The 144,179-nt window shown below is 37.5% G+C and overlaps 7 protein-coding genes across 16 annotated transcripts; 4 read left to right on the forward strand and 3 right to left on the reverse strand.

Annotated features, from left to right (window-relative positions):
* Positions 1-3,223: 3,223 nt before the first annotated feature.
* On the reverse strand, positions 3,224-33,708 carry LOC117328839 (translation initiation factor eIF-2B subunit epsilon-like). The gene is made up of 16 exons (XM_033886412.1): positions 33,589-33,708; positions 31,653-31,777; positions 29,962-30,147; positions 28,451-28,625; positions 26,688-26,843; positions 25,347-25,432; positions 23,420-23,539; positions 20,649-20,749; positions 17,646-17,791; positions 17,320-17,440; positions 12,494-12,700; positions 12,294-12,384; positions 10,924-11,044; positions 10,354-10,434; positions 9,998-10,150; positions 3,224-4,630 (listed from the first exon to the last, which is right to left on the reverse strand). The coding sequence occupies exons 1-16, from the start codon at positions 33,706-33,708 to the stop codon at positions 4,565-4,567; spliced, it is 2,055 nt and encodes a 684-aa protein (XP_033742303.1). The 3' UTR covers positions 3,224-4,564.
* Positions 33,709-33,756: 48 nt separating this feature from the next.
* LOC117328840 (UDP-glucose 6-dehydrogenase-like) lies at positions 33,757-63,196 on the forward strand. Of its 4 annotated transcripts, none has more exons than XR_004533063.1 (13): positions 33,757-33,976; positions 39,850-40,018; positions 47,698-47,835; positions 48,356-48,520; positions 48,770-48,967; positions 49,247-49,394; positions 50,673-50,785; positions 51,033-51,163; positions 51,305-51,400; positions 52,493-52,533; positions 55,392-55,483; positions 57,754-58,521; positions 58,562-63,196. XR_004533063.1 is itself a non-coding variant. In XM_033886413.1 (12 exons), the coding sequence occupies exons 2-12, from the start codon at positions 39,860-39,862 to the stop codon at positions 57,925-57,927; spliced, it is 1,455 nt and encodes a 484-aa protein (XP_033742304.1). In that variant the 5' UTR covers positions 33,757-33,976; positions 39,850-39,859; the 3' UTR covers positions 57,928-63,196. The 4 variants fall into 4 exon arrangements, 2 of the variants coding, with proteins under 2 accessions (XP_033742304.1, XP_033742305.1); XR_004533064.1 differs by having other exon boundaries at positions 57,754-58,441; positions 58,522-63,196; XM_033886413.1 differs by having other exon boundaries at positions 57,754-63,196.
* A 1,142-nt stretch (positions 63,197-64,338) lies between these two features.
* LOC117328842 (protein THEM6-like) lies at positions 64,339-68,419 on the forward strand. Its single transcript, XM_033886415.1, has 3 exons — positions 64,339-64,568; positions 65,660-65,874; positions 66,235-68,419. The coding sequence occupies exons 1-3, from the start codon at positions 64,427-64,429 to the stop codon at positions 66,469-66,471; spliced, it is 594 nt and encodes a 197-aa protein (XP_033742306.1). The 5' UTR covers positions 64,339-64,426; the 3' UTR covers positions 66,472-68,419.
* An 888-nt stretch (positions 68,420-69,307) lies between these two features.
* LOC117328844 (glucosamine-6-phosphate isomerase 2-like) lies at positions 69,308-78,543 on the reverse strand. The gene is made up of 6 exons (XM_033886419.1): positions 78,486-78,543; positions 75,697-75,820; positions 74,726-74,827; positions 73,823-74,005; positions 71,953-72,137; positions 69,308-71,619 (listed from the first exon to the last, which is right to left on the reverse strand). Exons 2-6 carry the CDS (start codon positions 75,818-75,820, stop codon positions 71,380-71,382), a joined length of 834 nt encoding a protein of 277 aa, XP_033742310.1. The 5' UTR covers positions 78,486-78,543; the 3' UTR covers positions 69,308-71,379.
* A 175-nt stretch (positions 78,544-78,718) lies between these two features.
* LOC117328843 (caseinolytic peptidase B protein homolog) lies at positions 78,719-99,157 on the forward strand. Of its 2 annotated transcripts, XM_033886416.1 has the most exons (15): positions 78,719-79,011; positions 82,246-82,294; positions 82,597-82,683; positions 86,131-86,234; positions 87,147-87,275; positions 89,107-89,204; positions 89,341-89,455; positions 93,293-93,370; positions 94,078-94,133; positions 94,500-94,544; positions 94,929-95,090; positions 95,428-95,584; positions 95,854-95,927; positions 96,444-96,668; positions 97,721-99,157. In XM_033886416.1, the coding sequence occupies exons 1-15, from the start codon at positions 78,729-78,731 to the stop codon at positions 97,976-97,978; spliced, it is 1,920 nt and encodes a 639-aa protein (XP_033742307.1). In that variant the 5' UTR covers positions 78,719-78,728; the 3' UTR covers positions 97,979-99,157. The 2 variants fall into 2 exon arrangements, with proteins under 2 accessions (XP_033742307.1, XP_033742309.1); XM_033886418.1 differs by lacking the exons at positions 78,719-79,011; positions 82,246-82,294 and having other exon boundaries at positions 86,153-86,234.
* An 879-nt stretch (positions 99,158-100,036) lies between these two features.
* Positions 100,037-111,483, reverse strand: LOC117328845 (ubiquitin carboxyl-terminal hydrolase 38-like). The gene is given in 9 exon segments (XM_033886420.1): positions 100,037-103,255; positions 103,698-104,939; positions 105,189-105,282; positions 106,087-106,280; positions 106,766-106,856; positions 106,858-106,925; positions 108,263-108,364; positions 108,852-109,807; positions 111,230-111,483. Coding segments are annotated over 8 exon segments (2,910 nt in total). The 5' UTR covers positions 109,791-109,807; positions 111,230-111,483; the 3' UTR covers positions 100,037-103,075.
* A 10,943-nt stretch (positions 111,484-122,426) lies between these two features.
* Positions 122,427-141,787, forward strand: LOC117328846 (formin-like protein 7). 6 transcript variants are annotated; one of them, XM_033886421.1, is made up of 10 exons: positions 122,427-122,536; positions 124,565-124,663; positions 124,817-124,884; positions 126,667-126,863; positions 128,119-128,346; positions 130,447-130,665; positions 135,687-135,713; positions 135,971-136,081; positions 139,493-140,095; positions 140,463-141,787. In XM_033886421.1, the coding sequence occupies exons 2-10, from the start codon at positions 124,613-124,615 to the stop codon at positions 140,636-140,638; spliced, it is 1,680 nt and encodes a 559-aa protein (XP_033742312.1). In that variant the 5' UTR covers positions 122,427-122,536; positions 124,565-124,612; the 3' UTR covers positions 140,639-141,787. The 6 variants fall into 6 exon arrangements, with proteins under 6 accessions (XP_033742312.1, XP_033742314.1, XP_033742315.1 ...); XM_033886423.1 differs by lacking the exon at positions 135,971-136,081; XM_033886424.1 differs by lacking the exon at positions 130,447-130,665.
* Positions 141,788-144,179: the final 2,392 nt, after the last annotated feature.

Genomic DNA, 144,179 nt, shown 5'->3' on the forward strand with positions numbered 1-144,179 from the left:
GTTTATACCCAGATCTCAAGCTGATGTCTCCGTGTTCTCGTCAGCTAATGGACTCGCGTCAATAATTCAACGTTTAATGATAAAAGACAATTGTATATTGTGGTGTTATCTGTATCCGACGAATTATGTACAGTGTTGCTTTAGGTTTTCAGTTCTGAAACTCAAATGTCAAGGTCATTGTTACTATTAATAAAATCATTTTGCGTTCCATAAACAGAGTTCTCTTTAGCCAGACAAATTCAAACTAACACAGAGCTTCCTTATTGAAAGTGTTTTGGATTGCTTTTTGGGTTTGAACGTCAAAGGTAAAAGTCACTGTTACTATAAATATATAATGTATCAATTGAATAATTAGAATCCCATCATGCCCATAAAACTTAACAGCGTTTCCTTAATAAGGACTGAAATTCAAAGATCAGGGCCATTGTTACCGTAAACATTGATCTTCGTGGGATCACTTGTGATTATTTTTCTAATGGCGCTATCCCTAAAAGTATTGCTTTGATTTTGATGAAATTCGTTCAGTATCACCAAAGGTTTCCTAAACTAAACAGTGTTTGTCTCGTTATGATCTGGCTGGCTATTGGCCACACATTCATGGAGAGCTATGCAGTTTTATGCAATTTTCGTTCTGTTGTGAATAATGCACAATTCTTTTACGCGTTTAACCGTGTGTAAGGTGAAAGTTTGTCATCACAATAGCTGACCGAGTTTATACTATATGACCAATCATCGCGTTCGGTTTGTACAGAGCCGAGACGTTTCCAACATGTACATTGGTTAACCGTCTACCGAAGCCCTTAGTACTCGGTCAACTAATCAGTTCTCACCAATGTCCTACTTTTGGAAGGTTACCCTTGAACGGTATCACCAGCAGTGTCATTCTGACCAAAGTTGGCTGATTTGCAGAATAACTTCCAACTAAAATCGTATAAAAAGAGAAACTCTTTAAATTATAACGTAGTCTAATTTTACAGAGTTGATTGATTTATAGATGGAATGACTAAATGTTTCATGATTTTGTTAAAGGTTACCAAGTTGCATGATGCTATACAAGCAATATTTAATTGTCCAACCATTCATCAAAGCACAATTCAGCCTGTAAAACCGAACAGTTATAAAACGCTGCTTTGGAATAGGCAAGGGTTCAATGTAAAACTAGCTGAAGTTAAACACAGACTTACATAGGTCCATGGGTAAGCTAGTGACTAGTATATTTGACATTCATTATACCAGTGATTTCCCGATACAGCACAAGAATAGTGTACATTTCATAACCACATAACCCGTAAATTAGTTAAAGGCGTTAGCGTGACTGATGTGGGTTTTGCTGGTTACCACGGTGATTTGTCTAGTAACAGACGGTGGCGCGACTGTTGTTGGTGTATCTGGTTACCTTGGTGATGTGTCTAGTAACAGACGGTGGCGCGACTGTTTTTGGTGTTTCTAGTTACTACGGCGATTTGTCTAGTAACAGACGGTGGCGCGATTGTTGTTGGTGTTGCTGGTTACCACGGTGATTTGTCTAGTAACAGACGGTGGCGCGACTATTGTTGGTATTTCTGATTACCATGGTGATTTGTCTAGTAACAGACGGTGGCGTGACTGTTTTTGGTGTTTCTAGTTACTACGGTGATTTGTCCAGTAACAGACGGTTACGTGACTGTTGTTGGTGTTTCTGGTTACCATGGTGATTTGTCTAGTAACGGACGGTGGCGTGACTTTTTGGTGTTTCTGGTTACCAAGGTGATTTGTCCAGTAACAGACGGTGGCGCAACTGTTGTTGGTGTTTCTAGTTACCATGGTGATTTGTCCAGTAACAGATGGTGGCGCGACTGTTGTTGGTATGTCTAGTTACCACGGTGATTTGTCCAGTAACAGATGGTGGCGCGACTGTTGTTGGTATTTCTAGTTACCACGGTGATTTGTCCAGTAACAGATGGTGGCGTGACTGTTGTTGGTATTTCTAGTTACCATGGTGATTTGTCCAGTAACAGATGGTGGCGTGACTGTTTTTGGTGTTTCTGGTTACCACGGTGATTTGTCTAGTAACAGACGGTGGCGTGACTGTTGTTGGTGTTTCTAGTTACCACGGTGATTTGTCTAGTAACAGACGGTGGCGTGACTGTTTTTGGTGTTTCTGGTTACCACGGTGATTTGTCTAGTAACAGACGGTGGCGTGACTGTTTTTTGTGTTTATGGTTACCATGGTGATTTGTCTAGCAACAGACGGTGGCGCGACTGTTTTTTGTGTTTATGGTTACCATGGTGATTTGTTGAGTAACAGAAAGTGGCATGACTGTTGTTTGTGTTTCTTGTAACCATGGTAATTTGTCTAGTAACAGACGGTGGCGTGACTGTTTCTGGTGTTTCTGGTTACCAAGGTGATTTGTCCAGTAACAGACGGTGGCGCAACTGTTGTTGGTGTTTCTAGTTACCATGGTGATTTGTCCAGTAACAGATGGTGGCGCGACTGTTGTTGGTATGTCTAGTTACCACGGTGATTTGTCCAGTAACAGATGGTGGCGCGACTGTTGTTGGTATTTCTAGTTACCACGGTGATTTGTCCAGTAACAGATGGTGGCGCAACTGTTGTTGGTGTTTCTAGTTATCATGGTGATTTGTCCAGTAACAGATGGTGGCGTGACTGTTTTTGGTGTTTCTGGTTACCGCGGTGATTTGTCTAGTAACAGACGGTGGCGTGACTGTTGTTGGTGTTTCTAGTTACCACGGTGATTTGTCTAGTAACAGACGGTAGCGTGACTGTTTTTGGTGTTTCTGGTTACCACGGTGATTTGCCTAGTAACAGACGGTGGCGTGACTGTTTCTGGTGTTTCTGGTTACCATGGTGATTTGTCTAGCAACAGACGGTGGCGAGACTGTTTTTTTGTGTTTATGGTTACCATGGTGATTTGTTGAGTAACAGAAAGTGGCATGACTGTTGTTTGTGTTTCTTGTAACCATGGTGATTTGTCTAGTAACAGAAAGTGGCATGACTGTTGCTGGTGTTTCTTGTTACCAAGGTGATTTGTCTAGTAACAGAAAGTGGCATGACTGTTGTTGGTGTTTCTTGTTACCATGGTGATTTGTCCAGTAACAGAAAGTGGCATGACTGCTGCTGGTGTTTCTGATTACCAGAAATATAGACAATAAGAAAAATTCGTTAGATATACAATATGTATGTCTAATAAATTCAGAAGAATGAAAATATAAAACAATAAACATGAGTTTGGTTTTCCTTTTATTTCTATTGCAATATCTGATCAGGTAACCAGGTCGGCGTTTATCATCAGGTCAAGACATCAAAACCTCCATCTAAAACTGTATACATCACTGAGGAACTTTTATTACAACATATATTTTTGTATTACTATGTCAATTCTATAGCACTTTAACCCAAGGCCTTTTGGCTTATTTGTACAAACTAGTTCCTCTATTTTAGAATGTTTATTTTCAAGCATATATCTGAAAGGATCTTAAGGAATCGTGGCCAAAAAAGTAAAATAAGATCACTTAATCTGTCTCTATTTCATAGACAATCAATTCAGCCCAACCATTTAGCCTGTGCTAAATGACAATGACCTTTAACTCCATAAATACAATTACCCAGTCAAACAACAAAGTAAATACTGGCGACATTAGTAATTGTACAGTGTATTATAGGTAACTTATGGACTTCCTGAACGTGGAGTCAAACTATTTTATAGTTGTACAATTAGTATGTTTGCTGGCCATGAGCTTACAACCCTGTGAACTTCCAGGGTCATTTGGAGGCCTGACTGTAGTAGCTGGTGGCTACCTCAGTGAACATCATACAGGAAGTCTATTATATGTTATCTAGAGCAAATGGCATGGGATAAAATAGTTTGTCTGCTAGCACAGGAATATCAGTAATCTCAGCATCCGGAGAAAAGCAAACACCTCAAGAAGAACTCACCTCGAATATTAATCTGAGATTATCCAACAATCATTTGACGATTATACTTCTCCACCTGAGCCTTTACAGCTTCATATCAACAATACAAGCAATCATCATTAATTTTTATCATAGAACCTTGATCACATGTCCACTCAATATGAAATGTTTGGAACGATTATCAGAGTCAGTAAAAAGTATATAAAATATACAAGACATAGACCCTACTGTTACTGTTGACTTCATTAACAGCAATGTTTGTTTAAAACTGACGAGTTATTACAAATTGTTTTGTTTCAGATAAGATTGAGTGTTGTGAATACCATAGTAGGTATAAATATTACGAATCAATTCCCAGACTCTCCTCAACCTCATCAGGTAATGTGTTTTAGGATTTAACATGACACCTAGTACATAACAATCAACGATTGTTTTATATGAGGACATGTAATACAGGCTTGATTTAACCAATTGTTGTTTATTCAGAAGATAATTCTTCTATCAATATGTCATAAGGCCGTTTAAATAGCCAAGGTCAACTATATTTACTAGATATCATATCGTTAACTATTTTAGTGTACGCCTTAGACATTTAATGTCATGTTAATAATATATGATGTCCATTATTTTCCCCATGTCATGGTGATATCAGTCACTATCCTCCTCAGACGATTCTTCCTCAGCTTCTTGAAGCCACTTTATAAACGGTTGCATCTGTAACACAAAAACCAGACACATTCTGAGTAATTTGGAAGAGATCAGTTTTAAGGCATAGTAATCCACCAGTAACACTCACAAACATTTGGGAACATGAAAGAGTGAAATTATGAAGACGGGACATACTAAGGTAGTATACCTCTACACTACATACTAGGGTAGTATACCTCTACACCACATACTAGGGTAGTATAACTCTACACCACATACTAGGGTAGTATCCTAAGGTTGTGAAGTATACCTCTACACTACATACTAGGGTAGTATACCTCTACACCACATACTAGGGTAGTATCCTTAGGTTGTGAAGTATACCTCTACACCACATACTAGGGTAGTATCTGTAGGTTGTGAAGTATACCTCTACACCACATACTAGGGTAGTATCCTTAGGTTGTGAAGTATACCTCTACACTACATACTAGGGTAGTATACCTCTACACCACATACTAGGGTAGTATCCTTAGGTTGTGAAGTATACCTCTACACCACATACTAGGGTAGTATACCTCTACAACACATACTAGGGTAGTATCCTTAGGTTGTGAAGTATACCTCTACACCACATACTAGGGTAGTATACCTCTACACCACATACTAGGGTAGTATCCTTAGGTTGTGAAGTATACCTCTACACTACATACTAGGGTAGTATACCTCTACACCCCATACTAGGGTAGTATACCTCTACACTACATACTAGGGTAGTACACCTCTACACCACATACTAGGGTAGTATACCTCTACACCACATACTAGGGTAGTATACCTCTACACTACATACTAGGGTAGTACACCTCTACACCACATACTAGGGTAGTATACCTCTACACCACATACTAGGGTAGTACACCTCTACACCCCATACTAGGGTAGTATACCTCTACACTACATACTAGGGTAGTATACCTCTACACCCCATACTAGGGTAGTATACCTCTACACTACATACTAGGGTAGTACACCTCTACACTACATACTAGGGTAGTATACCTCTACACCACATACTAGGGTAGTATACCTCTACACCACATACTAGGGTAGTATACCTCTACACCACATACTAGGGTAGTATACCTCTACACTATATACTAGGGTAGTATCCTTAGGTTGTGAAGTATACCTCTACACCACATACTAGGGTAGTATACCTCTACACCACATACTAGGGTAGTATACCTCTACACCACATACTAGGGTAGTATACCTCTACACTACATACTAGGGTAGTATACCTCTACACTACATACTAAGGTAGTATACCTCTACACCACATACTAAGGTAGTATACATCTACACCACATACTAGGGTAGTATACCTCTACACTACATACTAGGGTAGTATCCTTAGGTTGTGAAGTATACATCTACACCACATACTAGGGTAGTATACCTCTACACTACATACTAGGGTAGTATACCTCTACACTACATACTAGGGTAGTATCCTTAGGTTGTGAAGTATACCTCTACACTACATACTAGGGTAGTATACCTCTACACCACATACTAGGGTAGTATACCTCTACACTACATACTAGGGTAGTATACCTCTACACCACATACTAGGTAGTATCCTTAGGTTGTGAAGTATACCTCTACACACCACATACTAGGGTAGTATACCTCTACACTGACATACTAGGGTAGTAGCCTTAGGTTGTGAAGTATACCTCTACACCACATCCTAGGGTAGTATACCTCTACACCACATACTAGGGTAGTATACCTCTACAACAACATACTAGGGTAGTAGTAACCTCTACACCCACATGACTAGGGTAGTATACCTCTACACCACATACTAGGGTAGTATACCTCTACCCCACATACTATGGTAGTATACATCTACACCACACCACATACTAGGGTAGTATTACCTCTACACTACATACTAGGGTAGTATACCCTCTACACTAACATCTAGGGTAGTTATACCTCCTACACCACATACTAGGGTAGTATACCTCTACACCACATACTAGGGTAGTATACCTCTACACTACATACTAGGGTAGTATACCTCTACACTACATACTAGGGTAGTATACCTCTACACCACATACTAGGGTAGTATACCTCTACACTACATACTAGGGTAGTATCCTTAGGTTGTGAAGTATACCTCTACACTACATACTAGGGTAGTATACCTCTACACTACATACTAGGGTAGTATACCTCTACACCACATACTAGGGTAGTATACCTCTACACTACATACTAGGGTAGTATCCTTAGGTTGTGAAGTATACCTCTACACCACATACTAGGGTAGTATACCTCTACACCACATACTAGGGTAGTATACCTCTACACTACATACTAGGGTAGTATACCTCTACACCCCATACTAGGGTAGTATACCTCTACACCACATACTAGGGTAGTATACCTCTACACTATATACTAGGGTAGTATCCTTAGGTTGTGAAGTATACCTCTACACCACATACTAGGGTAGTATACCTCTACACCACATACTAGGGTAGTATACCTCTACACCACATACTAGGGTAGTATACCTCTACACCACATACTAGGGTAGTATACCTCTACACTACATACTAGGGTAGTATCCTTAGGTTGTGAAGTATACCTCTACACTACATACTAGGGTAGTATCCTTAGGTTGTGAAGTATACCTCTACACCACATACTAGGGTAGTATCCTTAGGCTGTGAAGTATACCTCTACACCACATACTAGGGTAGTATACCTCTACACTACATACTAGGGTAGTATACCTCTACACCACATACTAGGGTAGTATACCTCTACACCACATACTAGGGTAGTATACCTCTACACCACATACTAGGGTAGTATCCTTAGGTTGTGAAGTATACCTCTACACCACATACTAGGGTAGTATACCTCTACACTACATACTAGGGTAGTATACCTCTACACCACATACTAGGGTAGTATACCTCTACACCACATACTAGGGTAGTATACCTCTACACTACATACTAGGGTAGTATACCTCTACACTACATACTAGGGTAGTATACCTCTACACCACATACTAGGTTAGTATACCTCTACACCACATACTAGGGTAGTATAACTCTACACCACATACTAGGGTAGTATCCTAAGGTTGTGAAGTATACCTCTACACTACATACTAGGGTAGTATACCTCTACACCACATACTAGGGTAGTATCCTTAGGTTGTGAAGTATACCTCTACACCACATACTAGGGTAGTATCTGTAGGTTGTGAAGTATACCTCTACACCACATACTAGGGTAGTATCTGTAGGTTGTGAAGTATACCTCTACACCACATACTAGGGTAGTATCCTTAGGTTGTGAAGTATACCTCTACACTACATACTAGGGTAGTATACCTCTACACCACATACTAGGGTAGTATCCTTAGGTTGTGAAGTATACCTCTACACCACATACTAGGGTAGTATACCTCTACAACACATACTAGGGTAGTATCCTTAGGTTGTGAAGTATACCTCTACACCACATACTGGGGTAGTATACCTCTACACCACATACTAGGGTAGTATCCTTAGGTTGTGAAGTATACCTCTACACTACATACTAGGGTAGTATACCTCTACACCCCATACTACGGTAGTATACCTCTACACCACATACTAGGGTAGTATACCTCTACACTATATACTAGGGTAGTATCCTTAGGTTGTGAAGTATACCTCTACACCACATACTAGGGTAGTATACCTCTACACCACATACTAGGGTAGTATACCTCTACACCACATACTAGGGTAGTATACCTCTACACTACATACTAGGGTAGTATACCTCTACACTACATACTAAGGTAGTATACCTCTACACCACATACTAAGGTAGTATACATCTACACCACATACTAGGGTAGTATAACTCTACACCACATACTGGGGTAGTATACCTCTACACTACATACTAGGGTAGTATCCTTAGGTTGTGAAGTATACATCTACACCACATACTAGGGTAGTATACCTCTACACTACATACTAGGGTAGTATCCTTAGGTTGTGAAGTATACCTCTACACTACATACTAGGGTAGTATACCTCTACACCACATACTAGGGTAGTATACCTCTACACTACATACTAGGGTAGTATACCTCTACACCACATACTAGGGTAGTATACCTCTACACTACATACTAGGGTAGTATACCTCTACACCACATACTAGGGTAGTATCCTTAGGTTGTGAAGTATACCTCTACACCACATACTAGGGTAGTATACCTCTACACTACATACTAGGGAAGTATCCTTAGGTTGTGAAGTATACCTCTACACTACATACTAGGGTAGTATACCTCTACACCACATACTAGGGTAGTATACCTCTACACCACATACTAGGGTAGTATACCTCTACACCACATACTAGGGTAGTATACCTCTACACCACATACTAGGGTAGTATACCTCTACACCACATACTAGGGTAGTATACCTCTACACTACATACTAGGGTAGTATACCTCTACACTACATACTAGGGTAGTATACCTCTACACCACATACTAGGGTAGTATACCTCTACACTACATACTAGGGTAGTATCCTTAGGTTGTGAAGTATACCTCTACACCACATACTAGGGTAGTATACCTCTACACCACATACTAGGGTAGAATACCTCTACACCACATACTAGGGTAGTATACCTCTACACCCCATACTAGGGTAGTATACCTCTACACTATATACTAGGGTAGTATCCTTAGGTTGTGAAGTATACCTCTACACCACATACTAGGGTAGTATACCTCTACACCACATACTAGGGTAGTATACCTCTACACCACATACTAGGGTAGTATACCTCTACACTACATACTAGGGTAGTATACCTCTACACCACATACTAGGGTAGTATACCTCTACACCACATACTAGGGTAGTATCCTTAGGTTGTGAAGTATACCTCTACACTACATACTAGGGTAGTATACCTCTACACCACATACTAGGGTAGTATACCTCTACACCACATACTAGGGTAGTATCCTTAGGTTGTGAAGTATACCTCTACACCACATACTAGGGTAGTATCCTTAGGTTGTGAAGTATACCTCTACACTACATACTGGGGTAGTATCCTTAGGTTGTAAAGTATACCTCTACACTACATACTAGGGTAGTATACCTCTACACTACATACTAGGGTAGTATACCTCTACACCACATACTAGGGTAGTATACCTCTACACCACATACTAGGGTAGTATCCTTAGGTTGTGAAGTATACCTCTACACTACATACTGGGGTAGTATCCTTAGGTTGTGAAGTATACCTCTACACTACATACTGGAGTAGTATCCTTAGGTTGTGAAGTATGACTTTACACTACATTACTACCTGTTGTTTGACCTCCACATGACCTTCCTCGTCCGGTATGGACTGGTGCCAACGGATGATCACCTGCTCTGACAGTAAGTCCACATCCTCATACATGTAGTGTATTAGCTTCATCAGAACTGCACTCATCCTCTCCTCCATTATACTGAACTCCTGTCAAATGGTACAACACAATTGTTAGGTGTTGGGTGAAAAAATGTACTTTGAAAGGGAAGTAACTGTTATTTGACATGTTGACAGACTATATATCAATCCCTAGTCTTTCTGTATACAAAGCGTGATTTAGTTGATTTTTATCTTTTCCTTAATATATCCACTTTGGAGGAGAGAACATTTTGCCTATGTATGTACTTTACCTCCAGCATGTGTAGACAATCCAGCTGTGATTCTGACCCCTTTATGTAGTTCTTTATTAACGGCATATGCTTCTTCATATGCTGAAAATAAAATATCATAGTTTTAATTGAACTTTCATATTAGTGCTAAACAGTTATTAAAAATGCTAACTGGATAACTGACTTGGACTAACTGTGAACCGGATATCTGGTTACATATTCTGGCACTAGTTCATAGTAATAACAAGGCATCACGGACAATTGTTTCCCTGTAGAGTGAAGTAATTATTAAATATTGTTTCCCTGTATAGTGAAGTAATTATTAAATAAGTTCCAGGGGAGACAATCCAAAAGACCAAAGTGGGACAATCTGGTGGGATGTTTGGCGATAATCACTTACAAAATGAGATACATGTGTAGTTTAGTGTCAGTCAAATAAAAAATAAACCTACATGCACCATATGTCTGTATGATGATTAGTGGCCTAGGTTTAGTTTGTAAGCTTGAAGTTGAATGATGGACACAGGATGAAGAACTGATGACAATACAACCAGAATAACAATGAATTGAGTGTTAGTATTATAATCTTACTGTCTTTATACTGGTGAGGAGTTGGTGGCCACTTTGATCAGGATTGTCTTTCATAGCCAGGTCAACCACTGACTTCACAACCATACCATGTAGATCATGTATGTCTATGTTATATGCATGTCTGTAAAAAGTTTAGGTAAAAATAAGTGATAATTATTTATTAATAGATAAAATATCTTTGGTAACAACATTTACATAATCTATAGAACAAAAATACAAAAATTCTGTCAAAATGAAATACAAGATGCCCCATGATTCTTAACAGTCACCTGAGTTTTGAACAAGTTCAGTTAATTTGACCAATATTGGTCCCTGTCCATAAGCTCCTGAGGGTCAGTTAGGGCCAGCATGTGCATACCATCAAGCTGTCATCCAATACTAACCAAGTAAGAATGAATTCCAATAGAAATTAAACAAATTATTGTCAAAAATGTGATTTCCCTATATAAACTATAATAAAGTTTACCCCCTTCCCAGGGACAAACGTGAGACCCAAGGGTCATGATATTCACAATTTTGGTAAAGCACCGACCCTTCCATCCATGAAGATTATTTGATTCTAATTGATTTGGGCCTGGAAAAGAAGTTTTTTGAAATTTCAGTTAATTCTACTGATTTTGACCCTGCCTCTCAAGTCCCTGGAGGTCAATCAGTGCCAATATGAAACAGTATCATTTCAACAAAAATCCCATACTGATAATTCTGACCAATTTTATATCATTTTCAATGGCAATTGGAACAAATAATGGTCAAAAATGTGTTTTCCCTATATAAACTAAAATATAAGTATAATTTAGCCCCTCCCCAGGGAGAAACGTGCGACCCCAGGGTCATGAAATTCACAATTTTGGTAAAGGACCTTAAGACCTTTCTATCTATGAAGAGTATTTGATTTTACCATATCTGGGAGTTAAGAAGGAGATTTTTGAAATCTTAGTCAATTTGACCTTTTTTTTGCCCAACCCCTCAGGCCCCTAAAGGGGTTGGGGACCATATGATTCACAATTTTTGTTGATCTTTGGCCATTGAATCTTCCTGCCAAATTTCATTGAATTTGGTTCAGCAGGTTTGGAGAAGAAGCAGAAAATGTAAATTGTTTACAGACGGACGACGCACAGCAGATGACATGTTTATGTATATTCTCCAATCTCATTTAAACCAGAATCTTATAATTTCACTCTGATGACTAGAATGTAGAATATCGGAGCCAAATTAAAAAGCTGGATTTAATCTGGATTGTATATTCCCCTAAGTATCCTCATCACAACAAAGAAATCTCAACTAATCTTTAGAATAAAGGTAAAGTTTACTCAATAACTGATATGCTTCTTCTCTATCAAGTCCAGACATCATCAAAAACATGTACTTACTTTAATGAATTAATCTCTAAAATCAAGTTTTCTGTCCTTATGTTTTCTTCTCTAGCTCTGACTAACGTGTCCAGTACTTCTCGGTAAAACACTGCAAGAAAGTTATAAAGAGTATAAAACACATCCAATACACCTAATGTATTATAATAATAATACTGTATTAGACAAAATTGAAAACTCTAATTAAAAGTAAAACTGACTTTTTTCATCGTCTGGGAGTGATCCTTCAGATGACAGGTCCGACTGGTCGTCAGTGGCAACACTGCTGAGTTCATCTTCATCATCTGTTTTGTTGTCCAGGCCCCATACGTCCTGAACCTGGGCCTCATCTTCCTCATCATCACTCTCTGTTGGGGGGTTGTACACGTATGCTTGACCACGAGAGCCAAAGTCTGGACAGCTCTCCACTAAAATATAAACAATGCACTTTTACATGATCTTTACACCCCATACATGATATCACATTGTAGTCTGTAGTCTTACTATGGGGTCTACAACCTAACACCCCATACACGATATCACACTGTATTCTGTAGTCTTACTATGGGGTCTACAACCTAACACCCCATACACGATATCACTGTAGTCTGTAGTGTTACTATGGGGTCTACAACCTAACACCCCATACATGATATCACACTGTATTCTGTAGTCTTACTATGGGGTCTACAACCTAACACCCCATACACGATATCACTGTAGTCTGTAGTGTTACTATGGGGTCTACAACCTAACACCCCATACATGATATCACACTGTAGTCTTACTATGGGGTCTACAACCTAACACCCCATACATGATATCACACTGTAGTCTGTAGTGTTACTATGGGGTCTACAACCTAACACCCCATACATGATATCACACTGTAGTCTGTAGTGTTACTATGGGGTCTACAACCTAACACCCCATACATGATATCACACTGTAGTCTGTAGTCTTACTATGGGGTCTACAACCTAACACCCCATACATGATATCACTGTAGTCTGTACTCTTACTATGGGGTCTACAACCTAACACCCCATACATGATATCACACTGTAGTCTGTAGTGTTACTATGGGGCGTACATTCTAACACCCCATACATGATATCACTGTAGTCTGTAGTCTTACTATGGGGCCTACAACCTAACACCCCATACATGATATCACACTGTAGTCTTACTATGGGGTCTACAACCTAACACCCCATACATGATATCACACTGTAGTCTGTAGTCTTACTATGGGGTCTACAACCTAACACCCCATACATGATATCACTGTAGTCTGTAGTCTTACTATGGGGTCTACAACCTAACACCCCATACATGGTATCACACTGTAGTCTGTAGTCTTACTATGGGGCCTACAACCTAACACCCCATACATGATATCACTGTAGTCTGTAGTCTTACTATGGGGTCTACAACCTAACACCCCATACATGATATCACTGTAGTCTGTAGTCTTACTATGGGGTCTACAACCTAACACCCCATACATGATATCACACTGTAGTCTGTAGTGTTACTATGGGGTCTACAACCTAACACCCCATACATGATATCACACTGTAGTCTGTAGTGTTACTATGGGGTCTACAACCTAACACCCCATACATGATATCACTGTAGTCTGTAATGTTACTATGGGGTCTACAACCTAACACCCCATACATGATATCACACTGTAGTCTGTAGTCTTACTATGGGGTCTACAACCTAACACCCCATACATGATATCACTGTAGTCTGTAGTGTTACTATGGGGTCTACAACCTAACACCCCATACATGATATCACACTGTAGTCTGTAGTCTTACTATGGGGTCTACAACCTAACACCCCATACATGATATCACACTGTAGTCTGTAGTGTTACTATGGGGTCTACAACCTAACACCCCATACATGATATCACACTGTAGTCTGTAGTCTTACTATGGGGTCTACAACCTAACACCCCATACATGATATCACTGTAGTCTGTAGTCTTACTATGGGGTCTACAACCTAACACCCCATACATGATATCACACTGTAGTCTGTAGTCTTACTATGGGGTCTACAACCTAACACCACCCCATACATGATATCACTGTAGTCTGTAGTGTTACTATGGGGTCTACAACCTAACACCCCATACATGATATCACTGTAGTCTGTAGTGTTACTATGGGGCCTACAACCTAACACCCCATACATGATATCACACTGTAGTCTGTAGTCTTACTATGGGGTCTACAACCTAACACCCCATACATGATATCACACTGTAGTCTGTAGTGTTACTATGGGGTCTACAACCTAACACCCCATACATGATATCACTGTAGTCTGTAGTGTTACTATGGGGTCTACAACCTAACACCCCATACATGATATCACACTGTAGTCTGTAGTCTTACTATGGGGCCTACAACCTAACACCCCATACATGATATCACACTGTAGTCTGTAGTCTTACTATGGGGTCTACAACCTAACACCCCATACATGATATCGCACAGTAGTCTGTAGTCTTACTATGGGGTCTACAACCTAACACCCCATACATGATATCACACTGTAGTCTGTAGTCTTACTATGGGGTCTACAACCTAACACCCCATACATGATATCACACTGTAGTCTGTAGTCTTACTATGGGGTCTACAACCTAACACCCCATACATGATATCACTGTAGTCTGTAGTGTTACTATGGGGCCTACAACCTAACACCCCATACATGATATCACACTGTAGTCTGTAGTTTTACTATGGAGTCTACAACCTAACACCCCATACATGATATCACTGTAGTCTTACTATGGGGTCTACAACCTAACACCCGATACATGATATCACACTGTAGTCTGTAGTGTTACTAGGGGGTCTACAACCTAACACCCCATACATGATATCACACTGTAGTCTGTAGTCTTACTATGGGGTCTACAACCTAACACCCCATACATGATATCACACTGTAGTCTGTAGTCTTACTATGGGGTCTACAACCTAACACCCCATACATGATATCACACTGTAGTCTGTAGTCTTACTATGGGGCCTACGTACAACCTAACATCCCATACATGATATCACTGTAGTCTGTAGTCTTACTATGGGGTCTACAACCTAACACCCCATACATGATATCACACTGTAGTCTGTAGTCTTACTATGGGGTCTACAACCTAACACCCCATACATGATATCGCACAGTAGTCTGTAGTCTTACTATGGGGTCTAAAACCTAACACCCCATACATGATATGACACTGTAGTCTGTAGTGTTACTATGGGGTCTACAACCTAACACCCCATACATGATATCACACTGTAGTCTGTAGTCTTACTATGGGGTCTACAACCCAACACGCCATACATGATATCACACTGTAGTCTGTAGTCTTACTATGTGGTCTACAACCTAACACCCCATACATGATATCACACTGTAGTCTGTAGTCTTACAATGGGGCCTACAACCTAACACCCCATACATGATATCACACTGTAGTCTGTAGTGTTACTATGGGGTCTACAACCCAACACGCCATACATGATATCACACTGTAGTCTGTAGTGTTACTATGGGGTCTACAACCTAACACCCCATACATGATATCACACTGTAGTCTGCAGTCTTACTATGGGGTCTACAACCTAACACCCCATACATGATATCACACTGTAGTCTGTAGTCTTACAATGGGGCCTACAACCTAACACCCCATACATGATATCACACTGTAGTCTGTAGTGTTACTATGGGGTCTACAACCCAACACGCCATACATGATATCACACTGTAGTCTGTAGTGTTACTATGGGGTCTACAACCTAACACCCCATACATGATATCACACTGTAGTCTGCAGTCTTACTATGGGGTCTACAACCTAACACCCCATACATGATATCACACTGTAGTCTGTAGTCTTACAATGGGGCCTACAACCTAACACCCCATACATGATATCACACTGTAGTCTGTAGTGTTACTATGGGGTCTACAACCTAACACCCCATACATGATATCACACTGTAGTCTGTAGTGTTACTATGGGGTCTACAACCTAACACCCCATACATGATATCACACTGTAGTCTGTAGTGTTACTATGGGGTCTACAACCTAACACCCCATACATGATATCACACTGTAGTCTGTAGTATAACTATGGGGTCTACAACCTAACACCCCATACATGATATCACACTGTAGTCTGTAGTGTTACTATGGGGTCTACAACCTAACACCCCATACATGATATCACACTGTAGTCTGTAGTCTTACTATGGGGTCTACAACCTAACACCCCATACATGATATCACACTGTAGTCTGTAGTCTTACTATGGGGTCTACAACCTAACACCCCATACATGATATCACACTGTAGTCTGTAGTCTTACTATGGGGCCTAAAACCTAACACCCCATACATGATATCACACTGTAGTCTGTAGTCTTACTATGGGGCCTAAAACCTAACACCCCATACATGATATCACACTGTAGTCTTACTATGGGGTCTACAACCTAACACCCCATACATGATATCACACTGTAGTCTGTAGTCTTACTATGGGGTCTACAACCTAACACCCCATACATGATATCACACTGTAGTCTGTAGTCTTACTATGGGGTCTACAACCTAACACCCCATACATGATATCACACTGTAGTCTGTAGTCTTACTATGGGGCCTAAAACCTAACACCCCATACATGATATCACTGTATTCCGTTGTTTTACTATGGGGCCTAAAACCTAACCACCAATACAAGATATCGTAAGTTAATGTATAAGGAGGATGCACAATCATGAAAAATTAATTAAGTCAAGAGTAAAAACTCTTTTAAAAGTGGTTAAAACAATATGGTTATGATGAATTTGTGCAAATGTAACTATCAGCAAATATTAATACCCCTTAGTGTTGATGAGATTTAACACTAAATACATTGATATTATTCATAGTTATAGAATTATTCCTGGTATGGTTTTTCTGCTGATTTATAACGATAAATATCAACAGAGGTTACCTACCCACAGTATCTGTTTTATCACATGTTGGATCTAAATCATCACCAAAATCGTCGACATCCTCGGCAGGTGAGGATTGAAGCACTGTTGCCCTGGGGATGGTCACACCAGGTCCTACTCGGACCTAAATACATAATGGCAAAACATTACTTACTTGTACTTGTGTAGACAATGTTCAACAAATACATAATTTGTGTTCACAATATTCACATTGATAAATATTCATGTATGCATATTTGTAGGCTCACAATATTCCAAAGATAAACATATGCATAATTTTTGAGTTCCCAATGTTCTCATACATGTATTTATTTTGATGACATGCCTACCCCCCATGACAGGACGTTTCCTGCCTGAAGTTTGACATCATTGTATACCAGCACATCGTCACACAGTAAAGAACTCTCTATATCACAGCCATCCTCTATCACAACATTGTCCCACAGGTAAGCTCCTCGTATCGTCACATTCTCACCTGTAATCAGACACAAAATCAGTCAAACAGATACTCAGTCAAACAGATACTCAATCAAATAGATACTCAGTCAAACAGATACTCAGTCAAATAGATATTCAGTCAAACAGATACATGTACTCAGTCTAACAGATACTCTGCGAGACAGATACTCAGTGAGACAGATACTCAGACAAACAGATACTCAGTCAAACAGATACTCAGACAAACAGATACTCAGACAAACAGATACTCAGTCAGATACTCAGTCTAACAGATACTTAGTCAAACCGATACTCAGTCAAACTGATACTCAGTCAAACATACACTCAGACAAACAGATACTCAGTCAAACAGATACTCAGACAAACAGATACTCAGTCTAACAGATACTCAGTCAGATACTCAGTCAAACAGATACTCAGTCAAACAGATACTCAGACAAACAGATACTCAGTCAAACAGATACTCAGTCTAACAGATACTCAGACAAACAGATACTCAGTCTAACAGATACTCAGTCAAACAGATACTCAGTCACACAGATACTCAGTCAAACAGATACTCAGTCTAACAGATACCCAGACAAACAGATACTCAGTCAAACAGATACTCAGTCTAACAGATACTCAGACAAACAGATACTCAGTCACACAGATACTCAGTCTAACAGATACTCAGTCAAACAGATACTCAGACAAACAGATACTCAGTCTAACAGATACTCAGTCTAACAGATACTCAGTCAAACAGATACTCAGTCAAACAGATACTCAGTCAAACTGATACTCAGTCAAACATACACTTAGTCAAACAGATACTCAGTCAAACAGATACTCAGACAAACAGATACTCAGACAAACATATACACAGTCACACATATACACAGTCGAATAGATACTCAGTCAAACAGATACTCAGTTACTCAGTCAAACAGATACTCAGTCAAACAGATACTCTGTCAAAGAAATACAGATACTCAGACATACAGATACTCAGTCACACAGATACTCAGTCACACAGATACTCAGTAAAACAGATACTCAGACAAACAGATACTCAGTCAAACAGATACTCAGACAAACATATACTCAGTCTAACAGATACTCAGTCACACAGATACTCAGTCTAACAGATACTCAATCAAACAGATACTCAGTCAAACAGATACTCAGTCACACAGATACGCAATCAAACAGATACTCACTCTAACAGATACTCAGACAAACAGATACTCAGTCAAACAGATACTCAGTCACACAGATACTCAGACAAGCAGATACTCAGTCTAACAGATACTCAGTCAAACAGATACTCAGTCAAACAGATACTCAGACAAACAGACACTCAGTCTAACAGATACTCAGCCACACAGATACTCAGTCTAACAGATACTCAGTCAAACAGATACTCAGTCAAACAGATACTCAGTCAAACAGATATTCTGACAAACAGATACTCAATCTAACAGATACTCCGTCAAACAGATACTTAGCCAAACAGATACTCAGTCACACAGATACTCAGTTAAAGAAATACAGATACTCAGACATACAGTCAAACAGATACTCAGTCAAACAGATACTCAGTCAAACAGATACTCAGTCGAACAGATACTCAGACAAACATATACTCAGTCAAACAGATACTCAGTCAAACAGATACTCAGTCAAACAGATACTCAGACAAACAGATACTCAGTCAAAGAAATACAGATACGCAGTCAAACATACTCAGTCTAACAGATACTCAGTCTAACAGATACTCAGACACATATATGCTCAGTCGAATAGATACTCAGTCAAACAGATACTCAGTCAAAGAAATACAGATACTCAGTCTAACAGATACTCAGTCAAACAGATACTCAGACAAACAGATACTCAGTCAAAGAAATACAGATACGCAGTCAAACATACTCAGTCTAACAGATACTCAGTCTAACAGATACTCAGACACATATATGCTCAGTCGAATAGATACTCAGTCAAACAGATACTCAGTCAAAGAAATACAGATACTCAGTCTAACAGATACTCAGTCAAACAGATACTCAGTCAAACATATACTCAGTCACATATATGCTCAGTCGAATAGATACTCAGTCTAACAGATACTCAGACACATATATGCTCAGTCGAATAGATACTCAGTCTAACAGATACTCAGTCAAAGAAATACAGATACTCAGTCTAACAGATACTCAGTCAAACAGATACTCAGTCAAACAGATACTCAGTCACATATATGCTCAGTCGAATAGATACTCAGTCTAACAGATACTCAGTCAAACAGATACTAAGTCAAACCGATACCATAGTTTCCTGTGTATTGCCTGTAGGCTACACTTTACAATTTAAAACATTAAAAGATACCTCCCCAAGCTATCTGTTGAAGCAGGGTATTTGTTGAAGCAGGGTATTTGCCTATCTGACAAAATGTTTAAAAAAAATATAAAAACTTCGGGCTGTGATACTTGTCAAATCCAAATTAAGTTTTTGTGTTTCTCTGGTGTACAACCAGGTGCTGACTTTAAACATGAATTGTACATTTACCTGTGTGATGACTTATCAAGTAAAAATATCTCACAAGTATAATTAGAAAAATGTTTATAATCACTGTTCACATGTCAAAGCAGTACAGATCAACTGCGAACGCAATACAAATACAGCGCAGGATTGCCCCAATTGTGAGAACTTATTCTCTATTAAGTAGCAGAAAAATAGCAGGCAATGTACCGGAGCAGGCTATCTGTAGACTATTACAAAAACATTACTTCGGCTTGTACAGGCAATACCCAGGAAATTAGGTAGTTAGTCAAACATATACTCAGTCAAACAGAGTATAAAATCACCTGAGAACAAACTTGAGGACTTACCTATCTTACAGTTCTTGCCTATGATAGAGTGTGATATGACTGTGTTACTTCCTACAGACGTCCCCCGACCGACCATTACATTCTCCTCCAACTTACAGCCCCTACAATGGAAAAAACATCAAACTCAACACAAAAACAGGAACGCTGTCCTTATAACAAAATACACAAACAGGTACTCAACACTGTCTACACAAACAGGTACTCAACGCTGTCCTTATAACCAAATACACAAACAGGTACTCAACACTGTCTACACAAACAGGTACTCAACACTGTCCTTATAACCAAATACACAAACAGGTACTCAACGCTGTCCTTATAACAAATACACAAACAGGTACTCAAAACTGTCTACACAAACAGGTACTCAACACTGTCCTTATAACCAAATACACAAAAAGGTACTCAACACTGTCCTTATAACCAAATACACAAACAGGTATTCAACACTGTCCTTATAACCAAACACACAAACAGGTATTCAACACTGTCCTTATAACCAAACACACAAACAGGTATTCAACACTGTCCTTATAACCAAATACACAAACAGGTATTCAACACTGTCTTTATAACCAAATACACAAACAGGTACTCAACACTGTCCTTACAACCAAACACACAAACAGGTACTCAACACTGTCCTTATAACCAAACACACAAACAGGTACTCAACACTGTCCTTACAACCAAACACACAAACAGGTATTCAACACTGTCCTTATAACCAAATACACAAACAAGTACTCAACACTGTCCTTATAACCAAATACACAAACAGGTACTCAACACTGTCCTTATAACCAAACACACAAACAGGTACTCAACACTGTCTACACAAACAGGTACTCAACACTGTCCTTATAACCAAATACACAAAAAGGTACTCAACACTGTCCTTATAACCAAATACACAAACAGGTACTCAACACTGTCCTTATAACCAAATACACAAACAGGTATTCAACACTGTCTTTATAACCAAATACACAAACAGGTACTCAACACTGTCCTTACAACCAAACACACAAACAGGTACTCAACACTGTCCTTATAACCAAATACACAAACAAGTACTCAACACTGTCCTTATAACCAAATACACAAACAGGTACTCAACACTGTCCTTATAACCAAACACACAAACAGGTACTCAACACTGTCTACACAAACAGGTACTCAACACTGTCCTTATAACCAAATACACAAACAAGTACTCAACACTGTCCTTTTAACCAAATACATAAACAGGTACTCAACACTGTCTACACAAACAGGTACTCAACACTGTCCTTATAACCAAATACACAAACAGGTACTCAACACTGTCCTTATAACCAAATACACAAACAGGTACTCAACACTGTCCTTATAACCAAATACACAAACAGGTACTCAACACTGTCCTTATAACCAAATACACAAACAGGTACTCAACACTGTCCTTATAACAAATACACAAACAGGTACTCAACACTGTCCTTATAACCAAATACACAAACAGATACTCAACACTGTCCTTATAACCAAATACACAAACAAGTACTCAACACTGTCCTTATAACCAAATACACAAACAGGTACTCAACACTGTCTACACAAACAGGTACTCAACACTGTCTTTATAACCAAATACACAAACAGGTACTCAACACTGTCTACACAAACAGGTACTCAACACTGTCTACACAAACAGGTACTAAACACTGTCCTTATAACCAAATACACAAACAGGTACTCAACACTGTCCTTATAACCAAATACACAAACAGGTACTCAACACTGTCCTTATAACCAAATACACAAACAGGTACTCAACACTGTCCTTATAACCAAATACACAAACAGGTACTCAACACTGTCCTTATAACCAAATACACAAACAGGTACTCAACACTGTCTACACAAACAGGTACTCAACACTGTCCTTATAACCAAATACACAAACAGGTACTCAACACTGTCCTTATAACCAAATACACAAACAGGTACTCAACACTGTCCTTATAACCAAATACACAAACAGATACTCAACACTGTCCTTATAACCAAATACACAAACAGGTACTCAACACTGTCCTTATAACCAAATACACAAACAGGTACTCAACACTGTCCTTATAACCAAATACACAAACAGATACTCAACACTGTCCTTATAACCAAATACACAAACAAGTACTCAACACTGTCCTTATAACAAATACACAAACAGGTACTCAACACTGTCCTTATAACCAAATACACAAACAGGTACTCAACACTGTCCTTATAACCAAACACACAAACAGGTACTCAACACTGTCTACACAAACAGGTACTCAACACTGTCCTTATAACCAAATACACAAACAGGTACTCAACACTGTCCTTATAACCAAATACACAAACAGATACTCAACACTGTCCTTATAACCAAATACACAAACAGATACTCAACACTGTCCTTATTATCACACCCAATATATACATCAGAAATCAACATTATCCTAAATTCAAATCAATGTTTTTTTTTCGAATATTGCAGTATTTTTTAATATTCAATTTCAGATATTAACGTACAAAACACCTGTTTTGAGATATAAAAGTACAGAATATCCATTTTGAGAAAACATCCATGGAAAAGGTTGAAAATGGCTTCTTCAAATAAATATACAATGTGGTTGATACATATCGTTTTGTTTACCATTATACAGCGCCTATATTCTCACAGGATCAAATGTAAGTTTTATTATCAACAATCAAAAGTGATATTGTGTCCCGAGACTAACCTTGCCAGAGTGATGTCTTTACTAAGGTAGATGTTATGTCGGCCGTACGACACGGTGGACTCAGTACTGTTACCATTATCAGGGACTAGTGGATACGTCCATCTACTCATGATGTCCTGACTGGAAAACAGAATAATGATATGTCATACCAGGGTGAATGTACTGTATACAAACTGGAAAACAGAATAATGATATGTCATACCAGGGTGAATGTACTGTATACACACTGGAAAACAGAATAATGATATGTCATACCAGGATGAATGTACTGTATACACACTGGAAAACAGAATAATGATATGTCATTATACCAGGATGAATGTACTGTATACACACCGGAAAACAGAAAAATGATATGTCATACCAGGATGAATGTACTGTATACACACTGGAAAACAGAAAAATGATATGTCATACCAGGATGAATGTACTGTATACACACTGGAAAACAGAAAAATGATATGTCATACCAGGGTGAATGTACTGTATATACACTGGAAAATAGAATAATGATATGTCATACCAGGGTGAATGTACTGTATACACACTGGAAAACAGAATAATGATCATACCAGGGTGAATGTACTGTATATACACTGGAAAACAGAATAATGATATGTCATACCAGGGTGAATGTACTGTATACACACTGGAAAACAGAATAATGATATGTCATACCAGGGTGAATGTACTGTATACACACTGGAAAACAGAATAATGATATGTCATACCAGGGTGAATGTACTGTAAACACACTGGAAAACAGAATAATGGTATGTCATACCAGGGTGAATGTACTGTATACACTGGAAAACAGAATAATGATATGTCATACCAGGGTGAATGTACTGTATATACACTGGAAAACAGAATAATGATATGTCATACCAGGGTGAATGTACTGTATACACACTGGAAAACAGAATAATGATATGTCATACCAGGGTGAATGTACTGTACACACTGGAAAACAGAATAATGATATGTCATACCAGGGTGAATGTACTGTATACACACTGGAAAACAGAATAATGATATGTCATACCAGGGTGAATGTACTGTATATACACTGGAAAACAGAATAATGATATGTCATACCAGGGTGAATGTACTGTATATACACTGGAAAACAGAATAATGATATGTCATACCAGGGTGAATGTACTGTATACACACTGGAAAACAGAATAATGATATGTCATACCAGGGTGAATGTACTGTATACACACTGGAAAACAGAATAATGATATGTCATACCAGGGTAAATATACTGTATATACACTGGAAAACAGAATAATGATATGTCATACCAGGGTGAATGTACTGTATACACACTGGAAAACAGAATAATGATATGTCATACCAGGGTGAATATACTGTATATACACTGGAAAACATAATAATGATATGTCATACCAGGGTGAATGTACTGTATACACACACTGGAAAACAGAATAATGATATGTCATACCAGGGTGAATATACTGTATACACTGGAAAACAGAAAATGATATGTCATACCAGGGTGAATGTACTGTATACACAGTGGAAAACAGAATAATGATATGTCATACCAGGGTGAATGTCCTGCATATGCAAATGTATATATATAAAGGAAAAATACAAAAACAATACATGTATCCCTTCCTCTGCATGTACATAACTTACAAATAGTATGATCTCTTAAAAATTCTTTTTGTTATAAAGATTTTAATTTGCTGTCACATTATCATAAAGTTTCCTATCATAGATGTTTTTCTTGGGATTTACATGCTCACTTTGGTGGAATTTTGTTACCAAGAAGACAAATGTACCATGGTACACATTTCAAATGATCAATTTCAATATGGAGTAAAATCGAACAAAATTAAAATTTGAATGTACAAGGATATGCTAACAGAAGTTATGAGATCCCAGAATACCATACCTGACCGCGTCGTACATGATAAGATTGGAGATCCTTGCTGCATACTCTTCACAAATTACATTCACATAAATACTATTTCCCATGATCTGTGACAGAATGAAACATTTCAATGATGAGATCAAAACTACAACTGTGAGCTCAAGAGATAAACAGACTGGATTAGTTTTATTTCAATAATCTGTGATATTATCAGTTTCAAATGAGAATTTCTCAATAATTTATATTTATATACAGAAAGTGCCAAGCTATATAGATACAGAAGACAATTTATTTGTGATATAAACTTCTAATTTATTGATTTATTGATCTGTAATGTATTAACTCAATCTCTCCTTCGATACAAAATACATATGTACATGTATGGGAATATAATACAAGAGGCCCAGGGGCCTTAACGGTCATCTGACTCTAAATTAAAAACCTTATATAATTGTAGTATGTATTCTCTGTAGCAAGTATATAGTGGCGCCGTTTGCCATGGTGGCCATCTTGGATTTCTGACCGACCCAATAAATAACAACACTTGGTAAGGACCATCTCAGGATCATTTCTGGTTACAGTTACAGCTGAATTCCATTGGGGGAATTTGAGAAGAAGTTTAAAATGTGTTTTTCAAGATGGCGGCTATGGTGGCCATCTTGGATTTCGGACCGACCCGAAAAATAACAACACTTGGTCGGGATCATATCAGGATCATTTCAGGCAAGTTTCAGCTCAATAGCACTGGTGGAACTTGAGAAGAAGTTTAAAATGTGTTTTTCAAGATGGCGGCTATGGCGGCCATCTTGGATTTTGGACCGACCCGAAAAATAACAACTCTTGGTCAGGACCATCTCAGGATCATTTCAGGCAAGTTTCAGCTCAATAGCACTGGTGGAACATGAGAAGAAGTTTAAAATGTGTTTTCAAAATGGCGGCTATGGCGGCCATCTTGGATTTCGGACCGACCCGAAAAATAAAAACACTTGGTCAGGGCCATCTCAGTATCATTTCAGGCAAGTTTCAGTTTAATAGCACTGGTGGAACTGGAGAAGAAGTTAAAAATGTGTTTTTCAAGATGGCGGCCACGGCGGCCATCTTGGATTTCGGACCTACCCGAAAAATAACAACACTTGGTCAGGACCATCTCAGGACGGCGCACGACGACGGACGAAGCATGATGACTATAGGTCATCCTGACCCTTCGGGTTAGATGACCTAATAACTAAAATGGTATTGTTGAAAGTTAATAAATGTAGAAACAAATTTGGAATATTTATTTAATAGTGATAAATCTGTGCAATTTTTTTCAGGTTATCATGGTCAGTCATGTGATATTATTTTGATATAGAATACATGTACCTCCTCGTTAATGAGGATACCCTTGACAAAGTCGTCGCGTGTCTGGTAGTCAAAGTTATCCGTGAAGAGCTGGGGCACCTGTGGGGAGCAGATACTGATGTGGCAGTCCAGGAGGTCGTAACGTAGACTGACATCACTGTGTTCTGTGATCACCTCCTGTAAGGGGAGACAACTCTTACATTCTCGTCTCTCAACTGCAGTTTATTGCTTGGAGTAACATTTCACAAAGACACTTACTCTAGTGATATCTTTAATTTAATTACACTGAATATGGTAAGTGTAAGTTTTTGTGTATTTGATGTCATCCATTTTGATGTTACATTTACAAGAAGACATCACAAACTCTTAATGAAGTCAGATGTTACATATACAGAACAAGAAGACAGCATCACAAACTTTTAGTGAAGTTGGATGTTACATTTACAGAACAAGACAACATCACAAACTTTTAGTGAAGTCGGATGTTAAATTTAAAAACAAGAAGACAACATCACCAGTGATCACAAATTCTTAGTGAAGTCCGATGTTACTTAAACTTTCCAGTCCAGTTATTGACAATATGACTGTTTAACATACAACAAAATAACCTCAACGTTTCTCAGTGTATCAATGGTATATCAACGTTTATCTGATCTCAGTACTTGTGGTATATCAACGATTGTCTGATCTCAGTACTTGTGGTATATCAACGTTTATCTGATCTCAGTACTTGTGGTATATCAACAATTGTCTGATCTCAGTACTTGTGGTATATCAACGATTGTCTGATCTCAGTACTTGTGGTATATCAACGTTTATCTGATCTCAGTACTTGTGGTATATCAACGTTTATCTGATCTCAGTACTTGTGGTATATCAACAATTGTCTGATCTCAGTACTTGTGGTATATCAACTTTTATCTGATCTCAGTACTTGTGGTATATCAACGTTTATCTGATCTCAGTACTTGTGGTATATCAACGATTGTCTGATCTCAGTACTTGTGGTATATCAACGTTTATCTGATCTCAGTACTTGTGGTATATCAACAATTGTCTGATCTCAGTACTTGTGGTATATCAACTTTTATCTGATCTCAGTACTTGTGGTATATCAACGTTTATCTGATCTCAGTACTTGTGGTATATCAACGATTGTCTGATCTCAGTACTTGTGGTATATCAACGATTGTCTGATCTCAGTACTTGTGGTATATCAACGTTTATCTGATCTCAGTACTTGTGGTATATCAACGATTGTCTGATCTCAGTACTTGTGGTATATCAACGTTTATCTGATCTCAGTACTTGTGGTATATCAACGATTGTCTGATCTCAGTACTTGTGGTATATCAACGATTGTCTGATCTCAGTACTTGTGGTATATCAACGATTGTCTGATCTCAGTACTTGTGGTATATCAACGATTGTCTGATCTCAGTACTTGTGGTATATCAACGTTTATCTGACCTCAGTACTTGTGGTGTATCAACTGAAGTCAGTTTTTCTACTTAACTCTTACCACTGGTATGTCTACTTTTGTTTGATTGGTCAGTTCTCTATAAGTACTTACCACTGGTATGTCTACTTTTGTTTGATTGGTCAGTTCTCTATAACTACTTACCACTGGTATGTCTACTTTTGTTTGATTGGTCAGTTCTCTATAAGTACTTACCACTGGTATGTCTACTTTTGTTTGATTGGTCAGTTCTCTATAACTACTTACCACTGGTATGTCTACTTTTGTTTGATTGGTCAGTTCTCTATTAGCTACGTATACTTACCACTGGTATGTCAACTTTCGTCTGATAGGCCAGTTTCTGGTAATGAAGGACACGACTGGATGGCTGTTCAATAGCGAGGACAAGGTCATCTTCATGACATCGTGTACAGTGAGTGGGTGGTGTCTTCTTCATCACCATCGTCATTACAGTATTTTTGTCTTTTTCTCTCCTCTTCCTATTTGACAGTCATATTAACATATTATATAACAGTACAGTATTTTATGTAAAGCTTCCTCTTCCGTAATTACTGTATAACATATCCATTAATTGTATCTGATAAAGCATATAATCAGTGTAGTTTTAATTGTTCCTGTATCTCAATCAGATGTAACTACAGCACTAAGATTAAAAATCCTGAGAGAAATGGGGCTTAACTAGCTATAGAGAGATTGTAACGTGTGTGCAGTTTAAACTACCTATCAGATAAAGTTCACCTGTACTCTGTATTATGTGTGTCGACAGAAAGTGCATTCAAGTCTGAGGCGGTACAGAACTCGATCGCCATTGTAAACTCAGTGAATGTATTCACACGCCGGCAACAAAGTGATTCGTCTCTCAGAACAGAAGCACGCGACCCAAAATCTTCAACAGGAAATGAAGTGAAATGAGTTTACTATGTTCATTGAGGCGGAGCGAAGTGAAAATGTAAATATAGCGCATTGAAAGTCAAGGTCAGCTAGACCACATGCTGTCATAGTTGAGAAAAAAATGACTGACGCTTTTCTGCAGTTATTGTTTTATCCAAGTTGGATTCTTGAATGGTTAAATAAAGAAAAATGTTTGTAATAGTTTCTGTCCATTTTACAACTTCAATGAATGAAATCTACAAGAAATCAATTACCGGTAACAAAACCCAGTGTTCATTCAGTTTTGACTTCAATATCCTTACTATATAAAAGAGGTCTAGAGGGCCTGTATCGCTCACCAGGTTTCATGAGATATGAATCAAGAATGATGCTTAAGTATATTTGTCGCAGGTCTTGCTATGTCACTATCATAAGCATTTTATATGGGTACATGTTTTATTGTAATTCTAAAAATGTGGGGCTTTTATGCCAAAAAGTGCATTAATCCATAAAAAAAAATTGACTTTTGGCCCAACCTCATAGGGATGCTACTACACAAATATGAGCGATATCTATTGCTTGGTTTCAGAGAAGAAGTTGTTTATATCAATTTAGCCAATTAAAATTGACCCCTTTTGGCCCCACCCCTCAGTCCCCCGGAAGCTTGATACAGTCAGGTTCTGCATGAGTTGTTATTATGCTAAAAATAGCTCTCCTGCAGTCGTTGTGGCTACACACACTTTCAACACATGTACACAGACAGCACAGGTGAATCGGAGCTGATAGGTAGTGAAAGTAAACAGTGTGTACACGTTTTCAATTCTTTCCCTGTAACAGTAACAGAAGCACAAAATGTTGTGAAAAGTGAATGGTACCTTCCAAGCATAGATCTATAAATCTACAAAGTTAATCACATTAATTTCAAAAGCAAACACAGGATCTCACTTGTGCTGTTCAACGATGTCCTGTAGTTTGACATTAGCAACCACATCCCCAAACATGAGAATAAAGTCACTGCGGATAATCGACTTGGCATCAATCTCTCGGAGGGCCTCTCCCATGGACAAACAACCCTCAGAAAGTACTGTGGACACGGAACAAGGAGAGCTGCTATCACTCCACTTAGAGTTCCTGGAAATAATACAAACAATTTCTCATCTCTTACACATAGATAATAAAATAAAAGATGACATTACCAATTGTGGTACTTTCTGCTATTTGTAATTATTGCTATATTTAGTTCAGGTTTTCCTAATAGGCCATTTAGTTGACATTGACGTCGTGTTGTTCAAGCATGTACAATTATCAACTACAAATTCTTTTGTAAACTAAGCTGTCTCTTTAAAGCTATTGTTAAGAAACATCTTATGCAGTACATATTTGGGACTGTGGAAGAGAAAATGAATATATAATATACAAGAGGCCCAATGGGCCTGTATCGCTCACCTGGCTCTACAGCAACTTTGAAGTTGATTGAGGTCATTTCTAAACATACTATGTTGATTACCTCTTTATTCAAATATCATTGTAAGCTAGTTTTATTCATATTAAAAATTTTCTAGTCCTTCATTCCAGCATTCTATTGGCCTAATATCAGGTCTTGCAGGCTCTTGACTATCGCAAAATTATTGCTTACAGATTTAAGCCGATTTCACCCATGTGACCTTGAATGAAGGTCAAGGTCATTTATTTGAACAAACTTTGTAGCTCTTCACCCCAGCATGCTACAGGCCCAATATCAAGTCCCTGGGACTCTTGTTTATTGAGAAGAAGTCGTTTGAAGATTATAGCCTATTTGACCCATGTGACCTTGAATGAAGGCCAAGGTCATTTATTTGAACAAACTTTGTAGCCCTTCACCCCAGCATGCTACAGGCCCAAAATCAAGTCACTGGGCCTCTTGGTTATTGAGAAGAAGTCGTTTGAAGATTATAGCCTATTTGACCCATGTGACCTTGAATGAAGGTCAAGGTCATTTATTTGAACAAACTTTGTAGCCCTTCACCCCAGCATGCTACAGGCCCAATATCAAGTCCCTGGGACTCTTGGTTATTGAGAAGAAGTCATTTGAAGATTATAGCCTATTTGACCCATCTGACCTTGAATGAAGATCAAGGTCATTTATTTGAACAAACTTTGTAGCCCTTCACCCCAGCATACTATAGGCCCAATATCAAGTCCCTGGGCCTCTTGGTTATTGAGAAGAAGTCGTTTGAAGATTATAGCCTATTTGACCCATGTGACCTTGAATGAAGGCCAAGGTCATTTATTTGAACAAACTTTGTAGTCCTTCACCCCAGTATGCTACATCCCCAATATCAAGTCCCTGGGCCTCTTGGTTATTGAGAAGTCGTTTGAAGATTATAACCTATTTGACCCATGTGACCTTGAATGAAGGTCAAGGTCATTTATTTGAACAAACTTTGTAGCCCTTAACAAGTCCCTGGGCCTTTTGGGTATTGAGAAGAAGTTGTTTGAATGAAAAATTTGACGCCGGACGGCCGGACGGACGGACGGACGACGCACCACGGCATAAGCTCACTTGCCCTTCGGGCAGGTGAGCTAATAATATATACTATTGTATACAGGTATTGTTTACATAAAATGGAACAAAACACAATGGGCGAGATAATTACCGAATATGAGACCGGATCTGTTCACCAAGATGACAGCAGAATATGAATATATCTTGTACTCCAGCAGCACTCAGGAACTCCAGTGTATACTCCAGCATGGGGACATTGGCTACAGGCAGCAGTGTCTACAATATATGTATGCTAGATATGGGAACTATTCATGCTAAGCTATTGACAATGTTTGTGTTTTCTTGTTTTCTTGTTTTTTGTTTTTTTTTGTGTTTGTTTTGCTAAAGGAATAATGGAATCACTAACAGTACAACAATGCCCTGTAGCTGAAATATAAACAAATTCTACCATGTGCAAACATCAATGCCTTAATTTTAATTTTCAAAATGACATAAATGATTTGCTTTTATTTTTTGAGAAAATGTGTCAATGTTATAATTTACTGGGTCGTGATAACTTCTTTTATGCATCTGTTGTGCTATATAGCATCCAAGTGTGACTGACACAATTGCTACAATGAGTGTCCTTGAAATTCTATGAGGATATGACTTGAATAATGATCGATGTACGACACATTAATAGTACTAATTACAACATAATTGTTTTAGCCTTCCAAACAGCATGGAGTAGGTGTATTCTACAGTAACACATGCACGAACCAACATCTTAGATAATTATGTAATATCTGTTGTTTTCCAAGGCAATGTTTCATACATGCTTCACAAATATAAACAACACCAAAATATAGATGAAAATTGAAAAATACCAACAAATAATTTTGACAGGTAATTGTGTAATATAATATGACATCTCATAAATTATACTAAATAAAACCTGTTACAGTATGTTCTTTCTGTGTATTAACATTTGGCGTCACAGTCTGCCATATCACTTTATATATATATCCTGATGTTAATCTGGGCCGTATCTATATACAGTCAATGTATAGATGCAGTCTAGATCACACGACATGATTGTTACGTCGTTTTGATTAGTGGCACGGAAATGCTTTGCAATGTCGTACCGATGACGATAAACACAGTGAGGATTCTGATTGACTATGACGTCCTTGTGGCATTATGTTGATCATCGTCACTACTGTACATGTGTGTCAGATTGGTTTTGAATCAATCACAGAAATGATTTTGATATAAAGACCATTATTCTTTCATATGAACATACAGGGAAATGAGTGAAAATAATGTATGTTTTCATTTGAGAAAGATGGGTCTATATATGTCCCTGGTTATGCATAAATAAATGTACATATAACAATTAAAAGATTGCTAAGTAAAAATGTAAATTTTATTTATTTTACAACAATTGTAAAACAAGTTATATATCGAGTTATCGACTTATATTAATCACTCTTGTTGACCTGGATGCACAAAGTCTTACTTTGGTAGGAAACCGGAATACCCATGGTAGAGAAATTTTTTGAAATGAAACTTTATCAGAAAGTGTAAAATGGATATAGATCTACCAATGCAAAAAAAACCAAGTTATTTTGTGTGTATATCGGTTACATTTTGCTATGGTGTGCGAAAACTCCTATGGTGTATATTTCCCTATGGCGTATTTTAGTGTGGTCGAAACCTACCTGGTCAGGCAAGTGAAGCGTAAGGATGTATGGCTACTGTTACCACCCACCACTGTACCCAGAGACATAGTCATAGGTCTCCGCTGTACCCGACTATTTTTTGGTTATCTGCATTATTTTCAGATTCCAAAACGAGAGTCTTTATGCATGAATTTTTCTTTATATATGAAAGAGAAGTAGAATACTCAATAGTTGCAAATATGTTCCCTTTCAAGGCATGACTAGATATATTTACAAACCATATCATATTTTTTCTCTGTATATCATCTCCTACACAATAAACATAGTAAATGGGAGATAACTCCTCCCACATGTGTCGGCGAAACAGCTTGAAGTTGCGTCAGCCGAAAGCATAACTCGTTTGAAAATAATATTCACGTCAATTACCCTTGGTTTCTTCTTTGATATTGGTGAAAATCTCAAATCGAAGCTATCTGCAATTACAACCGCTTGTAAGACATCTTCTTGCTTCAGGTCCTCACGCTGTCCCTTCGACTTCGGTGCCATTTTTACAATTTAGTAAACTTCCGGATAACAATTTCCGGTAAAATCCACTTGGGATTACCAAAATTGTAGGGAAATTATTCATTTTTTTGCTTTCGTTCTAATCTAACTTTTCCCCCATTTTAACCCACAGCCAAGTCAAGGTTCGTTTGTTTTCTAAAGGGCAGAAAATAAATCTAGTTCACATCGACTTGGAATCTTCCTCAAGGGGGACACAGAACTGTCAGAAGGAAGTGAGTGGTCCAGAGAGAAAAAAGATCAAATGTTAATTGTGAGTACGTTCATTGTTATTTAGAGTCCATGTGTTTCTTTCGTATATGGCAATATCACTGTAAAATCACACGTAGTTGTAGCAACGTTTATTTGATTAACTGATGATTTTCCTTTGTGTAATTGAGACTCCGGTGTCACCAGTTTTGACGGATACAGTAACGCTAGCATGTTTCAGAGAGTCTCAAACACGATAAATTGTTCTAATAAAAGAGACTTTGGACATATCCCGAATCACCAATCTATGAAGAATAGTATTACGCGTTAGAGTTTGTATTCCGACTCCCCAATATGTAATCAGATTAGCTAAAAAAAAAATGGGTCCGATGTAGAGGAACATGATTGTTCCTGTACAGTACCATATACTGTACTGACAGTTTTCAGTTCAAAAGTCTTTCCGCACAACATAATTTACCCCAAGTTTCCTCAGCACCAGATATGGAAAGGAAACTCGGGCTTAACGTAATTCTGCTACAATTTCTTTGTATTTTCAACTTTTTTCCATCACTTGCCCTGCCTTCATTCATCAGGTTGGGGAAAACCACCAACTTGCGTATAATATGTGAGAATCAAGATGTGGTCCAGCTATCAAGAAACATGACGGACATTTCAAACACCAAGATTGATCCATCTAAGAATTTAACTTAATCATAATATGCCAGTTCAAGTGAGCTTTAAAAAAGTAATTCTGCATCTTTCAGCAGAACGTAAACACAGCCTTTTTTAAAGTAAAAAAAAAATCTTTAAAATGACATAGGCTCGATCATCATCAGTAAAATGTCCAGGAATGCATAATTATATATATATTTACATTAGTGACTGTAAAAGTCTTTTCTCCTTTATTTCGATCCCTCATGTACAGCACCTATATGAATGGCCTTGGTACTTTGATTTGTTTAAATCCACACTGTGATGTAAGATAAAAAGGATATATAGAATATTTGTTTGCTCAGGTATATGGCTGTATGAACTGTACAAGTAACATTCCACTATGATCAGGCCTACCCTTTTAGCCAATTAACACATGTACATTCACAGTAATGGAAGTTATTTCGACACGTTTGAAGATTAATTTCTCACACCTGAGAATGTGATAGACATGCCTGTGTGTATTACCTGATCAGGCTGTACAGTCCAGGTAATAAACGGGGTACAATATGTACACCTGGAGATTTCCAAATTCCCAAAGACCTCCTGTTTCTACCTGGAACTGTACAATACATAAAATTTAATTATAAAAAGTGACTCAATCAAATTACTGTACATAGTTTACACCATTTTCAATCTAGTGCTAATAATAACATGTACTTTTTTTAGGTCACCTGAGTAAAGCTCAGTGACCTTTTCAGATCCATCTTCCTCCAATGTCGTTGGTTGTTGTGCATCCTTAGTTAATATTTCACATTTTTTACTTCTCAAAAACTCCAGAACTATTTTTGATGAAATTTCCTTGGCTAAAGGTCTACCAAAATTGTAAATTATATGGTGGTCCCTATGGTGCCAGCAGGTGGTATATCTGTAATAGGAGTGGAAAAATGTACGGCCAGACCGGGGTTCGAACCCGGGACCTCCGAACACTAGCCGGATGCTCTACCGATTGAGCTACCTGTTCGCCGATGATCGACCCGGTCCAGTTCCGCTACATATCTTCATGGATGGAAGGTTCTAAATTTAAAGGTGGTTTAACAAAATTGTAAACTTCATGGCCCCTTGCTAGGTGTCACATTCCCCCTGGGGAGGGGGTTAAATTCTACTGTAGTTTATATAGGAAACTCACATATTTTAGCATAATTTGTTTCATTTTCATTAGAAATTGGTTAGCATTTGATCATGCAGGGCTAAATTTTTCTCAGTGATATATGATCAGAAAATGCCAAGGTCAAGCAAGGCCTTGTAATAGCCTAAATAGGGTCAAAAGTAGGTCAAAAATAAAAATCTCAAATTGAGTATATTTTTTTCATCTCATATGAAAGAACATGATCCACTGAAACAGAATGTGTAAGTTTTATAACTATCAGATGAAAAGTGACAGATATGGCACTTTGAAACATTAAAAAATCATCCAAAATTGCAGATAAAAGTTGCTCTTTTATCTATACACATGAAGGCCTGATGTTTGTCACATCATGCGCATGACTGGCTAAAAAATGTTATGCTTATCTTTGATCTTGACCTCCATTCAAGGTCACAGGGGGTCAAATGATGGAAGAACCGAGAATTCAAAATTCTTTCAAAATGATTTATTATTTGTGTCACATTTTAGGAACCTGCTCTTATGAAGGTTTGTGCAATGTTTCATGGTCAAATCATCAAAAGTGACACAGATACGGCACTTTGAAAAAAAAATCCAGTTGAAATTCAAAAATCATCAAAAACTGCACATAAAAGGTTTCTGCTCTTTTATCTATACACATGAAGGCTGAATGTTTGATACACAGATAGCATGTGTGACTGGCTACAAATGTTATGCTTATCTTTGACCTTGACCTTCATTCAAGGTCACGGGTCAAATGATTAAAAAAAAAATTAATTCCAAATTCTTTCAAAATGATTTGTTTAATTTGGGTCACATTTTAAAGAACATGCTCTTTTGAAGGTGTGTGCAACATTTCTAGGTCAAATAATAAAAAATGCGGCAGATATTGCTCTTTGAAGAATGTTTTCCAGCCAAAATTATTCATAAATTGCAATTCAAATGGGTTTTTTTTATTACTGTGAAACACTACAGCATGATTTGCTGGCTGCAATAGTTATGCAAATAGTTGACCATGACCAACAAGATCACAGTAATCAAATGACCAGTTAAAGAACAGAAGTGAAGAGAAAACAAAGAGAAAATATTGGTATAGCATATGAATGTGACTGTTAGATCTATAACATATCTTATTTCATTGGTTTAAATCCCATGTTTTGGGTCAAATACTCTTCATGGATGGAAAGGTCTGAAGGTGATTTATCAAAATTGTAAATTTAATGGCCCATAGGTTTCATGTTTCTCCCTCAAGAGGTGCTAAACTTTAGTATAGATTATGCAGGGAAATCACATTTTAATGGAAATGATTCAAAATTATGAGGGCAAAACTATACTACTATTTGTTTGGGAACTGTTTAGATTCATTGTAAATACATAGAAGATAGTTACCAAGGTATATGTTTAAGTCTCAGGTGACTGTTAAGGCCCATGGGCCTCTTGTTTGTCATAATACAAACAGCCTTATGATCAATATGAATTAAATAATATATAAATCAAACATACAAAATTCAAAAATGAATTTCAGTTCGAGTTTAACCCCATGTCAATATTCCATATTTTGCTGGAGTTATGAACATTTGCACATTGGAAATTCCTGTAATTACAGGGTGGTTTTTTTTGGCTATGCTTGCTACGTACATCTATTTTTTACTTGGCATATATATGTGGCTTTATTATGTTAGCTTACAGATTGAGTTTGAACTCCTTGTCAGAATTCCATTTTTTTTTTTGAGTTAATAGATTTCGTCCTTTTTCTCTGCTACTGCATCTGCTTGCCACATCAAATTGAATCCTTGTGTCTATATATAGTCTGTCTAGTGGAAAAGTGAAGACCTCGACTACCAATATCTAGGCTGTCTAATGGAGAAATGAAGACCTCGACTCTATCAATATCTAGTCTCTCTAATGGAGAAATGAAGACCTCGACTACCAATATCTAGCTATATATAGTCTCTCTAAGAAAGAAATGAAGACCTTAACTCTATCAATCTAGTCTATATCTATTAATGAGAACATTTTTTGATCCCAACAAATAAGTTATTATACTTTATGAATCCCCCTCCTGACAACAATACTTCATAACAACAGATGATGTAGTTTAGGCTCTCAGTTGCGTAAAAGTATGAAAGTTTTAAAGAAACACATATTCAAAAAAGGGTTTTTGAAGTCAACATCATAATTGAAACATGTTAAAAAGTTCCGCAGGATCTGATAAAAGTTTGCACTTGTTTGAAAAAAAAGCCAGATTTTCATTTCAAACAGTAATAGTATTAACATTATATGCACATTTTAATGATTTCGATGATCACAAAGTACAGTATGGGAATTTGTATAAGATTCACATTTAAAGAAGAAGTGATAGGCATAATGGCTACCACACTTTATATAAGTTGGAGTCTTGGGCCAAGTTTGCTTGGTATATATAGATCATGTTTAAAACCGTGTGCCATCCATAAGAGAAATTTTGGTTCTGATGATCATGATTAGTCCCACAAGAAAACCATATCTTTGTCCCAAATTATTGATTTAAGCTTGTCTAAGATGCCTTAAAAACTTATAGCTGTTTTAAGTGTCATGAAATAGCACAGGATTGGTATGGAAACCGGGAATAAACAATTTATTTTAAGGTCTAATTTGATATCCTTTACTAATGTCTAATGCACACGTGTGACATATTATATCACCTTTACTAATGTCTAATGCACACGTGTGACATATTATATCACCTTTACTAATGTCTAATGCACACGTGTGACATATTATATCACCTTTACTAATGTCTAATGCACACGTGTGACATATTATATCACCTTTACTAATGTCTAATGCACACGTGTGACATATTATATCACCTTTACTAATGTCTAATGCACACGTGTGACATATTATATCACATTCGTGTTTTGAACCATGAGCTGCCGATAGACTGCTGTCAGTGGGAGAAACAGCTACTGCCAGAATGTATTGGACAATGGCAAAATAGAGCTATTTCAGGGTTTTTTTATTTTCATTTTTGAGAAATGGGCTAAGGGGAGGTGTTTTCAACTGTAATACAATGCAGACAAAAATATATGTATATAAAGATCCATGGTATATATGTACAGGGAAAAAAACCGAATATATTTACTACATAATGTTTATATTACTTTTTCACAAATTTAATCAAGTGCATTCTTATGAAAACCACATGTTTAAGATTGTAATGCTGTAGGGGTGAATGTTGATTAGAGTTGTGTGATATAGAATCACCACAGAAAACAGCACGAAATAGCTCTGATGTATTGCTATAGTTGTACTCTGGTGTGATGTTTTAGGCCCAGGGCTGGATTTTGTTAATGTTGATGTAGCTGGCCATGGTTATTCAGGCTAAATATATATAAAACTTACATTTGAATTCATTTTAGTGTATTCATTTTAGAGCTGTAGAGTATATGCTTACAGAAATTTATATTTTAAATTTAAAACTAAATTGTAAATTCATTTGTTATAATATAACTTACAGCTGTAGATTGTGTTTAAATCTACACGTTTAATTTATTTAGTATCTGGAAAAATTAAATGTTTGGAAACTGTGTGAGGGACCATTTTATATAAACATGCATTCAAGGAAGATTGCTAATTATTTGTGCCATATAGAGTTGTAATTACTGGACATGTTAGACCCGAGCTGTAGTGGGTGAATGCTGATGCAGCTTGTTCTCGTGTGAGTTAGTTGTGACCTCGTGACATGAGTATGACATACACTGATATTTCACTGCTCCCAGGCTCTGTATAGCCACGTATAAACTAAAAAGGGACTATAAACACTTGGCTTTGTTGTTACTGGACACCTGGTTTAAAATTCAAAGTTAATGTGACAAAGTTGATAGCTCCAAGTATCATAGGTAGAAATTGCTGTGATTATAAATGTACATTGCTAGTGGCTACAAGTCTGCTACCTACCATCTACAGACTTCAGGAACATCATTTAAGCAGTTACATTAGTGTTAAATAATTCTAGTGATATTCTGTACCTCATCAGTGATTCAGTTTCATACTATAAAGAAAAGGCTGGATACTTAACATCAGGATTTATACATTAACTATAGACATATAAGCACTATGGATACTTTCCATTACAGACTGTTTAATATGACGCTGAAAAAGGTCTGCTGTGTGGGTGCGGGGTATGTAGGAGGGCCAACTTGTACAGTCATTGCCAGTAAATGCCCGCAACTGACCGTTACTGTGGTGGACTTAAGTGAGACACGGATAGCCCAGTGGAATTCAGACAACCTGCCAATATTTGAGGTGTGTATATTTTAATGTATTTATAATATGAGTATTTTTTTTTTTTTAAATAAACAGTGGGATTAAATGATAATACATGTACAATGCATCTTTTTCAGGAACCTAGTTTGAATTGAGAAATTCTGTGATTGAAGGTGAAACCAAAAAAAAAAAAAAAAAATGTTTTTTATTTTAAAATATTTTTAATACACATATGCCATATAAATTAAATGTCCCCAAGTTTCTAAGATAAAATTGTCTTCTTTCATGTTAAAATAAAGTTAAAATGAACAAACTGTACATTTATGATCACATTGATACATACCATATACAAATGTATATAACAACTTTAAGACGTAATACAATCAATAACACAAGGGGAGATAATAATGTTATCAAAAATTATGGTGTAACGACACAAATTATTTACCATTTAGTGCGGTTTTTATAGTTTCATAACATGTCATCTTTGCAAAGTCTTTTTGTAGTACTCATATCTGCCATCTTAGGGAAGGGGGAAAATAGCCTTTTGCCATATTTATCCAGATGTGCACTGATCATGAGTGGTCGACTTTTCACTTTACTTCACAGGTGTTCATATTTCTTGCCTGTGAACAAATGTATAAATATACAGTACTGCAAGAAAATGTCATAGTGTGAGAAATACGTGATAGTATGAGAAGTATGTCATGTTGTGAGAAATATGTCATGGTGTGAGAAGTATGTCGTGGTGTGAGAAGTATGTCACGGTGTAAGAAGTATGTCATGGTGTGAGAAATATGTCGTGGTGTGAGAAGTATGTCATGGTATGAGAAGCATGTCATGGTGTGAGAAGTATGTCATGGTGTGAGAAGTATGTCATGTTGTGAGAAGTATGTCATTGTGTGAGAAGTATGTCATGGCGTGTGAAGTATGTCATTGTGTGAGAAGTATGTCATAGTGTGAGAAGTATGTCATGGTGTGAGAAGTATGTCATGGTGTGAGAAGTATGTCATGGTGTGAGAAGTATGTCATGGCGTGTGAAGTATGTCATTGTGTGAGAAGTATGTCATTGTGTGAGAAGTATGTCATGGTGTGAGAAGTATGTCATAGTGTGAGAAGTATGTCATGTTGTAAGAAAGATTGTCATGGTGTGAGAAGTATGTCATGGTGTGAGAAGTATGTCATGGTGTGAGAAGTATGTCATGGTGTGAGAAGTATGTCATGGTGTGAGAAGTATGTCATGGTGTGAGAAGTATGTCATGGTGTGAGAAATATGTCATTGTGTGAGAAGTATGTCATGGTGTGTGTGAGAAATATGTCACGGTGTAAGAAGTATGTCATGGCGTGTGAAGTATGTCATGGTGTGAGAAGTATGTCATGGTGTGAGAAGTATGTCATGGTGTGAGAAGTATGTCATTGTGTGAGAAGTATGTCATGGTGTGAGAAGTATGTCATGGTGTGAGAAGTATGTCATGGTGTGAGAAGTATGTCATGTTGTAAGAAAGATTGTCATGGTGTGAGAAGTATGTCATGGTGTGAGAAGTATGTCATGGTGTGAGAAGTATGTCATGGTGTGAGAAGTATGTCATGGTGTGAGAAGTATGTCATGTTGTAAGAAATATGTCATTGTGTGAGAAGTATGTCATGGTGTGTGTGAGAAATATGTCACGGTGTAAGAAGTATGTCATGGCGTGTGAAGTATGTCATGGTGTGAGAAGTATGTCATGTTGTGAGAAGTATGTCATGGTGTGAGAAGTATGTCATGGTGTGAGAAGTATGTCATGGTGTCAGAAGTATGTCATGTTGTGAGAAGTATGTCATGGTGTCAGAAGTATGTCATGGTGTCAGAAGTATGTCATGGTGTGAGAAGTACGTCATGGTGTCAGAAGTATGTCATTGTGTGAGAAGTACATTATGGTGTGAGAAGTATGTCATAGTGTAAGAAGTATGTCATGGTGTGAGAAGTACATCATGGTGTGAGAAGTACATCTTGGCATGATAAGTATGTCATGGTGTGAGAAGTACGTCATGGTGTGAGAAGTACGTCATGGTGTGATAAGTACGTCATGGTGTGAGAAGTATGTCATGGTGTGAGAAGTACATCATGGTGTGAGAAGTATGTCATGGTTTCAGAAGTACATCATGGCGTGAGAAGTATGTCATGGTGTGAGAAGTACGTCATGGTTTGAGAAGTATGTCATTGTGTGAGAAGTATGTCATGGTGTGAGAAGTATGTCATGGTTTGAGAAGTACGTCATTGTGTGAGAAGTATGTCATGGTGTAAGAAGTATGTCATGGTGTGAGAAGTATGTCATGGTTTGAGAAGTACGTCATGGCGTGTGAAGTATGTCATGGCGTGAGAAATATGTCGTGTGAGAAGTATGTCATTGTGTGAGAAGTACGTCATGGTGTGAGAAGTAAGTCATTGTGTGAGAAGTACATCATGGTTTGAGAAGTATGTCATTGTGTGAGAAGTATGTCATTGTGTGAGAAGTATATCATGGTGTGAGAAGTATGTCATGGTGTTTAAAGTATGTCATGGTGTTAGAAGTATGTCATGGTGTGAGAAGTATGTCATGGTTTGAGAAGTACGTCATGGCGTGTGAAGTATGTCATGGCGTGAGAAATATGTCATGTGTAAGAAGTATGTCATTGTGTGAGAAGTACATTATGGTGTGAGAAGTATGTCATTGTGTGAGAAGTACGTCATGGTGTGAGAAGTATGTCATTGTGTGAGAAGTACATCATGGTTTGAGAAGTATGTCATTGTGTGAGAAGTATGTCATTGTGTGAGAAGTATATCATGGCGTGAGAAGTATGTCATGGTGTGAGAAGTACGTCATGGTTTGAGAAGTATGTCATGGTGTAAGAAGTATGTCATGGTGTGAGAAGTATGTCATGGTGTAAGAAGTACGTCATTGTGTGAGAAGTATGTCATGGTGTAAGAAGTATGTCATGGTGTGAGAAGTATGTCATGGTTTGAGAAGTACGTCATGGCGTGTGAAGTATGTCATGGCGTGAGAAATATGTCATGTGTGAGAAGTATGTCATGGTGTGAGAAGTACGTCATGGTGTGAGAAGTATGTCATTGTGTGAGAAGTACATCATGGTTTGAGAAGTATGTCATTGTGTGAGAAGTATGTCATTGTGTGAGAAGTATATCATGGTGTGAGAAGTATGTCATGGTGTTAAAAGTATGTCATGGTGTGAGAAGTACATTATGGTGTGAGAAGTATGTCATAGTGTGAGAAGTATGTCATGGTGTGAGAAGTACATCATGGTTTGAGAAGTATGTCATTGTGTGAGAAGTATGTCATGGTGTGAGAAGTATGTCATGGTGTTAAAAGTATGTCATGGTGTGAGAAGTACATTATGGTGTGAGAAATATGTCATAGTGTGAGAAGTCATCATGGTGTGAGAAGTACGTCATGGTGTGAGAAGTACGTCATGGTGTTATTTCTAGCAGTCTATTTTACACAGGCACTGTTATTAAGAGTGAACATTGTACAAATTGTACTTATGCTATTGGCTCTCATGGTACTTTCATGAGATGGTGGGCTTTTCAAGTCTCCCTTTATTGTCCTTAGTAAATTTACTGTTCAGCAATTGTTGTTAGCACCGTTTCTCAGAGAGTGATACAGGAATCTTTTTCAGCTTTACAATAAAATGAATGTATAAGAGTTGAGGATTAATCAGAAACCAAGATGGCTGACAGACAGCCATCTTTAATCTAGATAATTATAAATTCAAGTTTCTTATCATTAGCACTTGAAGGAACCTGTCTCAAGTTCCATACTTGGACCCTAGCTATGCTTTTAGATTCTGTGACTGATTTGAAACCAAGATGGACATTAGGAAGCCATCTTTTTTTGTGATTTACCACATGTAGAATCTCCATGTCTCATGTTAAATCATGGAACTAGTGGTCAAAAATATAACTCAGTAGATATTAAATTGATACAATTTCATGTGTAGGTTTTCCTTAATGGATCGTAGTTTAGGCATTACCTGATATGTATTAGTCAATATGTCAAATAACATCCTCATAGGAACAATTTACACAGGTTGGTAACATGAATTTTAGTATGATTCATTTAATATTGACATGACTGTCATAACCAAAGATGATTGAGAGGAAAGGACATAAAAGCAGAAAAAGACCAAGCTGATATAACCAGTCGTGGCCGTCATGGTCTCGGTTCTCTTGTTTTTGTTGTCCTTTATTTGCATTTATTGCAACAAAGCTAGATCGTTTTGGGTGCTTTATGTATTTGAATTCCTGTAAATTTATATGTTCCTACTTATTAGTAAATTATATCAAGAATAATAGAATTTCAGCAAACATCGTGTTGAATAGCCAACTCTTACACTCGAGTTGAGATTATGTCTGTCCATGGGAACAGACCCTTTGTACGATTCTATTATGATTCGTTTGAAACCAAACTTGTCTAAAGTCAAAGAAAATAAAACATTTGAACATTTAAATGAGTATGTCTACCACAGATATATGATGTACACCCAACCTTTACCTCAGAAAGTATATACATCTTATATGACAATAGTAAACTTGTCTATATACCAGCAAAAGTATACTGTACCAGAACGTTCTCCTTTATCATGTCACTAGAGTTATATCTATAATTAGTTATATCTATGTTGTTTATATACTAAATGTTTATATCACTAGTTACAATCATGTATACACCACTGCATACTCTTGTGTGATATTTAAACATTTCTAATGCAAAGTGTTACTGTGGTGTTTGACTATAAATTGTTTACATGTATTTTCATGAGAATTGATGCTGAAGGCCAGTATAGGTCATGGCTAAACCTCCAAATAGAGATATAATTTATCAACATTCAAACAAAATTCTAAAAGCAAATATTACCCTAGCTGCCAAAAATGAGGTGTGACCCTGCCATGGATGTTATGAGGTTGATATGATTCTATCACAGCAGCTGTGGAATGATTCATGTTTTACCAGGTACATATTGTATTTATAAAACTGATCAGGAGCATGGTCTGAGAAATGTACTGTACTTAGGAAAGGCAGTGTGTCATTCCACCAAAAAACACCAGGTCCTTTAGCTGGCAAAGGTAGTGCCATTCCATCAATTAACCAGGCCCTTTAGCTGGAGAAAACAGTGTCTGCCATGCATTCCACCAATAAACCAGCCCCTTTAGCTGGAGAAAACAGTGTCTGCCATTCCACCAATAAACCAGGCCCTTTAGCTGGAGAAAGCAGTGTCTGCCATTCCACCAATTAACCAGGCCCTTTAGCTGGAGAAAACAGTGTCTGCCATGCATTCCACCAATTAACCAGCCCCTTTAGCTGGAGAAAGCAGTGTCTGCCATTCCACCAATTAACCAGCCCCTTTAGCTGGCAAAGGTAGTGTCTGCCATTCCACCAATAAACCAGCCCCTTTTGCTGGAGAAAGCAGTGTCTGCCATTCCACCAATAAACCAGGCCCTTTAGCTGGAGAAAACAGTGTCTGCCATTCCACCAATTAACCAGCCCCTTTAGCTGGAGAAAACAGTGTCTGCCATTCCACCAATAAACCAGCCCCTTTAGCTGGAGAAAACAGTGTCTGCCATGCATTCCACCAATTAACCAGCCCCTTTAGCTGGAGAAAACAGTATCCTCCATTCCACCAATTAACCAGCCCCTTTAGCTGGCAAAGGCAGTGTCTGCCATTCCACCAATTAACCAGCCCCTTTAGCTGGAGAAAGCAGTGTCTGCCATTCCACCAATTAACCAGCCCCTTTAGCTGGCAAAGGCAGTGTCTGCCATTCCACCAATTAACCAGCCCCTTTAGCTGGCAAAGGTAGTGTCTGCCATTCCACCAATAAACCAGCCCCTTTAGCTGGAGAAAGCAGTGTCTGCCATTCCACCAATTAACCAGCCCCTTTAGCTGGAGAAAGCAGTGTCTGCCATTCCACCAATTAACCAGCCCCTTTAGCTGGCAAAGGTAGTGTCTGCCATTCCACCAATAAACCAGCCCCTTTAGCTGGAGAAAGCAGTGTCTGCCATTCCACCAATTAACCAGGCCCTTTAGCTGGAGAAAACAGTGTCTGCTATTCCACCAATAAACCAGACCCTTTAGCTTGTCAATGAAGCAGAAGACACTTATTCTCTTTGAGCACCTGGTTTTATTTTCCTTGTGTTTTTTTCAGGAGTTTCCATACAAATCTATTTTTAGCTCACCGGTTACGAGTAACCGAGAGCTAATGCTGTCACCCCGGCGTCGGCGTCGGCGTCCCACCCCAAAACTTTAAAGTTTTTGGAGTAAGTTTTTGGAAAGCTTGTAAGTCCAAAAGTATACACCTCAGGCCCTTCTAAGTTGGTTTATGCATTCATTAGAGGTCTAGGAGTGATGTTATGGCAATATCATGCAGGAAAAAAATTGTGATTTTTTCGCATTTCACCATTATGTGGACTTAACTTTTTTTGCACCAAAACTCACTTTAAAGTGCACCAAAACTCACTTTAAAGTTTTGGGGGTAAGTCAAAAAGTATACACCTATCACCCTTCTAATTGGTTTATACATTCATTAAAGATCCAGGAGTGATGCTGTGGCAAATCATACAGAAAAAAATTGGCATTTTGGCATTTTACTATTTAGTGGATTTACTTTTTTTGACATAAAAACTCACTTTAAAGATTTTATGGTTTAGTTTTGAAAAGCTTGGAAGTCCACACCCTTCTTATTTGGTTTATACATCCATTAGAGGTCTAGGAGCGATATTATGTGACATACATTTTCAAAATGACATGCTTATACATACATAAAAAATGAATGCATATTGTGATTGCTGCCACCGGTGAGCTTTCGCAATCATTGATTGCACTTGTTGTTTATATTTTACCTTCATTTAAACGATTTTGAGTTTCTATTATGGTTTTGTTATTATTGTCAGTATTCTTTGTAGTTTTTTAAGCCTAATCTATGATTTGAGAATGTTTCTTTATTTGCTAAGAAATATCTTAACCTGAGGCCAAATGATGATATATATGTAAAATATCAGTCTTATCTATAGTAGTAGTGGTAAGAAGGTATGAATATATTACCAGGACAGCTATACCCAGGGGCGTTGTGTTGTTAATATATCCCTTTGTGGGATAGTATTAGGTCAAAACCTTTAACAATTATGTTAATATGTGTATCAATTTCCATAACTTATTGAAGATGGCAGGTTACTGACCTATAGTCTATGACATACACCTACATCAAAAAGATCCTGTTAAAGACATTGTGGAGTACCAACATTTCTAAATTCAGATTAGGCTAACTAAATAATTTCTGTAATTATGGCTGATAAGAAATAATTTAATATGTTGCACTATCAGAGCAAGTAAGCTATATTGTCAGTGTTGCTCGAGTAAGCACCTCTATCGAGAATCAACCTCTATTAAAAGACTACATCTAAAAAGAAACCAGGGTACTTTGGTTTCCTCCCACATTAAGACCCTTCACATGCTCGTTTCTGGGCCAAGAAAAGTGATTAATTGTTGTAGTACATGTAAAAGACTACATTTAACTTCACAATGTTTTGGTGAAGTCATAAAAGAGAAATGTTGGACAAATAATGAACTCTGTCTAAAACAACCTTTGTGATATATTTACAGCTTTGTTACCTTCCACCATAATACACTCAGGCATGTAGATTATTTCTTCAATAACTTAAAACATTTGGCATCATCTTTATTTACAGCCTGGCCTATATGATCTAGTAAAGGAATGCCGTGGCCGTAACCTGTTTTTCTCTACCAATGTAAAGGAGGCTATCGTAGAAGCTGACCTTATCTTCATCTGTGTCAACACCCCAACAAAACACTTCGGAAAGGGCAAGGTAGGATATCTCTTCCCACCGTGACTGAAATCAAGGATAATTTCACATTTATAAGTACTAGACTAGTATAAATCACTTTGATTTTGTAACTCATTTTGCAAACTTACACCTCTTTAGACATATTCCGGAATACTATGTACATCATTTTGTGAATGCTGATCTAGAAATGACTTTGAATTTTTGAGAATGATGAGCTATCAGAGTCATGAACACTGCTAGACTCCAATATTGGTAACTGATAGCTTGACCGCCATCTAAAGGGGTTATTTTTGTACAAATAATTGGGAGGGATTTGAATTCTCAATTGACTCTCCTCATTTATTAGGAAGAAAATAAATCCAAAGTATAAGTAACTTACAGTACTGAATTTGGTTCTGACATGATGATTTATGCGGTATTACTTAGATTCAGATTCCTCTCCGTCAAATAACGCACTGCATTGTAAGGCTCTGGAAAATGATTTTTTTTATAGAAATTATGTAAAGTTAAAGATAAGTCAATTGTGTACATGTTGTAACAGGGTCGAGCGGCAGACTTGAAGTATATAGAGTCAGCAGCACGAATGATTGCAGAAGTATCACAGAATTCCAAAATTGTGGTGGAGAAGAGCACCGTCCCCGTGAAGGCAGCTGAAAGTATCACAAACATTATGAAGGCAAACATCAAACCTGGAGTACAATATCAGGTGGGAGAGTTGTGTAACATATTAGCAGGACTAGAACCACTATATATATTCTTATCTTTTATGAATTTAACATCAGGCTGCAAACCTACCACATATTATACTGAAATCAAAACTAAATATAGTTGTTTTTTCTCTCAGTATCAGTAGTTTAAACCTGATGGATCACGTAACAACATACCTATTATTTCAAGATATGGGGCGAATTTTCCAGACATTTTATGCTAATGTCTTTTACAAAATGCTTTTCAGGTTTTGTCCAATCCAGAGTTCTTGGCAGAGGGGACAGCTGTCAATGATTTAGTGTTTCCTGACCGAGTTCTGATTGGTGGAGACCCGTCCCCATTAGGACAAGAAGCTATTCAATCCCTTCGCTGGATCTATGAACACTGGGTCCCAAAGGACAAGATCATCACCATGAACACCTGGTCCTCGGAACTCTCCAAACTTGTAAGTGTTCTTATCAGTGTCCTCAGTGCCTAAGGATTTGTGTGTTCGACTCTCTGGAATTGTACAGTTGTGTAGGTTTGAATTTGTCTTTTAAATTTTTAAAGAATAGACCAACCAATGTCTTAATCTGAAGAGTTGTAAAACCAATGAACACACTTTTACAAACATATGTATTTAGCCTACTAGGGAAAAAGAAAAGAAATTAAAGGTAACAAAATGTTCCTTAAAGATCCCAGATATAATTTATACTACTTACAATCCATGTTGACTTTGATTTAGGCGGCCAATGCATTCCTCGCTCAAAGAATCTCAAGTATCAATGCCATGTCAGCCATCTGTGAAATGACAGGAGCCGATGTGTCGGAGGTGGCGAACGCTGTAGGGAGGGACACAAGGATAGGCAACAAATTCCTCAAAGCCAGTGTTGGTCAGTATTGGTGATTGTTTATAACCATCATCTCACTCATATCAACACATGTCTACATTGTATATACAGTTCTAAAAATGTCATATTATTGTCGTATGACCTAGTATATATAGTTCTAAAAATGATTGTCGTATGACCTAGTATATATAGTTCTAAAAATGTCATATTATTGTCGTATGACCTAGTATGTATAGTTCTAAAAATGTCATATCATCATATGACTTAGTATATATAGTTCTAAAAATGTCATATTATTGTCATATGACCTAGTATTTATAGTGCTAAAATGTCATATTATTGTCATATGACCTAGTACATTGTATAATATATGGTTTTAAAAATGTCATATTATTGTCATTTGACCTCGTATATAATAGTTTTTAAAATGTCATATTATTGTCATATGACCTAGTATATATAGTTCTAAAAATGTCATATCATGATATGACTTAGTATATATAGTTCTAAAAATGTCATATTATTGTCATATGACCTAGTATTTATAGTGCTAAAATGTCATATTATTGTCATATGACCTAGTACATTGTATAATATATAGTTTTTTAAAATGTCATATTATTGTCATATGACCTAGTATGTATAGTTCTACACTACTGTGAATGACATCCATGTCAACAAGATTCTATTGGGGGAATGCAACATAAAAATAATATTTCTCATTTCAAAACATTTTATTTTTAACACAACAAAGATAATATTACAAGAGATATAACAATACACATACTCACAATTATTAGAGGACAGGCTTAGCTTATATAAGTCTAGAAAAATATAATATATTGGAATGAATCTGTGATTAGGTTAAAATAAAAAAGGAATTTTATTTATTTTCTAAAACATTGAAATTTTGATTAGGTGGTACATGTAGTATTTATTAGTTCACCTGGTCTGAAAGATCGGTGAGTTTATGCCATAGCACAGCATCTCTCCCTCGTCCATCCATCAACATTTAATTCCTTTAAATTGCTACCTGTCCTTAACAACTAAATGGATTTTTATCAAGTTTGGTCTGAAGCATTCTTGGGTGATGGAGATCCAGTATTGTATGATATGAGGATGTGACTCCAGTGGGGCTTGAGGGGCAGGTCCTAATATGAGAAATAGAGGAAATTCTTTCATTTCACTACTACAAATTAGTCTTGAACTAATATACAGTGTGTAGTAATAGCTGACCACTATTATAATTGTGTTTTAAACTGTATCTAATTAGGCATGTAATCCAGCACGACATGAATGTTTGGTGCTGGTGTTTTTCAGGCTTTGGTGGTTTTTCAGGCTTTGGTGGTAGCTGTTTCCAAAAGGATGTCCTCAATCTAGTCTACCTGTGTGAATGTCTCAACCTACCCGAGGTCGCCGAGTACTGGCAACAGGTACATACACTCTGATTACAAAGCATGAGTAATGCTGTTGTTTCTGATTATCTTTTACAGGTTAGATTAATTAAAATCTTTAGGCTGTATCCAATGTGGTACAGTACATCAAGTGATATACACGTACAATACGATATGGAGGGTAATTTATAAATAGAATGGATGTCTCACTTCAAGGAAGATCACTACATGTGTAGGAACCTTTGCTATTTCCTAACTTTTCCTTGACTTATGTATTTCTTCACAGGTGATTAACATCAATGACTACCAGCGAAGACGATTTGCCAATAAGATAATTGAGAGCTTATTTAACACTGTCACCAACAAGAAGATTGCAATCTTTGGTTTCGCCTTCAAGAAGGACACAGGCGATACAAGGTTTGTTGTTGTTTGATGTTGTAACTCATCAATTTTTTTTTCAAAGATAAATGTGATTGTATGGAAGCTTGGTTCATAATTGTGATCTTGCTGTAAGAGATCCAGATCACCTTTAAAGAGGTCTGTTTATATTGTCCACAGAGAATCTGCAGCCATATACATCAGTAAGTACTTGATGGAGGAGGGGGCGTGTCTCAGGATCTACGACCCCAAGGTAGAGGAAGCACAGTTAATGAGGTGTGTATAATACGATCCACAAAATATATCTGATCTTTCTTGTTACACATAATTATATATATCATGAATATTGTATATGTGATACCTTTAGCAGCAGATGTACGTAAGTTTGTCATTGAGGTTACACATTAGGGAAAAATTCAATATGAACTCAAATTTGATAACTAATCCACATGTACATTGTATTATCAAATAGGACCAGCTACCATTTATAATTATAAAAACCAGAAAATTAAGGACCACATTTTTAACCCACCATCATCAGATGGTGGGCTATTCAAATCGACCTGCGTCCGTGGTCCGTCCGTCCGTCCGTCCGTCCGTAAACAATTCTTGTTATCGCTATTTCTCAGAAAGTACTGAAGTGATCTTTCTCAAATTTCATATATAGGTTCCCCTTGGTGCCTAGTTATGCATATTGCATTTTGAGACCAATCGGAAAACAACATGGCCGACAGGCAGCCATCTTGGATTTTGACAATTGAAGTTTGTTATCACTATTTATCAGAAATTGCTGAAAGGATCTTTCTGAAATTTCATTTGTAGGTTGCCCTCTGTGCCAAGTTATGCATATTGGATTTTGAGACCAGTCAGAAAACAACCTGGCCGACAGGCAGCCATTTTGTATTTTGACAATTGAAGTTTGTTATCGCTATTTTACAGAAGGTACTGAAGGGATCTTTCTCAAATTTCATATGTAGGTTCCCCTTGGTCCCTGGTATTGCATTTTGGGACCAATCCGAAAACAACATGGCCGACAGACAGCCATTATCGCTAAATCTTATATTTTATATATAGGTTCCCCTTGTTTGAAAAGTACTAGAGGGCTGTTTCTGAATTTACACAGATTAGTAAGACTTAGAGGAAGGGAAAAGTAGAGAAAAGATCAATCTGACATGGAACCTATAAAGATCATTCAATGGTGGGCGCCAAGATCCCTCTTGGATCTCTTGTTTAATTCTGTCTCGGCATACATGGTACATGTATGTAAATAGTTATCTTGTGTCAGTGTTGACACAATGAGTCAACGAACCCCGAAATCCCAGGTACCAGGACTGTCTGTGTACTGAGAGGTATATTTGTCTGTTGTAGCGAGTTGACTCAGCCTGCCATTATGGATGAACCAGAGAATGGTAAGTAGTTAACTACTAATGTATAAAACTCTCTAATTATAACTATGTACACTTTTGGTTTAGTAAATATCATATTTATGCCCCAGACATTGAATGGCTAAGGGTATATATATAGTCTTTACCTTGTCTCAACCTATTGTATCCATCTCAACATCCTCCCTAAATAGTACTGCTGTAGTCTGTCTATCTAACTAAATCTTTACCTTGTCTCAACATGTCCATCCTAACATCCTCCCTAAACAGTACTGCTATAGTCTGTCTATCTAACTAAATCTTTACCTTGTCTCAATGTGTCCATCCTAACATCCTCCCTAAACAGTACTGCTGTAGTCTGTCTATCTAACTAAATCTTTACCCTGTCTCGTCTCAACATGTCCATTCTAACATCCTCCCTAAACAGTACTGCTGTAGTCTGTCTATCTAACTAAATCTTTACCCTGTCTCGTCTCAACATGTCCATCCTAACATCCTCCCTAAACAGTACTGCTGTAGTCTGTCTATCTAACTAAATCTTTACCTTGTCTCAACATGTCCATCCTAACATCCTCCCTAAACAGTACTGCTGTAGTCTGTCTATCTAACTAAATCTTTACCTTGTCTCAACGTGTCCATCCTAACATCCTCCCTAAACAGTACTGCGGTAGTCTGTCTATCTAACTAAATCTTTACCCTGTCTCAACATGTCCATCCTAACATCCTCCCTAAACAGTACTGCTGTAGTCTGTCTATCTAACTAAATCTTTACCTTGTCTCAACATGTCCATCCTAACATCCTCCCTAAACAGTACTGCTGTAGTCTGTCTATCTAACTAAATCTTTACCTTGTCTCAACATGTCCATCCTAACATCCTCCCTTAACAGTACTACTGTAGTCTGTCTATCTAATTCAAATCTTTACCTTGTCTCAATGTGTCCATCCTAACATCCTCCCTAAACAGTACTACTGTAGTCTGTCTATCTAACTAAATCTTTACCCTGTCTCAATGTGTCCATCCTAACATCCTCCCTAAACAGTACTGCTGTAGTCTGTCTATCTAACTAAATCTTTACCCTTGTCTCAATGTGTCCATCCTAACATCCTCCCTAAACAGTACTGCTGTAGTCTGTCTATCTAACTAAATCTTTACCTTGTCTCAACATGTCCATCCTAACATCCTCCCTAAACAGTACTGCTGTAGTCTGTCTATCTAACTAAATCTTTACCCTGTCTCAACATGTCCATCCTAACATCCTCCCTAAACAGTACTGCTGTAGTCTGTCTATCTCACTAAATCTTTACCTTGTCTCAATGTGTCCATCCTAACATCCTCCCTAAACAGTACTGCTGTAGTCTGTCTATCTAACTAAATCTTTACCTTGTCTCAACATGTCCATCCTAACATCCTCCCTAAACAGTACTGCTGTAGTCTGTCTATCTAACTAAATCTTTACCCTGTCTCAATGTGTCCATCCTAACATCCTCCCTAAACAGTACTGCTGTAGTCTGTCTATCTAACTAAATCTTTACCTTGTCTCAATGTCTCCATCCTAACATCCTCCCTAAACAGTACTGCTGTAGTCTGTCTATCTAATTAAATCTTTACCCTGTCTCAACATGTCCATCCTAACATCCTCCCTAAACAGTACTGCTGTAGTCTGGCTATCTAACTAAATCTTTACCCTGTCTCAACATGTCCATCCTAACATCCTCCCTAAACAGTACTGCTGTAGTCTGTCTATCTAATTCAAATCTTTACCTTGTCTCAATGTGTCCATCCTAACATCCTCCCTAAACAGTACTGCTGTAGTCTGTCTATCTAATTCAAATCTTTACCTTGTCTCAATGTGTCCATCCTAACATCCTCCCTAAACAGTACTGCTGTAGTCTGTCTATCTAATTCAAATCTTTACCTTGTCTCAATGTGTCCATCCTAACATCCTCCCTAAACAGTACTGCTGTAGTCTGTCTATCTAACTAAATCTTTACCTTGTCTCAACATGTCCATCCTAACATCCTCCCTAAACAGTACTGCTGTAGTCTGTATCTAACTAAATCTTTACCTTGTCTCAATGTGTCCATCCTAACATCCTCCCTAAACAGTACTGCTGTAGTCTGTCTATCTAACTAAATCTTTACCCTGTCTCAATGTGTCCATCCTAACATCCTCCCTAAACAGTACTGCTGTAGTCTGTCTATCTAATTCAAATCTTTACCTTGTCTCAATGTGTCCATCCTAACATCCTCCCTAAACAGTACTGCTGTAGTCTGTCTATCTAATTCAAATCTTTACCTTGTCTCAATGTGTCCATCCTAACATCCTCCCTAAACAGTACTGCTGTAGTCTGTCTATCTAATTCAAATCTTTACCTTGTCTCAATGTGTCCATCCTAACATCCTCCCTAAACAGTACTGCTGTAGTCTGTCTATCTAACTAAATCTTTACCTTGTCTCAACATGTCCATCCTAACGTCCTCCCTAAACAGTTCTGCTGTAGTCTGTCTATCTAACTAAATCTTTACCTTGTCTCAATGTCTCCATCCTAACATCCTCCCAAACAGTACTGCTGTAGTCTTTATCTGGTCTATCCTGAATGAAATGTCAGATTTAGATGCCCTGACTGATCCTAGTTGGTCCGTCAGAAGATATAGAACCACATTCATTAAGGTTGGCAGTACTACCCTTTTGTTGTAGAAGTTATTCACGATTCAAATTCATTTGCAGATGAAACTTCAAAATGTATGAGATGAGTGGAATAGCTGGAACTCTGGTTTATATTTTGGATTATATCCTTCTAATAGTATGTCATAGTTTTTATATTAACAGGTAAATTTTGAACTGTTATGATTTGCTAACATCTTGTTATACGTTCTGATTATAGTGAAGGAACTGGTGACTATCTGTAAGGACCCTTACCAGGCTGCACAGAATGCTCACGCTGTCGTTATCTGTACGGAGTGGGATGAGTTTATTGTAAGTACTACTCCGATTTATACCTGAGCTTTAGACTCCAATACCTCCACGTATAGGTTGTTATGAATAGATTTAGAATGAGTTATATTCTTAACTCCAGATAATCCTTTGATGATACATGGAAACAGATTTCGTGTATTGTGTCCTGAGGAGTTTATTTCCAAAACAAACTCTTGATTATCTTCATTGGTTAAATCATTGTTCTAGTTTTATTATGTTATGAGGTTTAGTACTTATGTGGTGATGTCAGAAATTCACTGTCATCAAGAAAAAACTAAATTTCAACTCTGCTACATAACTCTGACCAGTAAAAATCTACACAACAACTCTGACCAGTAAAAATCTACACAACAACTCTGACCAGTAAAAATCTACACAACAACTCTGACCAGTAAAAATCTACACAACAACTCGGACCAGTAAAAATCTACACAACAACTCTGACCAGTAAAAATCTACACAACAACTCTGACCAGTAAAAATCTACACAACAACTCTGACCAGTAAAAATCTACACAACAACTCTGACCAGTAAAAATCTACACAACAACTCTGACCAGTAAAAATCTACACAACAACTCTGACCAGTAAAAATCTACACAACAACTCTGACCAGTAAAAATCTACACAACAACTCTGACCAGTAAAAATCTACACAACAACTCTGACCAGTACAAATCTACACAACAACTCTGACCAGTACAAATCTACACAACAACTCTGACCAGTAAAAATCTACACAACAACTCTGACCAGTAAAAATCTACACAACAACTCTGACCAGTACAAATCTACACAACAACTCTGACCAGTAAAAATCTACACAACAACTCTGACCAGTAAAAATCTACACAACAACTCTGACCAGTAAAAATCTACACAACAACTCTGACCAGTAAAAATCTACACAACAACTCTGACCAGTACAAATCTACACAACAACTCTGACCAGTAAAAATCTACACAACAACTCTGACCAGTAAAAATCTACACAACAACTCTGACCAGTAAAAATCTACACAACAACTCTGACCAGTAAAAATCTACACAACAACTCTGACCAGTAAAAATCTACACAACAACTCTGACCAGTAAAAATCTACACAACAACTCTGACCAGTAAAAATCTACACAACAACTCTGACCAGTAAAAATCTACACAACAACTCTGACCAGTAAAAATCTACACAACAACTCTGACCAGTAAAAATCTACACAACAACTCTGACCAGTAAAAATCTACACAACAACTCTGACCAGTAAAAATCTACACAACAACTCTGACCAGTAAAAATCTACACAACAACTCTGACCAGTAAAAATCTACACAACAACTCTGACCAGTAAAAATCTACACAACAACTCTGACCAGTAAAAATCTACACAACAACTCTGACCAGTAAAAATCTACACAACAACTCTGACCAGTAAAAATCTACACAACAACTCTGACCAGTAAAAATCTACACAACAACTCTGACCAGTAAAAATCTACACAACAACTCTGACCAGTAAAAATCTACACAACAGCTCTGACCAGTAAAAATCTACACAACAACTCTGACCAGTAAAAATCTACACAACAGCTCTGACCAGTAAAAATCTACACAACAACTCTGACCAGTAAAAATCTACACAACAACTCTGACCAGTAAAAATCTACACAACAACTCTGACCAGTAAAAATCTACACAACAACTCTGACCAGTAAAAATCTACACAACAGCTCTGACCAGTAAAAATCTACACAACAACTCTGACCAGTAAAAATCTACACAACAACTCTGACCAATAAAAATCTACACAACAACTCTGACCAGTAAAAATCTACACAACAACTCTGACCAATAAAAATCTACACAACAACTCTGACCAGTAAAAATCTACACAACAACTCTGACCAGTAAAAATCTACACAACTACTCTGACCAGTAAAAATCTACACAACAACTCTGACCAGTAAAAATCTACACAACAACTCTGACCAGTAAAAATCTACACAACTCTGACCATCTACACAACAACTCTGACCAGTAAAAATCTACACAACAACTCTGACCAGTAAAAATCTACACAACAACTCTGACCAGTAAAAATAACTGACCAATAGAAAACTACCGGTACATAACTTGTGACAAATAAAACCCCCATGACATTTCGACATATGGTTGTTTCTACATGTACGTGGTAAAATCTTCTTGTGATAAGATCTGAATTGGTAAATAGATTAGGTTTATAAATCTTGTATTGTCATTAACTTATCATTTCAGGAATTAGATTACAAGAGGATATACCAGAGTATGCTGAAGCCGGCTTTCCTGTTTGATGGCCGTCTGATCCTGAAGCACCAGGAACTCCTAGATATTGGATTTCATGTTGTTACTATAGGCAAGAAACTTCAGCGGTCAAATGTACACAGACCTATAGCTGCCAGCTTACAGTAGCATGGAGATGCCATCATACACTACAAGAAGGGACCGACAAACGCTGATTAAGGATCGTATTCTCGTCACACAGTAGCGGGATCAAAAGTCAACTTCCCCAACAAATACTAATATTATGTTTTAGTGTAAAGATTCCGTAAATTAAGATTTTAAAGTTACATTTTAACATAGTTTTAATGCTTTTACTGTCAATTGTGTTCTTGGTTAATAGTTTTAATGCTTTTACTGTCAATTGTGTTCTTGGTTAATAATCATCAGCTTTTACGTAGTTGTTGCAAAGGTAACTTCTTATCTTCTTAGCTTTGTTTTTTGAAGCATTTTATATTTATACTCGGTGCTTAGATCAGAGATTTTGTTCGCATAATAATATATTTGTTGTATCTTCCTTCTGGATAATGTGATTGTGAAATCATTCTTTTTTAAAGATGTTCCAGTATTATCTAGAAATAATTTTGAAACCAAATAAATCTTGAATGTCCATTTAGTTGGATCTAGATGGTTGACTTGAGCCCAGGTTGTTAAGTTAGAACTGTAGATGGTTGACTTCAGCCCAGGTTGTTTAGTTAGAACTGTAGATAATTAACTTACACCCAGGTTGTTTAGTTAGAACTGTAGATAATTAACTTACACCCAGGTTGTTAGAACACCAGTGATGATAATTTTATCAAATTTTATTATGTAACATGTCCGGCACTTCAAAACAGACTATTGAGTGAAAACTTATTAACATTGATTCATATCGTCAGGAATACCGGTCCCTAATTACTTTTACATTGTTCCATTGAAACATATTACCTGGAAGGGCTCTAAGTTGGCCCTTGGCATTCAGTAGTCGAATCTAAAAGGTGGAACATCAATTTTTAATTCAATAATCTGAAGTTGTTTGGCATTGACACTATACTGTGATGTACATACTTGTTTAGCAATCAAGATTGTTTTTTTTTTATATGTCCTGCTTTTGTATTAATGTTTTAATATTGTGAACATGTTATTGTACAAACGGTCATATATACTATTTTTATCAGCATATTTGTCATCATGTTTATTTACTTTTAACAATATTGTATTTAGTTGATACATCACTAATTGGATGTGGCCCATTAATAACTTTGAGGATTAGATCATTCTGGTCCGTCATTCACTGTTCTACAGATTCTAACTGACTTTACTGCTTTGCTTCATGCTGATTAGAACTGCCTTGTCAACCAAGCTCCTTGTGAAGTACGTTTGTGTATTTAAGGATGATTTTTCTCTTTATGATCCCTCTGCATTATACTTGTATGTTGTTTTCCTCTTATTGCATCTTTGATCTAACTTGTACAATTTCTTTGCTATCACAAAGAATAAGGAGGTTTTCCAACAACGAAGTCACCCTAAATATGGAAAAATTAATTCTAGAAATTCATTTGTCTATTCATTTTTCTAGGAAAAGATTATATACATAGGTAATAGATATTACGATGGATCTGTTTTATATGTAATAGAAAAACATCTAATATTTTGTTTTTCCATTTTTCCATTTTTTTTTTCTATTTCTGTTATGTAGTCTTTTGATATGAAATTACTATAAATATTCAGGTACATTTTTTCTGTCATGTCTTTCTGTAGATCACAAGTTAATTACATCTTTAATTCTTCCAATATGTGTTGTTTCTTTTTTGGAGTTCCATAAACTTTGGGAATTACAAAATTGAAAAAGAAATAAAGAAAATATGAATGTCTATTCCTGATATTTCAGTAAGAAAATTAATCTAGATGAAGCGACGCTATGTTTTCTTTGTGTGTACTCTATAATCATTTGTCTGTCATAACTTTAGCTGTGCATAATTATCATAAAATCTGGAGTCAGTAAATAACTGCTGTGGATTGAACTGGTAAAAATCTTTCTTTAATCATCATTAATTTTTTTTTTTTTTTTATATTTATTATACCTTAGCTTTCTGTTGATATATAACATATATCACACACCTGTAGTTGGAATGTGCTTCACACAATTGTTTGTTATCTATATGTGTTATTGTGATCTGCTTATTTTACTTGTTACCGATATATAACATATAGCACTTCTAATTGACAAGGGTCAATTTTCACTACACACATATTCTGAACATAGAAGATGAACTCTAAATTATAGATTGTGTATAGCGATGGGTTGTAACTGCCTGTGTATATCTTGTTTAATGCCTAATTATAACACTATACAAATTATCTAGTCAACTGCTTCCAAATATCTTTTTAGTGTGTACATTGCTTATATCAAATGTATTTTATTTTATTGTTGTTGATATCCTTAACTGTTTTGCCAGTAGAACTAAACTGCAATATCCTGTTGCCTCCACAACAGCATTATTTAGCACTCTAATGACTCCCTTCTTTCCACTCACATCTTTATGTAAATAATTTATAAGATGTATCAGTTTTGTTTTATATACGCTATAAATAGCTACGCAACTCTTGCACTCATGTTGTTATGTCATGCCGGGCTACAAATCAAACTAGTTTCTGTATCACTTATAAAGTCACCATGTTTTATATGTAAAAATATTACATTGCCTCTGTATGAAATGATGGGTTGCTTTTATTAGTTTGAAACCAATAGTCAAGAGTTGGTATGAAAATAAAGGGGTTAGTTGGTATGAAAATAAAGGGGTTAGTTGGTATGAAAATAAAGGGGTTAGTTGGTATGAAAATAAAGGGGGTAGTTGGTATGAAAATAAAAGGGTTAGTTGGTATGAAAATAAAGGGGGTAGTTGGTATGAAAATAAAGGGGTTAGTTGGTATGAAAATAAAGGGGGTAGTTAGTATGAAAACAATAGTTAGTTGGTATGAAAACAAAAGGGTTAGTTGGTATGTAAACAAAAGGGTTAGTTGGTATGAAAACAATAGTTAGTTGGTATGTAAACTAAAAGGGTTAGTTGGTATGAAAACAAAAGGGTTAGTTGGTATGAAAACAATAGAGTAAGCTGATATATTATCTTATTTTGATAAACACAATGTGGTACATTATATGTGCAAGAAGAGTGGTAAAATGCACGGCCAGATAGGGGTTCGAACCCGTGACCATCAGAACACTAGGCGGATGCTCTACCAATTGAGCTACCTGGTTGCTGATGATTGACCTGGTCCAGTTTCGCTACATATGTATATACTGTGCCAGTTATAACACATACGTTTTAACCTCTACAAATTGATGTGTTCAAACATTTCACTTCATAATTTTATAAGTCGATTAATTCTTTGTTCATGAACAAATAAATTTGACACAGACTAGGGGGATGAAATCCCTTCTAACTGTGATATATTAAACTGTATTATGAAAGAGCAGCTATACTTTGGAACTTATCTGACGTAACTTTTTTCCCTGGTTCCCGAGATTGTAAATGAAAGTCCACCTTTGTATTGCAGCACACTTGCCAAGTCACAGGACAATGCCAGTTAAAATCACATTTAAAAAAATAGTTTTATCAGTGTCTACTAAAACTACCACAAAAGGTTTACAATAGTAATATACAATGTACAATGTAAATGATTTTTGAACAAGTTTTCAAAACTTTTTTACAGAGGCAGTCTTCAAAGTACAGTAGTCAAATTCTTGTTTACTCAATCACCTGGTCTGAAAACAAAAAAACAGTACATAAATATGGACCCCATACCTCAGAACATCCATACAACAACGTAAAGACGGACCCGTAGCACTACATTACAACAAAGTAAAGACGGCCTAGTAGAACTGCATTACAACAAAGTACAGACGGCCCAGTAGTACTGCATTACAACAACATAAAGACGGCCTAGTAGTACTGCATTACAACAACATAAAGACGGCCCACTAGTATTGCATTACAACAACATAAAGACAGACCAGTAGTACTGCATTACAACAACGTAAAGATGGCCCTGTAGTACTGCATTACAACAACATAAAGATGGCCCAGTAGTACTGCATTACAACAACGCAAAGACGGCCCAGTAGTACTGCATTACAACAACGCAAAGACGGCCCAGTAGTACTGCATTACAACAACATAAAGACGGCCCAGTAGTACTGCATTACAACAACATAATGACCGCCCAGTAGCACTGCATTACAACAACGTAAAGACGGCCCAGTAGCACTACATTACAACAACGTAAAGACGGCCCAGTAGCACTACATTACAACAACATAAAGACGGCCCAGTAGCACTACATTACAACAACCAAGTTCATGGAAACTTTACATACAAGTCTTTCCTCCATTGAGTTCACCACAAAGGACTAGAATACTAAGGTATGACTACCCCTGGTAGATACACCTGCTGAATTTATAAAATTGACACCACTAGGTAGCTTTGTTCAGAGATAAATGTATCCTCTGTCATTCCCTATAGTTTTCATTTTCTCAGTAGTCATACAAAGGGAAATATTTTTAAAAGTCTCGAATTTTTTCAATATAACCAGGCAATGAAATGTAAATGAGATGAGAAATGTGAAAATTAGTAATAGATATTTTACTTACTGATTGTGAATTGAGTACCATGGGCCAGTAAGTGGTATAAGCAGAACTTCAGTCTTCCAGTAACTATATTTTTAAAGTATCTTGAATTATGCCCCAAACCAATAATGTAGACCAATTTAGACAAAGTCGTGGTTTAATATCCATCTGATGTAGAAAGGTTTTTCGTTTTTTTTTTCTCTTTATTGCCAGAAACACGTTTTAATGAAGCTTTATTGATGTGAATGTCAGATAGACACGTCCTGTTACACAAATTATTAACCCATGGGGCATGGCATATTTGTTACTCACAAATTTGTAAGTTGTAAATTTGTTCAATTGATGTGTGGGAACAAATTAGTGTATTACCTTATGAATACATGTACATACGGTTGTTTTTCATGGAGTCCTGTTTTATTAGGTGTCACAAATGTTATTCTGTTAATAAATGACCAATGTTTGTGATTGTGGAAATTATGATGCAACATTTTGCCAGGTGGTATAGCTAGCCTACATTGTTAAAGATATGTAGATGTTTGGGTACTAGAGGATTTGTACCAGGAAACTAAATGTTCCCTAAATCGGTCCAATATTGAGTGCAATCAAAACAGACTTTTTATCAAATATACTGGTTTTGACTAAAATATACATTCTGGTATGTACATTATTTTCTGTGCCAGTGTTTAATTTGTACACAATGGTATAACTTTCCTGGTTTGTAATAGGAAACTAATAAAATGTTCACATGGGAACAACACTAGAAGTCTAATCAGAAATAAAATCAATTCAACATATTTTATCTGCTTTGGACTGTTATTGCTGAAATTTCAAGAATGAAATTTTAGTGCAAGTTTTGAAATTAAAAAACTTATACTTGTATCGTAGGCGGTAATGGAATACAGTATTCAGAAAACCATCAGTCTAGGAGAAAGCTCACTATCTTGCCATGGCTGCAAATGAGTTTGAACCATAAAGAAAGAGACAACACCAGCATGACACAAAACAAACTGCTTACCGGTACATTGTAAAGCAGAAAGTAAACAAATCAGCACCAATAAATATGGTAGATGTACATATTTTAGATAGATGTATTAATAACCTGGAGACTTCTACTTATAATAAGGGGACGTGGAATGGTAAGAACAAACTACCGGGTATGGGCTTGTTCGTTTATGCGGATGAACGGTTTGTCAGTTTTTAAATGTAATATCTCAGTCATAAATCTTGACGGACAGATAATATTCCCTTTGTAATACCATAGGGTGTCATTAAAAAAAAAAAAAAAAAATTTACAACAATTTGGAAACAAATTATAACAACTTAAAATATCACTGTTTTGATTGGATTTGCTGTTTAGAATTGACCCTTAATCAAACACATGAATGGAGAGTAAAGCAGAGTATCTGAGGTAAACTCATCATCAGTCATGTGATCAGGAAAGTTACCCCCATACCTTTTCAAATCCGATTGGGAATCAAAGCCCTATGCCACCCAGTACCACCAATTAAATGGAAGATACACAGGGGCACTTCAGGTAGACAAGATTCGTCGGCATCTTAATACAATCAACAACTTCTGAGGTAAAATCCTCAAGGACAAATTCACTACCATGCCACCAACATGATTAAATTCCCTCAGCAACAACATATCCATCTCTTCTGTTTAGTGTTTACATGGTGGTTCATTTCTTCAGAACTTTAATTGTTCTAACTACAATATTCATCACAGGACTAATTAGCCATTATATATATTTGATGCTGATGTATGTAAAAAGATCAATATGGAGTCCAAATATTTTAAATATTAAATTTGAGAAGATCAGTGCCAATAAAATAATTATAGCAAATTTCAACTGTTAAGATCCAAGTTCCACCAATAAAAAGATTCCTGCTACATGGAATAATTGTAAGGGTATATTTTACCCCGTACACCCGTTTACTATAACAGTGCTTTTATTTCCGGTTACACCGTCTAAATGTGATGTGCAACTTGACAGGCATAAAAAGCAGTGTATAAGCTTTCAAAATGATACTAATTGTGTGCTTTCTCTTGCTGTTTGTATTCTTTGACATCAGCTACTACATACGTCAAATCTTTCTCGTCGTTACGTCCCTTATTAGGCGGAGATCCTCGACAAGGCACCTGCTGGAAAGCAGCGAGATCGAAGGTAACGTTACAATGTAACAAGCCTAAGCTTAGTAAATTTGTTGGCTTTTGTATTAGCCTAACTATAAAAAATATTGTTAGTGTTTTTGTTTGAACGGCGTCACTTGTCATAAGAAAAGAAACTTGTTTAGTATGGATCTAGCTTAGTCCTCCCGGCTCTGTTTTGTGGGCAGTCGTTGCAGGGGAGATAACCCTGCCAATCGCTACTAAAAGCTTAGTTAGCTTACTCAGCCAGGGATGTATGCTTTTAACCTCAGACTTTAATAATAACTTGGCGACTTTTTCATCAATTGTTAAGTGATTGATTTAAACGATCTAAAATGATATTGTTAACTTAATTTTATAATGTGTGCTATATAATATTATGTTAAGCAAAAGCTGAAGTTTGTCGGCAACTTAAAAAGGAGAAGTTAAGGATTGAAGAACTGGTACCAGAGACATTGTCTTACCATATTTTATATATCCGTTTCTAACATCTCTGAGTCAATGTAATTAGTAATCGTAATAGAAGCCATCATAGAATATATTATTCCAATGCCTCCACTGGGAATCGAACCCAGGACCCTTAGAAAATTGTCTTTCACTCTCAAGACTTATAAGCTCAACCAAATGAGTTAAAGAGAAATTTTCCCTTGCTAAGTAGGTAGACATAAGCAGGTATGAACCTAAGTTACATACTACCCCTTCAGAAAAGAACTTTACCCAATTAAGACTTTCCAGGGTCCCTTCATTGCCACCAATGTATTAGCAGACCTAATAATTATAAATTATATTTATTTCAATACTTCTGCAAAGTTATTGAACCCAGGTGTTTGATAACCCATATAACTCAACCTCCTTAGCCAAAAAGAAGCATGCTCTGCCTGCTGAAGGATAGATATCATATTTAACATTATGTACAAGCCACGTACACCAACCTGCTCTTTTTAAACTTTAAACTACTCCCCCCCCCCCCCCCCCCCCTCTCCATTTTCCCTGAGATTTCCGAAATCTCAATCGAAGCTCGAAGATCAATATATGACCACTGCAGTCATTGTAGTTAGCAGGGATGTGTTTGTGCTTGTTGTTTCACATTTTTTTTATCTATTCCAGGTATTGTCCTTACAAGCGACCTTGATCTCCAATTTCACATGAACAATGCACGTTATTTACGTGAATGTGATTTGGGGCGTACGAAACTGTGGATAGAAAATAGAATCATTGGGAAGATTGGTGTTGGAAAGATGGTGAGGTTGACCAATGCTGCACAAAGTGTCCGTTACCGCAAGTCCCTGCAGCTCTTTGACAGATTCAAAGTTGTCAGCAAGGTAAGAGTAATTGAAATGTCCTCATTTTAATTTATTTGGATTTTTTAAATAAAATACATGTAATGTGAACATTTTGCACAAAATTCCTACTGTGTCTGATATGTATGTGTACTTTGTGTTATTAGGGTTATACATGTATGTATTGAACCTCAGAACAGGGGTTAGAAATATCTTATGAATAAATCTTCCCTCCTTGTACAAACCAACAAGGCAATATAAGATTATCTCCTTGTCATCAAGCAATTATATCACAACTGTTCCTATCCAAACTCAAACATTCATTGTTAAATCATGGACTTTGATTCAGTTATGACATAATGTGTTTCATTATAATATATCGGTTCTTCTTTTAATTTTCAGGTTATCTTTTGGGATGAAAAGGCTTTTTATTTGGAGCAACAAGTTTTACGACAAACAGATAATTTTGTATGTGCTGTAATTATATGCAAGCAGTCTGTGATAGGATGTTCCCCAGCTAGTCTAATTCAGAAATTATCTGGACATTCCACTATTACCTCGCCTCCGATGACTCTCGAACTCCAAACACTCATGGAGTCATGGCAACTCTCAAGTGATCGACTAAAGAAGCAGTCTTAGGTTTCATTACTTTAACAATAGTAAACAACTGAACATTTGTTTTTTGTTTTTTTTTTGTTTTTTTTTGTTGAATTAAGATATCACATTTGACTGGCCATTATGGTATATAATTAAGTGTATATCAAGCTCAGAATTTCAGACCATTTGTTTATATCCTAATTGAAATATCTATGATCAAATACTCTTCAACTGGTCAGTCAGTGATAAAAGATTAGCTATGTTTCCCATGTGCACCTCTATGGGTGGTAACATATTAGCTATGAGATGTTTCCTGTGTGTACCTCTATGGGTGGTAACAGATTAGCTATGGGATGTTTCCTGTGTGTACCTCTATGGGTGGTAACAGATTAGCTATGGGATGTTTCCAGTATGTACCTCTATGGGTGGTAACAGATTAGCTATGAGATGTTTCCAGTGTGTACCTCTATGGGTGGTAACAGATTAGCTATGAGATGTTTCCAGTGTGTACCTCTATGGGTGGTAACATATTAGCTATGGGATGTTTCCAGTGTGTACCTCTATGGGTGGTAACAGATTAGCTATGAGATGTTTCCTGTGTGCACCTCTATGGGTGATAACAGATTAGCTATAAGATGTTTCTTATTTATACCTCTATGGGTGGTAACAGATTAGCTATGGGATGTTTCCAGTGTGTACCTCTATGGGTGGTAACAGATTAGCTATGAGATGTTTCCAGTATGTACCTCTATGGGTGGTAACAGATTACCTATGAGATGTTTCCAGTGTGTACCTCTATGGGTGGTAACAGATTACCTATGGGATGTTTCCAGTGTGTACCTCTATGGGTGGTAACATATTAGCTATGAGATGTTTCCTGTGTGTACCTCTATGGGTGGTAACAGATTAGCTATGAGATGTTTCCAGTGTGTACCTCTATGGGTGGTAACAGATTAGCTATGAGATGTTTCCAGTGTATACCTCTATGGGTGGTAACAGATTAGCTGTGAGATGTTTCCAGTGTGTACCTCTATGGGTGGTAACAGATTAGCTATGGGATGTTTCCTGTGTGTACCTCTATGGGTGGTAACATATTAGCTATGAGATGTTTCCAGTGTGTACCTCTATGGGTGGTAAGAGTTTAGCTATGAGATGTTTCCAGTGTGTACCTCTATGGGTGGTAACATATTAGCTATGCGATGTTTCCAGTGTGGACCTCTATGAGTGGTAACAGATTAGCTGTGAGATGTTTCCAGTGTGTACCTCTATGGGTGGTAACAGATTAGCTATGAGATGTTTTCTGTGTGTACCTCTATGGGTGGTAACAGATTATCTATGAGATGTTTCCTGTGTGTACCTCTATGGGTGGTAACAGATTAGCTATGAGATGTTTCCAGTGTGTACCTCTATTGGTGGTAACAGATTAGCTATGAGATGTTTCCAGTGTGTACCTCTATTGGTGGTAACAGATTAGCTATGGGATGTTTCCAGTATGTACCTCTATGGGTGGTAACATATTAGCTATGAGATGTTTCCAGTGTGGACCTCTATGAGTGGTAACAGATTAGCTGTGAGATGTTTCCAGTGTGTACCTCTATGGGTGGTAACAGATTAGCTATGAGATGTTTTCTGTGTGTACCTCTATGGGTGGTAACAGATTATCTATGAGATGTTTCCTGTGTGTACCTCTATGGGTGGTAACAGATTAGCTATGAGATGTTTCCAGTGTGTACCTCTATTGGTGGTAACAGATTAGCTATGAGATGTTTCCAGTGTGTACCTCTATGGGCTTGTTCCTCTACAGGTGTTACGTTGATGTATGTACATGTATATGTACTGTATACTGAAAACACATTTCAGTGGGTTAGTGCTATTTTATATTGATTGTATTTTGTACCATATGTTGAGAATACATTCCCACTTTAATTGTTATTTACTGATGTGATGTCGGGTTGATTGGTGTTGAAAATATTAAAGTTGATACCACATGGTTAAAGTTTATTGACCTGTTTATTATTGATAATCAGTCACATTCAGTGGCTCAAAACGTTATTGTTTGGTCAAAGACTGGTAGACAAGATTGTTAATTGTTATGACCCCCTCTCCTAATAAATATTGCCTTGCAAGCAACTGAACATCAACACTGAGTAATTTTTTTAAGCAAGTTGTGGATTGAATCCAAATGACATTCATGATTTAAATGAGTTCCTGATGAAACACAATTTAAACTTTGCTTCACTAATTTGACTTAGGAAATACACGTCTCATTAATGATATTTCTTTCTTAGTTCAACTAGCAAATTGGTACAGTTTCATTTTCAAGATGTCAGTCATTGTGGCCATCTTGAATATGACGGTCTCAATTTCAATTAGTCCCACAAACAGCTCATTAATGAAAGTTTCTACCTTGATAGAGAGGTAGTAATAAAATATTTCAAGATGATGGCCATCCTGAATGTTTGCGTTTCAGTAAGGATCACCTTAGGACCATACATAACACTTCCCTGAAGGTCTGCTCCAATCTTTGACCAGTGGAGTTACAATCTTTTTCTTCTACAGAAATTATTTTGAGATTTAATTAAAATTGTTCAAGGTCAATTTTCCATATCACTCCATCCTACGAAGTCACTGGTAAACAAGCAAACTAAGTACAGTGTATACATCCCCTTCCGCCCCCACTAGCTATTACACTGTAATGATTTATAAAGATGGTGTCTTTACGTACTAATTTGGGAAAATGCATACAATTAGCTTGTAACTGATTTTAATGTGATAATACAAGAAATTGTAATGTTAGAATACATTGTATTATGACGGAAGGATCATTAGCTCACCTGGCCCGAAGGGGTGATAAACCCAACAAACAAAACAAACAAAATTAGCAATTAACATTTATTATAGCTCCTATATAACTTTAGTAACGCAGCACCAAAGAAATCAGCGCACAGTCCAGGACAGTTACGTACGTACCTGTCGTAACAAACTAAACTGTAACAAGAACACAAATATATATATATATATATGTATATATTCACTTAAAATAAAAATACTAACATAAAAGAGGCATGATTTTGGAGGTACAATAATGTATAATTTATGTCCTAACCAGTCTTTATATACTTCCTTCATATAATTGTGGTCATTTTTTGGCAGTTTATCTTAAAAAAAGAAATTGTCATGTACTAAAAATGCCTACCAGTCAAATTACTGATCCCAGGGAATTAAAATCTCTTCTTTTTCAAATAAATTCTGTCGGTCCCATCTTTTCTATTTCTTAGTATTGCTTTTAAACCTGTGTAGACTTTCCTGGCAAGGTTAACGTCAGAATATTATATGTTACAGCATATACCTTTTGGCTTTAAATGTTAGTTTGGCAAGAAATGTTATTTTATTTATGATTAATATGTTTCTAGATGCCAGTATTTATTTTATACAGGTACTTATATGTATATACCTAATGCACTACTATATGAACTTAGATATACTCTATTTTATCTACATACAAATTTACAACAAAATAATGACAGAACTGTAAGTACAATCATATATAAATTATCTTGCTTCTAAAAACAATAAAAACATTAAATAATGATCATTACCTAAGACATTAAAGGATTTCTGAACAAATGACTAAATATTAATTAATCAGAATTTAAATGATGTGCATCAACAATATATACATGGGGATCTGATATACCTGTACATAAAAACAAGCAGTTTTAATACAGCTGCTATTGATACACAACACCATTAACCAACAGTGTATAGAAACCCACGTTCCGCTGGAATCTTAAACGAGATCTTTGATAGCCACATACAGAAAATAAGGAGATTCTGATCTAGTACGTTTGACTTAAAAAAATACAGTATCTACAGCAGAATATGTTTATTTTATCTTCATAATAAATGAATAATGAACTCTGTGTGACAGGAAGTTTTCACTTTAAACATAGTCAACAATATCCCAAGTATACAGCAACATAATTAATATATTGTACATTATTATACACTGTAGATATACAATAAATGGATAATTATAATTACAACTAATACATTGTAAATAAAAGATTCTTATGTTTTCAATTGATTCTGCAAATTTTTTATTATTTTATTGTGTAGAAAAGCATTTTAAAATGAGATAAAAATTTCCATTTCACATTATGATAACATTTCGTGTCGACTTAATCAGCCAATTGAAACACCATGAAGCATTCGAACAGCATTAGCTATTTGAGGATTCAATTAAATTGTAGTGTATATCATGTGGATGTTGTAATGCCATGGCCCTTAATGCTGATGGTATCACTTTAGGCATTGTATTGATTTCTTCTATGAAAACATTTTTACATGCAGAATATATACATTTCAAAAATAATGTATAGGAATGTTTACGTCAGAATTAAAGCATGTTGTCAGTAAAATATTTCGTACTGCAATCACAACACTCATAACATTCATATTTCTCAGACCATATTTGATTGGACTAGATAAAACAACTATACTAGTTATACATGTACATAAAGTCTATCTCTCTCCTAACATATACACATCCACGCTTCTTCCTAGCCTAGGGAAAGACTATTTAACAAAAGTTGTATTGAAAGATGAGGAAGTGTTGTCATCTTGACAATTACTGCTGCATGATTGTTCATACAGTTAATAATATTAGAATTCTGTGAAATCCCAGTCTTGATCAAATTATTAATTCATAGCAAATTACAAGTTTTATTTTACTTTAAAGTGATAATAACCGAGAAGTTACAACTATGGATATAGAAGGTCTACTGTTTTATAATTTTCTATACATCCATTCTTTCCTATTTCACAACTGAAATTTAACAAAAAAAGTGATATTTGAAAAAATACTTCACTCTCATTCTAGTATTGATACTTCCTCTCTCATATTGCAATTGTTTCAAATGACACAATCAAAAGATAATGCTACTGGAATTATTTTCCATCTTCCTCCAGATCTTCAGTGCTTTCAATCATTTCGTTATGAATTTTCATGATGTCCTTGAAATACTTGACCGTCTTCACCTTCAGTTCAAGGGTTGCATCCTCGTCACAAAGGAAGATGGTGCGGGGGTGCTGCTGGAATGCGGACACTGTCCACATGTGACTCACACCCTCCTCAATGGCTTTGTGGAGGGCATACGCCTTGTGGGCTCCTGTAATCAGGATCATCACCTGGACAGACAACAACATATCATTAAACACAGTCAATATCCTTATATACTGTGATTATATCACTTTCTCCTACAAATACCAACATATATTTTCATCATATTATTTCACCAAAATCCTAAAATTGTTTAATATGATATAATTTGCATTTGACCTAATTAGATGTATGTTCTCCCATACCACAGTACATGTGTCTAGTTCCTGAACATTGGCTGTTGTGTCCTACACATATATAGAAATAGAATTCTTTTCTTTCTACCTTTTTTCAACAACCAGCCTACATTTTTCATATATCTGAAGAACAAACAGATTTTAAACAGTCCCTATAAAACATACCTCCCTAGCATCCATGACAGTACCAACCCCAACAGTCAGTGCCTGGTGAGGAACCTTGGATAAGTCTCCTCCAAAGAAGCGGGCATTAGCTAGAATGGTGTCCTGAGCTAGTGACTTGATCCTGGTCCTTGACACCAGACTGGATCCTGGCTCATTAAAGGCAATGTGGCCATCAGGTCCAATACCTGAACAACATAACAAGTAGAATATTATAACATTGCTTAATTAAACAAATCATCAATAACCTTTCCTCAGAAACTAATGACAAGCTAAAAATGTCTTTCTATTTTCACTGTGTCAATTTTTACTAAACTTGAATTATTATCCTGTTTAATCTTCTAATACTTCTGTACAAAAACCTGTCATCAGACCTCCATATCTGGTGAGATAAATATGAAAAATGAAAACTTTATTTATTTTACAACAATAGCGAAACAAGTTATATCAACTTATATAAATCACGCTTGTTGGCCCGGATGGAAGCAGCGCGAGGGTCTCACTGTGGGAGGAAACCGGAGTACCCGGGGAAAACCCATGTGGTCGGCCTAGGTGAAAGGCAAGTGTGTTACCACTGTGCCACCCGAACACCCTAATAATTATGAACCTCTATATCAGAGGAGAAAAGTCTGAATCCATCCAGCCTCTGTATAAATCTGTCCTCTATATCGCAGGAGATATGTCAACCTCTATATCAGGGGAGATAAATATGATTCTTCCAGCCTCTGTATAAAGCCATTCGCTATATCAGGGGAGATATCCCTCCAGCCTCATTATAATGTCGTCTTCTAAATCAGGGGAGATAGTCATAACCTCTATATCAGGGGAAATAAGTATGGATCCCTCCAGCCTCTTTATAATGTTGTCTTCTAAATCAGGGGAGATAATTATGAACCTTTATATCAGGGAAGAGGCAGACAAGCATGAATCCCTTAAAAGCCTCTTTATAAAGCCATTCTCTATATCAGGGGAGGTAAGTATAACGTACCTCCTAAACAGTTCTAACCTTACAGTCCCTGCATAAAGCTGTCTTCTATATATATCAAAGGAGACAATATGTTGCTTTGCTGGGTTAATCATCCTCTGAACAGACAGGTACATTTTTGAGGCTTGATTTTCTTGTAGTAATCGTTGACTACCTCACAGAACACATCAGAAAGTGTTGCATGCCATCCAGAGCTATTAAAGTTAAGGGGCATGCCTAAAGACATAACCATGATAGCACAGACTGGCCCATTTCTCAGCTTTTTAAGAAGCACAAACTGACACAGGTATAGAATGAGCGCCAAACCACGCACCTCCAATCTTTACTTGAGGTTACGTCACTGGCGCTCTAACCAACTGGGCTATTGCGGCCCAGGGAAGATAAGTATGAATATATATATCAGGGGAGACAAGTATGAACCTGTTTATAAGGGGAAACAAGTATGAACCTCTATATCAGGGGAGACAAGTATGAAGCTCTATATCAGGGGAGACAAGTATGAAGCTCTATATCAGGGGAAACAAGTATGAACCTCTATATCAGGGGAGACAAGTATGAAGCTCTATATCAGGGGAGACAAGTATGAAGCTCTATATCAGGGGAAACAAGTATGAACCTCTATATCAGGGGAGACAAGTATGAACCTCTAATAGACTATATCAGGGGAGATAAGCATGAACCTCTAATTCAGGGGAGACAAGTATGGATATCTTCATCAGGGGAGACAAGAATAAAGCTCTATATCAGGGGAGACAAGTATGAACCTCTATATCAGGGGAGACAAGTATGAACCTCTATATATCAGGGGAGACAAGTATGAATATAATTATATATATCGGGGGAGATAAGTATGAATATATATCAGGGGAGATAAGTATGAATATCTACCTCCTATAAAAAGTTCTATCCCACCAGCCTCTGCAATCTTCTTCTCATAATCATCACACTCCTTCTGGACATCTACTGCATTTCCGTCGAGAATGTGGGCATTTGCTGGATCAATGTCGATGTGCTTAAAGAAGTTGTTCCACATGAATGAGTGGTAGCTCTCTGGATGATCACGTGGTATTGCTGAAAAGGTGAAGGAATCAGACCAAAATTTAAACTGAGTTGGAGATATTACTTTAATATACTATAATACATAATTCATAACATATACCACTGCTACTTCAAATAAACCGCACTGAAAAATTCAGCATCTAGTACCATTATAGACTGCAATGTGTGACAACATTGTTTCAGATGGAGGGATGGACAGAAGGACAAAGTGTAACCTTAATGTTGCAGATTGAGAGATGGACAGATGGAGAGATGGACAATGTGTAACCTTAATGTTACAGATGGACAGATGGAGAGATGGACAGAAGGACAAAGTGTAACCTTAATGTTACAGATGGAGGGATGGACAGAAGGACAAAGTGTAACCTTAATGGTACAGATGGAGGGATGGACAGATGGAGGGATGGACAGAAGGACAGATGGACAGAAGGACAAGGTGTAACCTTATTGTTTCAGATGGAGGGATGGACAGAAGGACAAAGTGTAACCTTAATGGTACAGATGGAGGGATGGACAGATGGAGGGATAGACAGATGGAGGGATGGACAGATGGAGGGATGGACAGATGGAGGGATGGACAGAAGGACAAGGTGTAACCTAAATGTTACAGATGGAGAGATAGACAGAAGGACAAAGTGTAACCTTAATGTTACAGACGGAGGGATGGACAGAAGGACAAAGTGTTACTTACAACTTGGGAATAGTATATATTAACATTTCAAATATACATACCTACATATTCATCCATGTTGAATGTTTTGACATACTTGAAGGACAGGTTCCCAGCTTTATAGTACTCTATTAGTTTCCTGTATGTACCCAAAGGTGTACTACCTATAATGTAAACATATTACATATATATGTCATCTGGTCTGATGAATGGATATGGATTTTCATTCTCTGGGACTTAAACAAATCTGTTACAATATGTCTGTACTGTCCCCAACATGTATATAACACTCCAGTGTACACTACTGTTTACTTGATGAATTCTTTTGTTCACTGTGTTAAAGTTATCAATCTTTGGTTACAGAGCTGACACTAGTTGCTTCATTTTATATATATTGCAAGTCATAAATAAATACATATACAATGTGTATAAAATAGTAACACAACTGATGGAGGAAGACAAATTTATGACTTGCGCCCTGACCGGGCTTCAAACTCAAGAACCCAATCACCTAGAAAAAATGTTCTGGTTCTCAGTGTCAGTGTAGATATACATAGATTTATATAGGGTCAGCCAGTAAGTAATAGTGATGGTATCGTCCAATTTAGGTACTGGATCCAGACAAACAGACAAGAACTGGATGTGTATCACTTAATATAGATGAATATGACTAGCGAAGTAATAGCAACAGTACAGATAAGTAAATTGTTATATTTTCAATCCACCCCTTTATCAAGACACAAGTAAACTACAAACATTCACAGACAGACATAGAAAATGTAACAGTTATAACATAAATCTAAATCAAAGGTAAATCACAGTGACTGGAAAAATTAAATCAAAAGTACAAATGTACATCATAATGGAATGATGAACTGAGGCAAGTTCAGTGATTTTTCTGTTAGAAATTAGAATCAAAGAGATCAGTGAAGACAGAGCTGGAGCCTCATAATAACATTGAATAATCAATATGAGTGGTCTTCGATTAAGACCAAGGAGCTTTTGTAAGTAAGATAACCTATGAGAGAATTACCTGTGGGGAGCCCTAGGGTGAAGAATTTGTCAGGCCCTGGTTTAAATGCCAGGATTCTCCTCCGTATGTACTTTGCTGCCCACACACTGACAGCATCATAGTTGTCAAGGATTACCAGCCTCATCTGGGGATAATACAGAAACTTGCTGCCTTACTTTTAGTAAAAGATTAATGACAGGAGTTTTATGATTTGTTTCACATTACAAAAATACCAGGGTAGTATCCCATCGTCAACAGATTTACAACTTCATGTGTACACATGCAGTATGAAATTTACAAGATCTCATACCTGTGTTTCTTACTCCCGTTAAAATTCTAACTGACAGATCTAGAGCTGTGACACTATACTCTCATATATATTATATCTACATGTATATACCTACCTGCGCTATCAAGGTCAACTGGTCAACTTCATATCTGACCAGGTAAACACAGCAATGTCACAGAGATAACATCAACACAAATCTTACTCTTAAAGTAAGAACATTTTTAACATATCGAAACATGTCACATTTTCATGTGAGAGAGGGTCAAAGCAAAAAAGATAATATCGTGTACTTAAGTTGTATGCTAACAATTCTCTGAGAGAGGGTCAATGCATAATCTGAAATATTACCCACCAATTTATCACTGGGTCAGGCATGACAAAAGTATAGACAACTTAATTTATTTCATAATTTTTTTTATTAGCATCTAATACAATGAACATCATATCAAATTGTCCATTTTGATGGGATTGTAAAGAAAGAACAGATAGTAGGTAAGTAACTGGGGTATATACCTGTAATATAAGCTAGGTAACTTTACTCTAGACTGACCAGGTATTTAAGGTCACACACAGGTCAGAAACTTATCACAAGTGACCTTAGATGATCCATTTTTACAATCTTCTGTTACTTCATACACAGCGTGGCTTTATCTTATCATGACAAGTAATCTATTACAAATACGTAGGATCTAAAAAACTGGAATCCCTATCAGAGGTGTTGTAACACAGGCTTATTGATTATCCCATTTGTAACCTATACATTTGTGTTAACAAAAACTTAATCAAGTATCATACAAATATCAGTTCTAGTATTTATATCATTTGTTTCCTGAATAAATTTCTGTTAAGTGCCCTAAATAAATGAAAGAGAATGCTGTCATTGCAAAAAAAAAAAAAAATATATCACTAAATTTCTCACAATATTCTGAAGGTTATGTTTTCCTCATGATCAGATCTATATACATGTATACACATGTACATATATGTACTTGTGTAATAGGAGTGGAAAAATGCACGGCCAGACCGGGGTTCGAACCCGGGACCTCCGAACACTAGCCGGATGCTCTACCGATTGAGCTACCTGGTCGCCGATGATCGACCCGGTCCAGTTCCGCTACACTCTTCCCTCCTATTTTTTTAAGTCTTCGACCCCGAAGACTTCACAACTCACAACCCAGGTTCGGGTATCCCCTTGTCAAGTATTCACCTCACTTGAAACAAGGTTTGGTCACAGGCACCAAATGTAATAGGAGTGGAAAAATGCACGGCCAGACCGGGGTTCAAACCCAGGACCTCCGAACACTAGCCGGATGCTCTACCGATTGAGCTACCTGGTCGCCGATGATCGACCCGGTCCAGTTCCGCTACACTTGTAACCCACATTATGGACAGCTTGGCATTGTCAATACAATGTATATCTTAGTGCATGTGGTTCTAGCCAGTATATTGTTGGAAGATTGAATACAAACTTGTTTATTACCACAATATGTAATGAAAATCTGTCCATTAAGTCCAATATCTGTTTCAGTTCTTAGTGCTATACTTCATTTCATTTTAACCTCTAGATAAAGCCCACCTGGCTATCAAGACAGTTTTTCTTCCTTCGTTAGTGGCCTTATAAGACAGGGTTCACTGTAGTTATCCAAGTCATGCAGGATATATATAAAATAGTGCAAATTAAAGACACAATGGTGTACAATGATGCCATAGTATATATGATGTTCCATACAGCTCTTTGAATACAGATGCTGTACTTGATCAAATGGTAGCAGTTGTGTTGATCTTACTTTGATGGACAATGTCCCTTAATACACAAAAGTTTGGTGCCGTGACCAGGATTTTATAAATGATCAAAAACCAATTAATTAATATTTCACCAAAACTTAAAATTTCAAATGTCTACACTCAATATATAGTCATTGATTGCATAGAGATAAACACAGTATGGCTCATCCTTTTTTTTACTAAAAGTAAATTAAAACAGTAAAATATGTAACTAACTTCAACTTGAACTTAAATAAAATGTTACAGATATCCATGCAGCTACTACATCTGCATAATAAATGATGGAGTTGATGGGGGCAAGCATGATTTATGGACACATCTACATGTAATATTTTCAAATATTGATGTACATTTGTATGTTGCAAAGTAGAACAACTGTAAGTGACATGCAGTTCAACAATTGTTGTCAGGATATATTCCAAATAGTAGACCTGTAGTTTGTAAGTATGATCATTGATTCTGGCCAAGACGTTGGTGTGTGACAGCTGTTCAAATTTAAGACATTACAAATAAAGTATATATATATACTGCAGTAGTACTTTCCTTTGTTCAGTTGTAAACAAGTGACTCATTATAAATATAATTCTTTTTTTGTAGTTGACAAAGTGATTCAGTATATGATAAGTATACTGACAGGCACGTAACATAGGTGGTCAGAGTAATGATACTAAATATACATAGTCGGCAGGTGTATTATCAAGCCTTGTTCTCCTTTATCGCCTATGTCTAAGCCTACCTTGACGAACAGCTGATCTGTGTTGTGGTGGGAGGAAGGACTGTGCCGTCAATAGGTTGTTGGTCTTATTTTACGACACATACTACATAATAAATCAGCTTTCCACACGGTATAAAATTAAACTAATTTCTATTCTTGCAATATTTAAGTGGATAAAGTACAGCAATATGTAAAAAAAAAATAACAAAATTAAAAACTGCAATTTTTATTTTCACTGCAACCGAACTTTTATTTGGCAACAGCATGGCGTCGAATATTTGCAGACAGCTTTTTCGGACATGGTCTGTTCTTAAATTTCGCGTTAATTCAAAAATCAGTAACTGTCGGATGCATCTTTATAACAATATATCAAAAGTTACTCCTGATAAACACGTCAAGTTAAATAAGGGTTGGCTAATAGCAACAGGCTTTCCAATAACATGGTCTCGAGTTGGACTGAGGAAATTTGTGTTTGGATCCGTCGGATTGACAACAGTCTCCTTTCTATCCGTTGCATTTTGTTATGACGGCTCGATTGACAGTCACCGTAAGTCTTCTTAAAGTCTTTATTGGTCGTTAGTGGTGATTTGATAGGTCTGAATGAGTAGTTTATTATTTATTGTATATTGACAGCACTATTGAAACTTGTTTACAATATTGCATCAGCCTCTGCTTATACTCCTTTATGTACAGTAACGTATACGTACACGTACACGTATACGTACGTGCCAAAAGTATTCGGTCACTTAATAATTTTGCTATATTTTTCGTGTATTTTGACAAATTTTCAATTAATTTTGATGACTTCGTTTTTCAATGGAATTTATTGAAATTTCACATGCATGTATTGTAAAGAATTATTTGCTCATTAATTCCTGGTAATATTTGCATAAATGTCTATAGCTGATTTCAAGAGATATTGCATGTTTAAGTTCTTAAAGAATTATCAATGAAATTATATATATTAAGTAAGAATAAATAAAGTGACATCACATTTTAGGCAACATGCTTATATTTATCTATTTTAGGAAAATTAAGCAGCGGAAAAGTATGTAAAAAAAACATAAGGTGAATGAACTACAGTGTAACAATTGTCTACTAGTGTATTGAATTTCAAGAAAAATTAATTGAAAATTTGTCAAAATGCATAAAATATATATATTATATAGTGAAAATATTACGTGACCAACTACTTTTGGAACGTTACTGTATAATGAGGTCTTATTCCACCTGATTACATTGATGGATGTTACATGACAGCCTGTCAAAAGTTTCCTGTCGTGTTAATTAACATCTAATATTATTGGAGTACCTCTGCTAAAGAGGGCAGTTTTCGTTTATTGCGGTTCAACCGGTTGTTCGTTTATGAAATAAGGACAGACCTGGTGATATTTTGTTGTTTTCAGATGATCTTTAGGAAAGAATTCTAAGGCCTGTATGGACATCTGCAGACTACATTTAAAAACAGACGAACTGCAGCTAGTTTGTCTGTATAAATGAACAGGCCCCAGCTAAAAGTGAAACAGTTACACGCAACAGGATACACTAATTTTCGGATTATGTGTTTGATTTGCCTGGAGCCCCTACTCGTCCAATTGCAAAATGTACAGTCTTCATCACTTCTGATTCGGGATCCCTGGAGTAAAAAGGCATTTGTCACTTTTGACAGTTGACAGTCGAAAAGCCACAAATGCCTTTCCACTACTACAGTAGCTTTACTCTACGGATCCCTTATGCTTTTCTGCTACAACATTTTTAGCTACCTGGAGTGGGCCTATTGGTGACATCAGTTTGTAAGAGAGTGATCGCCATTTAAGCTGATGGTTCAACATCTAATAGAGATGGAGGTCCCATGCTCAATCCTCTCCTGACTTTCTGGAGAGGGAGCAAAATTAGCACAAGCTTCCCTAGGCCCTGTGACAACAGACATGGATATTTTGACAAATAGATGCCTATACAAGATATGTCTGTCAGAATGTACAAGTCTGGTTTCAGGACCAGAGGAAACTCATGCTAGTCATACGGTTAACAGAAACCGAAGCAGAAGCCTTGTGTATATGATAACATTCTGATATACATGTATATCAATGTTTAGTCCTTCATTTTACTCTGTCAGCTGGTATTGCAGTAAGTTTGACAGCCTAAAGGACCGAGAATGTATGATAACTGTAAAAGTGGAAATGTTCGCGGCGCAGAAATTTTCGCTTATTTCGCGATCATTAATTCTCTGCGAAAATATCCACATGCGATTATAATAATACATGAAAATATTGGCACGCGAATATTTCCACCAAATAAACTTAATACACTTATATCCAAGAAGAAAAAAAAGAATATTTCCACCAAATAAACTTAATACACTTATATCCAAGACGCAAGTTCCTGGTAGTAAACCATGTCGTCCATGATGAGTAACGTTGTCATGTCGGTCATTTGTCTGAGACATGGTTGTACTAATTTATTAAGTAATTATTAACATGATAGTATTTCATCTAGTTTAATGTTGATTGATTATTAAACTTTCTTCATTTCATGATAATTACGATCGCTTCTACGCTACTGTACATATCGATCGCAAAGCTGGTCGGCCATTTTGTAGCTATAGGCCCCAAAACAGCACACGTTTCATTTGTTACAATATAGATAAACTTGCTTGTATTAGAAATGTAAATGCTGAGTCTCCACGACTCTATCGATACTTAACTGTGATGAATGGTCCGTTTAATATATTGAAAATACGAAAGGGCTACTGTAGAAATAGGTCTATATATGTTGGTAAAATTAGGTCAGAACATCAATATGTCTGCTTTTAAGTGGCCAAGTCGTATTTAATTACTACCAAACTTATTTGATACCTGAAAAATTACCTATCGCTAATTGAGACACCTGTGATTGTTTTGACTAGACATGAAAGCTTATCACGTCACTCGGCATGACCGGACGTCCGGTCCTTTCAACTTGACGAGTGACGCCTCGCGTGGCCTGTCTACCTAGCTTGAGGGGGCAGGTTTACAGGTAATAGTTTGATTGGAAGTAATCAAGAGGTGTTCAGTCGCAATTACATAATCAAAATACTTAGTTATATTAATTAACACTGCATTCAACAGTACACGGATGATTTCTTAATTTACCATACAGTACGAGTACTGATAACGCATGTTATTTATACATTTTCGGGGCCTAAAGTTGCAATCAGGTGTCTCGTACGTGGTGTATTTTCAATGTAAAAAACTGAATCAACGCTAATACATCTGATATATATTTTTTTTTTCTGTCACACAGATGTAATGCAATTATCACACTAACAACCAATTAACATAAACGTGTCTATTGATCAAAGTTTGGTATATTTACTCGATTGATCGTCATGAGCTGTCAATGGATTTTGCCGAAAATAATCTTACTTTATATACATGGCCAATGACATCGCAGCGTGAAAATATATTTTCATCATGACTGACAGCGCGAAAATATCCACACCGCGAACAGTTTGGAGGCTGACTAAAGCGAAAATTTCAACGCGCGAAAATATCAACTTTTACAGTACTCCTGTGGGTAAAATGGTTAACAGATCTAGTGCATAAAGAGTTGAAGGTCCTGGCTTAAATAGAATGATATATATATGTATTTTGATTGTGTGAATGGAATATATATAATAAGGATGTACACTTGATATCTTCTTATTACAATTGGAAATGCATTATATATATATAGTCAAGTGCAATGAACCTTTGGTTGCCATTCCCAAATATTTGCATGTGTTCTTGATGACTTTTTTCAGAAAGATTCCTCCTAGCTGTGAAACAAGGAAATGTAAAGGAAATTGAACGGTAATATGTCATTAACAAAACTCTACATTTTTAAACAAAGATACATCAGGTAAAAAATAATGGTTCATATGTAGATAAAATATATTGCTTGATAGGTTTTATTTCTAAGTCTACATTTTGTTGTACCTATTTTAACAACAAAGTTAGTTTTTGTAGATTGCCTCTATTCTTTATGGAAATAATTCTATATACCCCTGATATTTGTGAATTATAAGAAAAGAATTTTTGTGATAGGAAAGAACTACAAAATACTGAAGGATTGTTTTTAATTTTTCTTATATTTTCTTGTTACATATTTCCAGGTTACTGAAAACAGGTGTTGATGTGAATCAGAAACATGAGCTTGGGTGGACAGCACTTCATGTAGCAGCGATTAGTGGAAACCTCAGGTGAGAACAAATTCATAAGGAACTCTTGGAGGAATCAAAATGTTGCTAATTTCTATGATAAATCCCGATGAGTTCAGGATGGGACCGGAAAAATATTTTTCCCAACAAAAACTAACAACACACTAAAATCCTTCTGCGAAACATTTGTTTGTAATTAGTGATAAGATTCATGCTTTTATATGTTTAAATATATCTGTTTAAGATAAATAAATTATAGAAAAGTGTTAAAATCATACACAAAAATGACTTGCTTGAGTATTCCGAACTGTCTTGTGTGCAAATTAATATACCTGCATGCTGCCTTGTTTGTGCAAGGGGAGGTAACTTGTATACATTCTGTTGATACGACATTGTAAAGTCATCCCTTGGGTTGATAAAAATGCATGGCCTTCACCGGTTGAATACTCTTTTCAGTCTTGGTTTTTAGCTCACCTGATCCGAAGGACCAAGGTGAGCTTATGCCATACCGTAGCGTCCGTCGTCCTTCCGTCGTCTGTCGTCCGTCCGTCCGTCCGTCAACAATTGACTTCTTCTTCATAACCAATGATCAGAATTTGACCAAATTTGGTCAGAAGCATCCCTATGGGGTGGGGACTCAAAATTGTACAAATGGTGGGGCTGACCCCCCAGGGGTCTGAGGGGCGGGGCCAAAAGGGGTCAATTTGGCTCTATTAATATTAATGACTTCTTCTCTGAAACCGAGTAATGGATATCGCTCATATTTGCCTGGTAGCATCACTATGGGGTGGGGATTCAAAATTGTACAAATTATGGGGCTGACCCCCCAGGGGCCTGAGGGGCGGGGCTAAATGTGGTTAATTTGGCTATATTGATATAAACAACTTCTTCTCTGAAACCGAGTAATGGATATTGCTCATATTTGCCTGGTAGCATCACTATGGGGTGGGGATTCAAAATTGTACAAATTATGGGGCTGACCCCCCAGGGGCCTGAGGGGCGGGGCCAAATGTGGTCAATTGGGCTATATTGATATAAACGACTTCTCTGAAACCGAGTTATGGATATTGCTCATATTTGCCTGGTAGCATCACTATGGGATGGGGATTCAAAATTGTACAAATGTTGGGGCTAACCCCCTGGGAGCCTGAGGGGCGGGGTCAATTAGGGGTCAATTTGGCTATATTGATATTAACAACTTCTTCTCTGAAACTGAGCAATGGATATCGCTCATATTTGCCTGGTAGCATCACTATTAGGTGGGGATTCAAAATTGTAAAAATGATGGGGCTGACCCCCCAGGGGCCTGAGGGGCGGGGCCAAATGTGGTCAATTTGGCTATATTGATATAAACAACTTCTTCTCTGAAACGGAGCAATGGATATTGCTCATATTAGCCTGGTAGCATCACTATGGGGTGGGGATTCAAAATTGTACAAATGGTGAGGCTTACCCCACGGGGGCCTGAGGGGCGGGGCCAAGAGGGGTCAATTAGGGGTCAATTTGGCTAAATTGATATGAACAACTTCTCCTCTGAAACCAAACAATAGATATTGCTCATATTTGACTGTGAGCATCCCTTTGGGGTCGGGATTCAAAATTGTACAAATAGTGAGGCCGGGGCTAAAAGGGGTCATTTTGACAGAATTGATTTAAACAACTTTTTCTCTGAAACTGAGCAAGGGATATCTCTAATATTTGACTGGTAGCATTCCCTTGGGTTAAGGATTCAAAATTGAACAAATGACGGGGCCAACCACCTGGGGGCTGAGGGGCCAGGCCAAAAGGGGTTAATTTGGTTAAATTGATATAAACAACTTTTTCTCTGAAACTAAGCTATGGATATCACTCACATTTGTATGGTAGCATGGTCATGGGGTGGGGATTCAAAATTGTACAAATTTTAGGGTTGACCCCACCAGGGAGCTGAGGGGTGGGGCCAAAAGGGGTCAATTTGGCTAAATTGATATGAACAACTTCTCTGAAACAGCTCATATTTGACCGATAGCATCCTTTTGGGTAAGGATTCAAAATTTCATAAAGGAAGGAACTGACCCCCCCGGGGTGCAGAGGGCGGGGTCAAAAGGGGTCAATTGGTTTAAACAACTTGTTTTCTGAAACTAGGCAATGGATATCACTCACATTTGTGTGGTAGCATCCCTATGGGGTTGCGCCAAAAGTCAATTTTATTTCATTGATTAATGCATTTTTTGGCACAAAAACCTCACGTACCCCTATAAAATGCCTATGATATATTGACATAGCAATACCAGTGACAAATATAATTAATCATCATTCTTGTTTCATATCTCATGAAATCCAGGTGAGCGATACAGGCCCTCTGGGCCTCTTGTTTTATTTGGCAAGTGAAATATCCAATTGTTTCTATATTTGATACTTAAAATGAAATTTCCAAGAAATACGTATTTAAGGCTTACAAAAATGGCCACTGGTTGAAGTGATTGAGGCAAAACCTAACGTTAGCTTGTTTCTGCAACAGAGATTCTGATAGCAATTAATAAAGATGTTGCATGTTTTAAGTTAGTTGATAGTGAAATGCTAGTACAATGTATATCAAATGAATGTGTTATATAACAAATCACCAGAACGAATATCAGGTAGGCCCATTCATTGTTAACAAAAATACATTTTCGGGACAAATTTCTTCTAATAAATGTTATCAAAGATCAATATCTAATCATGATACAGATCAATTGATATATAGGAAAAAAGCAGTAAATTGAGAACAATTTAGAAACTTTAAACCCAAATATACTGGGACAATATTAGACAGGAATCTTCGCGATGTGGTTTTAATATCAAGTAACATGACGCACATCACCGATTAATCAATCTAAGAATTAAACTTAATCACAGTATGTCCATTCAAGTGAGCTTTAAAAATGTCATTCTTCTTCTGTCAACAGAACTTCAACACAACCACAGCTTTTTTAAAGTAAATAAAAATCCTTAAAATGACATAGGATAATCACTTGCTAATCAGTCTATGCATTTCTGATTGAAATTACGTAATGAATAATCGCGACAATTTCAAAATATTTAGTTAAATCACATGTTTGTTTCTCAATTGGTTCATTTTCTTCCCAGGATACGTTCACTATATTTTGCATCTCTTTAAATACAATGGAAATTTTAATGTTACATACAGAAACTAGAAAAACGTAACCCTAAGGTTCTATAATAACATTACATCATGATGAGGAAGGCTGAAATATTACAATCTCATGAAATAAACAGCATGATATTTTTACTCTTTTATCTAATAAGATTTCCTGTTATCTAATAAGATTTCCTGTTATCTAATAAGATTTCCTGTTATCTAATAAGATTTCCTGTTATCTAATAAGATTTCCTGTTATCTAATAAGATTCCCTGTTATCTAATAAGATTTCCTGTTATCTTATAAGATTTCCTGTTATCTAATAAGATTTCTGTTATCTAATAAGATTTTCTTATTTCGAAATTTAGAGTTGTACAGTTATTATTGAAGGCTGGTGCAGACCCAAGTGTACGCGATGAGTATACAAATCATGTCACAATAGCCAGGGAGAGACGGTTCAATGCAATGCATGGTAAGAAATTCAATGTAATTGTAACCCTAGTACATGTAAATACTAGCTGTAGTATACTGCTCGGCTAGAGACATCTTCTCTTTAGCTCGATCGGTTAAGCGCAAGACTACTAAGCCAGAGGCCCCGGGTTCGATCCCTAGCGGAGGCAGTGATTTAAATTTAATTAAACATGTGCTCTGTTACATAATATTTTTAAAATATGTAGAATTGTAAGAATGTATGGTATCTTTTCTTTGTAAATTTCTAGAAATGCCACCTATGAAAATACAGAAAATATTTCATAATATGAAAGAAATTTCTAACCCTCTGTAAGTTACATTACCTCAGAAGATTTCTCATGATCATAAACACCTTGGAAAGGTAGATGTAAATATTAGGGTTGTCTACTGGTTAACCAGTTACTTAGTCAGAAGGCCGCAAACTGGTTACCAAAATCAGTAACCAAATTATCTGATGTACATGTATAAATTACATACCAATGAGAGGAGCCCTACTTGGATCGATAGCAAGTGAATAGTAATCGCTATCAAAACTTTCCTAATTAAACATTGTATGATTACAGTTATGATTGTTGTTGTCAAAGGTCACTGTGTCAACAATCAAAACACATTTAGAGTTTATTCCATGTGTGGTATGAACTGAATGTTATTAAATGTTATAATGATTATTTCATGTCTTTGGAGTCAAATAACACCTTCCTATTGTGATAGAATTTTACCAGCTACTACTAGGGGCCTAACAGTCTATTGTTAGGCTGAGTAATTAACTGGTTTTCAATCGGAAGATTATCCAACTAACTGATCATTAAAAACTGACCTGTTTGACATCCCTAGTAAATATCAAGAGTTTGACATTGGTTACAATAAAGAGTTTTACAAACTTTATTATCCTAATCTGTATGGCATTTTCCAGTGCTGATGATAAGGGAGCAAGAGTTCAGTGAGCAGCTCCACCAAAGGGCTTACTTTAAAGACTGTACACCACTTCACTACGCTGTCCTTATAGATGATGTGGACATTGTCAAGGAACTCCTACAAGCAGGTAGGTCTAAAGTCTTAGAATCTTCCCTACACTGTCACCATAGACAATGTTGATGTTGTCAAGGAGCTCCTACAAGCAGGTAGGTCTAAAGTCTTAGAATCTTCCCTACACTGTCACCATAGACAATGTTGATGTTGTCAAGGAGCTCCTACAAGCAGGTAGGTCTAAAGTCTTAGAATCTTCCCTACACTGTCACCATATACAATGTTGATGTTGTCAAGGAGCTCCTACAAGCAGGTAGGTCTAAAGTCTTAGAATCTTCCCTACACTGTCACCATAGACAATGTTGATGTTGTCAAGGAACTCCTACAAGCAGGTAGGTCTAAAGTCTTAGAATCTTCCCTACACTGTCACCATATACAATGTTGATGTTGTCAAGGAGCTCCTACAAGCAGGTAGGTCTAAAGTCTTAGAATCTTCCCTACACTGTCACCATATACAATGTTGATGTTGTCAAGGAGCTCCTACAAGCAGGTAGGTCTAAAGTCTTAGAATCTTCCCTACACTGTCACCATAGACAATGTTGATGTTGTCAAGGAACTCCTACAAGCAGATAGGTCTAAAGTCTTAGAATCTTCCCTACACTGTCACCATATACAATGTTGATGTTGTCAAGGAGCTCCTACAAGCAGGTAGGTCTAAAGTCTTAGAATCTTCCCTACACTGTCACCATAGACAATGTTGATGTTGTCAAGGAACTCCTACAAGCAGGTAGTTATCATGTCTTAGAAACTTGGCTACACTGTCACCATAGACAATGTTGATGTTGTCAAAGAGCTCCTACAAGCAGGCAGGTATCAAATGTTAGAACTTTACCTACACTGTCACCATAGACAATGTTGATGTTGTCAAAGAACTCCTACAAGCAGGTACATGTCAAGTCATAGAAACTTGGCTACACTGTCGTCACAAACAATGTAGACAATATCAAGGAACTCCTACATGCAGGTAGTTATCAAGACTTAGAAACTTGGCTACACTGTCGCCTTGACAGTGTCCTACAAGCAGTTGATGAATGGTACATTTTTGTGGACCTGACAAAAAACATATAGCTATCACTATATTGGCAGCGGCGTCTGCACAGAGATTTTCATGTGATGACTTAAGTTCCTTTGGTTCCAATCAATCAAACTCGGACTTTATGCAGATCTTCCTTACCAAAAGTTCTTGCCTTGGATTGCTTTTCAGGTCTGGAGGTTGAAGGTCAAGGTCACTGTTACTGTAAAAGTAGAGAGTATAAGGTCACTTTACTAGCTCAGACTAGTGGGAATTTCCCTTTAGCCTAGTGGTAGGATGTTTGCCTTGAGAGCAGAAGGTCACTAGTTTGAAGCCCGGCACGGGCAGGGTATTTTTCATTACTTCTTCCAATTACTAAAATTAGAAAATTTGTTTCCTTGTGATAATTTAAGTTTCTTTGGGCCATCAAACTCAGTTTTCATGCAGTTTTTCCTTACCACAAGTGCTTGCATGAAATGGTTTTTTTTCCTTTTTTTTTTACTGGTCCAAAGGTCAAAGGTCTAGGCCATGATCACTGTTACTTTAAATAGAAAATCTGTTTCCATGGAATAACTCCAGTTCTTTTCAACCAATCAAGCTCAAACGTCATGAGGTTCTCATTTACTGAAATTGTCTGCTCTGTATTGCTGATTTCCAAGCATACTTGAGTGATGCTGTTCTTTCGTGTGGAAATCAAATTGGACAAGTGGTATGTTCGTAACCACCCAACATGCTGCGTAGGCAACACATTCACTTCCGTAGAATTCTTCGTGAATTATATAAGTACAAATGTTGCTATTTTGACATCAATGAGTGGATATTTTTGATATTACAGGTGCTGATCCCACCCTGGAGAATGCAAATGGCCATAATCCTGTTGAATATGCCAAGAGCAAGGTGATGAAAAAAGTGATCGAGGAGTCCACCCAAAAGGTAATGTACCTTTACTCATTAACCTGTACCCTCTAAAGGAGTATAAAAATCAGGGGTACCTTTTGACTAATTGTTACTAACTGTTGATTTGTTTTATCAATGTATTCTAAAATCTAGCTGTTTTTCTTGTCCACAGTTTAAAGTAATACAAGAACAGAAAGCAGCTGAAGAAAGAAGGAAGTTTCCTCTGGAGCAGCGACTGAAGGAACACATTATCGGACAAGACGGTGCTATCGCAACTGTAGCAGCTGGTGGGTATAATGCGGCTAGTATTCAATGGTGTGCATCATGTCCAAAATCTAAGACTGTTGGAAATCTAAGACAGTTGGAACCTGATCAGTTAGAAAGCCAGCTGTACAAAGCTCTTGTTTAAAGATAAATTAGGCAAGATAACACTTTACTATGCCAAGTATGAAAATACAAAAATTGTAGCCTGAATATATCAGAAGATAAAGATGATATGACCAGAAGAATCTCAGTATATTTCTCATTTTTAGGTCACCTGAGTTACGGCTTCGTCCGTTGTCTGTCATCCATCGTTAGTTAACATTTTCAACTTCTGGAATTTTAGAAACCTTCTGCTCAAGATAGAATTGGTAGAATCAAATACTCATCATGGATGGAAAAGTCTTAAGGTGATTTATGAAAATTTTAAATTTCATGGCCCATAGGTTTTGTGTTTCTTCCTGGAAATGATTCAAAATTGGTAAGAATTATGAGGAGGGGTGAAACTATACTGAATTGTACTACTATTTATATGGTAACTGTTTAGAATACATTGTAAATACATAGAAGATATAGAAGATAGTTATATATTTAAGACTCGGGTGACCGTTTAGGCCCATGGGCCTCTTGTTTACGATATTCTCGTAATTCGATATTCTCTGGAGTTCATTTTTATGTAATAAGAGCTTATTTGAGGTCCCCTACATTTGTCCTTGAGACATTGAGGATAACCACCACACTCCCCATATAACTGTGGCTGTTATGGGGACGTCAAAGTCCTGATAACCACCACACTCCCCATATAACTGTGGCTGTTATGGGGACGTCAACGTCCTGATAACCACCACACTCCCCATATAACTGTGGCTGTTATGGGGACGTCAAAGTCCTGATAACCACCACACTCCCCATATAACTGTGGCTGTTATGGGGACGTCAAAGTCCTGATAACCACCACACTCCCCATATAACTGTGGCTGTTATGGGGACGTCAACGTCCTGATAACCACCACACTCCCCATATAACTGTGGCTGTTATGGGGACGTCAACATCCTGATAACCACCACACTCCCCATATAACTGTGGCTGTTATGGGGACGTCAACGTCCTGATAACCACCACACTCCCCATATAACTGTGGCTGTTATGGGGACGTCAAAGTCCTGATAACCACCACACTCCCCATATAACTGTGGCCGTTATGGGGACGTCAACGTCCTGATAACCACCACACTCCCCATATAACTGTGGCTGTTATGGGGACGTCAACGTCCTGATAACCACCACACTCCCCATATAACTGTGGCTGTTATGGGGACGTCAAAGTCCTGATAACCACCACACTCCCCATATAACTGTGGCCGTTATGGGGACGTCAACGTCCTGATAACCACCACACTCCCCATATAACTGTGGCCGTTATGGGGACGTCAACGTCCTGATAACCACCACACTCCCCATATAACTGTGGCCGTTATGGGGACGTCAACGTCCTGATAACCACCACACTCCCCATATAACTGTGGCCGTTATGGGGACGTCAACGTCCTGATAACCACCACACTCCCCATATAACTGTGGCCGTTATGGGGACGTCAACGTCCTGATAACCACCACACTCCCCATATAACTGTGGCTGTTATGGGGACGTCAACGTCCTGATAACCACCACACTCCCCATATAACTGTGGCTGTTATGGGGACGTCAACGTCCTGATAACCACCACACTCCCCATATAACTGTGGCTGTTATGGGGACGTCAAAGTCCTGATAACCAACACACTCCCCATATAACTGTGACTGTTATGGGGACGTCAACGTCCTGATAACCAACACACTCCCCATATAACTGTGACTGTTATGGGGACGTCAACGTCCTGATAACCACCACACTCCCCATATAACTGTGGCTGTTATGGGGACGTCAACGTCCTGATAACCACCACACTCCCCATATAACTGTGGCTGTTATGGGGACGTCAAAGTCCTGATAACCAACACACTCCCCATATAACTGTGACTGTTATGGGGACGTCAACGTCCTGATAACCAACACACTCCCCATATAACTGTGGCTGTTATGGGGACGTCAAAGTCCTGATAACCACCACACTCCCCATATAACTGTGGCTGTTATGGGGACGTCAACATCCTGATAACCACCACACTCCCCATATAACTGTGACTGTTATGGGGACGTCAACGTCCTGATAACCACCACACTCCCCATATAACTGTGGCTGTTATGGGGACGTCAACGTCCTGATAACCATCACACTCCCCATATAACTGTGGCTGTTATGGGGACGTCAACGTCCTGATAACCACCACACTCCCCATATAACTGTGACTGTTATGGGGACGTCAACATCCTGATAACCACCACACTCCCCATATAACTGTGGCTGTTATGGGGACGTCAACGTCCTGATAACCACCACACTCCCCATATAACTGTGACTGTTATGGGGACGTCAACGTCCTGATAACCACCACACTCCCCATATAACTGTGGCTGTTATGGGGACGTCAACGTCCTGATAACCACCACACTCCCCATATAACTGTGGCTGTTATGGGGACGTCAACGTCCTGATAACCACCACACTCCCCATATAACTGTGGCTGTTATGGGGACGTCAAAGTCCTGATAACCAACACACTCCCCATATAACTGTGACTGTTATGGGGACGTCAACGTCCTGATAACCAACACACTCCCCATATAACTGTGACTGTTATGGGGACGTCAACGTCCTGATAACCACCACACTCCCCATATAACTGTGGCTGTTATGGGGACGTCAACGTCCTGATAACCACCACACTCCCCATATAACTGTGACTGTTATGGGGACGTCAACGTCCTGATAACCACCACACTCCCCATATAACTGTGACTGTTATGGGGATGTCAAAGTCCTGATAACCACCACACTCCCCATATAACTGTGGCTGTTATGGGGACGTCAACATCCTGATAACCACCACACTCCCCATATAACTGTGGCTGTTATGGGGACGTCAACGTCCTGATAACCACCACACTCCCCATATAACTGTGGCTGTTATAAGGATGTCAACGTCCTGATAACCACCACACTCCCCATATAACTGTGACTGTTATGGGGACGTCAAAGTCCTGATAACCACCACACTCCCCATATAACTGTGGCTGTTATAAGGATGTCAACGTCCTGATAACCACCACACTCCCCATATAACTGTGGCCGTTATGGGGACGTCAACGTCCTGATAACCACCACACTCCCCATATAACTGTGGCTGTTATGGGGACGTCAAAGTCCTGATAACCACCACACTCCCCATATAACTGTGACTGTTATGGGGACGTCAACGTCCTGATAACCACCACACTCCCCATATAACTGTGGCTGTTATGGGGACGTCAACGTCCTGATAACCACCACACTCCCCATATAACTGTGGCTGTTATGGGGACGTCAAAGTCCTGATAACCACCACACTCCCCATATAACTGTGGCTGTTATGGGGACGTCAACGTCCTGATAACCACCACACTCCCCATATAACTGTGGCTGTTATGGGGACGTCAACGTCCTGATAACCACCACACTCCCCATATAACTGTGGCTGTTATGGGGACGTCAACGTCCTGATAACCACCACACTCCCCATATAACTGTGGCCGTTATGGGGACGTCAACGTCCTGATAACCACCACACTCCCCATATAACTGTGGCTGTTATAAGGATGTCAAAGTCCTGAACAATAACTACAATGGAGGTTAGGTGGGATTTAACCTGTAAGGATGATAGGAAATTATATTGTTATGATACTTATATACAACCATGCAGTGTATCTGTTGACCTTCACAGCTATCAGAAGAAAGGAGAATGGCTGGTATGACGAAGACCATCCTCTAGTGTTTCTGTTCATGGGATCATCAGGAATAGGTAATAGGAACATTGACCAGTCTTACTGTCTCAACTCTTTCTGAACTTGAAGCTCTTTTTAGCATGAAGTATATAGTGTTCATGTCATTTCAGTGTCCAGACATTTTGTTGATAATATATTACATCACAATAGATTATTTATTACAGGTAAATGATAATAAACACTTCAAATCTGTTGGAGGGAGCGGTTAAATGATAGTACAGTAAATCATATTAGTGGCTGATATTCCAACATAAAGTTGTAGAAGGAATACAGTGATACAAGAGCTTTCCCATTAATACAGGTGATAGTTAAAGGTGTGCAATAAACGATTTGATTAACTTATACAGGTTATAGTTAAAGGTGTGCAATAAAAGCTTTATTTACTTATACAGGTGATAGTTAAAGGTGTGCAATAAACGCTTTATTTACTTATACAGGTGATAGTTAAAGGTGTGCAATAAAAGCTTTATTTACTTATACAGGTGATAGTTAAAGGTGTGCAATAAACGCTTGATTAACTTATACAGGTTATAGTTAAAGGTGTGCAATAGCAGATTTGATTACTTATACAGGTGATAGTTAAAGGTGTGCAATAAGCAGATTGATTAACTTATACAGGTGATAGTTAAAGGTGTGCATTAAAAGCTTTATTTACTAATAGCTTGTAGGTTTTCATACAAATAAAACATAACACAATCATTCACAATGTCCTGTAACTTTGTAGGTAAAACAGAGTTAGCCAAGCAGTGTGCAAGGTATCTACATAAAGATGTGAAAAAGGTATCTACCAGACTTAGTATTTCTCTTCATTTAGACATAAGGAAAGTGACCTAACCTGTATATGCTGCACATTAGATTTTCCAATAGATATTTCATGGTGTTAATTAAAATACAAATTAGTTTTTGAGAAGTACCTGTTTGAAACAGATGTTCTACTTACCAATACATACACTTAAAGAATTGCTTGAGATTTCTTCAATGTTCAAAGTTATCAGTTTTTCTTAATACCCACAAGGCCTTAAGTTATGATTTTGGAGTAGCAAGATATTTGGATAAGAGCTAGAATACAATTGTAATGATTTAGACCATATTTCCTTTACCATTGTCAAAGTGTATAGAGTTTATCGTATATGTTGTATATTACAGGGCTTTATAAGGATAGATATGTCCGAGTACCAGGAGAAACACGAGGTAGGAAAACATATGAAATTTCATTATTTTATCTGTATACTACAAATGTTTGGACATGACTTTTAGGGATTTCAACGAGACTTTAAAGGGATATATTTACACATTCCAAATTCATGCTTTATTAATATTGATCAACATGAGAAAAGTGTGTCACTTTAAAGTATATAATAGACATGTAAAAAAGAAATACATAAGTATGCTGTAGACATAAATGTCTGCTCAATGGAATAACTCTTAAAAGCAAATTTGAATTTTGTAAGGAATATGTTACACAAATCCTTGTATGTATATATATCGACCTGTACAATTGCAAGGTTGACCTTTGAACTAGAGGATGTGACCTAATATGCAAGACATGTATGAAGTTATTTTTACCTTACACAGGTGGCAAAGTTTATAGGCTCACCACCTGGTTATGTGGGACATGAGGAGGGGGGACAACTCACCAAGAAACTCACTGAATGTCCGACAGCTGTTGTACTGTTTGATGAAGTGGATAAGGCACATCCAGATGTATTGACCATCATGCTTCAGTTGTTTGATGAGGTTGGTATATAGGTATCAATGTGTAGTATCACAATGACTTATTACTATTTCTTATATCTATTTGGAGAGTTTTATAAAGTATGGAATTATAGAAAAAAACACCAGACATTTGAGTCAGTTTAATTATTATAAGTTTCAGTTATTTGTAATCAAAAGATATGAGAAGATTTTTTTTTTTTTTAAATACATGATATAACAAGGAGATAAAAGAAATCAGCTCTTGTATGTGGTCTGGAGTGCTTGACATTTAATTTTCCTCAGATGGCAGTAAGGTTTTATGATGTATAATGTAAAGATCAGTAAATCTGATGATTAATGTGTTCCATGCCTAATTAAGGGTCGTCTGACAGATGGCAAGGGGAAGACAATAGATTGTAAAGATGCTATTTTTATCATGACATCCAACCTTGCAAGCGAAGAAATCGCTAACCATGCCCTACACCTGAGACAGGAAGTGTCGGAGTTGTCTAAACACAAACATGTAGGGAAACTGGGTAGGTATCCTTCTGTTTCGTCCTTAATGATCCCAGGAACAATAGAATAATTTATCGTTTCTTCGTCAGAAGTCATATTATTATTAAAATTTAGAGTTAATTAAGAGGCTCCTAAAATTAATTTAGTTACTTGCAAAATGTATAATGTGAAATATGATGTGAATAGCATCTTTTTTGAGAATTTCCCCGGTTTTAGTCTTTGTTGTCAGTGACACTTGAATATTCTATGAAAATCTTCTCTGACACCAGAAATATATGATCTTATTCAGAGGACTTGGAGGCTACTGAGAGGATCACCATTTCTAGGCGGTTCAAAGACCTTGTTGTTCGTCCAATCCTAAAGGTAAGATGTTAGAAATAAATAACACCTGTAGTGATCGAGGAATTTATCCAATTCAGAATTCTCTCAACAACGAACATTTCAGAAAATTGATTAATTTCTCTTATTATGTGTTTAAATGGTGTTGCTGTTACACACTTTGTGGGGTACTTAACATTCCATTGTCCAGAGGGGACATTAGGTTTGTACTTTATTCATTGTTTTGTCTAAGGATATATTATGTATACCCCATCTACATTTGCTGTGTATGAGTATACCTATTCAGATGATGCTGTGTTATATACAGAGTTATGGCCCTTTGTTCATTTTGTTAGCACCCTAATTTAATTTAATTGTCCATAGACAATAAATTTATAATTTCATATGAATAGATAAACCATAATGACATGGCATATGTTTCCTGTTAATGGTCAGTGGAATACGTTCCCTTGTTATAGGATGCTCTAGAGTAATGCCCTTAATATAATTATGTATGTATGATATATTCTATATTGTATAAAATGACTTCCTTTCTAACAGAGAGCGTTCAGAAGAGATGAGTTCCTTGGAAGGATAAATGAAGTGGTTTACTTTTTACCGTTTTCACGATCTGAGCTGAGTAAACTGGTGAATAAGGAACTGGAGTTCTGGTCAGATCAAGCCTCGAAAAAACATAACATCAAACTGATCTGGGACCATAGTGTGGTGGATGTCCTGGCTGATGGCTATGATGTTCACTATGGGGCCAGGTCAATTAAGTATGAGGTAAGTTCACCTCGAGTGGGGCGACATATTGATGGCTATGATGTCCACTATAGGCCAGGTCAATTAAGTATGAGGTAAGTTCACCTCGAGTGGGGTGACAAATTGATGGCTATGGTGTCCACTATGGGACCAGGTCAATTAAGTATGAGGTAAGTTCACCTCGAGTGGGGTGACATATTGATGGCTATGATGTCCACTATGGGGCCAGGTCAATTAAGTATGAGTTAAGTTCACCTCGAGTGGGGTGACATATTGATGGCTATGATGTCCACTATGGGGCCAGGTCAATTAAGTATGAGGTAAGTTCACCTCGAGTGGGGTGACATATTGATGGCTATGATGTCCACTATGGGGCCAGGTCAATTAAGTATGAGGTAAGTTCACCTCGAGTGGGGTGACATATTGATGGTTATGATGTCCACTATGGGTCCAGGTCAATTAAGTATGAGGTAAGTTCACCTCGAGTGGGTGACCTACTGTCCTGATGATTATGATGTCAACTATGGGGCCAGGTCAAGTAAGTATGAGGTAAGTTCACCTCGAGTGGGGTGACATATTGATGGTTATGATGTCCACTATGGGTCCAGGTCAATTAAGTATGAGGTAAGTTCACCTCGAGTGGGTGACCTACTGTCCTGATGATTATGATGTCAACTATGGGGCCAGGTCAAGTAAGTATGAGGTAACTTACCGTAAGTTCACCTCAAGTTGGGCAACATAGTGATGGCTTATTAGCATGAAAATACAGTTGCAGCATGATTAAAGGCAGAAGTTTTCAATGTTGTGTTTGTTATAAACATATTTTACTATAATGTAATAATTCCACGGGGTTAACACTAATATCAGGATGTTATCTTAATTAATCATTACATGAGAACATTTTTAGCATGGTTTATTTTGCACAAAAAATATTATTAACAGCAATGTAATTCTCAAGGTCATTTCTTCTGTCCTCCATAAGGAAATGATAAGTGGTCACAGATTACTGAACTTTACTCAGTTTAAAGGATTAATATAAAAGTGATGGTTTGAAACTTGTTTTAATTGTCCAGGTTGAGAGGAGAGTGGTATCACAGCTAGCTATGGCACACGAGAGACAACTGATAGAAAAAGGATGTGTCATTAAGATTTCAGCTGTTAATGCACCAGATATGACTAAATCTGACAGCACACTGCCACAGGCAGCAGCGTCCGACAGCAAGGAAGTGGCCACGATAAAACTACAGCTTCTAAAGAAGGGAAGGAAAAATGAATATGTGGATATCGACTTACAAGACAGCAGTAATCCTTTCACTACTACATTTAAATAGGAGATTAACTGTTTGTGATTTTGAAGAATTGTGATAGCTTTCTGTTCTGTGCCACAATGGATACATGTACTAACTGAACAGATCAAAGTTAAGAGTTTCATGGTTTTTGGGTCAAGGTCACTCACTTAAAATGGTAGTTATCTTTTAACTTTACGCAACACATGTTACTAGTGTATCTATTTATTATAGACTACAGATATAATACATGATATGTACCTGTTGATAATGTAGGTATATATTTATTGGTACACTCCAAGTAACTATAGCCATTTTACATTTATTTATGATCTGTTGTTAAACTTTTTGTGAGGATTGAATTAAGATACCATAACATTTTTTACACAAGTATAAGCATGCAGAATATATGTACATGTATATCAATTTGCTCAAAGTTTGCTTTGAACACAAACTGTTTGGAAATTATTTGCAAACTTAAATGATATGTGAAGGAAAGTGTGCAAATTCTTGTGAAGGTATAGGTAACTTAGAAATTAATACAATTCTATTAAAAGTGTTGCACTGTTATTGCAATACATAAATTTTGATTACTAGGTATATTAACTTCCATATTTTTGTCAATACTTCATGTCTTTCATTTTCCTGCAACTGCCAGATATTTATATGAAAAGATCTCTTGAGACGGTGGACATATTCTTTTTTGTTCAACATGAAGAATATTTGGGACATATCTGATATTCAGTATAAGATCTGGTATGCTTGGTGTTATATGTCAACATGAACAAAACCTGTTTTAGGGATTGTAAAGATATTGGTCATAAGTATAGGACGGGGTTAACAGACATGGGTATACAATATATGCCTCCCATATAGCAAGGCACAACCCACCATATGAAGAGTTATGGCTTTAATTCATTGTGAGGCTCTATTTATTTACTTGCATTACTCTAGTAAGAGACACCAGGTAGTTTTAGCTATAAACTTTCCCTGATGATGGGACACATTGATAGTGATGTATACTTCCCAGTTAATATGGTGAGATTACAATTGTGTAAGATACAATACAGATACCGGTAGCTTCTTCATATGTACTTGGCCATCTCAGACGTTTTGTCATATAATTTTGAGTGTTTACATATTTGCTGAAATTTCATTTCCATTTCATTTGTCACCTTACAAAAAAGAAATTGGTGAATGAAATAAAGATGTCTGTATATTTGCTGTGTAAATTCATGTTTTTGTCCTTGGAGGCAATTGAGAACATCACAAAAGGTAGTTAAGAATTAATTTACACATACATAAAGTGTGGTCTCTAGAATTCCACGACAACACAAAGTTCTGTACATGTAGGTTTGGTCTGAACGATTGGTTATTTAGAAGCAATCTATTTCAGGAGATCCCAAAGGGATCTTCGTGCCCAACAATGAATGATCTATATCAGTCAAATGAAAGACTGATCTTTCCTCTTCTTTTCCCTTCTCTCACTCTTCCTTCAAAACTTTTAATAACTTTATATAACACGATGAAGCAGGAACAACCTGCAATTGTCAAAATCCAAGATGGCCAACTGTCAGCCATGTTGTTTTCTGATTGGTCCCTTAAATGCAATATGCACACAACTAGGGACCAAGGGGAACTTACACATGAAATTTGAGAAATATCCCTTCTGTACTTTCTGAGAAATAGCGATAACAAACTTCAATTGTCAAAATCAAAGATGGGCGCCTGTCAGCCATGTTGTTTGCATATCGGTCCCAAAATGCAATAATATGCACAACTAGGGACCAAGGGAAACTTGCCTATGAAATTTGAGAATGATCCCTTTTGTACTTTCTGAGAAATAGCTATAACAAGAATTGTTTACTGACAGACAGACCACAGACGCAGGGTGATTTGAATAGCCCACCATCTGATGATGGTATACTAAAAACTTGACATTTATGATAAAGTTCATGATGAAAGTAGGTCAAAATCATTCATCTGTTGCAGCATTCTCATCACGTATCCCTAGCAGGCCACTCCAAAAGAATAATGTAGATGTCGGAGGGCAAGGTATCGGGCTTGACATCATTCAGAACAATGGAAAATTCAAAACAACAATTCATTAAAACTGTTTACTGTTAAGGTATGCACCAATAATAGCAATTATTCATTCAATTACATCATCATAGGGTATTAATAAAGTCATTATAAATAACACACATAGATACAATTTGTTCTGTGGATTTGATAACAGCATTAAGCCATGCAGTCAATGTAATCAGCCCTCCAGCTGTATCAATCCAGAAGAAATTTAAATTCCAATTTCCTAGAAATATCACAAGTACAATGTGTTTTAGATAATTTACTGTTGGATACCAACATTTAAAGGGAAGTTTATATTGTGATAAACATGTCCAGTATACATCATTTGGTAACAACAGCACCATACAAATAGACCCATTAGGTGTCAACCAATCATTTTTAGATTTATAACTACTGGTAAAAATATAACGGGGTCATCCGATTGATGTGGGTTTATGGAAGATAACTACACATACTGTTTGTCTGGTCATCCGTGAAGATAACCACACATACTGTTTGTCTGGTCATCCGTGAAGATAACTACACATACTGTTTGTCTGGTCATCTGAGAAGATAACTACACATACTGTTTGTCTGGTCATCCGTGAAGATAACCACACATACTGTTTGTCTGGTCATCTGAGAAGATAACTACACATACTGTTTGTCTATTCATCTGAGAAGATAACTACACATACTGTTTGTCTTGTCATCCGAGAAGATAACTACACATACTGTTTGTCTGGTCATCTGAGAAGATAACTACACATACTGTTTGTCTGGTCATCTATGAAGATAACCACACATACTGTTTGTCTTGTCATCCGCGAAGATAACCATACATACTGTTTGTCTGGTCATCCGAGAAGATAACCACATATATACTGTTTGTCTGGTCATCCGAGAAGATAACCACACATACTGTTTGTCTGGTCATCCGTGAAGATAACTACACATACTGTTTGTCTGGTCATCCGTGAAGATAACTACACATACTGTTTGTCTGGTCATCTGTGAAGATAACTACACATACTGTTTGTCTGGTCATCCTAACACAAACCAATTTTTACAAAGTGGTGCAAATAACCTTCACTTATTTTATTTGTTCACTATGAATTTTTCACCTTTTTGACCTGTGTTCTTTGATTATGTTCTCACAGATTAATACCATAAATTTTAAGTCTTCAAGGGAGATATGCTACCTGTATATGGAACAAAACTTTCATCCTCAAACCAGCAACACAAGTTTCATCTTTGACCTCTATGACAATCAATTGCTGAGGTTTCACCTTTGACCTCTATGGCAATCTTTGATCTTTGGTGCTTAATACATCCTTGACCTCTATCACAGTACTTATACAATAAGTTGAAAGTTGTACAAAATGCAATGCCTAATTATGTACAATTGTGATTAACAGTTGAAAATGTTGATTTGAGGAGCTTAGTATTTAATGAACAGTAGAATATACCAAAGGTATACACTATTCTTAACACAGCCTGTATGGATATTTACTAGAAGATACATGGCCTAGTAATTATAAATAATAAAGATTAAATGGCTGCTTCCATTTTGCTGGATGAACCGTTCAACCATTGTAACCTGAAAGGAACCAATTGGCACAGATTGTAGATGCTAACTAGCCTCTTATCTGTATATATTGTGGCCGACGATAGTTTCAGCCCAGTTGTAGGTGTAAAACAAGATAATAAGACACATTATATATTGTTAGAACATTATATATTGTTAGAAACGGGAGAGACGTCATCTTCTTATTGTTTTGCTATTCATTAGACAAAACCTTTGAAGCTTATACTTTGATTTCAGTTCAACCAGATAAATGAGATCGTGGCAATACTTAAATGAGTCGATGTCTGAATATATTTAGATTTTGCAATATTAAAACATGGTATCTTTAATTTGCATGTGTATTTCAATATGCTGCTGTATTTGATTCAAAGATCAAAAATGCAAAAAATATAGACTACTGATGAAATGTCTTCAAATATGACACGTAAAAAAGCAATCTTTCAACTGAATTAAACATTTGAAAAATTACCTTTAAAATCTATGATATTCTATTACATGTATATAAACATGGGATGGAAGAAAAAACGGATTTTGGTTTAATCTGTAAATGGTCAGACAACAAGTAGATAAAAGATAAATAGTATACAGCTGAACAGGTTTTGTTGGCACTTCCACAACTAAATCACTAAAAAGTGAAATTCAAACTCAAACATTTGTAAAATATATACAACGTATAATAACATAACAAAAAGTCTGCTTATCTAGATCCTTTATAGGCCAGGGTAGACAAGGAAGTAATGGATCCCACAACATAAGGAGGCACTGCAGTAGTGGATAACCTTCAATTTATACTTGATGTATACGTATCAAATGTTTATCATGTTGTATCTTGGTATATTATTATCTACATACAATGTAGAAAACAAAATCATTAATGGAAACAAAATTGAATTTTTTTGTTTTGGGAGGAAACCTGTTTCTAGTAATATCACATCAAATGATTGAATGCTACCTGTCAATCCCAGATATAATATTTCTCACTGAGGTGAAGATTACTTTAAATCAGATATTACAACAACAAGCTGTTTGATATGACAGTATGAATCTCATACAACCTTCAGATTAAACATCTCCATGTACATGTATATCTTATTAGCAGCTTTACCTTTGTATCAAACAATGTCTGTAAAATCCCATTAAACTTGGCTTGGATGACATATTCCACTTTGGAAAATAGGAATTGTCTCTGATGTAGGTTTAATAGCTACAATGTGGCAAAACAAATTTTTAAGATTACCAAATTAAAACAGGAATTTCTATGCCAATGCAAATAAATCCTGATTTTTTACAGTCCAATCTTTACCAGATACAGAAGATCTATGTTAACAAGGTTTCAGTATACTACAACATGCTAGATTTGTAAGTTGATTTCCATGTATAAAGATAATATATATGTTACATTCTAGTACATAAACAATGAGAATATCATGTATATCTCACTTTCTTTGAATCATTCATAGTAGTCCTAAAAGATTCCATTAGAATCCTCAGAATATAAATTTTGCCCCTGATGTGTCTAGGTCCCCATACTGGCCCCCTCCCCCACCCCCACAGCTTCCTGGAGGTTCATCATCTTCATCGCGCTTCTGCCAATTAAACCAGGAAGAAGTGCTTGCTGAACCAGGCCTTCTTAACTGGCTCTTCTTTTGTGCCATGGTTTCTTGTTCCTGAATAAAATAAAATTAGAGTAAGAAAAAGTTTCAAAACATCATTTGAAAAAAAAAAATGTCTTTTTTTTAGTGCACCTGGTGAGAAAGTTTTTATGTCCTGTGGTAGAAACGTCATTTTACAGATTTAACTTAAATGGAATCAACTGAAGTATTTTCAATGCCTTAACCACATCTACATAATAATGCAAATGTTAAGCAAGTTTGATTCATGATCAGTGCTATGGCAATATACTCTGTTGCCAAGGAAACAAGGAATTATATATATCTATTGTATATGTTATGACATACAATAGATATATATAATTCCTTGTTATGGTTAATATATAACTGCTATAAAATACTGTATATATAACATGATCTATTAGTGTCATACAATTAATATAACTTCTACGTATACACTATTCCATATTATAAACGTATTCATGCATGATTTCTGTACCTGTAAAAACATGGCATTGTCTTTACTGAGAGCCATCCGTAGGTCCGTACGAAGTGGTGGATCAACGTCCTTAGCCTGAAGAGATTTATTCATATTCAGTTCCTGTTTCTCTGCATTTTTAGTATCAATCCTTTTGTAGAACAAAACATATGCAGTGTCTTTAGTAAATCTCTGCGTAACATCACAGAAAGAGCTATAGCTTGCATGCGAGACACGATTGTCATTAAATAAATACCACTTGTCCTGTAAAAAGTCAACATCGTCCTCACTCTTACAGTGGTGAAGGCTATCACAGATAGTATCAGGATCACAGAAAATCGAGTGGCGTGCATAGGAGTAATAATGACCACAGTCTGAGGATGTTCCGGAGTGGACTACCACCCCACAAAGTCCGTACACCTCACCTCGTTTAGTGTTAACATTAACACCACACTTTTCTATCTGTCCAGTCACCGCACTACGTAGTGACTTCCTTTTACTCACATCCTCCTTTTGAGAAACTGGCAAGTTTTCAACAGGAAGGATCAAAGTTCTGGGATATTTGACTTCCTGGAATGTCTTTGACCTTGTCTGGAGCTTAACATTATAGGAGAACCTGAGAAGTGTGAGGATAAGGTGATCAGGTGCTTTAAGCACCTTGAGTTTCCTCTCTCCTTCCTGAAGTCCCCCACACTTATCACAGTGATACTTATTGTCACCCGTCAACTTCTCGGGCTGCAGGTAATATTGGAGCAAGTCATTCAGATGTAGTTGTTTCACTGCCTCCGCCTGAGACTTTGGCGATGACTCTGTAGTACTGTCCTTGGCTGGTGACTCCTCTCCTAATTTATTGTCTCTAGGAGAAGTTTTCTTACCATCACCCCCTATTAATGTCATTCCCTCACCGGAGTTTTCTGTATCGGGAAATGCCAGTGGAATGTCACTAAAATGCTCCATTCTTGAAGATTCATTCATGCAATTTAAGCAAGTATAAGTTGTAACCATTTTTCCACCAAAGTGTTCCCGAACAGTTGTTTCGAAATCGTCGTCAGATTTATTTGGACTGGTAGCCATGTTAACATCCCCATCTTTATCTTTCCTGCCATGGTGATCCAACATCTCCTTTTTAAGATCATGAACCTCTTGTTCATGCAGCTGATCAATTAGGAATTTGAGGAACTCGGAGCAGTCCTGCTGGTGACCTGCTGTGAACCATGGGGGTCGTGCTGCTCTAAGAAAGGTCATCGCTGCATAGGCAGGTCTCTGAGGTACAACAGAGAAAAATACAATTACTTTCCCTTTTAATCCACATAGATGTATTCTATAACATTAAACTTACATGATTTTATATGTATAGAGGAATACTTTGTAATTGTTAGATAGGACATTCAAGTAATCTTTACAGTACACACTATAAGGTCAAATTTTCTTCACAATGACACTTCTATAAGACAGATTCAGCTATGTCCGACACCATAATTTCTGTACATCTTTATTTGTAGCTGTAATTACCTGAGTATGACTCAGAAATGCGAACACATACTGCAGCTTTGCCATTAGGAGTTGGTGTGGAGATGGGGCATGTCCTAAAACTGCTCTCCTAAAACTGAATAAATACAAAGAATGACGCAACATAAAATTACTGTTCAAGGACAAACACATCATCACACATATACAGCGTCTGTATAACTTACTACCACACATATACAGGGTCTGTATAACTTACTACACATATACAGGGTCTGTATAACTCACTCATCACAAATATACAGGGTCTGTATATCTTACTACACATATACAGGGTCTGTATAACTTACTACACATATACAGGGTCTGTATAACTCACTCATCAAAAATATACAGGGTCTGTATATCTTACTACACATATACAGGGTCTGTATAACTTACTACACATATACAGGGTCTGTATAACTTACTACACATATACAGGGTCTGTATAACTTACTACACATATACAGGGTCTGTATAACTTACTACACATATACAGGGTCTGTATAACTTACTACACATATACAGGGTCTGTATAACTTACTAACCACACACATATACAGGGTCTGTATAACTTACTACACATATACAGGGTCTGTATAACTTACTACACATATACAGGGTCTGTATAACTTACTACACATATACAGGGTCTGTATAACTTACTACACATATACAGGGTCTGTATAACTTACTACACATATACAGGGTCTGTATAACTTACTCATCACACATATACAGGGTATGTATAACTTATTACACATATACAGGGTCTGTATAACTTATTACACATATACAGGTCTGTATAACTTACTACACATATACAGGGTCTGTATAACTTACTACACATATACAGGGTCTGTATAACTTATTACACATATACAGGGTCTGTATAACTTACTCATCACACATATACAGGGTCTGTATAACACTGTTCAGGAAGCAGGTATTGCCCAGGTTGAAAAGTCCTGTTTTGCCGGTTTCAGATTTCTGCGTGACTTTTGATATGTAATTAGCACTATCAGATTTCTGAGCTGTCCACTTGTTTTCATCCAACTTAGTCCTCATAGTATCAGCATCAGGCTTTGGATAATCCTACAACATGTATTCAATGGTTTGTGGCAAATACATGTATAGATCCAAAACATAACTTAGTCAAAGCATTGTGCTTTAAATCAAGGTCATTTGTGAACTGGATAATAGCAGATGTATTTGTCTAAATAAATTCAATACAGTTTCAATTAAACCTTCAATTTATCAAAGTGAAAATTACTAAAATCATAAAACTGATGTGATTTACATAGGCATGGATCTATCTTAAAATGAAATATATAGTTATTAATTGTTTGTCTGCAAAGCTGTGTCATTAAAACAACTATAAATTCCTTATGGTGACAGTTCAATGCTTAATCTTCATCATATGCTATATTCTTACTAGCCACAAGAACACCATTATCAATCATTTTTCTTAAGCTTTGCTGTTCCATATATATTCTGGAACAGATATAAGGAGATCTCTCTGTTATGACAATAATCAAACCACCATTGATGGACACAGTACATATGATATATTTACTTACCTTGAAAAGCACCAGCACAGAGTCATAGAGATCAGGATAGCCAGCATGGAGGTACATACAGCAGTGTAGTACATCAGCTAGCCTGCTCAGGGCCATGGATAGCTTCCGCCGAGTTCTCCTCTTTCAGTTTCCTATATATGACAGGTATCATGGGAAGCATCTATAACAAAACATATCATTGATAAATGTTTGTCCACTATACATATAGACAATTAAATAGGTCACTACTCATTACATGTAGGTCACTGAACCAAAAGCCGATCATAACTGTAGAAAATTGTGTTTGGATCACATTTTCTCACTATGTTTATGATTGCCTCGCCTGATTACATTGGCCAAACAGGTGTTCTACCTGGTGTATCATGTTTTGATGTTACAGCCAACGTAGAGAGTAAAACCAAATGTTACTGACATTAACAGCGATTGGGGAACAACTTCATCAGGTATGGGAGAATGTTTTAGTTTCAGAGTAAAAGAGAAAGAAGAACTAATCATATAGATTATATAAGTCATACAGATTATATAAGTCATACAGATTGTATAAGTCATACATATTGTATAAGTCATACAAATTGATAAGTCATACAAATTGATAAGTCATACAGATTGATAAGTCATACAAATTGTATAAGTCATACATATTGTATAAGTCATACAGATTATATAAGTCATACAGATTGATAAGTCATACAAATTGATAAGTCATACAAATTGTATAAGTCATACATATTGTATAAGTCATACAGATTATATAAGTCATACAGATTGATAAGTCATACAGATTGATAAGTCATACAAATTGATAAGTCATACAAATTGATAAGTCATACAGATTATATAAGTCATACAGATTATATACAAATTGATAAGTCATACAGATTATATAAGTCATACAGATTATATACAAATTGATAAGTCATACAAATTGATAAGTCATACAAATTGATAAGTCTCACAGATTATATAAGTCATACAGATTAAACAAGTCATATTATATAAGTCATTTAATATATAGGTCATAAAGATTGATAAGTCTGGGTATTACTTAAGCAATGCATGTTCCCCTACCAACCCAAGCTAAAAATAGTAACAGTGTCTAACATATACACCAGTTATCCACCAAAGTAGTAAACATGATATACACAAGTTATCCACCAAAGTATAACATGACCTACACCAGTTATCCACCAAAGTAGGAAACATGACCTACACCAGTTATCCACCAAAGTAGGAAACATGATATACACCAGTTATTCACTGAATTAATAAACAAAATCCCTCAAGAAATCAAGTCGTTAGAGCGTTGACAACTTTGACATTATGTACATACATACAAGACAGATGGAGAGGAAACATATACATGCATGTAGTCCCGCCAGATTCACTGGTAGGGCCTAATAAATAAACAAGGTACATGTATTAGCATTAATATTGTAATTAACAATGAGCCGTCTTTGATTTGAAAATCCATGTCTACATTAACAATTTTTTACATACCTTATGGAATGGCTGTGGAGAATGTTGAAAGCTGAACAACATGTGTGACAAAACGTTGATGGCAGAATTGCGTACAAGAGGGAAAGACACCTTCTCAAAGACCTGTAGAGAAAAATAGTACTTCAAACCAAGCAATACATGTGTCTTCTCAAAGACCTGTAGAGAAAAATAGTATTTCAAACCAAGCAATACATGTGTCTTCTCAAAGACCTGTAGAGAAAAATAGTATTTCAAACCAAGCAATACATGTGTCTTCTCAAAGACCTGTAGAGAAAAATAGTATTTCAAACCAAGCAATACATTTACATAAGTATAATCATTGATAGTAAATGAGATGCATTTCTTTAATCAAGACATTTCATTAGATTCATTTTGCCAAGGTACTCCACTCCAACATAATCTGTTAAGAGTTGTATCACTAGAGTCAATGTATAACCGATTCTATGTCATTATCAAAACTAATAGAAAGTCATTGAGGACACAGAAATATTTTAAAAATCTGTCATGTTTTCATAAATTATACAAATAACATTGTGGAAGACTTTTGAAAAAAGCTGACTCCAACCCAGTTATCTGTCTTTATACTAACCTGTTCTATCTTTGTCTCTGTAACATTGATCAGAATACTGTATCGTTTGACTGCTGCTAGACCCTTAAGGAACGCTATGATCCATTGGTCAATGTTTCTGGCTGTCGGCCACTGCAGCCAATCAACAATCCTCTGAAGGGCTGTGGTCATGCTGGAGTTATCAATGGCAGGATTGTTGATTGTGAATTTCACAACAATTTTTAACATTTCTGTTGGTATATGCTGGGCAAGAGCTCCAAGACAAAATGATGGTTCAACTCCAGCTTCATCAATAGATGATATTATACCAAAGATTGCTTTCAATGACATCATCACCACCTCAGAGTCGGTCTTGTCCCAGATATCTTTTATGAGACTAGAGACATTTTCTGCTTCCAATACATATTGACGGACATCTTCATGGGTATCGGGAACAGAACAGATACTTAGTGCATCTATGAGGGCAACACAAAAGCGTCCAGTAAAGTCCCCTTTGGGTATACACGAACGAAACTCCTTCAAAAATTTGACAAAATTTGAAATGCATGGAAGAGAGGGATGTTCTCTGATGTAGCTAATAGCCTTGGCTTCTATGACCTGCATGTGACTGCTACACACTGGTGAGCGCTGCAAAAGAATCATGCTCTCATGGAGAAGGGTGACTGCATTTGATTCATTTCTGTAGGTACTAGACAAGAGTGTTAATAGGTACTGACGACTGAAATATTCCTCAAACACAGACAGATTGTATTTGGCCCATAGCTTGTACACAGACAGACCCTCACTCAGAGCTACATCTGAATCTCCCTCCAGGTACCATTTAGCCATCAATTCTAGGACTGATTGTATCACCTTCACTGGTTGTGGCTGAGAACCTCGGGTAGCTATCTTCTGAATTAGCTGCTTTTTCAAGCTGTCTGGATGTGCAGAAGACAGGATCCCTACCAATATATTGTCCATCCTGCCTTTGGATCAAACTGAAAAAGCATGAGAAGATGTAGACAATTTTAACATCACAAATAAATATCAATCAATAGTAATATAGTGCATAATTTTTTTATGTACATTGTACATTCAATATAAAGTATGAAAGTAACATATTCCAAAACACAAACTACATTTTTGAATGTCTTGTAAAATAATACCAGAGGTTCCTCTGGCCCAACACCAGACTTGGACATTCTGACATGCAATGTGCATGTACTACATACCAGACATCTAATTGTTCTTTAATTGCAAAGCTAGTATTCATATCAACCTAAGTCCTTAACTTTTTGTATATCTGAATTTATAGAACTTCAGTATATGATGTAATATAAATAATAACAAGCAATTTCGTGGAAATTATATCCCCCTTTAATTTCCAGACAGGTTAGAAGTAAACATTACACATAGCTTGACAGAATGATAATAAATGTACATATTGTCACATATTGTCTGAAATCGTCTGAAATTCAAAGGAATAAGTAAAGCCTTATACAGAAGTTAAATTATTATATTTAACAGCAATTTTTTTTTTCATTAAATCAAAGAAAAATAACTCTTGTTACCAAGTTTGATGATAATCAGATAATATTTGTAGGAGCTCGAGTTATTGCATGGAAACAGCAGGATTTTTTCCCAATATTCAGGAGGGTGATAACGCTGCCAAATAATTTCCAGCAATCAAACTTTGCCCATCCCTTAAGGTGTTTAACCTTGATATCAAGAAAAACTGCAGAAAAGGATGCTTCTGTATATATGTCTCTGTTGTAATTAATGAAGGGACCCATAACTTGATCAAATAAAGTCTGGCAAAAATGGCAATCAAACTTGGCTTTAAACCTGTAATTGTTATATATCTATAATTTTGAAAAAAAAATCGTTGCTAACATTTGTTATAGTTATTGGTCGGAAACAAATCGTGACAGACGGACAAACCCAAATTGAAAGTGAAAGTGCACGTGGGGGATACAAATATAATAATGTATATAATCAATATTTGCAAAATACCAAGCCTGGTACAGTATACAGGATTAGCTTTGTAGACTTCAACCAGAAATAAACTAATTAACAAAATGTCCAATCTAATCTAGAGTCAGGAAACTTCATCCTGTCTCAATTGGATGTGTGGCAAGTTTTAATCTGTTAATTGTAAAAAGTGAATATATATATATTGATACGGATGCCTAACACCCAAACAACTACATCGTCTGACAGTTTCAAATCATCGATGCACAACTATAAAATGTTCTGTGATCCACTGGGTCTGTTCTATTCGATATCACAGTAGTAGACTATACAACGTTCCGACTTTGAAAATACTTGTTTTTAGGCCTACCAATGCAACCAAACAATATGGAAACAGACAATCGAATCCTACGGTACAAATCACATGTAAATACTATATATTTACTTACCGTATGTGTTAAATGTAAAAGAACTAAAATCAATAACTGTGTTATAAATAAACAACGCTGATATCAACTTCCGATGACAATTTTCTTTCTTGATCATCATGAGTGTGCTGCTTTCTTGTCATTTTTGAGGAGACGTTTGTAACCTTCTTTGTGAAGAGTTCCTCAATCGCCAAGCACTTCCGTTAAATCAATACTTTAACTAAAGTAGGCCAAACTTATAGACCTAGTTAGATGTATGATCTATGCTTTCCTCCCTTTGTATTGCTTAACTCCCAATAGTCCAGTCATTTTATGCCAAAAATAGCTTAAAGGTCAAACTAATTGCAAAAGAATTTATTTGTAGTTTTTTACAAAGTTGAACATCTATATTTCTGGAATCTAAAAGTCCCAGAAAATCATTGATGTGGAACATTGAGAAAAAAACGTGTATACCTATGCTGGTTGACCAAAAGAGTGATGGGGTAAAAATGGGGGTGGGGGTATTATAAATCTCATTTAATTAATTCTAAGAAAGATATGTCAACGAATCATATATATTATGAGAGATAGAACCCAAAATTGATCCCTAAAATCAGTTCCAATTTTTTTTGACAATGTATGACGTCATTGTGACGTCATAATTATCTCCCTTGAGGGAAAAATCAATATTTTCTCAATTTTTGATTGAAATGTTGCTAAAAAACGAAAAAAAAATCTTACATTTCTCCTAAATTTCATTTCTAATGTCATTTGTACATTGTAAGTGATATTTCCAAACCAATTACAGTATTTTTTTTTGCAAAATAATGAATAATAATGTTAATTTTAAATATAATTATCAATTGCAATGTTTCTAAAATCGGTGTATAAACCAGACTTAATTTATTTTCAGGAAAATTAGCTACTTCAGATTGCAAAATCAATGTTTATATATAATACAGCATCATATGTAGCTTATCAATGACTTACACTTACTGCTTAGAGACATTCCCTTAAGAATCTTCTTGATTTCTTCAATATTCTTCTTACCCATACGATTGGTCATAACTCATATTTGAGTCTTATCTCCATAAATAAATTGATTTTGGTATTACATTTCATTATTAATATTCACCACACGGCGTTTTTTCATCTTGAAAACAACTACCAAAATACTGTTCTTCAATCCATATCTGAAGATCTGTTTGTTCTTGTATATTATAATCTGTCTATTTCACCATAAAGTCTACAATATCTATATGAGAATACATTTTATAAACAATTGTTTTCGCTTCCAATACTTTTGCTGTTACCTCACTGCAATTACATGTCAGCGTTCTTAATATTGTAAACTCTAGTCATGCCTGTCAACAGCGAAAATTGTTAAAGATCCTCGTTGCTATCAGTTGTCACAGAATCAGAATTTGAACAGCTGATTCCTCTACACTCTTTACACGCAGGTGAACATTCTAAACCGTACTTCCTACAGCTGCACCTTTTGTTTTCACAATTGATCTTACAGCTGCATCGAATTATTTTCAGTAGATGTTCTGGCGCAGCTGCCATTTTTGACTTTAAAGGGAGCAATTTTCCGTCTTTCAAAGACCATCCCCAATCCGATGGCTCCTGCGAATTCTCTCCTATCCAGCAGTGACACTGTAAATATGAGCGCATGCTATGAAAACGCGCTGCATCTGAAGTTGGTGGCAGTGTGTTTACTTGGATGGATTTTGTTCCCGTCCTCACCTTCAATGCAAATTTGCGATAGCGGAGAACATCAAGTGCTTCATTTGGGGTTCCACCATACAATGCGATGATAATGTTTTCACCTGCCTGGACAACTCTACTGCAAGTTGCATCGGCTGATATGAAAACTGCAGCTTGGGAAATCAGATATTGACTCTGTTGAAACTTCTTAAAAGCGGCACCTTTCCCTATACCAAAGAGGCGAGAAGTAGAATCGCATCCGGTAAGTGCATGCAACGCAAGCAATGAATTGCACAGATCTTCGCCAAGTGTTTTTTTCGTGCGGTTTATATCCCATATCTTCGACTCTTTTCCAGATGTCCTGTTGATTTCGCTTCGAAAATAAATGTTACTGGATGCAGTGTTGGCATGGAAGCATAACAGGACAAGAAGGTCGGTATCCTCTCCAACTACCTCTACAGGCTGCATTCCTGCACAAGACACCGCAGTCTGGACGATAGACAGATCTGCATCATCTTCAGCATGAACAGTGACAAATCCTTTGTCTTGCAGTTTGGAACTAAGTAAATTAATGAAGGCCTGCTTGTTTTCCGGATTGGATAGGAATGCTTCCTTCTTCGTTCTACATGGCATGTTCTCAGTAAAGTCCGCTATTCTTCTCGAATAGGTCCCCCTGTTACGCCGCATGTGAGTAACATCTTTGATTGTTGGTCCATTAAGGTAGCCATCAAATACAACAGTTGGTTTGTCATATTTCCTACTGACATACTCGACATATGCACTACAGATGGATGAAAAAGATGCTCCTAGTGCCCATGGAATTCTCTGAAGCAGAGAACCTCCGTCAATAACACTTATGATGTCGCTTGGGAGTGACTCTGAGCTACAATTTCCTGTATTCCATATTGCATCAGCTAGAGCTGGTTTCTGAGCCTGTCTCGGCAATCCCGAAGAATCAAATAAAGAAGATGGAAATCCACACAGTTCGTATTTGAACAATTCAGTCGGATCATCATACATGTGGCCTGAAGCCACAGTAAGACGCTGAAATAGAAGCTGGGGGTCCACTTCAATCCTATCCCCATCAACTTTAACACATGTTTTTGTACCAAGAGTAACAACTTGCTTTGATCTTTTGAAGGAATGTTCAAGAATGCTATGGCCAGTCATTTCTTCAATTATTGCCTTTCCTACTTCTCGTGCTGAATCCTGGTTCACGGCATCATCTGCAGTTTCCCCGGTTTCTAAATTACGAAGCGATGGGTCATCTGAAAATGGATTTCGCTCCTTCAACACTGCAAGAATTGTCTTTACATCTTGGCAATCTTTTTCCTGTCTTGCTGTCGAAGTCTCTTTGTGCTGCTCACTTGTCTGATACCCAGTCCCAGTTAAGGCTTGCATCGCATTATTCACATCAGCACAAGCTGGCATAGACAGCAGCCATTGAGATCTCTGGACCTCCCCCATCCCCCGTCCTCTTGTCAAGCCGCCAGTCGTCTTTACACTCCTCATCAACTCCTGCTCAATGACAAGATCTGAAGACAGACCAGCCCAATATCTATCACTTCTTCTCAGAACATGGTATCCATTCATGAATAAAGCGCAAACATCCGGATGTGTGGAGTTGAGGGTCTGCATTGTAGCAAGATATGTGTATGCAGACTTTGCATACAAATTGTGCCCCGAAGCAGCAAAATATGGCAACATCTCGTGGACACATTTCAGATGAAGATTCCAATCCCCTATTCTCTCGGCTCTGATGTAGGACTTGAGCAGTTGCACCATATCTGTGTATCGAATCCAAAGATTAGCTGTTCGTCGACCATTCAGTGATCCGACCTCTCTGGAAAGCGCATTTGCTATATCTTCTATGGCATCACTTGACATTAATGTGTCCATGGGTATATCGCCTGTGGTAAAGCTGTCATAGAGATCAGCAGCTGTAGCAAGAAGGTGTCCTTCTTCATGTTGTCCGGTCTCTGTGTCGGTGCCAAAAGCACGGGACACAAGAAGAGCATGTATCGCAGTATCAATCAACATATGTCCCCTGACGGCTCGCGCAACGGCCTTCCCGCTCAGAATGTGTGTGACAGCGTTCGGTGCATATACTGTTTCTAGTATCTGTTGAAGACCGGATCCGTCCATTATGTAGCCAATAGCTCCAAGAAAACTCATCTGGAGATGAAATCCTCCGAGTCGAAGGACGGTAGTCTTGATGCTACTTCCCTGAGGTTCGTTGGCAATGATGGTGTATGCCTTCCAGTACAGAGGCTGATCAAAAGTAATAATTGGAGTCGTTCTGTTTTCCCTAGCCAGCTTGCATGTGAATTCCAGTGTGGAGTAGATACACGTCATGTCACTTGGGCTCATGTCGATCATAGGAAGAAATGTGATTGCTGATTTCCCAGGATGGCTTCCATTCTGGACCATCTGCATAACTCCAGCCCACCCTGGCATTGGTGACCTTAATGTCCAGATTGTCTTCAGGAAAACATCAAGCCGTACAGCCGAATCTGTCCTTTCCATAACTCTCAGTTTGGGAAAAGATAATGACGCCATAGAGTTGGTGGGTTGTCGGTAGCTCGCTATCTCTATTCTTCCCAACAGCTTTAGGTAGTCTGGTGCCACATCCACACGAGAAATAGGCCGGCTAGTGTATATCCCTGGTGTCACTCCTGCAATGATTCCCATTCCATGGAAGCTGTTATTTCCGTCCAAGGTTCGGACATTGTGATCAACATTGTCCGCGACAAACTGGATGCAGCTCCCAGGTAATATGCCATGAATGGAAGTACCGAGAGATGCTGCTGCACTCGCCTCAAACTTCTGAACTTCGGCGTATGATGAGCAAAATCCAAGGCTGTGGCAAATGTCAATCAGGAATTTAGAAGCAAAATGATGGTGAAGTTGAACTCCTAATCCAAGCTGAAGTGGTGGCTGTAAGACTCTTGGACGGGTTGCTTGGATGATAGCTTGGCCTATAGACGATACTTTTAAGTTTGAATCTTTCTCGCTGAAGAGCAATCGTAGAAAATTTTGGAGGTTGTTTGGGATATATTCCAGATTGTGTTCAATGGAAGATATGTCGGATGCTGCTGGGAAAAATGTCTTTGAAGCTGGAATTGACTTAATTTCAGATTGCAGGAGCTTTGCTGCAGTTTCAATGATGGCAGATCTTTCATCCTCTTGGTTCTCTTTAGGTCGTCGATAAAATTCTTGGATGATTGATTTTGCTGTTTCCCGCAGAGTTACAATACCTGGATTTCCGCTTTTATCCGTTATCAAAATGGCCTCTCCAAAGTGTTCAAGAAGCTTCTTCTTCATGTATACTGTACTGTAAGCTAAATCCCCACACATCATTGACATTTTGTCTACAAGATCCTTAACTGTAATTTGTTCTGTGTCATTGTTTTTAAGGTAAGCGACAATCGTCAAAAAATATTCATGACTTAAGTTAGGCCGCCCTTTAACTGCTTTGCTTTTCTTGCTGTCTGGGGTAAATGCCAATGGAATAGACTTCTTTGTCCTAAAATTTACATTACATGTCTGGTGGTAAATGGCATCTGCTGCATGCAAATCATTGATTGACTGAATCCGTCCGATTACCTGTGACGCCCATTCATCTTCTCTTTCCTCACATGCTTTGATGATGACATTTTGAAAATCACTCGTCCGTACCTGAAAAACATCCATACCTCTTTTCTTGTTGGAAGACTTTGCTACCTGTCCACAGAAAAGGCAATGAGTGGCAAACTGGAAACATATCTGAGATCGGAGAGAAGGTGCATATGCGCTGCCATCTTCACATTTCCTTGGCGTCAGCTCCCTAGCAAGGTTGGTAGGATGGGTATATTTTTTCCTGCATGTTGTATGTACATACTCCCCGGGCTTTGTAATTAAGGAATCGCCCCTCTCTCTACTTACATTATTGATCGTTATGCTGCCTTTTTCTCTTAACTGAACTGCATGGGATATATTGCTGATTGACGTTCTGCATATGACGCATGGCACAGACTCCATCTTGATAGTCCTGCAAAGTAAGGAAACACTTTCTTGTTGTATTTTGATGTAAAGTTATAATGGAAAGTATAAAACTAAAACTGAAAACGTCATCAAAACTCAAGAATAAACCTGTCTATTGTCTGAAGTGTTTTATTAACTGTATATAAACCAAACTTAGCTAAAACCAAGGAACTCCACTTCTATGAGGGCGTAGAATCAATCGGCATCAACGACATTGAAATGAAACTGTAAAAAGGAAAAATTAAACGAAAAAAACAAAACAATAAAGCAAATAAATAGTAAACAAATCATATAAATGCCATTGATCATACTTGAATATGAATATAAATTTATATAAGGACATGATATTTACGATCATATGTTCGTGTAATTTGATTTTTTGGAATTATTTACACTAAAACAAAATACGAAAACTTACACTTATGCGCTGGTCATTATTATCTGTCATGTGTTGTTTTCGCTGCCAAACTAAGTTAGAAAGAAGCTGAAAATGAAGAAAAATATGTGTAAATATGAAAAAAAAAAACAGAATTATATGATTAATTAATAATGCTTTGTACAGTTATTGAACCCGAGGAATTTCAGAATGAATTATCAATGCAGTATGCAGTAGGCCCTTCTTTTACTTTAACGTTATTTGAATGTATCTAGGTAACCCCCCCCCCCCCCCCCCCCCCCCCGCTAACACCAGCGCTAAAGAGGAATATACCACCCGAGATCCTCATGTATGCATGATTTCTAACATTATTCTGATAATTATTAGTTATAAGAAAGGATTTTCCAGCCGAACCTCAATAGGTCGTTAAAATGTTGACGTAATAACGTTTTGAGGCGGCATGCATGGGCTTCCATAGTTTATTTTTCGATGAAAATGCGTCTGCTAGTTTGTGTTGACTTCACTCAAAATTTAGGGTTTGTCTTCTATATCATGAATAAAACTGTTGTTCTATAAGGTTACATGGCATAAATAAGGACATTTATATCATAAAGAACGGGAAATATACTTTGTATGAGCGGTTATTTTGGTTCTCAAATGTAAACAAATCGTCCTTTCCCGAGAAGGTCTGATTTGCGATATCATATGTTTTAGACGCTAACACTAGAAGAAAACTTCACCAAAACTTCACCAAATTAGCTTTGTTTTTAAAGCACAATTAGTTTCATAAAGATAATGAAATGAATTGAAGATTTTATAACTTACCGGCACATTTCGCTCTGCTACTCGGGAAAATTGTTGTTGTCGTGTTGAAACGAGTTGCGTCCCTTCGATCAAATACCGCGCTACGGTAGCCCTGAGGTAGCGTAACACGATTGATACGATAAGTGTACATTAAAAGTGATATTTTTTCACTTTCCCCTTCGTAGATTTTTTGGGACTTTTTTTTGGTTGTTACTCGGCTATTTTTTCTTCGAAAAATAGTAAAATTGTTTCTTTTGCAATTAGTTTGAGGTTAAACCTTAAAATGACTGGACTACAATATTAGGAGTAGATATACAGAGCTAGCCACATTATTTTAAAAATGTTTTGGGGATTTTACTAAAGACCCCAACAATTTCATAATTTGACCAAGATATGGCGGAATAGGCCGGAACACGGGGTACGGCCCGCCAAGTTTCTGATAAGTTTCCCATGGTAACAGATATGACTAATATTTGAATAATACTGGAGTTATTTTATTCATGAGATCTCCAACAAAAATTAAGGGTTGATTAAATGTAATTTTAAAACTATTATGTCAGTAGTGGCAGTATTATAGTTAAGCCAATTAAAAAAGTCATTACAGCTACTTGAGCTACATGTATAAAGTGGAATAATTCACACACGTTTGATGCATCAATTTTATTCTACAATGCAAATTGATCATGGTAACTATCTTAAGCAATCCTGGTAGATGCGTACACGGACATATTAATTAGCGAATCTAATATAATGGCGCCGTCATCACGATGTGATTTTTTTCACTCAAAAAATCTTGTAAGTGATGTTTTGTAACATTCAGTGTCTGAAATTTTAATTTGATTATTGGAGTTTAATATCCGAACAAGTAACAAAAATGATCCTTTACTACGATCAATAAATTTCGGCAACCCTGAATGGGTTAGTCATCCATTCACGCCAATACTTTGTTTGTTGTCTATTTTTGTAGTGGACGCGTGAAGCTTCACTGCATGAGGTGTAATTTGAGCAGGGCAAAACAAATATATGATGTGGACACATGCAGCATTTCCCCAAAATTCCCGCCCACGGGTTCGAATCCGGAAGATCCCACACAAAAATATGGCAGTGGGTATATCCATGATGACCATGAGCATATTTTCGTTGTAAAATTGAGGGTCAAATTATAGGTTGCAGTGACCTTTTTCTACACGAGACACAGTTTTAATTCTTAGGATATATCCACAGACAAATATTGAAGGAGATGATTTCGCCAAAAGACGGGCACATACTATGAATGCTATACACGTACATGCAGATCAAATATTTACGTGTCGGTGGATGGCTTCCAGTGCGCCTTCTTTTTTCTGCCATCGCCAGCTCTGTATGATTTCCTCTATACCGACTGCAATAGCTAGTTGTCAGTTTCCCTCAGCGCTGACATCATTCGCCACATTACTATGTAAGAAATCAAAAAGACCAAAACATTTCAACCCCTGCTTCTTACGGCATACGCGTTCTTGTACAACGTTCATTACAGCCATCGCCAGCTCTGTATGATTTCCTCTATACCGACTGCAATAGCTAGTTGTCAGTTTCCCTCAGCGCTGACATCATTCGCCACATTACTATGTAAGAAATCAAAAAGACCAAAACATTTCAACCCCTGCTTCTTACGGCATACGCGTTCTTGTACAACGTTCATTACAGTGAGCTCTGGACAACATGCTCGTCGTTCTTGTTGTTGTTCAAAATGCCAATGTCGCCTGGAAAGTTGTCCGAACGATGTCCAAGATATCATTCCCTACATTTTAATGAAACTAGAATACCGGTTTACATAATTGGTCTTTACAAAAACACCTCTGTTTTTTTGGGCCAATTTCTTCTGTCGTTCAATCCACAGAAAGTCTGCAAGGTTCCCCAAAACCTGCTATGTCGCCATCTTTAGCAACAATATGGATACATGCTCTACATTACATATAGTCACATGCATAGCTCTCTTTCCCAGCTGAATATGTTTATTTGCTTTGTTAACAGGTTAATTGTAGACAGATTTCTGGAGCGTGATTCCATTCATCATTATCCTGATTCCATCTGCTCCACGGTCCTCGTACTCCAATCTCTGTGACCCAGGTTTTCCTCAACTCTTCATACATATTTCTGACTTCCATTTGTCGAGACCATGATCAATCTCCTCTCGGCTTGTCCAACATTTGCCAACCCATCTCTAATGTAATTCCACCAGCATCTAATGTTGTATACTAAGTTACTAACTTGGTACCAGTATATTTCCTGACCGGTACACTAGGTACTGACCACTTCCTGTTGAGCACATTGAAGTCTATTTCCTGACCGATACACTAGGTACTGACCATTTCCTGTTCAGCACATTGAAGTCTATTTCCTGACCGCTACACTAGGTACTGACCATTTCCTGTTCAGCACATTGAAGTCTATTTCCTGACCGATACACTAGATACTGACCATTTCCTGTTCAGCACATTTAAGTCTATTTCCTGACTGCTACACTAGGTACTGACCATTTCCTGTTCAGCACATTTAAGTCTGTTTCCTGACCGCTACACTAGGTACTGACCATTTCCTGTTCAGCACATTTAAGTCTATTTCCTGACCGCTACACTAGGTACTGACCATTTCCTGTTCAGCACATTTAAGTCTATTTCTTGACTGTTACACTAGGTACTGACCATTTCCTGTTTAGCACATTTAAGTCTGTTTTCTGACGGTTACACTGGGTTGACCATTTCCTGTTCAGCACATTTAAGTCTGTTTTCTGACGGTTACACTGGGTTGACCATTTCCTGTTCAGCACATTTAAGTCTGTTTCCTGACCGCTACACTTGGTACTGACCATTTCCTGTTCAGCACATTAACATTGATTTACGTTGTCGCCTTTTATATAATCCTTTGAGAGTGTTGTTTGTGTTATAAGTACCTGTGTAGGCGTCTACTTCTGGTTAGTAATAATGGAAAAAGTATTAGACCCTACTCCTACTATATGAATAGGGTCAAATATGTTTTTTCTATTAATACTAAGCTATCGGACTTCTATGTTGCCTCGGCTCGCCGTTACCCTATATGTAACGATACAAATGGAACTAAAGTTACGAAAATGGTTGAAGACTGCGGCTGGTGCTTCTCCCTATCTATATTAAGCATTTCTTTTAGTCCGTTTTCCTGGATTCCTTTCTGAATTTCCATACTTGCTTTCCAAGGATCATTAGCGATTCCTTGAAGGACGAAACTGACGAGTCATACGAAAAAACTGCAGAGTCCTAGAAGGACGAAACTGACGAGTCATAAGAAAAAACTGCAGAGTCCTAGAAGGACGAAACTGACGAGTCATAAGAAAAAACTGCAGAGTCCTAGAAGGACGAAACTGACGAGTCATAAGAAAAAACTGCAGAGTCCTAGAAGGACGAAACTGACGAGTCTTAGAAGGACGAAACTGACGAGTCTTAGAAGGACGAAATTGGCGGGGGCCTAAGATGACACTGACGAGTCCTAGGACGAAACTGACAAATCCTAGAAAGACGAAACTTACGAGTTTTAGGGGAACGGAACTGACGAGTCCTCTGACGAAACTGACGAGTCTTAGAAGGACGTTCATGTCACAGTATTCAGCAGGTGTCGTATTTTATCAGCAATAGCAATAGCAGTTAACGGCCTTTTATCCTCACTTGGCTTTTACAGAGTTCTTCCTAAACTGGCCATTTTGACCTTTTCGTTCTAGATTCTCTCTTCGTCAGGCACCTGAAGGTACATTTCTATCAATATCGCCATTCAGGATGAAATGGGAATCCAGACATTTGCGGTTCAAAAATGGATCGAGAGTCATCCTCTCCGGGAAATTGTTGATGTTCTTCCCACGTTTGGAGTAGCCGTAACCGATAAGGTGCCAGTCGAACAGGTGTTCTAAAGTATGAAGGTCCCCTAAATCATCATTCACCTTTCATTTACCTCGTTAATTGTGTCCTTGATGTTTCAAAGTGAACCTATAGGCAACTTTTTTTAAATTTCTATAAAGTGGGTCCGAAGCTTTGGAGCTACCGTTAGCTTTCTCTAATAAATATGACAGAGTATTTTTTCAGGTGTAAATTGTTACAATCTACAGCATATACCAATAAAGGTGGAAGGTGATCGGAATATATATTTAAAATGAATAAACATGTATTTTTGTATACAACACAACAAACGGAATGTCGGACCTTAGTTTATACCAGTGTGACGACAATATCACAGAAAAACCCTATACTTTCTGTTTGTATATATATTACATGTATACTATTATTAACTATTGCATCATTACTGCCCATCCCGGGACTATTAATACCCAGTACCATAGGTACTTGGGGTAAGAAATTACCTGTGCCCAGTACTAGACAATACATTACGTAATAAGAATATATACCAAGACGTCGCTATCCATAATGGAATCACAGGTAACATGTCTCACATATATCTTTGTAAAATACTTACGTGTACTTAAATGTACGTATATAGAAAATAAATATTTATGGGGGGGGGGGGGGGGGGGGGGGGGGGGGGGGGGCAGAAGCGGGCGTGATATGAAAGAAGTATGCTTCGGTGGAGGGGGTGGGGTTGGTGGTGGACACAGGAATCGGTGACTCGTTCATAAGTTGATTAGGTGCCCTCTTTTCCTTTGGTGCTCTAAGGTTGGCCGGTTTAATCTCTGTAAGAGTTCAGGGTACGTTAAGTTTTTTTTTTATCCTGGTAGGAGTTTTGTATCTCTCCTCTGGACGTTCTCTATCAGTTCTATCCTTTGTCTTGTAAGGACTCCATACACTTGATGCATATTCCAAGTGAGGTCTGATAAGAGCCTTGAAACATAGAGGTATATGTTAGTGTTCTTCCGATCAGTCCTAAGATGTATTTGCTTTGTTTTCGCATAATCGGATGTTGGTTCTAAAATCCTCATCAACTGTTGCTCATCAATCCAATGTCCTTTTAGAATGTTACATTTTTAAGTGCTCTTTGTTCACCTGTTGTCCAAGACATATAGTACATGTTGTCCCAGACATGTAGTACGTGTTGTCCCAGACATACAGTACGTGTTGTCCCAGACATATAGTACGTGTTGTCCCAGACATATAGTACGTGTTGTCCCAGACATACAGTACATGTTGTCCCAGACATATAGTACATGTTGTCCCAGACATACAGTACGTGTTGTCCCAGACATACAGTACGTGTTGTCCCAGACATATAGTACATGTTGTCCCAGACATATAGTACATGTTGTCCCAGACATATAGTACATGTTGTCCCAGACATATAGTACGTGTTGTCACAGACATATAGTACGTGTTGTCACATACATATAGTACATGTTGTCCCAGACATACAGTACATGTTGTCCCAGACATATAGTACGTGTTGTCACATACATATAGTACATGTTGTCCCAGACATATAGTACGTGTTGTCCCAGACATATAGTACATGTTGTCCCAGACATATAGTACGTGTTGTCCCAGACATATAGTACATGTTGTCCCAGACATAGTAGTATGGTTGTCCCAGACATATAGTACATGTTGTCCCAGACATATAGTACGTGTTGTCCCAGACATATAGTACGTGTTGTCCCAGACATATAGTACATGTTGTCCCATACATATAGTACATGTTGTCACATACATATAGTACATGTTGTCCCAGACATACAGTACATGTTGTCCCAGACATATAGTACATGTTGTCCCAGACATACAGTACATGTTGTCCCATACATGTAGTACATGTTGTCCCAGACATATAGTACATGTTGTCCCAGACATACAGTACATGTTGTCACATACATATAGTACATGTTGTCCCAGACATACAGTACATGTTGTCCCAGACATATAGTACATGTTGTCCCAGACATACAGTACATGTTGTCCCAGACATACAGTACATGTTGTCCCAGACATATAGTACATGTTGTCCCAGACATATAGTACATGTTGTCCCAGACATATAGTACGTGTTGTCCCAGACATATAGTACGTGTTGTCCCAGACATACAGTACATGTTGTCCCAGACATATAGTACATGTTGTCCCAGACATACAGTACATGTTGTCCCAGACATACAGTACATGTTGTCACATACATATAGTACATGTTGTCCCAGACATACAGTACATGTTGTCCCAGACATATAGTACATGTTGTCCCAGACATATAGTACATGTTGTCCCAGACATACAGTACATGTTGTCCCAGACATATAGTATATGTCTCTTTTCTCTTTGGATTATTATGATTGAAAAGAATTTGTTTGGGTGAAACTTTATAGTTGCCACTTTGCTGACCATTTTTAAAGTTTATTCAATGTTTTTATCATTAATGTTCCTGTTAACACATCACAAGTATTAGGCCAGCTACCAGAAAGCTATCAAGTATTCTTTGAACACTTGTAAATCATGTTAATGATTTTGTTTGTTTGTTTTGTTTTATAGATCAGAACCACTTTCGGAGGAACTAATTTGAAATAAAAATGGAACAACATGAGTTCTCAGTGCTGGAATTTACTATTGTCAGTAGTAGCTGTAATATTGGTGAGTTCTGTGGTGAGAATTGGTAAGTTAAAGCTGTACAACAGTTGTATTAGACACACTTTTTGAATTTTGATTAAATAAGAGATAATGAAAAAAAAATGGTACATTTCTTAACTGAGGTAACAGATTGATTGTTTTTAGTTACATTTACAGATCAGCAATGTCAGAACCTACCCATCATATCACAGTTTGTCCCAGTTAGCATCTGAGGAATGTGATTTGTAAGTATATAACAGTAAACAATTATCACCTTGAGTGTTAATTATAAATTATACTGTACTGCAAATCAGCTCATTTAATGCAATGTAAAAAGAATACTATTTACTTTTTCTTACCTGGTCAAAAAAAATAAATTTATTTGTAATACCCAATATTGCAGTGATTTCATAGTAGAAAACAGCATAGTAATATCATTTCTTTTATAAGGAAGAACTGGAAAGAGGTAGTAGATAAGGGAGTACTGGACAGAGGTAGTAGATAGGGGGGTACTGGACAGAGGTAGTAGATAGGGGAGTACTGGACAGAGGTAGTAGATAGGGGAGTATTAGACAGAGGTAGTAGATAGGGGAGTACTGGACAGAGGTAGTAGATAAGGGAGTATTAGACAGAGGTAGTAGATAGGGGAGTACTGGACAGAGGTAGTAGATAGGGGAGTACTGGACAGAGGTAGTAGATAGGGGAGTACTGGACAGAGGTAGTAGATAAGGGAGTATTAGACAGAGGTAGTAGATAGGGGAGTACTGGACAGAGGTAGTAGATAGGGGAGTACTGGACAGAGGTAGTAGATAGGGGAGTACTGGACAGAGGTAGTAGATAAGGGAGTATTAGACAGAGGTAGTAGATAGGGGAGTACTGGACAGAGGTAGTAGATAGGGGAGTACTGGACAGAGGTAGTAGATAGGGGAGTACTGGACAGAGGTAGTACATAAGGAAGTACTGGACAGAGGTAGTAGATAGGGTAGTACTGGACAGAAGTAGTAGATAGGTAGTACTGGACAGAGGTAGTAGATAGGGGAGTACTGGACAGAGGTAGTAGACAAGGGAGTACTGGACAGAGGTAGTAGACAGGGGAGTACTGGACAGAGGTAACTAGTAGATAGGGGAGTACTGGACAGAGGTAGTAGATAGGGGAGTACTGGACAGAGGTAGTAGATAGGGAGTACTGGACAGAGGTAGTAGATAGGGGAGTACTGGACAGAGGTAGTAGATAGGGGAGTACTGGACAGAGGTAGTAGATAGGGGAGTACTGGACAGAGGTAGTAGACAAGGGAGTACTGGACAGAGGTAGTAGGTAGATAGGGGAGTACTGGACAGAGGTAGTAGATAAGGGAGTACTGGACAGAGGTAGTAGATAGGGGAGTATTAGACAGAGGTAGTAGATAAGGGAGTACTGGACAGAGGTAGTAGATAGGGGAGTACTGGACAGAGGTAGTAGATAAGGGAGTACTGGACAGAGGTAGTAGATAGGGGAGTACTGGACAGAGGTAGTAGATAGGGGAGTACTGGACAGAGGTAGTAGATAGGGGAGTACTGGACAGAGGTAGTAGATAGGGGAGTACTGGACAGAGGTAGTAGACAGGGGAGTACTGGACAGAGGTAGTAGATAGGGGAGTACTGGACAGAGGTAGTAGATAGGGGAGTACTGGACAGAGGTAGTAGACAAGGGAGTACTGGACAGAGGTAGTAGATAGGGGAGTACTGGACAGAGGTAGTAGATAGGGGAGTACTGGACAGAGGTAGTAGACAGGGGAGTACTGGACAGAGGTAGTAGGTAAGGGAGTACTGGACAGAGGTAGTAGATAGGGGAGTACTGGACAGAGGTAGTAGATAGGGGATTACTGGACAGAGGTAGTAGACAGGGGAGTACTGGACAGAGGTAGTATTAGTGTGTACTGGCCAGAGGTAGTATTAGTGAGTACAGTGTTAGCCAACTGGTCGGGTTATGACTTGTGTTGGTATATACAAAGTGAGCCTGTTTTACTGTTACGTTTTATTTTTGTCAGGTTTGGAAGTTATGTATCCAGCATAGGTACATTGGTGAGACAGTACTGTTACAAGTGTGAAGAGGATATTCTCAGAGATGCATACAACCCAAAGGATTGTATAAATCCAAATTGCAATGATGAAAAATTTGAAGTCATAGAACATGGTGTTATGGCATACTATATGTGCCGGGAAAACTGCCGTGGCCTTCCTTTGGGTGAGTAATGTCTTCTATACAGCACACTTGAAAAAACTGATTGTTATATCAACGTTAAAACAAAACTGTAATCAATAAAATAAGGACATTACAAGTTTTATATAGAGATCTGTGATAAGGGACAAGATGAACAAGAACAGGTGTCAAGGTGTGACAGCCTCATCAGGGATACTTACAAAGCTAGGTCAAATCTGATTTTCACGTTAAATTGTTAATATGACAATTAGGGAGGTTAAATTATCCACCATGATAGAGATAATGCTGAACATGTATCTGTTTAATTCTCCAAACAGGACACCTAAACTGTGATCTGTAAGGTAGTGCGATTGGAGGGAGGGATTAGTCCCATATCTAAAGTGACCACAGTGACTGAAAATTAAATGTGATATTACTAATGATGAACAGTATTATCCTTGTGTACAAAGTAAATAGTGTAGAGAATTTACCTTTAGCTTAGAGGTAGGATGTCTGCTTGGAGAGAGAGGTCAATAGTTCGAGGACCAGCGCAGGCGGGTTATTTTTCATCACTCGATCCTTCTTTTTTCAGAATTAGTGCCATTGAATAAGTGCCAAGTGAAATATATAGGAGATTGAGAGGCTTCCATGGAGCAGAAGAATTTGAGTTTGGTTGTCTTTGGGGACAAAGACTTCGTTAAGGAGGGAGTTTTACAATAAGTGTAAACGTAGAGAGTATAAAGTCACCTTACTAACAGGAATTTCTCTTTAGTCTAGTGGTAGGATGATTGCTCTGAGAGTGAGAGGTCACTTGATATATATTGTTAGTCCTGAATCCTATAGTATTACAGATAACATTGATCATTCCAAGATGTGTCAGCTAAGCTTCCTCGGAGCCAAAGAATGTGGTTTTCTTCGGACAAAGACCTTTTGAATGAGAAAGGAAGTGTAAAATTGGAAAGTAGTGTATCATCTTGCTTAGCTCAGACTAGCTTGAATTTCCAAGTTTCTCTATAACCTTCTGGTAAATTGTAGACAGTGTTGACTGTGGTGTCTGTCACTTCGCTGGTAGAGCATGCTGCTTTGGCTTGGATGGTATAGATCCATGGATCATCATGCATGGTTACTGATAGATGATCTTTGTTGAAAAATATGATTCTGACAAAATAGCTGATTCATGGGTCACATGATTCTGAAAAAGCTGACCAGGGGAAAACTGTTCTTACACTTGCCATATCTTTTGGAACGGTTGGAAAGTATGGAACCAACAGTATAGGTAATGATTTTATATTGTTTTCAGCCTGTGATGCACCGACGGCCATTGACAATGTAGACTGGACTTGTAGTGAGGACATTGAACAACCGTTGACCCCTAGGAAGTTTCTAGCCTGCCAAACCTGTCATTCAGTTTGTTCCCATGGTTACCAGGAAAAGCGAAAAGTGACAATTTCATGTAAGAAGATAAACTCAACACACATAGGGTGGAACAGCACTGAAATCAAACCTAAGTGTATCAACATAATTAAGAGTAAGTATATAGAGCTCTGTCTCTCAGGGAAGTATAGCTTTTCTTCACAGTGGCATTAAGTGCCTAGAACTGCACTAAAATGTGATAGAATAAGAATTTTGTCATAAAAATGCCTGTATAAACATATATTGATCATTATAGGAGCTCGGAAGTTGACTTCCGGAGGTTTTTCTAAAGATCAAAACAATTTTCCTGTTGGGTCCTGGCTTCCACTAGTTTTATTGGCCTTTAAAACATCGGACTTGGGCCGACATCAGAACTCCTGCCATAGTGATAGTGGAAAGGGGGAAAAAATCTGACCCGCCCCCGGGTCTGCACTTAATTCATCATATGTTTTCATGCATCTATTCAATACAGTCGTGTGGATAGAAAACACATTTCAAAACATTGATAATTTTTCGACATGACTGACTGTGCAGGCATACATGTCAACATACATAAATAGGTCTAATTTCTTTAATTTTGCTAAAAAAAAAACACTCAAAAACAGTGTTTCTGCGAGTTTCCAAATATTTCACAACTATATTCATTATCTGAATCACATGACTATAGTCTCATTGGAAACTATTTTTAGCATGAAGTATTATCCTGAGGCACGCGAGAGATCTTGTCAGGTCAGTATGATGGCAGTTATTATGAATATTTCCACGGAATGCTTGGAAGCTTGCAGAAATATAATTTTTAAGTGTGCTAAATTCAATCATTGGAAACAGAATGAGCTCAACAGTTTTATCAATTCACTGTACAATTTAGTAGAATACTGCAAGTATAGTATACTGAAGATCGAAATGATCTATAGTTGTACTGTTGTGTGAGTAAGGGATAGGAATCTGTCAGAGAAGATGCAATTAGATTCTGAATTAATGCTAGAATAAGCTGTATTACAAGTCAGACAGAAAGAGACTGTCCAGAAACAGCGTATGGTTGTCAGAGATGATAGTAGTACAAATAATACAACGTGGTGTTGACGCAGTCAGGAAAGAAGATCAATCAGTGACGAAACTGTAGCTAGAAATCTCAACCACAGTCAAATTGGAGCGACTCTTAGTCTGAGAAGCTAATTGGTTCATGTCCTATGTGTGGTTTTAAGCCCAACAGTAGCAGGAAAAAATGGCCAGCTTGCATTAAAATACTGCGCTACTCCATTATGATATGAATTCAGTCCCTCAGAATTAGTGACAGGAAAGAAATTACGTCAACATTACCTGATAACACTTGAAATCTCATGCGGTGATGGGGTGACCTAGAGAAGGTAAAATTCAAGCAGTTCAAGGAGGAAAAAGACAAGGTCAAACAGAAAGAGAACTTTGACATTCATAACCACATTATGAGCCTCCTCAGATTGATGTCTGGTGAGAGTGTGGGGGGATGGTCAACCAAGTGGGGGTCCTGAAACAATCGCGGCCACGCTCTAACAAACGACAGATTATACTGGCTAAAATCACCATCTTGTAACATTCATCCTGTAGTATGTGAGAACTGTATACGTATCTCTAAACCTCTATACATGTAGTATGTAAGAACTAGATCTATAAATATCTATACCTGTTGTATGTACCTGTCGTGTGTACCTGTCGTGTGTACCTGTCATATGTACCTGTCGTGTGTACTTGTTCTATGTACCTGTACTATGTACATGTAGTATATACCTGTAGCATGTACCTGTAGTATGTACATGTAGTATATACATGTACCTGTAGTATGTACCTGTAGCGTGTACCTGTAGTATATACCTGTACCTGTAGTATGTACCTGTAGTGTGTACCTGTAGTATGTACCTGTAGTATGTACCTGTAGTATGTACCTGTAGTAAGTACCTGTAGTATATACATGTACCTGTAGTATGTACCTGTAGTGTGTACCTGTAGTATATACATGTACCTGTACTATGTACTTGTAGTATGTAACTGTACTATGTACCTGTACTATGTACCTGTAGTATGTACCTGTAGTGTGTACCTGTAGTATATACATGTACCTGTACTATGTACTTGTAGTATGTACCTCTACTATGTACCTATACTATGTGAGAACAGTATCTCTTATCCTGTTACACCTGTAGTATTTGAGTACGGTATGTCTAAATGTATTTACCTATAGTATGTGGTACTCCAAACATCTCTGGCGTGACTCTGGAAGACTGCGAGATCTATAGCGACCTTGACTCCCTGACCGACCAGTATTCATTCCACCAGGAGTGTACAGCCAGGTGTGGTTCAGGTCTGTATCAGGTTCAGAATGTCAGCACTTCCTGTGGAGAAAATGGCAGCTGGAGTCATTTGGATAGACTGGAGAAAATGTGCATTGATCCTTCTCAAGGTAAACTCCAAGATGTTATGTAGCCATGGTTAAACAGGACAATATATTTTGATATCGATGTTGTTGGAGTATTGTTGTCTTTCCATTGATCTTTGTAAACATACCTCCTCCGACATTTCATGATAGCATTGCCTATTTCTGTCCCGTCTGGTCCCGATTGAATTAACAGCTACAATGATGTAGCAACTTCATTCTTTGATAGACTTTCATCAAACTTTATACAAAGGTCATTTATGAGTATGTATACTTCCGCCATTGTTGTATTTAACCAGGAAGCCCAGATACCTGATATAGGCCCTGTAGCATTATCAGGTAAAGGGCTAAGACGTTTTTTTTTTCAAATGAATAACCTTGACTTATATTCAAGGTCACAGGGGCTATAAATATACAAAACACTTTACACCACATCTTTTCATTAGCTAAGAGGTCTAGAGATCTGATATTTGGCCTGTAGTATGTTAATGGTGAAGGACTATCACATCTCTGTCTCCAGGTTGTAAGCTGCCTTGCTGTGTAACAATAGACAACTGTCCCGTTTACATAAGAATTTACAACATCCATTCTGCTATAATGAGGGTAATTTTCCATGACTATGAGCATCAGTATGATGTAAATTATGATTAGGCACCTTCCTGGAATGAAGGATATACAATTGATAATAGAACAGGATAATCATTTCTGACATTTTGCTTGTCTATAATACTTATATAAGTAATGTATAACTATGTAATTATCTTCTGACAAAAAGGACATGTAATTCAGGGGTCCCATCATTGTAAACCATGTGAGATGACACCTGTCATATCACTTGGTAGATACACCTGTCATCTCACAGAGTAGATATACCTGTCATTTCACAATGTAGATACACCTGTCATCTCACATGGAAGACATACTTGTCATCTCACATGGTAGATACACCTGTCATCTCACATGGTATATACACCTGTCATCTCACATGGTAGATACACCTGTCATCTCACATGATATATACACCTGTCATCTCACAGAGTAGATACACCTGTCATCTCACATGGTAGATATACCTGTCATCTCACATGGTAGATACACATGTCATCTTACATGGTAGATATACCTGTCATCTCACAGAGTAGATACACCTGTCATTTCACATGGTAGATACACCTGTCATCTCACAGAGTAGATACACCTGTCATCTCACATGGTTGATTCACCTGTCATCTCACATGGAAGATACACCTGTCATCTCACATGGGAAATACACCTGTCATCTCACATGGTAGATATACCTGTCATCTCACATGGTTGATATACCTGTCATCTCACATGGTAGATACACCTGTCATCTCACATGGTAGATACACCTGTCATCTCACATGGGAGATATACCTGTCATCTCACATGGGAGATATACCTGTCATCTCACATGGTAGATACACCTGTCATCTCACATGATAGATACACCTGTCATCTCACATGATAGATACACCTGTCATCTCACATGGTAGATATACCTGTCATCTCACATGATAGATACACCTGTCATCTCACATGGTAGATATACCTGTCATCTCACATGGTAGGTACTGTACACCTGTCATCTCACATGGTAGATACACCTGTCATCTCACATGGGAGATATACCTGTCATCTCACATGGTAGATACACCTGTCATCTCACAAAGTAGATACACCTGTCATCTCACATGGGAGATATACCTGTCATCTCACATGATAGATACACCTGTCATCTCACATGGTAGATACACCTGTCATCTCACAGAGTAGATACACCTGTCATCTCACAGAGTAGATACACCTGTCATATCACATGGTAGATACACCTGTCATCTCACATGGTTGATATACCTGTCATCTCACATGGGAGATACACCTGTCATCTCACATGGGAGATACACCTGTCATCTCACATGGTAGATATACCTGTCATCTCACATGGGAGATACACCTGTCATCTCACATGGTAGATATACCTGTCATCTCACATGGTAGATACACCTGTCATCTCACATGGTAGATACACCTGTCATCTCACATGGTAGATATACCTGTCATCTCACATGGTAGGTACTGTACACCTGTCATCTCACATGTTTGATATACATGTCATCTCCTATGGTAGATACACCGCCTGTCATTTTGTGAGCGATCTTGTTGAAACTTGTTAGTCTCTATAATCATTATATAAAGTTGTGTTTCCCAGAGAAGCATTGTATTCAACAGTGTCCTTTGTTTATTTCTTGTACTTGAATTTTTTCTGGAGATCTAAGTTTTGACAGTTTTTCCACCAATTTCTTAAAACGGTATTATAGAAAATCAGTTTCCTTGCAATTACATGATTTTCCTTTGGGCCAATCGATACCTCATGCATCGCCTATTTTTTAAAGTACTTGCTTACAAATGTTTTTCAGTGTATATTCTATTATACCTAGTAATATTCTACTGTTAAAAATGTATTGGTTATCATGTGTTTTGTTGGCTTTTATGGCAGAATGTACATAAGGTTTGCCAGTAATCTGTCAGTCTGACTGCCATCCAGACTTTAGACTTACATGTATTTTGTGCTGTTTTTCTTAGAAACTTTACATTGTGTTACACTGTGATGTGCAATAGGGGTTTAATCACCCTTAGGTCAAGGTTACTAAAAATATAACCCAAATATATTAAAAAAGTATCATCTAAGGCCCTGTACAGAAGTTCAAACTTTCTGAAAAACATGATAGTACGATGTAAAATGCTGATGCACATTATGGATTTAAAAACTTCCTTAAGGTCAATATCAAGGTCACTGTTACTAAAAATATAACTTGGAACATAATTTAAAGTACATCATGATACCCTGTGAAATACAGATGTACCATAGGAATTTTAAAAATTGCTAATGTTAAGGTCAAGGTCATAGTGTAATTTGTGTAGACACAGACATATTGCGGGGGCTGCCACTGAAGTGTCAGTAATTTAATCTTGTACACACTGTTTGGAAACTAAACATTAACTTTGTAGTGAAAGGTGAGGGTTATAGCAGGCCATCTAACCACTCAAAAGGATTTGCAAATCTTATCACATTGGACCTTCGTGGTATAATTAATTTTCCATTGATTGTACGCAGAATGCGGCTTTCTGATTGGTTGAGATTTTTTTTTCATACCTCTATGGAAAAAAATCCGAAAATGCCGCGAAAAATGTGACGTCACAATACGGCCATTGACGTTGTGTATCGATTTGTGAAAAAAAGAATCCATTATAAGATCAGTTAAATTGTACATAAAACATGTTCTAATTTTGAAAATCAATTTCAAAAATTAATTATAAGCGTTGATGTCAATTATTTTTTAAGTTACATAGGGGTATGAAATGCAAACAAATTTTATTTTCATACCCCAATGAAGCTAAAAAAAATGACATCAATGCTTAAATACGTACTCTTGTTAGAAAAAGAATCTCATAGTATCTTGATTAATTAATGGCTCTTAAAATAAGCCGTTTTATTGGCCTGTTTACAAATAAGGCCGAGTGACGAGTGATCATGTACATGTATGTGTCAGTCTGTCTAACAAATTGATTGGATAATATTTATACAGAAAGCAGGTTTGTAATGGGGGGTGGGGGGGGGGAGTAAGATCCTCAAGGCTTTCTGTAATGTTGAGTAGTACTGGTGTGGCATATCTGTGATGTCAGTTATGTCAAGAAGGGAGACATATGTTTTTGCTCATAAAAAACCTCCAGTTTCTATATTCAATGTGGACTTGAATTCCTTTATAAAAAGTTAAAATGGCAAATGAATCAGATAGATTGATGTGTTGGTCACTGTTTCATATGTTTTTTTAGGTCACCTGAGACATCATACAAATGTACAAATTTGCAGTGTTACTTACAAATGGGCAGTATGGCCTACGAATGGGCATTAAAACCTACGAGTGGGCAGTTTGACCTACAAAGGGGCAGTATGAACTATGGATGGGTGATACATGTATGACCTACAAATTGGCAGTATGACCTACAAATTGGCAGTATGACCTACAAAAGGGCAGTATGACCTACAAATGGGCAATGTGACCTACAAATGGGCAGTATGACCTACAAGTGGGCAATTTGACCTACAAATAGGCAGTATGACCTATGGAAGGGTGGTATGACCTATAAATTGGCAGTATGACCTATGGATTGGTGGTATGACCTACAAATAGGCAGTATGACCTACAAAAGGGCAGTATGACCTACAAATGGGCAATGTGACCTACAAATGGGCAGTATGACCTACAAGTGGGCAATTTGACCTACAAATAGGCAGTATGACCTATGGAAGGGTGGTATGACCTATAAATTGGCAGTATGACCTATGGATTGGTGGTATGACCTACAAATAGGCAGTAAGACCTACAAAGGGGCAGTATGACCTACAAATGGGCAGTATGACCTATGGATGGGTGGTATGACCTACAAATGGGCAGTATGACTTACAGATAGGCAGTATGACCTACAATTGGGCAGTGTTACTTACAAATGGGCAGTATGACCTACAAATGGGCAGTATGACCTACAAATGGGCAGTGTTACTTACAAATAGGCAGTATGACCTACAATTGGGCAGTGTTACTTACAAATGGGCAGTATGACTTACAAATAGGCAGTATGACCTACAATTGGGCAGTGTTACTTACAAATGGGCAGTATGACCTACAAGTAGGCAGTTTGACCTACAAATGGGCAGTTTGACCTACAAATGGGCAGTATGATCTATGGATGGGTGGTATGACCTACAGTTGTCATCTACACACATGTTGTGCATGAGTAGTCAATATTTTTAGGAAATGTTTTTAACAGCATTAACATTTTCAGTGTACTTTACTGGAAGAGACTCTTAATAGAATTCAAAGTGGCATTATTTTTTTGGCTACAGTTAGTTTCTAAATGTGATGACGATATCTAAAATTAAGATTTCATGTGTGTCATGTTGTATAATACAGGATTTATGTATTGTTAAAGGCACTTGCAATGATATCAGATTTTGTTTTCAGAAGCAACAAACACCAGAAAAAGACGATGTAAGTCATTTTTGTTGAAATTATTTGAACTAATTATTAATTTTATTCTATAATAAGAAAATTGGATAACAGTATTCTAAGGCTCTTATCAATTTCTTCTTCAATCCAGAACCTCAAATTTTGAAACAGATAGATTTTGTCTTGCTTATGTTTTCAGATTTTTTTTTCTTTAAATCCACAAAACAATGGGTATAACATGCATTTCAGTATTAAATTAAATATTTACAAATAAATTAAATCGAAACCATTTTCTTCAGATGTCCTCTACTTACTTATCGGGGGTATAGCTGTTGTAGTAGTAATAGTGCTGGTTTTGTTAGAGCTATTATGGCGGCACCTGAAACAAAAACACCTGTGTCAAGTTGTCTGTAAGTACAGCAATTAAATCTTTTTATTTGAAACTTAAAATTACATGTTGTGATGAACAGATAAAGTTTGGGACCTTGTACCACTTTATCTTGTGATGAACAGATAAAGGTTGGGACCTTGTACCTCTTTATCTTGTGATTAACAGATAAAGTTTGGGACCTTGTACCACTTTATCTTGTGATGAACAGATAAAGGTTGGGACCTTGTACATCTTTATCTTGTGATCAACAGATAAAGGTCGGTACCTTGTACCTCTTTATCTTGTGATAAACAGATAAAGGTTGGGACCTTGTTCCTCTCTATCTTGTGATAAACAGATAAAGATTGGGACCTTGTACCTCTTTATCTTGTGATACACAGATAAAGGTTAGGACCTTGTACCTCTTTATCTTGTGATAAACAGATAAAGGTTGGGACCTTGTACCTCTTTATCTTGTGATAAAAGATAAAGGTTGGGACCTTGTACCTCTTTATCTTGTGATAAACAGATAAAGGATGAGACCTTGTACCTCTTTATCTTGTGATACACAGATAAAGGTTGGGACCTTGTCCTCTTTATCTTGTGATAAACAGATAAAGGTTGGGACTTTGTACATCTTTATCTTGTGATCAACAGATAAAGGCGGGGACCTTGTACCTCTTTATCTTGTGATAAACAGATAAAGGTTGGGACCTTGTCCTCTTTATCTTGTGATAAACAGATACAGGTTGGGACATTGTACATCTTTATCTTGTGATCAACAGATAAAGGTTGGGACCTTGTACCTCTTTATCTTGTGATAAACAGATAAAGGTTGGGACTTTGTACATCTTTATCTTGTGATCAACAGATAAAGGTGGGGACCTTGTACCTCTTTATCTTGTGATAAACAGATAAAGGTTGGGACCTTGTACCTCTTTATCTTGTGATAAACAGACAAAGGTTGAGACCTTGTACCTTTTTATCTTGTGATAAACAGATAAAGGTTGGGACCTCGTACATCTTTATCTTGTGATCAACAGATAAAGGTTGGGACCTTGTACCTCTTTATCTTGTGATAAACAGATAAAGGTTGGGACCTTGTTCCTCTTTATCTTGTGATAAAAGATAAAGGTTGGGACCTTGTACCTCTTTATCTTGTGATAAACAGATAAAGGATGAGACTTTGTACCTCTTTATCTTGTGATACACAGATAAAGGTTGGGACCTTGTCCTCTTTATCTTGTGATAAACAGATACAGGTTGGGACATTGTACATCTTTATCTTGTGATCAACAGATAAAGGTTGGGGCCTTGTACCTCTTTATCTTGTGATAAACAGATAAAGGTTGGGACTTTGTACATCTTTATCTTGTGATCAACAGATAAAGGTGGGGACCTTGTACCTCTTTATCTTGTGATAAACAGATAAAGGTTGGGACCTTGTACCTCTTTATCTTGTGCTAAACAGATAAAGGTTGGGACCTTGTACCACTTTATCTTGTGATCAACAGATAAAGGTTGTGACTTTGTACCACTTTATCTTGTGATCAACAGATAAAGGTGGGGACCTTGTACCTCTTTATCTTGTGATAAAGAGATATAGGTTGGGACTTTGTACAACTTTATCTTGTGATAAACAGATAAAGCTTGGGACCTTGTACCTCTTTATCTTGTGATCAACAGATAAAGGTTGGGACCTTGTACCACTTTATCTTGTGATAAAGAGATAAAGGTTGGGACCTTGTACCACTTTATCTTGTGATAAAGAGATAAAGGTTTGGACCTTGTACCTCTTTATCTTGTGATAAAGAGATAAAGGTTGGGACCTTGTACCTCTTTATCTTGTGATACACAGATAAAGGTTGGGACCTTGTACCTCTTTATCTTGTGATACACAGATAAAGGATGAGACCTTGTACCTCTTTATCTTGTGATACACAGATAAAGGTTGTGACCTTGTCCTCTTTATCTTGTGATAAACAGATACAGGTTGGGACATTGTACATCTTTATCTTGTGATCAACAGATAAAGGTTGGGACCTTGTACCTCTTTATCTTGTGATAAACAGATAAAGGTGGGGACCTTGTACCTCTTTATCTTGTGATAAACAGATAAAGGTTGGGACCTTGTACCTCTTTATCTTGTGCTAAACAGATAAAGGTTGGGACCTTGTACCACTTTATCTTGTGATCAACAGATAAAGGTTGTGACTTTGTACCACTTTATCTTGTGATCAACAGATAAAGGTTGTGACTTTGTACCACTTTATCTTGTGATAAACAGATAAAGGTTGGGACCTTGTACCACTTTATCTTGTGATAAAGAGATATAGGTTGGGACTTTGTACAACTTTATCTTGTGATAAACAGATAAAGCTTGGGACCTTGTACCTCTTTATCTTGTGATCAACAGATAAAGGTTGGGACCTTGTACCACTTTATCTTGTGATAAAGAGATAAAGGTTGGGACCTTGTACCACTTTATCTTGTGATAAAGAGATAAAGGTTGGGACCTTGTACCTCTTTATCTTGTGATAAAAAGATAAAGGTTGGGACCTTGTACCTCTTTATCTTGTGATACACAGATAAAGGTTGGGACCTTGTACCTCTTTATCTTGTGATAAACAGATAAAGGATGAGACCTTGTACCTCTTTATCTTGTGATACACAGATAAAGGTTGTGACCTTGTCCTCTTTATCTTGTGATAAACAGATACAGGTTGGGACATTGTACATCTTTATCTTGTGATCAACAGATAAAGGTTGGGACCTTGTACCTCTTTATCTTGTGATAAACAGATAAAGGTTGGGACCTTGTACATCTTTATCTTGTAATCAACAGATAAAGGTGGGGACCTTGTACCTCTTTATCTTGTGATAAACAAATAAAGGTTGGGACCTTGTACCACTTTATCTTGTGATAAACAGATAAAGGTTGGGACCTTGTACCACTTTATCTTGTGATCAACAGATAAAGGTTGTGACTTTGTACCACTTTATCTTGTGATAAACAGACAAAGGTTGAGACCTTGTACCTTTTTATCTTGTGATAAACAGATAAAGGTTGGGACCTCGTACCACTTTATCTTGTGATCAACAGATAAAGGTTGTGACTTTGTACCTCTTTATCTTGTGATAAACAGATAAAGGTTGGGACCTTGTACCACTTTACCTTGTGATAAAGAGATAAAGATTGGGACCTTCTACCTCTTTATCTTGTGATAAAGAGATAAATGTTGGGACCTTGTACCTCTTTATCTTGTGATAAAGAGATAAAGGTTGGGACATTGTTAATTAACCAACAGTGAATATCAATTCTCATTCTACTGTACTTCTAGGAGACTTTTTTTTTACCTAAAATTCAATATTGTTGCTTTCTGATAATTAAGATGACTGTTTAGTTAAATATGTAATGGAATGTTAATGTTCTGTCTGACCAATTTGGTAGGTGCTGTGCTGTCCAGATATTTAGGAATTATCACATGTGGATCAAATTCAAGTGGACTGCATTCACCAGTACCAATGGAACTACCTTCAAGTGGACAACATCCACCAGTACCAGTGGAATTACCTCCAGGTGGACAACATCCACCAGTACCAGTGGAATTACCTCCAGGTGGACAACATCCACCAGTACCAGTGGAATTACCTCCAGGTGGACAACATCCACCAGCACCAATGGAAGTACTTCCAGGTGGACAACATCCACCAGTACCAGTGGAAGTACTTCCAGGTGGACAACATCCACCAGTACCAGTTGAATTACCTCCAGGTGGACAACATCCACCAGCACCAATGGAAGTACTTCCAGGTGGACAACATCCACCAGCACCAATGGAAGTACTTCCAGGTGGACAACATCCACCAGTACCAGTGGAAGTACTTCCAGGTGGACAACATCCACCAGTACCAGTGGAATTACCTCCAGGTGGACAACATCCACCAGTACCAGTGGAATTACCTCCAGGTGGACAACATCCACCAGCACCAATGGAACTACCTCCAGGTGGACAATATCCACAAGCATCAGTGATGTTAAGTGAAGAGTTTGGTAAGTCAAACATCACACTCATTAGGACCATCATCAAGCATAGTATCAGAGTTATCGTCCCTTGATTTGTGATAAAACATTGTTATTTGCCGCTAAATACCTTTCCTAAATATTTTCCAAAATTCTTCAAACTTAGGAACAGGATTCAATGTATTCAATAACTTCTGTATAAGGCTTAACTGTTTTATTCGAGTTTCAAGCAATACATTTTGGCTCCACAGAATTAATCCTTCTGTCAAGCTATACTGACACATTTACTCCTTACATCAAAAAGGTTTACCTACAATATGTCAGGAAAGTGGAGGATATCAATTCCACGAATTTGTTTGTAATCTGCTTTTTACATTATTCCTTAACTCCCTTTCAGATGACACACTGGATCAGGACCTATTACAATCTGAAGAATTAAGAAGCCTGGAAGAAGCTGCTGATAGATTAAATGGTTCAGAATATTCAGACCAAGGAAGCTTGGACAGTATGAGACGTCTAGGTGATGGGCTATCCCAACCTTTACTCCCAGAGGACAACATATCTCAGGAATGAAATCCTGAAGAAAACTTGATGTCTTAATGTTTGGTCGACAAATGATTTGTCAATTAAGGATAAAATCATTCAAAATCTTGGTCATAAACAGAAGTTTTGATCTATTAAGCAAACCCCTACCTTATTTTCATAAGGAGGGTTTGGTTATATATTAATCTTAATGATCTCCTAATACTATTTCGATCTCCTAACCAAAGATTGCTCAAGAGAAATGAAAAAAGGAACCTCTTTTTATACAAGAGGCCCATGGGCCTTAACGGTCACCTGAGTTTTGATATAGGTATGTAAGCACATTTTGCCCCCTGTGACCTTGAACAAAGGGCAAGGTCTTCCATTTGAACATGCTACAACCTGATATTGGGTCTCTGCGCCTTTTTGGTTATCAAGAAGTCATTGAAAGATTTTAGCATATTTGACCCCTGTGACCTTGAATGAAGGTCAAGGTCATCCATTTGAGCAAACTTGGCAACACATTATCCCAGCATCCTATAGACCTAATACACTGTTTTGGGTCTTTGGCCCTTTTGGTTATAAAGAAGAAGTCGTTCAAAGAGTTTAGCATATTTGACCCCTGTGACCTTGTATGAAGGTAAATGTCATCCATTTGAACAAACTTGGTAGCCCTTCATCCCAGCATGCCCTACACATAATATTGGGCCTCTGGGCCTTTTGATTAGCAAGAAGAAGTCGTTCAAAGATTTTAGTATATTTGACCCCTATGACCTTGAATGAAGGTCAAGGTCATCCATTTGAACAAACTTGGTAGCCCTTCATCCCAGCATGCTACAGATATAATATTGGGTCTCTGGGCCTGTTGGTAATTGAGAAGGAGTTGAAAATGTAAATTGTTTACGACGCACGACTCACACCGCACACCACACACGGCGACGCCGGACGAAGGCGATCACAATAGGTCAACTGAGACTTCATCTCAGGTGACCTAAAAATCTCTGTTTTCTTCCAACCCTGATTTCACATGAAAACCTGCCATGTAAATGGATATGTCTAGTGTAGAGATGGGAGATAATTTACATTGACAGTGAGACAACACACTAAGAGGAATAAGACTTAACTTTCTAACCAAATAACTAACTAATAAAAATGCCTTAACTAAAGAGTTTCCATAGGAAACATTATTGGATGAATGTGGAACTTTTCTTGTAGTTATATTTTGAAATTCTGTTCTATGGAAAAATTTCAGTTAATTGGATTTCTTCAAGTTAATGCAATATTGATGAAACTAAGGCCATGTGTTATATGTATAATACGTACTGTCCACGGTCCCTCAGTAGTGTCCACATCACAGAAAGGGGTTAACTGGTCTGCCTGCATTTGCATATATTTGGTACACACCAGAGGGTGATCCAGATGGGACATCTGAGCAGCTGCACAACTCTAATTAATTGAAATAAGATAGGCAAACACAACTCAAAATGTGGATTCACATATCTGATACGAAATGTGTTATTAACATTTGTAAGCAGTGCATTAGAACACAGAACGACCAATATACCCACCTGCATGTACTCATTCACACACAGATACAAAACTATGCATATCCTCGGATCTTTGAAAAATAAATAAAAAAAAAAAAAAAATAAAAATAAAAAAACAAAACTTTCTAACCCAATGCTATATATTTGAAAGAAATCTTACTACAAGGGTTGATATTATTTTTTCCTATTGTTCACAGCTGTCTCCCATTTTACTTAAAGATATCTCTTAGGGTATGACAGATTGCACAATATGGAATAACGAATTCAAGATACAAACCATTAATCCGTCCAACTCGAGAGTACAGACATACAAACCATTAGTCCGTCCAACCCTAGAGTACCGACATACAAACCATTAGTCCGTCCAACCCTAGAGTACAGACATACAAACCATTAATCCGTCCAACTCGAGAGTACAGACATACAAACCATTAGTCCGTCCAACCCTAGAGTACAGACATACAAACCATTAGTCCGTCCAACCCTAGAGTACCGACATACAAACCATTAGTCCGTCCAACCCTAGAGTACAGACATACAAACCATTAATCCGTCCAACTCGAGAGTACAGACATACAAACCATTAGTCCGTCCAACCCTAGAGTACAGACATACAAACCATTAGTCCGTCCAACCCTAGAGTACAGACATACAAACCATTAGTCCGTCCAACCCTAGAGTACAGACATACAGAGCATTAGTCCGTCCAACCCTAGAATACAGACATACAGACCATTAGCCCGTCCAACCCTAGAGTACGGACATACAGACCATTAGTCCGTCCAACCCTAGAGTACAGACATACAGACCATTAGTCCGTCCAACCCTAGAATACAGACATACAGACCATTAGTCCGTCCAACCCTAGAGTAGACATACCAACCATTAGTCCGTCCAACCCTAGAGTACAGACATACAAACCATTAGTCCGTCCAACTCGAGAGTACAGACATACAAACCATTAGTCCGTCCAACCCTAGAATACAGACATACAGACCATTAGTCCGTCCAACCCTAGAGTACAGACATACAGACCATTAGTCCGTCCAACCCTAGAGTACAGACATACAGACCATTAGTCCGTCCAACCCTAGAGTACAGACATACAGACCATTAGTCCGTCCAACCCTAGAATACAGACATACAGACCATTAGTCCGTCCAACCCTAGAGTACAGACATACAGACCATTAGTCCGTCCAACCCTAGAGTACAGACATACAGACCATTAGTCCGTCCAACCCTAGAATACAGACATACAAACCATTAGTCCGTCCAACCCTAGAATACAGACATACAGACCATTAGTCCGTCCAACCCTAGAGTAGACATACCAACCATTAGTCCGTCCAACCCTAGAGTACAGACATACAAACCATTAATCCGTCCAACTCGAGAGTACAGACATACAAACCATTAGTCCGTCCAACCCTAGAATACAGACATACAGACCATTAGTCCGTCCAACCCTAGAGTACAGACATACAGACCATTAGTCCGTCCAACCCTAGAGTACAGACATACAGACCATTAGTCCGTCCAACCCTAGAGTACAGACATACAGACCATTAGTCCGTCCAACCCTAGAGTACAGACATACACACCATTAGTCCGTCCAACCCTAGAGTACAGACATACACACCATTAGTCCGTCCAACCCTAGAGTATAGACATACAAACCATTAGTCTGTCAAACCCTAGAGTACAGACATACACACCATTAGTCCGTCCAACCCTAGAGTACAGACATACAAACAATTAGTCCGTCCAACCCTAGAGTACAGACATACAAACCATTAGTCTGTCCAACCCTAAAGTACAGACATACACACCATTAGTCCGTCCAACCCTAAAGTACAGACATACAAACCATTAGTCCGTCCAACCCTAAAGTACAGACAGACACACCATTAGTCCGTCCAACCCTAGAGTACAGACAAACAGACCATTAGTCCGTCCAACCCTAGAGTACAAACATACAGACCATTAGTCCGTCCAACCCTAGAGTACAGACATACAGACCATTAGTCCGTCCAACCCTAGAGT

The sequence above is a fragment of the Pecten maximus genome, chromosome 6 (genome assembly GCF_902652985.1).
Source record: "Pecten maximus chromosome 6, xPecMax1.1, whole genome shotgun sequence".
Lineage (NCBI taxonomy): Eukaryota > Metazoa > Mollusca > Bivalvia > Pectinida > Pectinidae > Pecten > Pecten maximus.

Bases quoted from the DNA above. Each gene is read 5' to 3' on its own strand.
- LOC117328839 (XM_033886412.1), bottom strand. From the start codon at position 33,708: ATGGCACCGAAGTCGAAGGGACAGCGTGAGGACCTGAAGCAAGAAGAT. The intron at 30,148-31,652 runs GTAATTATCTCG...TATTATTTCCAG, and splicing joins CAGATCCGGTCTCATATTCG to GAACTCTAAGTGGAGTGATA. The intron at 10,435-10,923 runs GTAAGATTATAA...TTTTATTTTCAG, and splicing joins TCCTCACCAGTATAAAGACA to CATATGAAGAAGCATATGCC.
- LOC117328842 (XM_033886415.1), top strand. From the start codon at position 64,427: ATGATACTAATTGTGTGCTTTCTCTTGCTGTTTGTATTCTTTGACATC. The intron at 64,569-65,659 runs GTAACGTTACAA...TATCTATTCCAG, and splicing joins GGAAAGCAGCGAGATCGAAG to GTATTGTCCTTACAAGCGAC. The intron at 65,875-66,234 runs GTAAGAGTAATT...TTTAATTTTCAG, and splicing joins GATTCAAAGTTGTCAGCAAG to GTTATCTTTTGGGATGAAAA.
- LOC117328840 (XM_033886413.1), top strand. From the start codon at position 39,860: ATGACGCTGAAAAAGGTCTGCTGTGTGGGTGCGGGGTATGTAGGAGGG. The intron at 48,521-48,769 runs GTGGGAGAGTTG...AATGCTTTTCAG, and splicing joins AACCTGGAGTACAATATCAG to GTTTTGTCCAATCCAGAGTT. The intron at 55,484-57,753 runs GTAAGTACTACT...TTATCATTTCAG, and splicing joins CGGAGTGGGATGAGTTTATT to GAATTAGATTACAAGAGGAT.
- LOC117328846 (XM_033886421.1), top strand. From the start codon at position 124,613: ATGAGTTCTCAGTGCTGGAATTTACTATTGTCAGTAGTAGCTGTAATA. The intron at 124,664-124,816 runs GTGAGTTCTGTG...TTACATTTACAG, and splicing joins CAGTAGTAGCTGTAATATTG to ATCAGCAATGTCAGAACCTA. The intron at 140,096-140,462 runs GTAAGTCAAACA...ACTCCCTTTCAG, and splicing joins GATGTTAAGTGAAGAGTTTG to ATGACACACTGGATCAGGAC.
- LOC117328843 (XM_033886416.1), top strand. From the start codon at position 78,729: ATGGCGTCGAATATTTGCAGACAGCTTTTTCGGACATGGTCTGTTCTT. The intron at 82,295-82,596 runs GTAATATGTCAT...ACATATTTCCAG, and splicing joins AATGTAAAGGAAATTGAACG to GTTACTGAAAACAGGTGTTG. The intron at 87,276-89,106 runs GTAGGTCTAAAG...TTGATATTACAG, and splicing joins CAAGGAACTCCTACAAGCAG to GTGCTGATCCCACCCTGGAG.
- LOC117328844 (XM_033886419.1), bottom strand. From the start codon at position 75,820: ATGAGGCTGGTAATCCTTGACAACTATGATGCTGTCAGTGTGTGGGCA. The intron at 72,138-73,822 runs GTAGATATTCAT...TATGTTGTTCAG, and splicing joins GATAGAACTTTTTATAGGAG to GTATTGGACCTGATGGCCAC. The intron at 71,620-71,952 runs GTATGTTTTATA...TTGTCTGTCCAG, and splicing joins CTGTCATGGATGCTAGGGAG to GTGATGATCCTGATTACAGG.